This window comes from Chlamydotis macqueenii, chromosome 2, assembly GCF_036417535.1.
Source record: "Chlamydotis macqueenii isolate bChlMac1 chromosome 2, bChlMac1.mat, whole genome shotgun sequence".
Taxonomy (NCBI): domain Eukaryota; kingdom Metazoa; phylum Chordata; class Aves; order Otidiformes; family Otididae; genus Chlamydotis; species Chlamydotis macqueenii.
In genome coordinates this window covers 153,592,142-153,736,320 of record NC_141557.1, presented here as the reverse complement: position 1 = coordinate 153,736,320, position 144,179 = coordinate 153,592,142, and positions in this window count along the sequence as shown.

Sequence of the window (144,179 nt, the reverse complement as noted above, 5' to 3'; positions counted from 1 at the left end):
TGAAAAAAAGCTGAGCTCCATCCTGTAACATGTATCAGTACAGAACAGAGAAATGTCACATCCAGCTTATTATGTCACATATAAAATTTAGGATGGATTATTAGTGACAATATTTCTTTTATAGAAACAGCGGATGCCATTTTTTTTATTAGAAATGCTGTGAATAGTAATTAATAGCCTCCTTTGCTGTGTTAATAATACACTCCTACCAAGCAAATATTGGCTAAATAATTAAGTGAAGGATCCTTTTTTCTTTCCTGACCCCCATGCAATTTGCTTAATTTGACAGATTTTAATTGGAAACGTGAAGACCTGGTTAATATTTAAAAATCAAACACTTAATCACGTTCTGTTGCACTGCCCATGTGTACCAGCTCCATCAGAAGCAGCACGCTGTTCTAGAGGGAGGCCCAAACTAGAACTGAGGCACCAAAAACACCAAAGAGTATCTTGGAAAAATGGGCTTTTAAAGAATATGTAAGTGCTTTTTTCTTCCTGAAATGAGTTGGGGTATAAAGTACTCTCAAACCTCAACTCATCCCTTGCATTTATTTTTGGCACATGTATTCTCTGAAAGTTGTGGAAATTGAACATCTAACTGTTTAGATGCCTTTGGCCATTCCACTGTGTGTTTAAATAACTTGGTAAATCTCTCCTGATTGAATAACTGCTGATTATGCCTCAAGTGGATAAAGGAAATCAGACACAGAATGCCATACATACTCTTAATATGTCCATTTACAGGTTTCCTGAATGGTTTAGTGTTCTCCTACACTTTTAATCTAGAGTAGTTCAGTTTTACTCTGAAATAGCAGTTATCAGTAGCTCCCATAAATCATTTTCTACAAACAGTGGTGGCAGGGAAAGGTGTTTTCAGTCCTCTGTAGGTCTGTCAAAATGTTTGTAGAAGTAATTCACACTTGCAGTAACTGAATCTATGAAAGTTTTGCAATTCATTTCAAATAAAATCTCTGTAAGTAAAAGGCTGACTCCTGCCTTCATTTCTTTTTCTTGTGCAGGGTGATTGCAGGCAGTAGATTTGCTTTATGACAGTAAAACTAGACCTAGTTAGTTATTATGAACTCAGTGGTTTTTAATGATTACCTGAGATTTGAACACTTCATTCTCATTAAAGGTAAGAGAAACTGGATGTTTAAAACCCCTTGATGACTTTGAAATTTCCAGCCAGCTCATCTGTATTCAGCTGAGGGACTGACTGTATACGTTCAGGCAAATCCTATTAAAGTTGGTGGAAGTCGCAAGTGTGTCTCTGGGGCAGAGTGGGACCCCCTGCTATCTAGTCAGTGCAAATTAACAGCTGGGAGTGGAAGGAATGTAAAAAAGCAAAATCTCTTCACAGGGCCACATTGATATGCAGGGGATTTGCTTGTCAGGGTGAGATGTGTGATATGAAGTGAATGTTTATTGCACACTGCAGGGAGCTTCCAATCGTAGCCAAAAGGAGATATCTATAGTAGATCTGGATCGGAAGCCGTCTAAAAGCCAAGGCAGAGTGAAAGGCCTTTTGATACAGAATGCCTTTGTGATGCTGCTTATTCCTCATTAGAGGAAAAAAAAAAATCACCAACATTTGCAAATTGAGGAAGAGGAAATTGGGAATCCTGACATTTTACCAGCACTTGTGACTTGACTATGTTGCAGTATGTGGAAGTGTGCTTATCTATATTCCTGGGTGGGTGCACAAAACTCAGTAAATTCCAGCAGTATTCCTGCAGGAAGTCAGGGAGAGAGGAAAAAAATTTCAGAAGTGATGCAAACTTGAGTCTGATAATCGCATAAACTCTTATGGTCCCTGGCCATAAACACAAGCTTGGCTGGTACAGACATTCACCTCCCCTTATTGGGAGACTTAAATCGTTTTGCTCACCTGATCTCTGGAAGAAACTATTAAGGATTTTTTATTTGTATTGTGTTTGGGGTGGCCTTTCTCCAGGAGAAGCATGGAGAAGGACATCATTTCCTCTTCCAACAAGAACCAGAGGCAGCTAATCAGCCCCTGGTTTCTTCCACTCTGCTGCCAAGCTCTGTTCACGCACGTGGTACAAAAGTAAAGATTGCTGCTGCTTGCTGCTGCTGATGCCAAATAACCTTCCATCCTTTGTGGATGACCAAGCAAGAGTGCCAGATTCTTACTCAGGGGCAGAGAAGACACCAAGTTCTGATTACATAAGGATTCATTTATCTGCCATAGTTTCTTTCTTCAGATCAAGCACCCATCCAGATGACCAACACTACACCAGTTACTTAGGCTGAAATCAGCTATAGTATTTGTAATTCAAATGCTTTGATTAGTTAAATTAGTTACATATGTTGGTAAGTTACACATGTTACTGCACAAATCGTATTTGCAATACTAATACAAACGACACTTTGAATGATCCCCTACAGATCAAGAGTTACTTTCAAAAATAAATTTGCAAATTACTTTTTCTAATGGTCGCGTCAGATAATTTTGCACTCTATTCATTCTGTTCACATTTGTGAACATAGAATTAGGATCTTCATCAAAGAAATGATTCATTTTGAGTTATTTGCCATGCTCTCACTAGGAGCAGTACTAAATTCAAAAGCAACACCTACGCACATCCCAGTGCACTTAGTCAGTTGGACCAATTAGATAGCACAAATTAGAACCAGTATAAAAAGTGCAAACAAAAACAACTGGAAGAAAATAAAGTGTCACAGAGGTGATGGACACAGAAGTTGAGGATTCCTGTAGTTAGGCCACAGGACAAGGTTAGCTGTCAAGCCCATGGAGAACCTGCTGTCCTGCAGGACCTAAGGCTCTGACTGACAAGTGGGAACAGCTTCATGATGTCCAGCAGCCAAGGTGACACAGCCAGCTGTCCTCACTGTCCAGACAGCTAGGACATGGCAACTGTTCATCAATCAGCATCCAAACCACCAGGGTTTCCTACATGGCATTTTGAAGTGAGCCATCGCGCTTTGCCTCAAGACTCTCACTATGAGCTGCAGCAGATCAGCCAGAGCAAGATGTTGCTGCTGAGAGCTGTGGCCTCATCAGTCACCCTGGTTTGCCAGGGCTGTCTGCAAATCACAGAGCTCTAATGTAGAAAAACTTCTCTGGATCTGGATCTAGTGTCTTAAAGAGTGAGGTTGCATCATCTCATATACCACACAGTATCAACTGAAGGCAGATCTTGATTACATATCAGTTAGAAAACTCACAAGATGACTAAAATATGTCTGGAAAGCACTTCAAATCTGCATTGTGCATGTGCAGATGCGAAGTGTTGCATGTCTGCTGTCAGTGCAAACAGTCCTACATTTGAAGACCTCACTAGGATTAGCACACACCTATCCCTACCTCTGCTTTTCCTTCCCTCTGAAGCACAGTCCCGGGTCCCTTTGAGAAGAGGGATGAATAAGTTCTGTAAGTACCAGCAAACTACTATGCTAATGCAAAGAACATTTTAAAGCCTGAAATATTGCATATGTTTGTATCTGGTGGTTAAAGATGGGAGCTATAAGTGCTGCTATAAATATTTGAAAATAATAGAGTAGGAAAAAAAAAACCAATTCAGATGATTATGAATGCACAAGGACTACCACCTCACTGCTTCAAAATTATGTTAGATATTCCTATATACACAAACTCAGCTTGACTACTACTCATATACATGTGTACTCTAGACTGGATCCATGTGAAATCTGGACATCTCTGGGTAGAGGTCCCCAACAGTCACACCAGTCGACCAAACTAGCCCTAGCTGGCCAAATGCATGAAAGATGTGTGCAAATTGACCAAGTCTGGGTCTGCGTTCAAACATATTTGCTGAGAGTTCCTTGTGCCTACCAGTCCTGTAGCCTCTTGAGTCCTTCTGAGTCTTGCTGATGAAAGTTTAGCTCTTCAGTTAAAATTATCTGCTAGAGCTAATGGGAATTAAGGAGATAGCTACATAAATGCCACTAAGGATCAGGACATACAGGCTGTGGTCTGCTGTCTGCTCCTGTAAGGAAACAAAGGATTTGTCTCTTCTTAATGCTCTGTCTTTCTCTTCTTTCAGACTGAAAACTCAGTTTTTTTTCCAGCAAATGCTGAGGCAGGGGTTATAGCAGTATGTATTACCAATGCAGATTTAATCCTAATTATTTCTTTCCCACTGAACATCTGCATTTGGGCTTCCTTTCTCCAGTCATGCTGGCTAACATGTTTTCCACAATCTGTCTTAGTTTAAGTGTGTGTTTGCAAAGGTGGGGAGGGGTGGTGGAAATCTTTGGCATCAGCAGGACATTTCTTCTCTGATCTCAATAGCAGCCCTGACTTGGAAAGCAGGACCTGTCAGCTAGAAGGCATTGGCCCTCGACACCAACTCTCTTTTCTACCTTCCCCTGGCACTAAATTCAAAGCAAAACTTAGCAAGAAATTGCAACTGTGCCTCTCAAGCCCTATGACTCGGCACCGGCACACCAGCCTTCCACGTGAGGAAACGTAGTGCAAAAAATACCTTCCAGGAGGCTTCTGCCTCATGCTGGAAAGCACTGATGCACTCCGGCTCCAGGGAGAGGTAAAAAGTTGATTGCCACCCACTCAATAACCATTTCCTTCTGGGTGATCGATGAAGCGTCATCAAAGACCGATCTGGTGACAGACGCCCCTTAGCCATCGGAGACAGAGGACGAGAATGGCTCCATGATAGATGCTCATGGAGAGGGAAGCAGTAAAGAGCGTGGCAGCAGTAAAAAGAATTAAACAGGCTTCCTGCTGAACGGAGGAGCAGGTAGTAGGATAAACGAAGGGACATTGATTGAATCCAAACATTCCTTTAAACTCGGAGACCTGACTGCAGCACTCTCATTGTGCCGTGTACAGTTTCTTCCAGTGTGCGTTTGGTGACATCTTGACACACTGATTTTGGTATTGCTCACTCTGTAATCCCCAGGGGAAGATATCTGAGCTCTGAACAGTGCTTTTGAGTCATACCTTCCAACTAAACCCATTTTCCAGTTCCCTCCCTGCCAAGGTCACTGAGTTTCTGATCTCAGAAGCAAAAGCTTCACAGGAAAGGTGAGTGGAAAGAGGAACAAAGGCTTGTGCAGCTCCTTTGGGGTACCAGCTGGTACAGCTCAACCAGTGCAGCTTGTGGGCAGCATTAGCTGGTTTTACGCTAACGCTCTTCCATGTAGGCAGAGCAAAAGGACATCAGGGAGCAAGGCTTTCCTCAGAAACACTCTACCCTGGTCTTGCTTTGGAAATTGCGCAGTGAGACAATCTTCGCACAGGGCTGTAGGATAAAGACACATTGTTCTTGTATCTAAGAGAGGCTGGGGTGGCCCTCATGGGATGGCGTAATTGCTGGCAGGGGAAGGAGCTGTGGATGAGATGTGGCTGTCCCCAGGCTCTGCACTTCTGGCTGGTGCCTGGGATGGAGGGGCAGCGGGGAAACCTCAGCTCTTGCGCTGGGTGCAGGAGCTGCCTCCCCGCCCATCACTGCAGGATTAGGAGATGAGAGAGCTCCCAAATCAAAAAAAATGTTCGAATGTGAATAGGAAGGTCTTTCCTTTCCCTGCCTCAGCTAAGCTGTTGTGTTATAGCAGCTCTTTAAACATTCTCGCCAGACCAGTCTGTGAGATGCTGTTACACAAAACTACATGTTCTCAAACACATGGTCTCTACCTCCACGTCTCTCTCATGCCAGTACTGCTTTACTGTCTGAGCCAGCCTGGCTGCTGGAACACTGCTCACCCACACATACCTGCATGCACAGGGGCACAGGGTGACTGAAGAAGTTAATAAGCTTCAAAGCATGCGACACGATAATCAGAAGTTCACATCAGGACAAGGAGAGAACAGTGGGGCTCTGCAACGGACAAATAAATGACCTTTGAGTCCTATGTTCCCTGTGCATTCATACACAGACCAGACTCTGTTACCAACATCTCAGCACAGGCACACCCCGCTGGAAGAGCACTCAGTGTGATGATACCTGGACACCCCCATCATCAATGCCAACCAACTTCCAGATCCTCCCTAGGGCAATGGATGCTATTTTATGGCTCATCTCTTTTTACGTTACCCCCTCCACAAAGTGTGAACAGCTGGGGTTTGGAATTTAGTGTGCACCCACAGCACGTTCTCAGGGAAAGGAATCTTATTATCGAACATGAATGCAGGCCCTTGGAAACACTGGGGCAATGGTTTGCTTTCTGCACGTTTCATCAGGCCATCAGACAGCAGGAACAACCAAGGAAGATGAAACCACCTCGATGTCAGTTGAACAGGACTCCATCACAAGGAGCCTTACGGAATAAGGAGAGCTACCAAGTCCGGAGCATGCAGAAGACATCAGAAATGATTGTAAAACAACCAAATAGAACAAACAATCCTTCCATCTGCAAATGTTTGGAAAAATTACACCTGAACTAGGGCTTTAAGGCATACATTTCCTCCATGCAAAATCAGAACAAAATATTTCCACCAATTCAGTGCCATCGCACACCTATCTAGGGGTACTATAAAGGTACAGACTAGTGTACATGTACAAAACAATAAATATATGTCTATTGGACTCAAAATTTGAATTTTTCACAAGAAACCTTTAAATATTTTTGTACATCTGCTAAACTGCTTTGGAGCAACATGAGACTACTTTATGTTTAATAATATAAGGAAAATTTTGAAGCTTCATCTTCCAGATTTTTACTCAAGCAAGTATTAGTTATTAAACCTTGGTATTTTTTTCTTTTTCTGGGTCAATGGCTAAAATAATTGCCATTTCAACCAATCCAAAAGGTAAAAACCCCCAAATCCCTCTGAAAAAAAAAATTACTTTGCATTAATCAGTAAAACTTTATTTGAACTGAAATATTTTTTTGTCATTATCTTCCCCCTTTCAGAGTTCTTTTCAGGGTTAATTTCTAAACTGAAAGGTTACATTCAACGGAAAAGTCATAATGTTTGCAATAGATAACTACTAAAAAGAAATGTTGCGATGTTTAAAGGAAATTCTTTGTTGCTTTTTCTCAATAAAATTATTCCATAAATTTGACTCAAGTTGTTAAACAGTCCTATTCTGACCAATTTTTTTAGCAGATCTTCTGTTTTCAAAAAATAAAATTATCCATTGCTCAGTTTTTATATTTATTGAATGGCCATCTCTTACAACAGGAAAATTTAGCACAATAAGGGAGTAAAAGAATGGACCCAAACACAGGGTACTAAATAACTGGATGTCCTGTCTAATTCTGCAGTGATTCAGGTTGTTATCAAAAGGGATTTCTGAGCACAGGTTTACACCAACTACCTCTACTGCCTGTGCAGAATCCTTCCAGTTGAAGAATGAATATATGTATAAACAGATTTTAATTATATATACTTTTATACCTACAGATGCATTTTAAATGAGCTTTTGAATAATTGCTCTATTTCCTTTAAGATTTGTATGAAAGAAAAGTGTATTTCAGTTACCAATATAATACGTACTCCCACAGGCATATATATATATATGTAAAACCATTCTCTTCACGGGTCATAGTGAATGTTTTAAGGCATATCTTAACCATATTAAAATTGCTGTAAAGATATAACTTTGAAGATTATTTTTTTATTATTGATATCCTTGCATAATTCAGAAAATGTTGAGATATGAAGGGTACATCAGAGAATTTCATTATAACTACACAGCTTTATTTTGGTGCTACATAAAAATCTTTCTTCAAAAGGCTGCAACATGTTGTACTGCTTAGCAGAATGGAGAGCATATTGTCCTGTCCCTCAAACATCGTCACCCAGACCTGTGAGCACAGGACCCCAAAAAACAGACGTGTTCAGCAACGTGGTTAGGGACTGGTGGGTTGTAACAGGTGTACAACCACCAGCCCAGTCATGAGTGTCCTGAGTCAGCCTGGACACGGCAAACCAAGATAGAAAGCCAAACAGCCCGATGAGTGGTGTGTTCGCTGTTAAGTACAGATAGCTGAGGCAAGGAGAAAGAGAGCAGGGGGGAAAGGAAGAAAAGCAGTAAAAATGTAAAAAAAAAAAATTCTAAAGTTACACTATGTGCTCTTCTTTACGCATAAAATCCATGAAAATTCCAGGAAAAAGGCTGTCTGCCCCAAAATCATGGTAGCTCTGCTGACAGCCCCGTTCCTTCCCCAGCCTTTTCCTTCTGTGTTAACAGCAGCTTAAGAAGGACAAACTCCCCAGAACACCAGGAAAATATGTTTTTTCTCCAGGGTAACCTCAAGCCCAGGGGGCAGATTATTAGCTGGTATAAATTGCTGTATCGAGTTTGGTGGAGCCCAGGTGATTTATTTCAGGGTCTCACTCTTCACCAGCCGTGCAGACACCACAACAAAATGGCACGTTATATGCACCCGCTGTCCTGCTTGCCCTCCATCATGTCACAAAAGCCCCATAAAAACTGGGTTTTGCAAACACCACCACCCTGGGCCAGTCACGGGCAGGAGATAAGGCACTCCTTTCCCCCAGGGTCACGGCCTTCCAGATCTTGCCTCTTGCTTCTAAAAAGTCATAAAATTAAGACATTTACTGAAGTAATCCCAGGCCCTGCTTGGAGAGGAAGCAGCAGGGCCCTCTTGGTGGGGCTGCCTGCCTCTGGGATGCATCTACCCCCAAAATCAGCTCTTGGAAATTGCACAGGCATCTTAACAATCTGTGTTTAAAGGAGCTTGTCAGATGAGGGCAATGGTAATGTATCGTACGCAGCCCTGTCAAAACTGACTGAGTGCAATTCTGGTCATCCCTTTTCAGGAAAGCTGAATTCACAGGGAAATACCTGCAGAGAAAGGTTACTGGACTGGCCCGGGACATGGGAAGCCTGTTTTATGAGAGGAGGTGAGATATATGAGTTTTGTTTAGCTTCACAGGACAAAGGCTGACACAGAATATGGCTGCTGTATCTAAATATCCTATACTAAATGCCATGGAAGAACTATTTAAGCTACAGGATTATTGTGGCACAACAACCAAAGCAACCTGGCTATGAAGACACTTAGTGGAGAATAGACATTTTCTACCATCAGAGGAAGAAATTTTTAAAAACAAAAGAAAAGCTGTAAGATTTTTATAACGAGATCAGGTCAAGCAAGTCATGGACTCAGCAAACCTTCCCATCCCTTCCACCCCTATGTCATATAAAAGCCAAAGGGAATTTTGCCATGGATTTAATTGGACTTACTCTGAAATGTTACACCTACTAGCATGTGCATGTGGCCTAAACAATTCTGGGTCTTTTAACCACAATTTTTCAGACCAGATATGGACTTTAAACTGACTGAATGCATAAATTGTATCTTCAGCAGCAGGACTCCAGACCTGGGTGTGCAAATCTCAGTGCACAGAATAAACTACAGTGGCCACAGATACAGTTTATTAATCAATTATCTCTGTTTATTGGAGACCAGGATCTTCCTGCAGCTGCTAAACCCAATGACATGCAGTGACAGTTATGTAAACTTTCATGGAACTCCAGAAAAGCTATCAGTGGTTTCCTGGCTGTAATTTTTGAGCTGATCTAATCTGACATATGGTGATTTTTTGAGTCATTTGATAGTGTAGAGAGCTAAGTAAACGCCTCTCCAAACAGCCATAAAAAGTGGCCCTGCAGTTTTTGCTACTTTTGGAAACCCAGAAGTATGTTGCTGCAAACAGTCAAGCATGAACGCAGGAAGGATTAGATCTTACAGCAGATCTTGACCCTGGGTGCATCAAACCTTTTTCAAACAAAAATATTTTTTCAGATAAAAACTCTATTTTTATAAAAGGAGTTAGTCTTCTGGAAAACAGCATGACTTTTCACCAGAAAGTGCAAAATCTAATAGACAAGAAGTTTTCACCTTAATGTAGTTTTTTTGTCAACAGTACACTTGTTTAAAAGTTCAGTTTTCAGCCATTGAAAATGAAAACAGTTGTAAGGGCAGTTGAATTTTCAATGAAAAATGACACTAGTGACCCTTCTGCACATTATGGAGATTTTTTCTGCAAATAAATTTCATCCAGGCATTTTCTGGGGCCATATTTTTAAGTCTGTATTAACTGGACTTCTGTTTCTTGCTTTAGCTTAGGTCATTTGATCCTCTGAGAACTGACTCATCCTGTAAATCTGTTATCTATATACTTAAAGAACCTACATTTCAAACTTCAGAATAGGATTGCATATCCAGGTCTGTCTCTTAATTACCCAGGAAACACAAACCAGTAGAAAACCTGTCTCAGAATATCAGTTTTACAACTGATACCTACAGAGCAAGACAGAAATTAGCCTGAAAATTTTGTTGTAGCTTATGCTGAACTGCCTAACTTGCAGCAGCTCCTGGACAGAACGGAACTTAGTCTGCTTCACCTCTTAATCTTCACCTGCATCTTAATAATAAGGACTCTGCTTGTAGATGAGATTCGTTGTTTCCACAGGGGCAATCTTGCTTAAATTTGCTGTAATTGACTTACAAGCCAGTGACCCCACTCAGAGGGAAGGTGCTGGGGACGTGAAGGGATTTGGTTCCACCAGCAGCTGCAGCTGCTGCCTGTGCCCTGTAGCAGTTGACATGTGGGGGAAAAGGAGGCAAAGAAAATGACCTAACCAAAGAGCAGAAAAATGTGGACACCAGCATGAAGCTGACTTCGTGCCTGCAGCTGAAGCAGAAGCAGAGAATATCAAATGTCAGAAGGAAGTTTATCCTCGCAAGCTTTCCAGCCCCATTTTGCACAACAAAGAGATCTGGCTAGTTCAGATAAGGGTGGATGAACATCCCAAGTTTCAGTTGCTTATTTATCTGAGCCACTCCACCCTTCACTAAACATCTCAATTCCTAGAATGATGCAAGTCCCTTGATTAAAACAACGTGGCACATTACCAGAATACCTCAGTCCCACTGTGCTCTATAGGTCCTACCCCCAGAGAGCTATCAGAAAACCTCTCCTCCCAGGTTAGCAAAACTCCCACCAACCTCAGAGGCATCACGACTAGGCCTGGGTAAATATTTTCAATCCATGCACAGGTGGTCTTATCCAGTCATTCTCAACAAGAGAAGATATTCCCACACACACCTTTCTTAAATAAAATTTTTCTTTGGCTTTGTTTGTACAACAGTGTAAACATCTTGCATGGAAGGGATCTTTTATTCCTGCTGCTGGAACGACAACTGTTCACAGTAATTGAGAAGACTGTATATCAATAGGTCCCTGTGAAGAAGAGAAAGGACAGCCTTGTCATGGCAACATATTGGAAGTGCTCCCTAGGCTTTCTTCAATGATCTACATATGGAAAATCTTTCCTGCTCACCAGCCTTGCAGAGACCTCCTAAAAAACAACCCTGACTTATTGAAACGTCACTTATCGATCACAGAGATGGAGCAGCTTTCAGGAGAGCTGAGCTGCAAATCACTTGCTCAAGTCTCAGTACATTAAAATTGCTCTTCTGTGCCTGGCTAAAAATACGGAGAGGGTACAAGTTCAAATGCATATCCAGATGTGGTTACTTTTTCTTTACTAATTAAAAATTACTATCCCTAGGTGAAAAACTTAGATTTACCCCATCATCTGTCCCCCTGAGGGTGGTGGACCCTCATTGTCTCATCTTTTCCTCTCATCTGACATCTGCCTCCTGCCAGGTCCCACCAATGCTGTCAAAAATCTGTCCTTTACATTCATGTGTAAGTGAATTAGTTCATAGTTTCTTCCAACACTTTCACACCTTTGGATGTTTCACCTTTTGTATCCTCCTTTTAGTGTATATTTCCACCCCTTTCCCTTGGCTGTTAGACTTCAACCAATTTAGCCTGAATAATAACTTAGTCTGATTTACTCCACGCGTAAATCAATCCATTATATTATTTGTTTGAAGAAATTTTAGCTATTGTTTGTGTGCAAGTTGCTATACATTATTAAGTTTCATCCTATGGCATCAGCACAGTTAAAATTCTCACCTAGTTTATCTCCCTCGCAATTCAGATTCATCTTCTAATGAGCTAAAAATTATCTAGGTAGATACGGGTCATTAGAAATGTGTATTCATCTTTACCAAAACCAAATTGCACAGCTGTGACAGAACATACCATTTAATGCACTGCAGCAGAAAATGACATGACACCAGGAATTTCAGACGTTAACCAGCTTTTTTCTGAGACTGATAATTATCACAATGTGCAACATACAGAATTCCCCTAGACATTTTCTGCATATAATCTACCACTGTAGATCTCTGCATAGCCTTAAGACCTGACCTGACTATGGTTCCCTGTTTTTCTCTACACTCACATATGAAAATCTCACATTTCAGCAGTTTGCAACTAATCAATTAATAGGTCACTCATAGACTGTGATGTAGTCAAATATTAACACAAGAAGAGAGCAACTGACCTCCACCCATCACTGCAAAACCTTTGTAGTGATGACTTCAGTGGGTGAAAAAATATTAACTAGCTCTGCTGGGATCTCCATGAGTGAACATCCCACTCTCAAACAGTAAAACTTCACTTGCCCTCTGGAATATTGCAGCATCAATCTGTCACATATTAGGGATTTCCCCTTCATGCTGTTAACATACCTCAGACTCGAACAAATACCAGTAACTAACAGACTTGTTGAGGAAAGAGAAACAGGTTACTTATGTCTTGTCTATATATGGAATTATTTCTATACCAGTGAGGACAATCCTTTTCTTGAACCTATGCTTATCCTAAGCTTACTTGCTTATTACTTTGCACAGAGAGGCAGGACTGTGTGTACTGCTAACCCTCTCTCTCAGAGGATGGACTTTGTGAAGAGCTGTTCAGGTTTTATTCCCTCAAGCCAGCAGATAGATTGGTTTAAGCTCCAATTATGTCAGTATTCAGGAAGTTAAACTGCTCTGGATCTGGATCTTGCCCAGAAAAAAAAATAGAAGCTGCAGGTCACGGTTTGTGCTGCAAAACTGATGCCAATGATTTCGTGGCAGATAGTAACACATCTGAGTCAGATCTAAACAAATATGGCTAGGTCATGTCAGAAGGGTACAGAGACACCAGAAGTGCTGTCTCTTCGATTAATCATAAAAGCAAAGTTCAATCCTTGCCTCTGCGGGTACATTGAAGTAGTCTCTCTATGTGCTCTTCGTGGGCTTCTAACTCTGATGCCATTCATAAATCCCAGTCTGGTGAAAGACACCAGATTCCCTAGTGGATATGGGCAGGATAAAGATATTTTTTGTTTCCTAGGAACCTGCAGTCGAGCTGTTCTCTGCTCTTTGTGGGTCTTGTCTTTAACAAAGAAAGAGAATTTTGTTGGGTTTTTTTTTGTCAAATAAATTTTTTCCTCAAAATTTTCTGGGTTTCATCATCTCTCTTTGTCGCTTCTTTCTTGTGGAATAACTTAGCATATCACCAGCTGAAAAAAAAAAAAAAAAAAAAGAACTTTCTTGTTCATGAAAGTTCCATATCTAGAAGCCTATGAATCATTTTAATGAAAAACGTACCTTCCAAAGCTCTCATCAAGGAAAAAAAAAAATCAACAGGTTGTATCTGTGGATGAACTTAGTGCTCTTAAACAGGTGCCACCTTTCACCTCATAGACCTGCCTGAACTAGTCCAAGTTTCTTCCTCAGCTCACCATCTCCATTACAACGGCAGCTGTGGGGGTCAGATCTGGTGTTTCAAATCCTTTTGACCTGATACAGGTACCTATTTTCACACTGATATAGGAAAGATGGGCTTCAGAATGCCAGCCAGGTTTTGCTGACACTCCTGAAATCCTCTTGTTCTTTGTGAAATGACTTATTTCAGTGGAAACGGTGGAAATCTGGGGGCAAAAAAAAAAGATGGAAAGCATGCTGCGATACTGCTGGGCAGGAACGAGATGCCCACATTTCTTCTGGAGAATACATCTTTACAACCAGATTTGTGAACACCAAGAGGCTGGTTTGGCTCAGTCGTTTCTGCAATGGGAGTTAATAAATCTATCTCTACAACATTATACCTCTCCAGAGAACCCAGATCCAGTGATCTTCCCAAAGCCATCTCACTTCCAGAGCCATGTACAAAGTCGGGCCTGTAATTATATCTGCAAGAGACAGACCACATAATGAAGGACAGAAATTAGTCAGAAGGGGGAAATGACACAGTTACACCCTCCCATCTCAGCACTCAGGCAGTGAGTGTGTCCATCAACAAGCAAGCCAAGTAGTCCAGCTCCCTTCCCTTATTCCCCACTCCACAGTATCAGTGGGAAGAAAAATCAGGCACAAAGGCCAGAAGGGAGTTGCAAACAACTTCTTCTGACTGCATTTTTAGCCCGGTACAGGGGAACATGATTGCCTCTTCCTCTTCTCCAGTAAGAAGAGCCATCAGTCTATGTAACTTCTCTGACGGCTGTAGAAGATGGCAGGAAGGAGCAAGACTTGGTGATTAGTAATTTCTTCATTCTGGAGGTGAGGAAGGCAGTGTATATCCCAAATAATGATGGTAGAAGCCACTTTAAGAAACTTTTAGAAAGTCATGATGCCAGATCCCAAAGTAGGAAGTAAATAGGTATGTTAGGACAAAGAGAAAATGACCTGATTTAACAGATGGTAGGAAAAGAGGTCCTTAACTTTTCTGTGGAGACATGTCTGTGGAAATAACTTCCAGCCATCCTGAATAAACCACATGCAATAATGGTCCTTGCACTTCATTACTGACTGAGCGGAGTTTGCAAAAGATGCTTCGCTTGGGTCTTCATCACAGGTCTCTACTCATGGCAGAAATGAAAAACTAATTGCTCTTTTACACTAATCAGCTGAGTTGCAGCTGGCCTTTGGGTAAACAATGAAAACCTCTCTCACACTAGCGACAAATTCACTTTCTTAAAGTGACTACCCAGCTATAAAGTGGCAAGGTTTAAAAATAAAAAAAAAAAAAGACAAAGAAAAAGAAAAGGAAAAAACTCTTTCAGGATTATTCACTTTTTTAAATTACACCCTTCTTATTCCCATAATACCCGTCCAACAATTGTTAAGCTCTCCTCTTTGTAAATTAAACCTCATGAAGAAAATGCTTTTCCCTTTTCATCATAAAAATGTAGGTACGTAAAAGTACTGACCCTATGAATCAGAGGTCAATTATTATTTCTAAATGTGTGCTTACAGACAGGCAAGCAGACGTTGGATAGACCCCAAAAGGCTGTGGACTATGTTCTGGCTGCCTATTACATTCATTAAGTAGGTGATTCATTGCCTAGAATTTAGGGCTGCCAGACTGCTGCCTCTCTATGCAATAAAGAGAGAGAAGGAGTTACAACATCAAAGTCAGGCACTCACAGTCAGCCATCTGCCTAACGCTTTGACTCATGTCACTTTATGGTACATGGATCAGGGTCTACGATGGTGTCCTCTGGTCGCCTACCAAACATCAGCACCATTCTAGGTACCCACACTCATAGCAGGGGCCCTGCTCGGTAATAAAACCAGCCCTCTCTAAGCTGGAACATGAACAAAGCACAGAAGGTCACTGCAAAAAATATATGAAGGAAAGCTGGCAATGCTTTAGAGAAGAATGCTAAAGAAACCACATTTGATGCCATGGTCAACTATTGTGGCTTAGGTTTCATGGAATGGGCAGTGGGCTGCAAGCCTACAGCAATGCATGACACTCCCCGCTCCCTCAGCATCTCTATGGGCTGACCTCAAGGTGCTTTGGTGAAGCGAGTTAATGCTATTGATCCCCGTTTTTGCGGGGAAATTGAAACATGGAAACATCGCAATGTCACCAAGGTTGCACAGTGAGAGTCAAACACAAATGGTTGCTCCTCAGAGTCCCACTTAACATGGGGAGGAAGAGCTGTAAACTGGTCTGCTACCAATCTCCAAAGCAGCTTTTGAAGCCTGCTAATCTCATGCTCAATCCACCCCAGCACAGAACAGTAGGAGGCAATTACTATGTCTTTGCTGTGTGAACTCTCCTGCAATTGTGCAGGGCTGTCGAAACCACAGGTCTGCTGTAATTCTCTCAGTTCAGACAACGCATTAACCCTGGAACGGAGGGAGCAGGTGGAGGTGTTCTGGCAAAGCTGCTCTTCCTTCAAGAGTCAGAGTGCATTGCTTCCTGAACAAGCCCAGCCCTGTTTCCTTGCTTAATTGTACAGCCACAGGTTCACTTCCAGCTCTCGCTCTTGTCACCGAGCTTTTAAGACCTGCCAGGCTCCACACGTCAGACATGACACCTACACGCTTGACTCCTGTCTCCATCTCCGGTACGTCAGGCAGTGATGGGGCGATGCCGCAGGTCACACCAGCAGAGAGTGAATCACTGCGGTGCAAAAAAGCTGCCACGCATCACTGAAGATGTAAGTGGCGCAGCCAGGCCACTGGGCAAATAGTGGCAACATACCGCGTGGCTCGGGATCATTCCTGCATGCTTGGTTTGCATTTCCTATTGCTAAGAACCAGACCAGGCCATGGACTAGCAGGAGGGAGGGATGGTGGCTATCAGGAGCAGTTACAGAAAACAGTGTTGTCCCAGGCACTGAGGGGAGGGGATCTCAGTGGTTTGACTCATCCTTTTGCAGCGGAACCACTGTGTAGGATGTATCCCTGCACACAGCCACTCCTGCCAGTGTGAAATAAGAAACTCCACGAAATGTCTCGGCAACTCTTTGAGGGACCTGTGAAGCCCTTTAAAAGTACCAGTGGCTTCCAAATGAGCTGGTCAGCTTAATACACCCTGAAATATTCACATATCTGAATACCACATTTAGCTGAGTAGCTAGTTTGTGAGTTGATTCTGAAGACAATATTTAGGGAATATTGTTGCAATAGTACTGTATTTATTCCTATTTGCAGATTTGGCAATTTCAAGCCTCACCTGTTTTAGTTTGCTTGTTTGTCTTGTGAAAACACGTGCACGCTCACGTAATTCATCGTGCTCACATAACTCTTTGTGTTCTGCTGCTGTGTTTATTTGAGATTCACACATGCACACACACTTGAGAGGGAGATAAAATCACTGGCTGAGAGGGTTTATCTTGCCTATATGTTTCTCAAATGAGTCCATTTGACTTGGAAAGGAAGAGGATAATTTGATGCCTAACAGAAAATGTCTTCCTTTGATCCGACATTTCTGCAGAGTTACCCATTCCCCTAGATCTTTTCTGTGTGATGTTTTCCTTTTGTTTTCCTTCATGCCTGTCTTATTTTACAGTAATATATTTGAGATAACCCATGCTTTTCCCAGGGAAACATCATATTTAGCCCATTCACAGCCAGGCATAACTGTAAAACTCACAGCACTCACTCCTGTACCATCCTGTGTCTTTAGATGATAAAACACTATCTAGCTGGTCTTGCACTTAAGCCAGCAGATTCTAGTTTTACTACATTTCAAAGGACCCCAATCAATGCATTTCCTTCATTGTCCCACTCTTGCAAAAACCTAGACAGAGAAGCCTGAGGCTCTGTAGTTTTTGAAGTGCTCTAATCTGGACAGATCTTACAATTGCTGTCATAATTGATTAAGCTGTTGCCAGCATCCTCTGCATCTCCTGAGAGCTGTCATGGTTCACATTCATCAGGGCACGCTGCAAAGTTCACACACTTCCACAAGGCATAGCTCAGCGAGAGTCGGGCGTAATTAGAATAATAATACTTTGCACTTGCATCTTGCCTTTCATCACGGGCTCCCAAGGCACCTTGCAAATACTCAGAGTCCATTTCTGCTACCCATCATCACACTCTGTTATACCGCATAGCAATCCTCTCCCCTTCCAAAAATGTTGCAGGGAGCTACTTGCAGAGCGAGATATGCCAAGGGCAACCAAACACTTATCAAAAAGTGTCACGATGCTTTTCGGAGATAAGCATTATTCCTGTTTTACAAATGGAGAAACTTAATGGCTATGGTGGCACTGGTCTGCTAAGGGTGGCTGAAAGCTGCCCCAGAGACCTGAATCACCTGTCTCCCACACCAGGTGCCTGCAAGCATTGCCTCAGGCAGAATTAAAGTATCCCCACGAAGGATTTTGTGAGCCAAAAATATAGGCTTTTTCATACATGCTGCTTGCAGATAGAGTGTGAAGGAGCCATGCGGACAGGGTGGATGGGTTGGGGAACATTCTGCATTTACAGGTGATTTGGAGCACCCTCTTTCAATCCTTCACATGACTTACTAAAGAGGATGCAGATGACTCAGTGTGGGAGCTAACACAGAGCACAACATTCCTAAATTCCTGCTCAATGTCTAGTCACTACAACTCCTCATCTCTCACTAGCCCATGGATTCATTAGCTATTTACTTACTGGCTGCAAAAAAAAAAAAAAAGTACACATAAAATGTATTTTTACAAAAAAAAAAAAAATTCAAACTTTCTATCATCCAAACAAATAGAAGGATCCTCACAAACCTGCGTGCACAGACACAGATGCTGTTGTTTATATTCAGGCAACAAGCAGAACCTGAGGAAATGGCCACAAGTTGTACCAGAGGAGGTTTAGATTGGACGTGAGGAAAAACTTTTTCTCCCAAAGAGTGGTCAGGCACTGGAATGGCCTGCCCAGGGAGGTGGTGGAGTCGCCGTCCCTGGCAGCGTTCAAGAGGCGGCTTGATGAGGAGCTACAAGATATGGTTTAGTAGCTGTGGCAGCAATGGTAGTGGGAAGACGGTTGGACTAGATGATCTTATAGGTCTCATCCAACCATGCGATTCTATGAATTCTATGAATAGGTGTACTTAAGGCATGTGCAAATCTGGGAGAGAAAAAAAATCAGGCATGTGTTGATTTGGGTGCTCATTCTGTAGGAAGGGAGGCTTGCTGTGTGCACGTGACAGGTAATTTTAAAATCGAGTGTTTCTTCAAAGAGAGGTGCAGATAGAAGGGGATATTCCTTTCCATAAACAACTGCAGGGGTGGGGGAAGCATTGTCCTCTATTCAGACTGGAGGTCTGTGAGCAAGTGGCCAAGCAAGAGCAAAGCAAGAGGTAACAGATGAGGATGAGGAGGCAGGCCTAAGGAGGCAGGCCTAAGTCTCAATTTGACTGAGGGACTTGGTGTCTTTACCAGTTGCAGAAAAGCACAAAGGGAAGATTCAGCAGAGGTCAACTGTCTCAAGAGACTGAGAAGTTGCAATTTGCCTTATCTCTACTAATTTCTTGGATGCTTCTTAAGATGATGACTTTGCACGTCTACTTATCTGCTGTCTCCTTTTCTTCTGTCCAGAATTAAATAGAGGGAAGACAGTAGGTTACTAAAATAAAATAAAACCGCTTGCTAAGGAAAGGGCAAACTGACTTGGAAAACCAGGAGCCATCTCTACTCCTACCAGCTGGAGTTTCTCCCACTTCTACAGCCATTAAAGTTATGAAATGTTTGGATGTTTTACTAATTCCATTAAGAACCAGAAAGGCTGTTCCCACCATGATCAGAAAATGAAACAGCAGCAATCACACGGGAAAATGTTTGACTTTCCAGACTCAGCAGTTTTATTAGTGCAAATGCCCTCCAGATAGACTGTCACACATTTGACGGCTTCCTTACACTGAGCCCTAACTCATCCTCCAGAGGCTAACCTGGTGTTGCTAGCCTTCTTCTCCAGCTCGTTTCGTCAGCGAGAAGGAATGGCTCACCAATGACTCTGACCTAAGATTCAGACACATATTTATTATTTTTTTCATTTGTAGACTGCCTAAGCGATTTGGGACAAATTGTTAGCTGTGTCTGTGTCCCAGTTCCCAGCTGTGAAATGGAAATAATAGCAGTTCCATGCTGCAAAATGGTATCAAGAAGGTTAATTTTGAGGCACCTAGTATATAATGCTAATAAAAATATTGGAATTGCCATCTCTCCACATTCCCAGGCTCCATCGCTAGCCTGGGTCTAGTTCTTTCCTAGGACTTCTCTAGCAGCAAAAAAATGCTAATGTGATAAGGATGGGGCTTTTTCTATGGTGTTGTATATGCTTTTTCCTTAATCACGCAGCTCCTGGAGTCATGTGATGCTGGATAATCTTGCTCTTATTAAAATTAAATCTTTATTAAAATAAAGCCTAAAATTTCACAGTCAGGAGATTGTAGGATAGGGGGTGGCAGAGGAAAGAAACGAAAGCCTGAAAGCATGAATGCAAAAGAGGAGCAACTGAAACAGCCCAACACTAGTTATTGTAAAACATCAAGATTTCTAAGATGATAGAGTTTTATTAAGGCATAAAAAGTGACTTGTAAGTGCAGAGCTGACAATACTGAGTTTCGTTCTTCCTGGTTTTTCCCCTTCAGGTGCTATTGCAGTACAGATCAGATCAGCACAAATCGCTCCAATTCTCCAGCACAGGCACCTAAATTACAACCCCAGCACCGCCTGTTTCCTTGAGAAAGTGAGACAGAGCTCGGAGCTGAGTTTTGAAGCCAGCTCACTCTATGGCAATCTTCCTCGCTGGCCAGCAATGTGACGAGTGCATTAGGATTTAACAAAGGTACATAAAGCCGTGGTCCCTGCCTCGAGGAGCTTACAACACTGCAGTACAGGCAGAGGGACTAGAACAGGAAGCCACATAAAGAGAAAAAGAATTAAGCAAATATGTAGGTTATGTATTCCTGCAACCACATCAAGCCTGGTCAAAGAGAAGAAACTATTGTGTCCTTGAATGCAATCCCCACTCACAAATCCAGGCCCCGGCAGTCATGCGTGGGTTGACACAGGTCAGCACAGCTTCCCATTGCCCTTTCCCAGGGCCAGCCCACCCTCCCGCACCGGGCTGCGTGGTACACGACAGATAGGCATGCACAAGTCAGCTGTAAGCCACAGATGTAATTACATTACTGGCTGGTTCAGCTAGTGAAAGCAGGCACGAGCTACATACCGTCCGCTAACATTTTCAAATCCTGTCGTTAAAAACTCCTTGCTCCAGCCTGTGCCAAACGGAGTGGGTAAAGTCTGCGGGTCCCAGGGCCCTGGTGCTCCCATCACAGGCCACCTTCTTCCTACAGCAGCCGTATTCCTGGCACAGCTGCACAGACCCCAGCCCCTTCCAGACCCCTGTACCCCAGAAGTGCCAAGACCCTCCTGCTAACTCTTCAGTCCCAGGGCTGGGGTGAATTGTGTGTGGTCTCAGCCTGAAAGGAGGGACAGCTGTGTCTGGCCTGGGTCTCATCAGAGAGGGGCTGCCTGCTCTTCCTAGAAAGGAAATTCACAGGCAATCACACAAAGGAAAGAAAAACCTTCTCAAGAGCTAAGGAAGAGAGTCAGACACACAGGACCATGGAGGGACTTGCTCAAGGTCACTTGCTCAAGTGACTGCGAGTCACTGCTGGAGCTGGACTGAGACACGAGAACCCTCAGTCCCTGGGCTATACTATGCTCTCTTCCCTTAAACCAACTCAGATGAACGCAAATCAGAATAAGAAAATGATCAGACTAAGGGAACTTTCTCTAGTCTTAGGGATGTCAGCACCCTCAGATGATGATGCTGATAGCAAGAACCTGTTCCTAAAGCTGTGCAGAAAGTGATTTGTCCTTGACTGCTCTGTGGAGCTTAACTATAATTAAGATCGCTCCAGCCTCTTTGGGTATCCCAAGTCCAAAACAGCAAATTTCACAGTTTAAACCACCTTGTAGAGGCACAAGGGGCAATATAGCCTGATCTTACTTAGCAGAAGCGGTGGGTATCTCAGATATTTAGCATTCCTCTGCAGAAACACACCAGGCTGTTGTGCTGAGCGCTGCACATCCGACTCTCCCTCTGTACACTTTATTGCTTTCTTAAAGAGAAAAAGTAAATGGGCCAGATCTGCAGCTGACGTAAATCAGCATCTCCCTCCTGAAGTCAATGAAGCTACACCAGCGGGCACTAGCTAAAGATCTGGCCCAGTGAGTTTAGTGCCAGGGGGTTATGAATCACCATTATTACGTGGCGCTGCATGTAATTGCCTGATGCCGTCTCCCCACCTCCCCAAGGGGTCCAGAGCAGCCCTCCTCGTAATGCTGCCAGCAGCAGGGGGAGATGAGAGTGTAATGTTCAATTATCTTTTGCATGTTTTTCCAATAGTAAATCACAGCAGGGGATGTGACCCCCTGCTAATTGCAAGTCATGTCCTGTGGGGTTCTCTTCTTCCCTTTTGCTCCGACGTATATATTTGTATTAAATACTGATGAATGACACAAATGCAGAGAGGTGGTAAATTCTGTGCAGTTGCTGCTCTAATGAAGATTTCTCTCACAGATCTGTTTTTCTCTAGTTTCAAAAATGTTCAGTCATGTTTATGCTAGGTCTCAGTATGAGAGGCTAAATCTGATGGAGATTCCTTCAGCCAAACCTGACTTAAATCAACTGAGCTGTGTTCCTGTATTACAGGAGGATAATGTTTCTTTCACTACCATCTACCACAAGGTCTGAAATCCCTCCATGACCACTTTGTGTTTCAGAAAGAGTGAAACCTAGAGATGGTAATGCTGTAGACAGGAAGCATTTCTGTGTAGCTCATCAGCAAGCCAGTTTAGGTTTTCAAAGGGATTTAATCTGGGTGAAATTCAACCCTGTGGTCAATGAAGCACTTACATTCCTCCCAAAGCTCAGCAATAAGGCGTAGACACTGAGAGCTGAGATGGTCAAGCAGAGATTTCCTGGCAGGGAGGATACATGGGCTGTGACACCCCGTGGGCGTGCTGTCTCGTGTCACCCAGGCCCGACAGTACACCTGCCTCTGTTTTGGACCAGGGTCATCAGACCTTCTGGTAGTGTGTACTGTCCCATCATGGAGCCACTGCTGTCCCCATGCTCTCTTCACCACTTAGATCTGTGTCTCAGGCTTTTACAGCCTTGTAAGCCCATGGGACATGAGTATCTGGCCAACCTGTTCTGCATGATGTCCCCAGCAGTGGGGCGGCTGCTCTGGAAAGAGCACTGGACCATAACCAAGCACAACTTCCCAGCAACGTTACCACCATCCTCTTCCTCCTCCCAGTGCCAACATATCAAATATACTTTCATCCTATAAACCAACCCAGCCTTGTCTCATGCATGGAGGGATGATACTTGAGAAGCCTGTTACATCACAATGCTGTGAGACACAATTACACACTTTGAAATGTACCCAGCACTATTGCATCATGAGAGATGTAACAAGAAAATGATTAGAGAAGGATAAAAGGTGTTTCTTTAATAACGCATTAGCCAACATGTTTAATGAATGTATTTTAAATGCCAACTGCAGACAGAACAAGGTGTATTTCAACACACATTAGCTGATCAAGGGAAACCTCAGGAGGAAGTCTAAAGGGACCAAATGAACTTGGCAAACTGGAGATTCCAGCCCTCGGAGAACTTAATGGGAATTAGGGCCCTAATTCAGCAAGGTATTTAAAGACAGATTTTTAAAGGAACTTAGTGAGTTAAATATTTAAATACCTTTAAAAATCTCATCCACTAACATGATCTATAGGTCTGTGTTCAGATCCATCCCTGTTCATTTCAGCAAAGAAAGCTGTACTAAAATGCTCTGCTGAATCAAGAACTAAATCAAATTTAACGGGCTAATGCAGAAATTATCTAAATCCTATACAAACTAGTAAAGGAAGATTCCTCCTTCCATTTTCAGGTTCTGGAACCCTCTTGTGAAATCACTTTTCAATATTTTATTAAATTCTGTGGGTTAGTTAAAAAAATCCATAGCTAAGTAATTATTTTGTGTCAAATTCTGTCAGACCTTCTAAGAAGAGCAGAGGTTTGAATTTCAAACAGCGGGATCAATAACCAACCCCTGTACAATAATTTTGAGATTTGCAATACAGAGGTATCCACACAACATATAGAAACGATGTTTTATAAACAGCCGTTCTCCCATTTTATGTCTGATTAGGAATACAAGTCACAGTTGCCTCTGAACACTAACCCAACAGGAATCTTAGAGGAGGAGGAAATGAGAGGAGGCTCTGCTACCACGGCAATGGGCACCCTGTAAGAGTAAAAATCAAATCTACTGAGTCCTGTAGACTTTTCACTCCTTTTCACTCCTCAGGGAGTGAAAGTGGCAGAGAATTAGGACAAGTCAGAGGTTTAAGCATCTCTCTCAACTGGATGGGCAGAGAGTGAAGTCCCTGCACCAGGACTCCCCCACTCCAACTGGCTGCTCATTAAAAAAGTTTGAAAACACATGTGAAGAGGGAGCGGGAGAGATTGATAAAGCGAAAGAGACCCTTGACACTCTCTAGTTCTTTCACCCCTGCAGTGAAAGCAAAAGCAATCTTGGCCAGATCTTGAGAGGGTGAGAAGATCAGATACTGGTGATGCCACTTTAAAGTGTCTCCAGAAGAAGTGACTGACACCACATGCTGCAGTGAAAACCTGATAAGCATTGGGTACTCAACAAAACTTCAAATACAAGAGCGAGCTTGAAGTGTAACATGCTTCTTTTCACCCCAAGGAGTCTCTGCCCACATCTTCAGAGCACAAAGTGCCCTGGATGTTGGTCATGCTGCACAAGCACCACGACTTTGCCAGGTCATGAATCCACTCTCAGAGGGAAGGGTCCACATACAGGTAGCTGCAGCAAGAAGGTATGATGGCATCCTGTCCCCTGTCACCTCGCTGGCCTCAGGGAGCAGCAAGCTCCACCGCCGCCCTGCTTCCCCCTTGCAGCCCCCACTCTGTCACAGGCAAGTGTTACCCTCAAACAAAGTTGAGAGCATTTTCTCACTAAGGGCAATACAGGAAATGTTTCTTGGTCTGTACTGCAAAAATAACCACTTTACAAAGAAGAGCCCCCTCATGCTTGTCAATAGCCCCAAAGGTGCTACTCTCAGTATGCACAAGTGTAAGAAACCGGACTACACGTCTTTTACTCACATTACTGTGATGGGCAAGGTTTAGGGGGTGGTGAGGTTTTTGGTGAAAATAGTACTGCTTTCAAAAAGGCATTTTAAACTACATTTTTATTTCCTAGGGCAAATTATGGTATGCTTTGCGCTGAACTTGGGCTACAAAGATTATCAAGTACAGCTATTTGATTAGATGTGTGAAAACATGTTCCTGAACAAAATTGTACTGCTAAAACTAGCCTGCACTGGGGTGAAATGTGCTGACAGAACCCACTCATCAGCTAACAGAAGGATTGCTGGTGTGATTCCACTGCTGCTAGCTTCACAGTGAAGGAGAGTGGCTGATATTGGTGGTATAGCTGGTATTACAAAACATTTTAGGCTGAGGCGAGATCCTTATTTCACTAAACAGCTGCAACATCATAAGACACAGTTGAAATGTCACTGCCTTTACACAAAATGTGCCTGGCCAGCAGCTCTGCTGGCAGAGCGCTCTGTGTGCTCACATATACTACCTAATTCCCTTCAGGAAAAGTCACCCGCAGTTGCTCCTGCGGTGGGCTGGAGTGCGGAGCAGGGGAAACCGGGCATGGGATGCTCTGCTGTATGATCAGTAACCTTCTGAAGGGCAGGGCAACCTCTTCAGCCAACTCAAGTGAATCTGCAAGAAGGCATTTACAGCTCTTTTGAGAACATAGCTCGGACCAGGAGAACTTCACTTTTGCTGTCTAGCCTTTCTCACCAGCCAAGCAAAATCAGGCAGCAAAATCAGGCATCATATGCCCAGCCATCATGACAAAGGTCTAGAGTGCATTTGTGGCCTCATTCTGCATTGGTATGGGGAGTTCTATGGATGTAAATACACAAGGATGATTTTTAATGTAAATTTTACTGCGCAGGCAGTAAAAGTGTGAGGTAGCCCCACTGCTGCAGCAGAACTTGTTGGTTCTCCCTTCTCCAGTTCAGGACCATCTGTGGATCTGTTTCAAAACAAGCACATGGACTGTTTTGAGTAACCTGGTGCAAACTAGACAGTATCTTTCCTGTAGAACCCTCCACCAGCAGTCCTTGTTGAAGGCTGTCTTTGGCAGAGGGTTAATGACAAATAGGCAGAGGGTATTCATGAGTTAAACCAGATATTTGCAGCCAGCAACTGCTGTAGGTGGAAGGATGCTGGCAGCTCACCTCTGTGCCTAGCGACAACATGGAAACTCTGTGGAAACTCATTAAAGCAGTAGCTTGCCCTGGTCTTCACTTCAGTGACCAGTATTAGAGGTCTCCCCTCTGGACTGCTCGCTGGAACTGTTTCCAAATGGCTGTGAGTAAAACAGCAGTAACAGCAGAAATATTAGTAGCTTAGCTAGTCAGAGTTCAGCGGTACAGTTACGATAGGCTAAGACCTAAACAAAATCTGGGGAAATCTCACCATTTAGGGGAAATAATTACTATGTTCCATTTCAGAAGAGAAGTAGAAACCTAAAAAATTTCCTTGGGGCACAGAAATGGGGAAAAAAAATGAAGAAACACTGAAATAAGCAAATGTTTGCATGTTCCCCACTATCTGTAATGGCTTCTAGCGCTTCTTCATATGGAAATTCTGTGACCTTTGAAGGCCAACCAAATCCAGACTTTCAGAGTTGGAAAACAGCAGCTCCTGATTTTTGAGCCTGGAAGTAAAGCCTGGAAGTGTCAGTTCCCAGTTTCATAAGCTGACTTGGCCTGATTTTCCAAACTCCCAAGAGCATAGTGGTGGGATGAGCAGTGGCTCCACGACCTGGTGGCACATCAGCTCCATTTCACTGCATCTGTGGTGGTGTGGTGTCAAAGACCCTATAAGCTCTAGAAACCACAGCCCTTTGGACTGTCTGCATGAGATTTATGTTCTACAACTGTATTTTTTTTTAAGTCTGCACTCCTTGCTATCATTCAGCAAGCAGAGAAGATACTACAGAGGTTTTGACATAAGTCTTCTAGGTCAAAGCCTCTGAAGTGAATGTCTAGTTGCAGCTGACCATTTTTCCTGTGTTTCTTTCTGATGAGCCTGTGAAGACTTAGAGGAAGCAAGGAGTCCCACATTAAAAGCTTCTATAAACTTGATCAGTCCAAAGGAAAACCCAGAGTCAAGTGCTGGGAATATCAGGGTCAAACCTTGCCTCCACTATTGACTTTCTCTGTGGCTTTGGGCAGATAATATCATTGCCTTGCCTAAGTTTCTGCAAAACATGAAAATGTCTGAGTTACCATTTTTAAAGCACTTGGGCAACATAAAGTACCATGTAAAGAGTTACTCCCACGAGTTAAGCTTTGCAGTGCTGATCTTACAAGTAATCGATCGCTGTCAACTTTAGTTTTTAAGTGGGTTTCATGTGTATATTTTCCACATAAATGTTTCTTTTGATGTGTAACTCCAAACTGTCACGTTTGATTTCATGTATTGTGCAAAAAGTAAGAGGAAGTTGTATGTGTCCTGCAAACCTTACAAAAAATCTTTACAATTGCCCTTTGACCCAGTGTGTGAAATCGCAAACACTAGAGTGGGTATTTCTCCTGGTTTTTTATTGAGAAAGTGAGAGGAAAATATCATTTGTTCTGTGGCAAAGGTTTAATTTACGTGCAAATGTTCTTTGGGTTTCCTGTGAATCGGAAACCAAACATAGTGAGGGGAAAAAAGAAAAAAAAAAAAACCAATGCAAACTCCTCCCCCCAGCTCATAAAAGAAACACGAACTTTGATTTTTATCAAAACATCTCATATTTCTGGTGCTTTTCAGTAGCACATATTTGATAAAATAACTCAGCAAATGGGAATGAAGAGGCAAATCAAATAAATAAAGCAAGCAGTTCACAAAAATGTATTGCAACTGGAACAGGCCTGCAGGAAGGATTAAGAAACAGAGTCCCTAGTAAGGGCCTAAAGGTTTATATGGAACTACTAAATCAAATTCATTAAGAGGAGATGCCTGAAAAGGCCTTCACTTCCAGAAAGCAGTGAATTGTCAAGGATTTCTGGAAGATGAGCCACTTTCAAAGGCAAATATGCAGGAGAGCAAAAGGTGGATTAAAACCCATGAGAATTAGTTACGTAAATAATTTTAAGGACCTAAGTCTTAGTTTCCGGTAGTACAGCCAGGCGGGCTCTGAACACATCATGACACTCCTGCTACTGGAACAGATACCTGGGGTCTGGTGTCCTCTTCAACACTGAGACCATTTAAAAAACAATCCAAGCTGTACAGCAGTGATTAAAAATTCCTGGTTAATGAATCTCAGCAGATACTTGCTATCTTTTCAGCCTCTTGAGTTAATGATTTCTTTGCCAGATGACGGCTTTATCAGCTATAAAATGCATTTTTTTTCTATAAAGTTTTCATGCAGTCTAAGCATGCATCACACTTGCTTTCAAAATGAATAAAGAAAATAGGAAATAAGTCTTTTCAAATATTATATGCTTAAAATCCTTAGCAACCCTAGGGCACTTGTTTCTTATCAATCCTCATGTTGGTTAAAGGCCACTTAATAGCTGTACATCTGTATGCATCAGAGCTGCACGTTATCAGGCGTACATTTATTACACTAATGTTGACTAAACGTACGGGAAAGGTTGGTCATGGCCCCATATTGGATCTTCCTCTCTGTGAGCAACAACCTTGGTGTACAGTCAGCGGAAGGAGTAATTTGTGTGTAGGTTTCAGGACTTCAGATCTCATTTCTTCCCCTAGCATCTCCTCCTTATCACTGTGGTTGCAAAGGGAGCAGGCTTTATTGCAGCTTGTACCATGGATGTGTATGAGAAACAGAGCGTGTTTCGTTCCCTTAATTTAGTATTTCAGAACCATTTCTAGGATTTTGGTTCTTTTTGGTGTCCTGTGTCTCTTGTATGCTGTTGCAGGTACAATGAAGCAGCAAATTTGGGGAAAAAAAATGGGTGATAAAAAAGTTAAATACACAGAGATGTAACATCACATTACATTTATCCCCATGTCACAGCAGGCAGCCATCAAAGGAAGATGCCTGGGTCGAGCCTGCTCCCATCTCCAGCCACTCCTTGCATCAGATCTATCACCTTGAGGAATCAGGTCTGTTTGCTAAACCAGCAGAAAACAAATCTTTTTTTCTTATATGTGGTTAGTTTCTATGTCAACTCACCACACATTCGCATGAACTGTAGATGCTATGTGAGGGAGGGGCAGGAATATGTGAGTGGGGGCAGAGAGGGGAAAGTAGGTTACATCAGATTAAATTGAACATCAAACTGCACCCCAAATCCCCAGTGGCACATCTAAATGTACCAATGCAGTCATCAGAAGTCTGACTCGGATGCCAAATTACATGAGAGTCCATGAAGGCTTTTTACCGTATAAAGAGAAACCTGAGGGTTTGAGAAGATTTAGTTAAGAGTTTCAGACTCTATATCAGACATCACAGAATTAAAGCCATAAGCACAACAGTGAAATTAATGCATAATGGTTTATTTTCATATAACAAAGATAATTTAATTCCAAGAATAATAGTACTCAACCTGCAATATATTAATATTTAAAGACTGAAATTGTGTTAAAATGGAGAGTAAGGATGTTTTATCATCAATAGACCTTTTAAGTTATCCATATAATTAGGAAATATTTTTCATTAAACATGTTAAGTTAATGTCTGACAACTCTATGATACTGGAATAAAGCACTGGTTTTACCAGCTACATGAAATGTACCAAATGTTACATAGGGTACCTAGCCTATAGGCATAGTTCATGCAGCACATATAATGTGGATGATTTAATGATTTTAAAGAAAATTGATATTTGTGTTTCTGTTAGAGGAAAAGCGTAAAAAAAATCCCTAAATATTGTTGTTAGAGATCTTGCTTTTTATTGTATGATAACAAACTGTTAAAATCTCCATGTATGAAGGTTGCAATGAAGAGTAATGAAGGCCGTTTATCTTGTAACTTTTGTGCTAGATAAGCAAACAATACTTCTACAAACATCTGAAGACATTTCATACAATGGCAGAAAGCTGAACCTTACTAAAAAATGTGCATTTAAATAGCCCAGATTTGTCTCCATCTTTATTAACAATACATAACATAAAATAGCGCTTGGAAAGTATTTTAATAATATATACATCATTACTGATAACTTTGCTGGAATATAAGGTCCAGTCATCATATGCGTTTTCCAAAAGGATTTTGACAAATGTCAGTTCAGAAAATAGCTAAGAGGATAATGTGCTTTATCAGCTAGATCTGTCAGAAACATGGTTGTAGCACACACACAAAGTTTGAGCTAGTTCTAGCAATTAGTTCAGGTATCAGTGTTGAAGATTATGCTGAAACATGCTAATTCCTCCCTGTGCCTATGCTAGCCCTATTAAAGACAGCTTGAGTGTCTCTGCAGATACCCACAGCTGCACTCTAGACTAAGCCAGGATGACTTAGGTCATGACTAAGGTTAGGAAGAGATCCAGAAACATGACCTCAGCTCAACAGTAAACTCTGCAAACGTTGAATTCAATGGGATGGGAGCAAAAGTGTAAAATTAAAGATGCACTTTGCGGAATCATGACCCGTAACATGAACTAGCACTATCAAATGCTCTGCAGACAACCAGAAGTCCATCAATATTTTGGGAACTGAACCCTTGAGCATCTGCCTGCATTCACAGCTCCATGGCCAAAGAATGTCCAGTCACGTAATGATTTTTTTGAGTTTTGCATTTACCAGAAGGCGATCATATTGCCCCAAAGGTTAATTGTGCAAAACTACTTGCCCTTTCCCAGACATTCACCCTGATGTGAGACATAAGCTCACCACACTTATGCTGTTAGTCAGATGAGACCTTGATGTCTGAACCAAATGTTCCTTTACTGAAAACTAGGCCACTCTTGCTGAATCTGATAGATGAAATATTTATGAAAGGTATGAGGAGCTCATTTGTTAAGATATGACTGGTGTTAGCAGAGTGTCTCTGACTGACATGAGTAATTAATTAAAAATACAATGAACTGCCTCACTACCTCACACAGACAGAATACAGATTTGAGGGGGAAGGTCCAGGTTAAACCAACGTTTCTATTACCAGCAGATGGTACTGGCATCCTGTTGCTGGAGGACCACATTCTTTCCCCACTAATTCTTACCTTCGTGCCTCTGCTCTGAAAAACAGAGAATTGCCATGGTATGAAAAAAAAAAAAAAAAAACATTTGTCCCTTGGCAATACACTCATTACAAAGTGCTGGTTCAGCACAGCAGGAGAAGAAACAATGTTGTGGTTTTGTTTAGTGAAGTGGGGCCTAAGGTGGGGCCTAGCTTCTGTAGGAAACTGCTAGAAGTTGCTCCCCTTAGTTCAGTGGACTCAGCCAGGCCTAGGGCGAACCTGCTGCTGGCCAAGGCCGAGCCAATAGGTAGCAGAATGTTCTGTGATAACGCCTCTGCGATAACATATTTAAGAAGGGGAAAACAGGAAAAAAAAAGAGAAGAGAAGATGTGAAGAAGCTGAGCAGGGGCAGAGGCGCAGAGGGGGAGGCGCAGGCCTCGTGGGCCTTGCAGGCCTCATCCTCTGGCCTCTCACCAGGCATACGACTGGGCCCAACTCAGCCCGGCCCGGCTGTAAGAAGTGGAGAGGAGATGAGATGGATGATGTGAAGAGATTGTGAGAGGCATCTGCCTGCCTGTTGTGAAGAACTTTTCTTGTGAGAGAAACAGCTGCAGATGCCAAGGTCAGTGAAGAAGGAGGGGGAGGAGTAATGCGGCTCCTGGCCAAGAACCTGAATACTGCCACACAGTACCCCATCCTGATTTTCCAGTAAAAGTTTGACATCAGAAACCAAAATAGTTGTTTCATTTAAGAGAATTATGCATGTGTGAAAAATAAAACATTTAACGAAGCTTCTGAAAGTTAAGTAATTCCAGTGAGGATGTAAAGCTCATGTAGATGCTGGAAAAAAGTTCATTGTGTTCAGAACCAGGAGGAAATCCATGGCTATCCTTCGTGTCACAGTTGCATCTGCAAGATCTTGGGAATGTTATTACCTTTATTCAATAAGTGTACCAAAGGAATGGAGAGATTTCACTGGGGGAAATGATAATTTTGCAGCAGTGTTGACATGTAGGTGAAGTCTACACACAAGACCTGCACTGCTTTATGCTAGCTAGCAGCACAGTTCTTTGTGATCAGCCCCATGCTCTACATCGGCACAAACACCCTTCCCCTGCCCCAACCTTCCCTTTGGACAAAGCTTATACCTTAGGGCGAACAAAAGCACACTTTGAAACCTGCCAACTGTACCTCCAGTGGGAGAAGCTACTACTGTATTCAGTTCAAAAATGCTGTCTACGTTATAGGGATTTTTTTATATGCATCTCAATAAGTATTTATAATATTGACTGCTTACAGGCATAATTCCCACCAAGTTCTGATGATTTGGCCCTATGGGCTTTAGCTTATCTACATGTAAAGCAGAAATTATAATCTTCTCCTTCCTCACTTGAGCACTATGATTTGTTCTTCAGTGTGATATTATTAATTATGTAGCATCAAGATCTCACTGGAAAATTTTCATGCAACATCTATTCCAATAAATTAAATAATGCCAAGGTCATTCCCAGGCAAGGAAACTTGACCATCACCACTGTTGACAGTCCCTAGCAGAGTCTGGGTCTGTGCCAGGTAGAATTCTCAAAAAAAAATCCCCAGGCACAATTTAGAATCTTGCATGGACCAAAGACCATTCCAAACAGGAGGTTTGGATGCAGCCAGCCCATCTGGTATGATAAAACAAATCAGTTGTAGGACATCAGGCACTAGGGTCCAGTGCCAGAGAATGGCCCTGGGTACAATTACTTGCCTGGAGAGATATTCAAGCCATGAGTGAGGGAAGAACAAGGCAATTTGTTAGTGGCTTTAAAAATATATTTATCATTGTCATAGTCAGACATATAAATAAATGCACAGGATGTTGGTATCATTAAGTATCTTGATGCCAGGTCTCTGTGGCTATGTATGTGCTAAGTAAAAAAGGCCAGAGCCTGTCCCTGGATGGGGTGGCTGAAGCTAGACCACCCCTTCACTCCTTGGTCTGCCAGATGCTGAGCCATCAGCCCCCAAACCATGCCAGAAAACTGTCCAGGAGAGCTTTACCCCATGCCCTGACCCTTCATGTTGGCAGCTCATATGCAGCTCTGCACTCTGGAGCTCTTTGCAAATATAGGCAGTAGGGCAGGATGAACACTTTTACTGAATACCTGTAGCACAGTATATTTTCTTCCCTATTTTCTTTACCCTTAAGCCATGGCATCAGTTCAGCGACGTACCATGAGATCCTCGCATCTCCATCTCATCATGAAACTCCTCAACCAGTGAACAATGCAGGTAGAAACAGTTTTGGTCCCCAAGAGGAAAATCCCTTTTGTGGGAAGCAGGAGGCAGAGGTCCTCAGCCACGGACTGGTTTTGTGTTGATTCAGCACTGTGAAAACTATTTCTGTCTTCAGTCAAGAGATGCAGAAATTTTTTTTAACCTCTTTAGGTGCAGAGCTGGAAAGTAGGTCAGGTAGAATAAGTGTGACAAGACAGGCCACTCACGGGAAGGTAGAAAGTTCAGCTATTATAAGTACAGCTGTGACAAGTTTAGATTTGGCTTTCGCTGATCAGGATCTCTCAAACATCTAATAATTTCAACCTTCTCCCAAAAGGACAGTGTGCCTGTGTTTGTCCTTACAACATTTTGTGAATTTAATGATAGAAAGAAAAGGATTTATTTTAGGGGCTGAATATTCCATTAAATAAGCAATTCCAAGATACTTAGGACAGCATAATACGGTAGTGTCAGAAATTACACTGAACATTACATAGTCGGGTTTAGGGCACTTCATTTTTAACTACAGTGTGTTAATGAGAAAGATCTGATTAACAATTAAGCTAACAACTCTGTGTGACATGATCCATGTCTATTAAGATGTATTAATGTAATGTAACGAAACATTTTCAAATCATAGCATTATTTATTATGTACGAACTACTTAAATTTAATTTCGTACAGAAATAAGCAATACTGCTGTTATTTGCTATTTTACACGTAAAATAGCCCCCAGCTTTCAGACAACTCTCAATTAAAAAATAATGATAATAAAACCATATTTTTAAAAGCTGGAAGTATTGCATAATCTATAATATAAGAATATCTACACAAGCCAAATGAAACTCCAAACTCCAACTAAAGCAGTTACAAGCCTGACCACCTACAAGTTAACAGGTGTTAGCGTACAGGTTATGTATTTCTGCAAGCTTTGTATTAGACCACTCATACATGCACAGAGCCACAGGCATCCAGCTCAACTATTGCTCATCGCATCAGTCATCTCCAACAAGGCAGACTCAGTCTGATGTTCGCGTTGCAGTACAGAAGTTTGTGGCACCATTGTCATCAAGACTAACAATAGGAGGGAGGTTTATTCAGCAGGACACTAACAAAGGATTTTGGAGACATCGGTTCTAGCTCCTCCTGTGGCACAGTCATCATGGATCCTGAAAGATTCTTGTTCCCCTTCCCACTGGGATGTGCAAGGAGGAACAAGCAATGCCGCATGGCGCTCAGGTGCACCAGTGATGAGGGTCACACAAGCACTCTCAGTGATTCAGTACTTTCTGTTGTTACCACTAAAGGCCCCATTCAACATCCACACACTTAAGACTTACCCCAGTGCTAACTAGGTGTTCATCTACAAGCTTTGGGTGACCTCAAAGTAATATGAGAATTCGTTTGAAATGCAACAATTTGCATACTTTATATGCTAAAAGTCTATGAATTTCTAGCAATATTTTTTTTCCTCTTTTCTAGAAATGCCAAAAGCCTAGTGTGTTTAAAGAACAGCCATCCCATGTGCTCATAGATTTTTTTTCTGAAACATGTGGACTCCTTGCTAGTGCCCCCAAACCACAGAAAACCCTTCTCTGACATCCTACCACTGGCTCCTGCTTACACATCACCACTTGCTTCCCTGAAGCACAAAGGCATCATAGGACAAGCAGCACTTCATCTTGGTCGTACCCAAGCCAAGCTAAGCTTCAGAGATCAAAACAAACTTTCAATCTCACTTACACATCTACAGACAGCTTGCTGTGATGCTCAGAGCTATGAGACTCTCTGGGGAATAGACTTTCGGTACAAATTTCGACATGTGCTGGTTGCGTAGGAAACACAGAATTATGATCAATTGTGCAGTTAATAAAATTACAACGGATTTTTAGAGTTTTTTGGGCATTGCTTTGCAGGTTTTTGGACCTAGGGAAATAATTAATAGCTGGTAAAGTGGGTGTAAAATACTTTTCAAATTAGAAAGGCTACACTTCACACTTTGCAATCACTCTGGCATCCTTAACTGCCTCACTTCATATTCTTCGTATTTTATAGTGCACATTAAAAATAATAGTCAGATATTCTGAGTTATCTTTCAAAAGGAAAATATGACACATTTCTCCTAAGGCCATTAAAACTTTTGTGAGATACTGTAACTTTTGGAGTTTCCTAACTTTTCAATGCTTCATCTCACATGCGTCAGACTGTGCAAATGCTGGGGGATTTTAACGGTGACAGGAGGTGAGGGGTTCTAGTTTTGTTTTGGTCTCTTCTTTTGAGGTGGGGATTTGTTAATTCTTGTTTTGCATATAATTTCATAAGTATTTTTAAGCACAAAATAAGGAAACAAGAAAATCTGGTGTGCAGTGTTTAAATTTTACCTATGCTCAGACTTCTCAAAATGTTTATTCTGTACAAACTCTGTGGGCAAGTTTCTCCCTGTGGGTCTCAGCTCTCACTCAGCATCCCTCGTACATGGAGAGTTTTACCTTCCCTTAAAACTATTTGTATCTCACACCCTGTAATCTTATTTGACTTTCCCAGAGCTTGGTTCCTCTTTGAAATGATCAGCGTACCCATAAGTCATGCACACAAGTCACTGCACATATATTACGGGTTCAGTGGGGCTCTCATATGAAATCATGGTGAAGCTCACGTGATATAAATGTGCACCATCCTCTAATTCAGTGAGGTATCACACACACAGGCCCATATTTAAACATCTAAGCATGTGTTCAAGCACCATGTAATATCTGGTCCTTTCCCAGCAAAATGGAAATTTCTCTTTCTGTGCTCTGTCACTTAGTTGCCGTTCAGTCACCCATTATTTCTTCAGAGGCAATTGTTCAAATGGGCCACGCTTGTCCAAGAGTGAGACCAAAGCTAAGTCAGGCCTAAGCAAAGGTCCATAAAGAGACCTCAGAGATGTCAAGGGTCTCTGCGGCTAGTTCCTGGCTCACACAATTTGGTATCTGATGGTTGGAATGGTTTTTTAAAAAGCCTACCATTCTTTTCCACATCCACAACATGAGATGAACAAACAGCACAGAGACACCTAAACCAGTAGAGACACCTTGCAGTGTTTACCTATTTGTAGATAAAATCAGTTCCCAAGATACAAGCATTAAGGCATTTACATTTAATCCATTCCTGGGCTGCAGAGGCCCCCCCAGAGTTGTACCACACTGAGTGGATATGCTGGCTTGATCTTTACGCATTCCCTTCTCACCCCAAAGGCAAACATGTCCAGAGGCACATGACCACAGCTTACCAATGTAAGTTTACTGCTGGTGGGATGTGAACTATTTTGACATGCGCTGCATCCTGGCTCAGAACGAGGAGACACCACAGGCATTATCACTCACACCTGGCAGCAGAAGTTTGGAAACCTCTGGCTTACAAATAATGGATTGGACTCATCTTCTGGTCAAGGTCATTTCCCACCCCAGGAAATCTGATGCCCAGAGAGGGCATGCCCAGCTGCATGCTCACAAACAGGAGAGAGCCTTTCTGAAGGATCTCTCAACAGGGTCTTCTCTTGGGCAGCTGTTTGCATCTCTTCTTTCAAGCAAGGGTGTGGTTTTTCTTTTTTTTCTTTTATTTTTTTTGTTTGGGCCACTGACAGCATGTGATTTCATTAGACATGTGAGTAAAATTGTGAGTTTTGTGTCTTCCTCCTGTGAACTCCCCTCCCACTTACCCCATTGCTTCCGAGAAAGAGGAGCTGAAAATGGCTGCTTGAGATTTTCCTGTTTGTTGAACTGAAAATGAGAGAAAAGCTAAGACTTTCTGAGTGCAACTGTACTTTCCCAATCAATAGAAGCTAATCGAGAGCCCAAAATGTTCTGCACACAGCTACAGCCCTGCATTTCCTGTCGCTGCCTGAGGTGAAACCTTCCATTGCCTGCTGCGATGATTCATTTCCAAAACTTCAGTTAAGTTGTCACAACGGCAGGTGACCTCTGATTTTCACCCATGTCTTTTCCCCACCCTTGCTTTCTTTTATTCTTTTTCAATTAAAATGTGACTCACTGTGATGGGATTTTGTCAGAGCCCATCAACTCCAATCCTCTTCCTCCCCCAACTCTGCCCCTAATACATCTGTCACAAATTTTTATTTTAAGCATCAGTATTTGGTCCTATCATTTTGTTGGATACGTCTGCAGCTTCCAGAAACTGAATTCAGAAGAGGTCTGTTGTGCCAGGTGCTCTACAAACATAATGAGACCTTCCCCCGGGAGCTATATTTTTAAAAGTTGTTTCAGTCCTTTAATGATAACTCCCTCTCTTTTTAATTTTGTTTCTCTTGCTGGTGCTCTCATGAAAGCAGTATCCTGGCTGCAAACTTGCCTTTTGCTACCATCAGAGCAAACTGGATTGTCTTTTTGGAGATGGCAGAACTACTCCAGATTTACACTCTGGGTAACCAACAGCAGGAGGTCCTCCGCTCTTTCACTCTCTAAAAACCAGTCATGATGAAATGCTGGGATAGGTGCAGAAGAAAAATTCTTTGAGGTTAGAGAGCCAATAAACCTTCCTCCTTTTTTTGATACTACCTGCTTTAAGAGACTTTAATTACTAATTAGCTATGCTGTGCATTTGTATTCTTATATTCATCCCTGCTTTCTCCTGGGATTTCAGCACCTATTGGGGATGAAACCTTGGAAGAAAGCCAAAAAGCTGTAGTAAGAGGTGTCAGCAATGCTCTTTTCAAGTTGGAACTGGACCACTGACACCATTTGACGGTAGTTACCCTACTGTGATCCTGCGTTGGACCGCATCCTGGGAATGTGACACCGCGTGTGCTCGTCAGAGCTGGGAAATCCTAACAGTGAACTGCAGCACGTTAAGCAAAATTCAACAGGCTAAGTAAAAAGGAAATTTTTTTAAAAGCACTTGTTTACAAGTTGTCCTATCTGATTAGGAGACTACTGAGGAAATCTTGACTTGAACACGCTTGTGTGTACTCATTCTCATAAGCAAAAGCCTTCCACTTTCCCTATCAAAAATTATCTTCACTCCAAGAGACCGTGGGCAGCAGCCTGGCCTACAGGCAGCCAATAATGATGATGGAGCTAACAGATGCAAATGGCTCCAGGGCATTTTGCAGAGGATCTCCCAAGGATCTTCACTGTCCTCATCATCCACGCTGCAGCACAGTTTTGTTAAAGAAATAGGTTACCTTCACAAGACTTTCCCTAAGAAGGAGAGTCTAAATAAGGCTAAGAAGTCAGCACTAAACTCTAGTACTCGGTATTTGAAAGCTGTAGGTAGGTGGCATTATTGTTAGTCTCTTAAACATTTCAGTCAAGTTCTAATAATAGGTTTTCCCACATAAAAGTGTAAATGATCCTGTGTGTCAGAGGTTATGTCTTCACTTGAGAATTAACTCAAGTGAAGATGTTGTCTCTTCCTCCTTCTGGTTCATAAAGAAAACCCAAATCTGGGGGTGTGTTTTCCATTCAGAGTGGGTTTGTCAATTGAAGCTTAGGATCTATTTTCACAAGAGCTAGCACTCTGAATGCTGAGGATGCAGTCGCAGCATTTGAACTGAGTTCTCCAGTTTTTCCACACCTCTCTGTGCCCAGAAAATTGGTCCAATTTACATGCACTCACATGAGTGGGGATATGTCTATACCATCATCTCACTCCCCACCTCATCCCTGGTCTTGATTCACTGATCCTCCATACTGTGTAAACATTAATTCACTCCCATGCTATTTTTTGAAAGTACTAGGTAGCTCCTTTGAAAGAAAAATCGAAAAATTTTGTCTTAGATATTCTGCTCTGGGAGTATCACCCAGTAGGCAGTATGGACAAGAATGCACCAGGCTTGTTTTCTTCTGCCCTGCAGAGTCCTCCAGATCTTCCCTGCAGACTGTGAAAACTCAAGGATTCCTGTCTTGTCATGTCACATATATAGAAGACCAAAATGCAGAATCTCTGTTTCGTTCCATGAAAGCACCAAGCAATAGGACTGCAGCACAGCTTGCACTTTGAACTGAAAAGAATGGACCCAAAATGACAGCTACGTCTTAGGGGAAGAAGGATCTGCAGGAGACATAGGGCCAAGTGTAATAAGGAGAGGACAGAGCTACCTTGCTGTCAAGGAGGCCAGCCTGTCTAGTGTGAACGCAACCACTACTGGATGCATTAATCAGGGTAGATGTAGCCAGAGCAACTTCATTTAATGCAGTAAAAAGAATTGTGAGGTATTACTTTGACAGATTCAGAGATGCACATGGGTGCATGCATCCCTTTGTGGAAATAATGAATATGGTATATGGCCACAGTTTGCTAACTTGAGTTTAGACCCACATGGGATTCAACTACATTTTTGCAACAAAGATCTTCCTGTGTGATTGACAATGGTCCCTTTAAAGGATTCAGATTTGAAATTGTCCTGAGTTAAAATATGATAGATTCCTTAGATGGCAGTTTTACTGAGAGGAAAGGCCATTGGTGCCCCCTCATGAATCAGAGTTTTTGTGACAGTTCTTCAGATGTGAAGTTTTTTTCTGATGTGTTATATACACCATCAACTTTGCAGATGACAGAAGCCAGGGAGGGCTATTAGATGGATAACTGATCCTAGTCTTGTTTTGAGTAAGGATTTCCTTCCGTGATGCTCTTGTATTCAACAAAGAGTATATGCGTTATCGCTCAATTGACACTGCAAGATTAATCTTAATGGATGACCTCCTACCTGCAATGAAAACACAAAAAGTTATAGTTGTCAATCTACTGTTTGCAAAATTACGTACCCACTAGCCTTTGTCAGACAGCGTGCCATAACCGACTTCCAAACCTTGGAGCTCCCCAGTTGGTGCTCAGAACCTGATTCAAGAAGAACCATGAGATCCAAATCTGGGGAAAATATGATTAGTTTGCTGTAGATGATGACAGAGGGCAGATATTCTGCTGCAAGTGAAGATGAAGAGGTTGGCTAGCTTAAGAGTGCAGATTAGTCTTGTGTATGTCTACAGAGGTGGAAAGGAGAGGAAAATCCTCTCCATGCTCACCCCAGCTGAAGATTGTGTAGGCAAAACGTGTGCACCTTCAGTGCAAGACAGTAACAGTGGCTGTACTATTTCTGAGAACTTTATACAGTCCGGATTTTATCTGCAGACACACTGGAGAGGGGAAAACTTTTCAGGCTTAGAGAAAAAGTACTCACCGTAATTATGTCTGCTTTATCTAAAACCCTTAGATCTGCGCACTTGGCTTGGATGTCTCAGAAGGACAAATATTTGCATGAGATTTCTTCTGATTTTTACTTCCAGAAAAGCCAGAAATAGTATAAGAATATCAAGAATTACCTCCTTACTTCTGCTTTGGGTTCCCTGTAGAACGAGGAAGTACAAATCTCCCAATATGCTCAGTTCAACATCGGTTTTTCGGGTCTTTTTCCCAAAGCACTTTCTCCACCTTTAGCTGTGTAGAAGCTACAAACCCTGGTATGGAACAACAGAAAGAGGCAGAAATGTTGAGTGGAAGAGGAATAATTCGACTGTCCTACCATCATGCAGAGGGAGTGAAATATCGCTGGAAGACTCAAGACTTTCTTGTACTCTGGAGTCACTGCATAGCACTAGGGTACAGACCTATTTACGGCATGGTAAGTATTTCTGGAGGCAGAAGATAAAGATGAAAAATCTCTCCCCGAGACTGTCCAGAATCTTGTTTCAATAGTAAAATTTTGAGAGTTTTTAGATCTATGCAATTATCTTGTTTAAATAAAAGTTCTCTCAGATCATTTCAAGCAATTTGGAGCAAAACATCGCTGTGATTGGCAGCTCTATACCCCACCATGCCTGACCAGCCAGCGTGGTCCCTGACTGAATACACAGGCAAGAGGAGGACAAAGAACATTGTCGTTTAGGACAAAGAAATATTTACAGCTGCTTTCCTCAGTAGTGTGGCTCTGCTTTCTGATGTCAGTGGCATCTTTGGGGTTTTTTCTGTCTTTTCACTAGAAAAGCAGCTAAATCTGCATTGGGAACACCATTTCCGGAGTGTGACTTTTTGGTGTCAGAGGTATTGTAACACGGGTAGTTGGAAGTCTGCCCTGCAAATAGGACAGGAGATAAGAAACTTCACATCTGGGGTGGCCTGCATATCTTCTTCACAGCGGCAAACTAAGCAAATGGCTTTGCTAAATGACAGCTGTTGGATTCAGCAAACCGTCGGCTCCGTCCCTTTTCACATACTGTAAATATCCATATCAGAAAACCCACAGCTAACCCACATTGAAACCCCAGAAGATAAAAATCAAAGGAGAGATACTGAAGTCTGACATCTTCATCCAAAAGTGACTGAAGTCAATCTCCTGAATGATTTGGCATTTATAGCCATCCCTAGATCACCCTTTCATTCTTGGCAAAGGTAGCAGGGGCAAAAATCTCTGCAAAGTAGGTTTGACAAGCATTAGTTTGACACTACACAAAATTGGCGCTGCCTTTCTCAGACTATGCCCGCAGAATCTATAAGACAAGATGGAACCTACACATCTAGTCAGCCCTAAAAAATCCAGGCTTATTATAAAATAAATAAATAAAAATATAAGCCTCTCTAGTTAAACTGCCCCTTTCAAATTCACACTGGCAACAGAAACCTTATTAACAATCACGCACTAAGTGTGCTGATGTGAGCACTGCAGATTGTTTCTAACATGAGTTACTGCCCACTTCCAATAGCTTGTGCAATCAGTGGGTTTTCTAATTGCTTTGTGGATTAATAACACAATAGGAGGCCATTTCACATTGGTTGACAATTGTTTTATCCAATTGTATAAAGAACAGGTGATAAATTAATAAATTATAATCAGTCAGTTATTAAAGCTTAATGGCAGATGGCTGTAACAAGAATAAAGAGAGCCTGAGCCTCACAAAACTGTATTTTGATAGTATTTTTCAATGTATTTTTAATGAGAGGCATATAAAATGCATAAAACTTATAAATCATTTATAGAAGAACAAACTACAGAGTCGAATGGTCCGGTTGTAATGCTATCATTATATTATTAATATCATAAAATCACGCAGCAGCCTGCAAATCTGACTGGCAGCTTGTTGTGCCAGGTGCTGTACAAACAGAGAGCGCTGCCCCAGAGCCAGGGAGCGGGACGGGCACGGCTGGGTGCTGGGGGACCGCACGTTTGGAAAACAACCTGCCAGTGTCATGGGAAGATCCCAGGGCTAAAGCCCACTCATCCACAGAACCACCATACCGAACACCTTGGTGACTGTTGAGCACAGCCTAGAACTCCGGGATTTTAACCCAGACGTGCATGTATTTCTTATACGTTTCTGTGCACGAAGAGTGCTGTGCGGTAGGACCAGAAAACATCTCACTTGCAGGTGGGTGAATGGAACACTTTGGGTTTTGTTTGTAGAGATATGTTTTTTCACAGCACAAATGCATGTGCATGCGTGTGTTTCCTGAACACCTTTTTTTGGTATAATAGTCTGAAAATATCGTCAATCAAACCAGCCTAGGAAGTCTACTGTTTTCCTGCCTGTTTTTGCTTCTTCTGAGGCAGAGTAACCTGTGTGCACGTTTTATAATTTCTGTATGTTTGGATGAAATTCTGGCCCTTTTTATGTTACTAGTAAAACTCTTTTTGACTATAGTTGAGCCAGAATTTCAAAGTTTGTCTATTTTCCAGATTATAGGCCTACAGAGTACTATTTCTTCCCTTGTACTCATACAGTACCCAGCCAAATAACACCTTGGAGTGCTAGTCCAATGCATACGCTAAGAACAGATAATAGTCTCTGAAGCTTTTTGCTCAGATTGATCTCAGTCAGTTATAAGTTAGGGTCTTCCCCATGGGCAATTTGGTGCTAGAAGGACACTGCTATGGGGACATCAATACACATCTGTCAGTGCACACAAAAATTCAAACTCTTCCACCTCAAAACTCACCTCACACAAAATTTGCCCTAATTCCACCCTGCTGAAAGTTAGCCAGTGATTTAGACAAAATAAATTTAATATTCTGGTTCCCCAAAGCCAGATGCGTTCCTCACAAAATAGTCATCACAAGTAATATCCTCACTGGCCGTACTAAGTCAGAGATCAAGAACTGAGTAACCTCTGGAAACTTAATTGTGCTTCTTATCCCAGAGGTAAATGCTTTGGCACTGCAGGACTTCAAAAATGTTGTTGACAGTGGAGTAGTCGTGCCAAAACGTGGTCTGTCACTGTGACCAGCCCTGTCTCTTGGCTTACCCTCGCTCCTCTCCCTCCCCTCTCTGTCTGACATCGCTGGCTGCTTGCTCCTATCCCCAGCCCACATCAGAGGCTCTGCAGGAGCTGGCTCTATTTGTTTTTGGGGCTTGTACGGCCCTTAGAGTCAGGGGGAGAGGGTGGTCCTCAAAAAAGGCCCTTCCCACAGCACAGATCAGAAAACAATGACAAACACTCTGGAAACATCTTGGAAGCCTCTCCTTTACACTGCATTTGCTGTAACCAGCCTATGGCTGAAAAGGGGAACACCAGTCTGGCACCTTCTGCAAGCAATGACACTCATGCTTTTTTCCTTAGGCAAGGGAAAAAAAGAGTGGCTCTTCTACACCCACACTGGCAGATGGTTTTGGGGAGTAGCAGAGCAGAGAGAGACCCTTACCAGGCCTTGAGGGGCAGGGGCAGCCCCCAGGGATGGCCTGGACCCTGACTGGGAGTGGACCCTGTGGGGGTGAGGGGAAGCAGTGGTGCTCAGACCCATCCTTCAGCTGTGAGTGACCTCCCTCCAGCACCACTCTGCTCCTTCTCGTGTCTGCTGCTTCACAGACAGATTGTCACTGCACTTCTCTCTCTCTGCTCGTCTGCTTCCAAGTGTCCACCCTCTTTCATCCATGTGAGGACTGATATGTGCCCAGTCTCATGCCAAATTGCAAAAGGGAGTATTTAACAGAAACATATAGGTGAAACTCTTTCAAAGCTCTTAACATTTCATAGATATTAAAAGAAACATAAGGATTTCCCCATTTTCTTCCCCTCTAACACCTGCTTTCCTTCTTCTTACAAGGTCCCTTTGCTCAGCAGGGAACAAAACCTCCTCTGAGTCACAGGACTGTTTTTCAGCCCCCTCATATGAGCTGTCAGGGTCCAGTTTTCTCTTGCAACCACAAGAAATATCTGGCTTTTCCAAGCAATCAAGATGGTTGATGTACTGGTTATGTATAAATCAAGTAGACTGATCTTTTGCAAGCTCTGAAGAACACAGCCCAGTCAAAAACACGCAGTTTCCCCAGCTCTGCAGGAATCTCCACGTGGTCAAGAACTTATGAGGACAACATGCTTCCTCCCAGCAGATGGGTATGCAAGAGGGTTCCCAGGGATTGCAAGTCATCAGCACTGCACTCAGATGGTCCTGCAGCCCTTGGGATGGCTGGGCAGCCAGGTGAGTGGCCAAACTGGCCCCATGCCATCCCCAGGGTGAGAGGAGCTCGAATTACTTCTTTGCCTCCACATCCCGATCAACCCCAATCCCACATGCCAACCCTGCTCTCCCTCCACCATGAGCTCTTGCTCTCCCTCAGCTGCTGCGCTGAGCAGGCTCATTTGATACTCTGCTCTTCCCCAGTCAAAATGCGCACCATTTTCAGGCATTTTTCTCTCCAAAGGATAACGTCAATCATTTTAGCATCTCTTTTTGCAAAGATCTGGGGAAACTGCATCTCCCACAACTCCCACATTACAGCTGTCAATATACAGAGAAAATCTCTATCCACCACACCTTTTCCCTCTCCTGATTCTACGGCCTTTGGCTTATTATCATGATGATACGTTTATCTGACCTTTATTGGATATGCCATCTGCTATGCTAGAAATTTCAAAAAGCCTTTAACTCTGTCTGTATCTAATTGCAATTTTCCTCATTGCCCTCCAAATCTAGCACAATATCTGCGAACGCTGTGGCTTTTGATTTAACTGAATCACAAAAGCCAATTAGATAAAAAGTAATAATTTTTTTTTTTTTTTTTTTTTTTAGACAAAGAAAAGATTAAAAGACAAGAATGCACCCAGGATTTCAAGAACCAAGAAATAGTTCCACTCCCTGCAGGTTTAAACACCAGTTAACTCATATTATATTTTTACCCACTCCATAATGTAGGTATCAACCCCAGATTTTCCTAACTGCGTTTTATTCTCCCCCAGCCCATCGAGGCACACACAATGCTCACAGTGAGTTGACTTTTTTTTTTTGGTCTCCCTCAGCAGCAATATCCTCAAAGAATTCCAGCCAGTTAATGAGGCATGCCCTTCCCTTCCTGAAACCATATTAGATATCCTTAATTAGGCCATGCTTTTTAAACTGTTCCTCCCTTAGTATCTCAAAAGAGAAGCTGAAGACTTTCAACTGCACAGATCAGCAGCTTCCCTGTGCATCCCCAGGCCCTTTACAAAAATAGAAAAAGAGATCACATTACCTTCCCCTCAACCCTAAGATATCTCTCCCCTGAAGGAAGCAAACCTGTAAAAATAGCAACTACGGCTTCTCCAGTTTCCTAACCAGAGCAATAGCCTGAATAGATGTGTATTTTTCTGTCCTCAGCAAGGATGAGCCTCAGAAAGGTTGAAAATGTGTTTCAGATGAGCATGAGAAAGCAAGGGAGCACATTCCCCTGATCATCCTGAGCTCATGTTTCTATTGTTTATTCTGTTCACCTGAAACTTTACAAGATAATTTAATGGTTTTCTAAGACAAGTTTCTTCTGGTTTTCTTGGTTAGGGTTCTCAGTGCTAACCAGAACCAAAAGGTACCTCTTCAGATCATGCAAAACTTTGGCCTTGTACTGGAAATACTAGAAGCTTCTGGAATTTCTTCTTTTCATTTTTCTAAAGATAGGCCCAACACAGCCACATGAAATTCTCTTGATTGGGGAAGCTGAGTTTAGAATTGAGATTTGCAAACCATAGCCTAACTGATAAATTCTACCAAAACAAAATTATCACAGTTTATTCTCCCAGTCCTCTCCTGGAATAAGCCCAAATCTGACACTTTTCTACCTGCAATTACAATACTGCCCACTCCTTTCCCATTACTTAAAAAAAAAAAAACCCTCTGATTTTCTTGTTTAACCAACAGGGAAAACAATTTCCTATAAAGATCACTTTCTTGCCTTGCCTACACATTTTATGGATGAGGGGGCAACAAACACAGTTATCTCCTCTTATTTCCTTGATGCAGGTATATATTTTTCTTGCTTGGTGGGACTAAAGATGAATGTAGCATTAATTCCATACAGATCAGCCCAAAAGAGATAAAAGATTGAAGTCCAACATCAGGCAACTGTGGAAAATGTGTGTGGGACCCAAATGGAGCCCAAGTCTTTCACAGTTGTCACGCATGGACCAAACTCAATCTCCCCTAAGGTGTGGGAGCTATTTTGTCTGACTGCAAAATTTTATGGACTCCATTGCAGTTGCAGAAATGAACATCTGGTGCCCAGAGAAGGCCACACAGATCCATGGGACTGGGAATTAGGAGGTGTGAAAGTCAGTGCTAGCGGCTCGAATAAGATCCTGCAGATGGGGAGAGCTAAGTTCAACACTCTGGCTGCGATACTCGGAGGAGAGGTGCAAGCAGGACAGCTGCTTCAGGGGCAGGGTGGGGTTTCTGCCAAAATTAGCTTCCTGTTTACTGGCGACTAACATTGCTTTATGCAAATTACACTAAAAGGACTGAAAGAGTAATTTCTGTGACCAATATCTGCACCATAAAAATTATTGCCCCAGAGACCTCCAGATCTTACCATTGCTCAGTAGATGGGTGACGATATTGACCTGACAAAAATCTTGAATGTGTCTCAGCTCAGAGATTGTTTGAGTTCAGGGACAGAAGCTACTTCCAGTACTCTGAAAAGAATTTATTTACTCTTCAAAAATACCTTGCAAATACCCTTGATCTCATTTAGTACTAGTGATTGCCCAGCTTCAAGTGAGAGGTGAGATGGGAATATCCAGAGGTTGCAGCCTTTCAACATTTTTATGGATCTCTGAGGTAGAAGTAGATATCTCAAATTCCATAGAATTACTGGGTAATCTTAAAATATATTAAAAATTTCTTTAGTAGTTGATTGTATAGTGATAGTTCACTGAAAAAGACATTATTTGTGACCTTTGAGAAATTATATGTCTGAACCCACTGAATATACACCACAATTACAGGCAACCAAAAACATACGTTACTGTTTCTACGTGGCAGACATTCACTTTACCCATATTTCTTAAAAGCACTGCCATCAAAAGTATCTTTCAATTATGTTTGCACTTCAAGAATAATGCTTTCCCTCTTCCTTGTCACTTCTTCAGATTGGTGTGAGAGAAATTTTCAAACTTTCTGTAAACAAAACAAATCCCTTATCTCCAACACGTTCGCTTCTTTGCTTCTTCTTTTGTTGAGGACAATGCTTGGCTTATCTTCTCTCTGTGGCTAATAACAATTTGTGCTATTCTTTAGGGAAAAGCAGACCAGGCATCATGATGTAAAAACATAGCACAGCCAAAGCATTTCACATTTACGTCAAGGTAAATTTATAAAGATCAACACCAAATGTGGGTGTGAACCTGGCCCCGGGTAAATCAATCTCGTATTTAAGGTGAAGTGCCTTTTATGTGCATACATCCTGCCTGCTGCAGCGGTGCAGGGTACCCATCTCCTCAGGACTGCCTGCCTTCCAGCGCGTTATTCAACCCCATGAATTGCAACCCTTTGCAGAGGAATTTCTCTGGGTTTGTGTGTCAGAGAAAGCCCCCTTGCCAATATCTGGAGGTTTCAAGTGGGTGTGCACAGCTGAGGCTGATACCTGGCCCCCACAGCTGTACCCCTTGCTAGGGTTTTGCCGCCGTTTCTGATGTGTGGGTGTGTGCAGATAGCCTTCTCTTCACTGCTTGGGGTTGACTGTGGTTTGGGGGCTGATTTTTCGCTCACATTTCCTGCGTTACACTATAACTCTTGTCATTGTTCATTCTCCTTTCATTGCCGTGGAAGGACATTTCTTTCACTTCAGCATTTGGTCACATCAGAAACAGATAACACTGTGGGAGGTGGCGGGAACCATGACTCATCCTCGGAGGTCACCCTGCTTTGCAGAGAGGGGGCATTATTGTCTCACCTTCCTCCTCAAATTCAGCATCCCCGCTGCACAAAGTAGTGCTGCCTGTCAATCCTGTCTGCCCTCCTTGCCTCTGCCACTGCTGCCTCTGCTCCTCGCTTTCCTCCTCCTGAGGAGAACATCAGAGGTCAATGGGACCCTCAAGACCAAATTCAAAGCAGGGCTCGCTTTGGTCCACTGCTGGTGGGCTAGCTGGCCACCCAGTGCTTGCTACAGGCATGAAGGCTGATGGCCCTGTCCATTCACATGTTAAGTCTAAGTACCTGGAGCTCCCTCATTGTCTCAGTACCTGTGGATTTACCACAGTCACAAGACTTCATGACATTAAAGAAATGCTGTCCCCCCCCCTTTTTCACAGATGAAAACTAAGAGTCCTAGTTCAAACACCTTAAAATTATTGGGTCCACCGTACTCTACTGACTTTCTCTGTACCGCTATCTAATGGGAAACCTCCAAAATGCATACTGAATTGACACTGTCTGAATACAGCCCTGGTCTAATTCGCCAAGATATAAATTAATTCATAGAAAAGCACAAATAGAAGTCAAGTCTCCACACAACTTCCTTCCCATCCCATTCTTCCTCTTCACCTCAACTGTTAAAAATGTTGCAACAGCAGAAGTAGTAAAAATTAAGCGTTTTGGAGGACTCACTGTGGCACGTAACAGGCACTCTTTGCTGGAGCCCTCAAAAGCCCATAAGCCATTCATTAAGTGGGAGTGAAGGTATTCCAGTGATAAGCATTTAGGAAAATCCCAGAATCAAGTTGGAAAAAGCATTAGGCTTCCCTTTCTGCTGTGTTTTGGAAATACAAACATCTCCTTTGATATGTTACAGGCATTTCCTTGGAATAATTTATATGGGAGTGAGGAATTCCCAGGAATATTTCCCTTTTATGTTGTGAAGACGTCAGTTTGAGATGTCTAAACATGTCAAGACACCACGAGAGTTTAGACTGTCATATGCAGCCATGGTATACAACTACTGTAAGGTACTGTAAGGACCTAAGGATGCAGGGTGCTTGTGCAACTGTCTGAGCCTAACTACAGAGACGAGTCTACACAACTGAAGTCATACCCAGGCTTACTGTGTCACTGCTGTTGCACAACTGGCCCTTACAGCTGTGGACGATACCCTTCTAGGGGAACAGCTGTACAAAATACACCAGAAACTACACCAAAACAGACAACCTGCTCCCATAAAAGCAATGCTTGTGCCTGCAAAGACAGCGGCTGGAGCTTGAAGAGCGGCAGCCCTTTTGCTCCTGCTGGGGCTCCGCTTCAGCTGGGGTCACATTTACTCTTGCAGCCTTCCTCTCACTGTTGTCAGACTGTGATGGTCGAGACACAGAAAACAACAAGAGTCACTGAAACACATGGCAACTTACTCCCCTATAAATTTGCAGCATCGTGCTTTATACAGATTTCCTAGCTTCACAGACCCTACAACATAATTTCTTCCATAGATGGAATCACAAAGGTATAAGATCAGAGTAACAGAAAGGTAAAAAAAGACCCTGCAGCTTTACATTTCCTTATAAAATTATTTGACTAAAGTGAGAAGTTTGCCAAATTTCCCTTTCTATGGAGAAGGATGAAATTCCTTTAAATTCACTAGGAATCCACATACAGAAAAAACACAAGAAGATAATTCTGTAGATTAATTAAAAATAAACCTTCTGAAACATTCTTATTTTCTTTTTAACTGTAGAACATTCCATACAGATGATATCCAGCCACAGTATAGATAATCTTATAATGTTATTTTAATTATAAAAGCAAAACATCAACAGTTACCCTTTGTCTCCCCTCGTATGAAATCCAAAGAGCAAAAGAAACAAACCAGTGAAGTCACCCTTTTTCCTGTTTTCTGTTTGAAATGTCCTCCAGTTACACACACGATGGCCAAAGGAATTTCTTCTCATTTACACTTTTTCTCTTTGCAAACCATAAACTGGCCTTTAATTGATTTGAAAGGTGGGTAGGGATTAGTAGAATCAAAGTCAGATACAACAGGGAGATTTTTTTTAAGACTTCCAGGGGAAAATACAGGCAAGGGGGTAATGCAAACACAGTTAAAGCCTTTTGATGCAAAGGAAGCAAACGCTTATATTGTGACCGGCAACAGAATGAGTCAAGAAATTAAGACAATCAAGCGATGTCATGTTTTAGCTCAGAGTCACTGTAAAGTCTGGGGTTATAAACTCTTTCCTTTCAGAGAGGCAAACAGTGAGAGCTCTGTTCTGTTTTCAAGGGATGGATGCTATCGCTCAGACAAGATCCTAACTCCCAGTGGGTGATAAAAGCTTATCACCCCCATGAACAACACAGCCCAGTAACTGGTGAGTGCCTCTATCTCACAGCTCCAGCTGCTGTCTTCCTCTGCCTTGAAGTAAGGGAAACATAAATAAAACAATCACCATATGGATATTGCATTATGTAAATAGCAGTGGTTGTAAGAATTGCAGTTTCGTACGGCGTTGGCAAAGGACTGAATTTGTCACCAGCAGTTCAGGGCTGGTTGAGCTGAGAGAAACGTTTCTTTTCTGGGGCACATTCCTCTAGCAGCAAGGAACAGCTGAGCATTATCTTCAGGACACAGTCTTCCTGGCTAGCTGACATGGGGACAACGTTGGAAATTAGTAGTTGGTGGCTGAGGACAGATGACTCAGACAAACTGCCTGAAATGAGCAAGACTTGATACCAGTGGAGGAGCGTGCTGTGTCTTGGTCCTAGCTGCACTGCCATGTAGCATCAGCTTCCATTACGCTCATGTAGCAAAGGGTGGTTTGGGACAAAGAGCTTCAGGAAACATCATCCTGGGCCTGATTCTCTCTTCTAGTTAAAATCAGCAATAATAGCACTGAAAGACACTGATGCACTGTGACTCCTGGACTGCAGCAGGAGGCACTCTTATTTGTGATTTAGCATGAACAAAGGCCTTCCTAAGCCTTCCTCCATCTCAGCCTGTACCGTGCTGGGACTGATTTGCTGCTTGTGTCCATTTCCAGCCAAAGTCTGTTATTCAGTTAAACCAATGCAAATCAGGATCAGCCCCAGATGAAGCTAATGAGGTTTCTCCTGACTTGTCGGGGTGTACAAGCCAGCAGATTTCAGTCCTCTGTGGTCAGTGTTTATTATGGTAAGCAGTGAGTTGCTCAGCTCTGGACGGAGAGCCAGGATCAGACTGATTTACACGTTAGTCACCAAAGTACACCATGAGCAATTCCCCTGAAGGACAGCCAAGGACAGAAGTTTAAACCTCATACAATTTTTAATGGTTTCAGCACCTTGAATCATCACTGACCACCTAGAAACAGTTCAGGATTTAGGAATCTAACAGGGGACTGAAGCTGAACTTTGGTGCCAGAATCCCAAACTGAGAGCAGCAGCCCTGCACCTTCCTTTCTTTAAGCATCTTCGAAAGGTCTGTGGGCACACACACATTTGCTTTTCTGCACACACCCAGCCCTGTCCCAGGTTTGGCTCATGCGTTGCACATCGGGGCTGTCCCCAGCCTGGGGCTATGGTCCACAGGGCACGGTCAAATTGTGCCCAACACATCCCCAGGGTAACTGGCTGTGCAATTTTTAATTCTATTCCAGAGCCTAAAACCAGGGAACTGCAGAGTCCTGCGCCCGTTATCGGACCTGGTCCTTCATCTGTGTGCCAGGCTCTTGGCACAGGTGTGATTTTCAGCCTTAAGAACTTGAGATACTTTATTTAAATAAGCCGCCAGTCTGAGTTCCCTTTAATCTCTGAGATAGGGGATTTTTTTGCTTGTATATTCTGTGGTTGTAAGAATGAAAAATGAGTGGTCAGACCAGTAGTTTGCAGTTATATTGGCTGTTTCCTTTTCCAAAGATAATTCTTTTTTTTTTTTTTACTCAATGAGTTGGTTTTCTTAATGACTTGCAGTAAGGTTTTTTTAAAAAAAAACTTTCGTTGTTAATAATAACTCTGAAGCAGTCTTAGAGCAGTGTACACACGGTTTTACAGAAGTGTGAATGCTCCACTGTGAACCCCATGCAAAGAGACCACAGCCCCTAGGAGAGATGCACGAGTCTTAAAATTGACAGAGCAAAATGAGTAAACTCGCTTACGCTAACGACTGCTTAGTCTAACAGGCAATGACTGCTCATTATCCTTTTATTATACTTAAGCAGAAGAACCTTCTACAAAGCAACTCATAAAAGCTCCTACCAACTAGGAGTCTCTGAGAAAGCAATCCCCATCATTCAGTGCAGGAAGTTAATTCCACAGCCAAGGGAAATTATCTTCTGATAAAGTTAGGAAGTACAGGGCAATAATGGTGAACATTCAGGGGTTTTAGAAGCAAATAAATTACTGAGATCCTTCCCATCTGTTACGAGCCAATGCTACTGAAAATAGTCATTTTGCCCATTATGAGTGATTTATGAACATTCACTTTCCTTTCTTCTCCAGTAAAGTCAGATACTAACAAACTTGAGATGAGAGGCAGCAGCAGGGCTTCAACTATGAATGGGATCCTAATGCTTATTGTTCTTTGTAGCGGATATGTTGTCCTGAAGACTGGAGATAGGAGGAAGAAAAATCCTCTGATCCTCAGGTTACTCCTAGCACCAGTAAAACAATGATTCCTTTAATAAACCTGTAGAAAATGTGGAATTTCACCCATCCAAGTCCTTATAGGGTGCCTCAACACAGGGCATAGAGACAGACATCTGAGATCAGTTTATTGCATTGCACCTGTCCAAGGACACTCAGGATCAGACTTCTATAAATTAAATGATGAACACAAATAAATGCTTCACACACAAAAGCATCTTCTGATTGGCAGGACTGAGCATTCCAGTGTTCACAGCTCATATTTTCAACATCCCCTTTTTGTTAATATAAGACAGAAACAACTTTTGGAATCTTTCTGGTCAACAAAATCTGACTAGGTCTGCAAGTCTGCCGCTGACTAAAGATATAGGGTCACCTGATTATGCGAACAGATCACTTTTCTCAATGTTATTATACCCTCCTCTGTCCCACGGATCACCTCTACTTTCAATGTGACCAGATTAATATTTGCTTTGCCTCCAGTCCTTACACAGGTAGTTACATTGGAACATCACTCCTTCGTTTAGATTGAAAGTTGCAAGATACATAGAGCTTGCACCATTTTCTGCAGTACCCGTAGGCCCTTTGAGGTGATGCCTATACAGGGACTTAACAAATCAGCACTTGTCATACATACCCACAAGAAGAACCACCTTCTTCCTCCACAGGCCTTTTTTCTCTTGCCAGCACTTGCACTTTCTCTTCCATAAGTGAAAACATGGTTCCTGGATTACTCACAAGATATGTCTAAGCTGTAGTCATTACTTGTCGCACAGATACAGAGCATGGAATTAATTTCAGGATTCAGACTGGCCTGAGCAGAGTAAATACCCATGAAATGAGTCTGCACAAAGGTCCTTGTTGCAATACCTACGTCACTTAGAGTGCATAAACTAGCCTTGCTCAAGCTAATTCAGAGATGCCAATGTGGTAGAGCAGAGAAATATGGAGTTTCCTGAAGCACAGATACTAAATTCTGTCGCACTAGAGAGATCCATGGGGTTTGGGTGCTCTTGAGTTAGACACAATAAGCCCAGCAGAACTTTCGTCCTGATCTTTGCAGCACATGGAGGAGCACCATGGCCTCATGAGGTGTGAAGTTCAGAACCATGCCTGCTGGAAGGACCTGTAATTCCCTGCCTTGCTGTTTAGCCTTATTTCAAGTTTTGAAGCCTATAGCAGTTGCAGTGCTTTGGTGTGCATTTCAACAGTAAGGAGGATTTCCAGAAAACCTTATAAGCAGTCTGTCTTCATTCTTGTGACAACCTGCTGAGCATATAAAATCCTGTAATTACTGTTTCAGAGCCTGATAAGGGATCTCTTACTTTTATCCATTGGCAAAAGGATGAATTAAAACAACCAGTTAATTTCTTCCCATATATAGGTCTCAAAGCTGACTGAATATTTTTAGTTCTTTATATGATTAGGCCAGTTTATGAAACCTTGAGTAACAAACAGCAGATGATTAGGGAATGATTATTCATTCTTTCCCCTAAAACCAGAACTAGAAGGCAAGCAATGAATTATTGGGTAGAGGATGTAAAGCGAAAGGAAGTACCTTTTCACACAATACATACCTAAACAAATGGAACCTATTGCTACAGGATGTTGTAGGTGCCAGGAGTTTAGATGAATTTAAAAAGCAATTAGACAAATGTACTGAATGTAAATCCATTAGCGACTATAAAAAATAAATATACACCTCCTTTACCAGAAGCTACTGGAAGGAGATTCTGGGGGAAATGAAACTGGAGGCTTGACTCATTTTTATACCTCGTCTTTAAACATCCACAGCAAATCGATGCCAGAGACAGAAATCCTGGGATAGCTGGATCTTAACTCCAGAGTTGTTCTTACATTTCAGTATTTAAAAGGTGTTAACTTTCCTCAACTGCTGTCAATACTAATTTCTTCTTGGGCTAATTCTACTAGTACCTCACTTTAAAACAAGGAAGTTCCCTATGACGTATTTACTAGGTAATGGTTTCCACTTGTTTCCTACGTACTGTAACCTCAGTTGCTAGCAACCCCCTCTTTGTCAGAGGTGGCTGCCATTTTATTTAGATATTAATAGACCTTTCACAGAGGTGTTGGGCACACTTGTCCTCTATCATTTGTCATTTTTATATTTTCACCTAACATATATTGAAAGTTTGAATGAAAATGTATGGTCAAGTTTTGTGTGTCATGCCAATATCTATGAAATATAATTATACACAGTATTTCTGAAGTCACTGGGTTTCATACTTCCACTGACATGACAAGATAGTTTCAGAGAAATTCAGATGATCAGCTGCATCAGACTTCCAAGGGATGGAGAGCGTTTGAGTTTCCTTTTCGGTATAGCATACCTTACCAAAAGGATTTCTGAAAGGTATTCCTACAACACACCTCTGCCTGTGTCCTTCTGCTGTTAAAATGCTTTTTTCCACTACTTGAACAATACCAGTATATCCACCCTTGCTGTTTCGCCTAGTTGGACTCATGTGAACACCTCATGATATCATTTTGTGGAGAAGACCAACAGGCAATTCTTTCAAGGCAGCCTTGTGTGTTAGAACATTTGTTGCTTTGGGCCATAACCCAAGGAGTGAAAGTTGGCCATGACATGAAGTTTCTACACTTGAAATCCCTCCTCAAAGCAGATTGTCTTTTTCCTTCATTTTCCAAATCTATTTCAACAGTACCTAGGAGGGATGGGAAGATGTACTGGCAGAGAGAAATATGTGATAATTGCAGCCACAAACTCCCAGCTCCCAGTCCCTGATAAATATAAAGTTGCACGTTCCCTTTGGTATGTCCCCAGAAACATTGCTATTCATTTAGAGAACTGTCCTGGAAAAATCTCCTTCTGAGCTTTTCTTTTGTTCCAAAAGCAAAAATAATTTGAGAATAAGTATCAAATTCACAGATCTTCCTAGTAAAAGCACATAGAGTTAAAGATTAAATCAAAAGAGGGGATTAACTGCATAGATATAGAATACAGCTACTAATTGACTGTCAATTAAGGTAAATTTTTTATTAGAGGAGGAAATATTAAGAACAAAAGATCCACACAACATTTTAGACTGAGGACTTCAGCCTGCAGCTACATCCCCTTTCCAGGCAGAATAATCTTCTGTGGGATATTCTCCCGAGAGCTGAGTACAAGTCAGCAGTGCCCAAAGTCACTGGGAGTGCCCCATAAATGCTGATTTAACTCTGGAGCTGGCTGTTCTGCACAGGTGCAAATTTTGCCCTTGGCAAATATAAGCAACACAAGTGACACAGAAGCAATTACTTCCCTGACCTCTCTGACATGATTTGCATTTGAAGAGACGTTTTTGGAAATAGAACAATTTTGTCTCAACGTCTTCAAAATAAAATTATTTGACTCTTTGCTTCAAATTGATTTTTAATTCTGAAACTTCCTTCAATGCTCAGTGTATTTGGTCTGGCTAAGATGGGAGTTAATTTTCCCCACAGCAGCCCTCATAGTGCTGTGCTTTGCATTGGTAGCTAGGAAGGTGTTGAGAGCACACCAGTGTTTTGGGTGCTGCTGAGCAGTGCTCACACAGCATCAAGGCTGTCTCTCCAACATCCCCCCTTACCGGTAGGCTGGGGGTGGGCAAGATCTTGGGAGGGATGTAACCAGGACAGCTGGCCCAGACTGACCAAAGGGATATTCCATACCAGATGATATCTGCTCAGCAATAAAAGCTAAGAGGAATGGGGAGGAGAGGGGGACATTCATTATGATGTTTGTCTTCTGGAGCAACTGTCACGCATACTGAAGCCCTACTTCCCAGGAAGTGGCTGGATATCACCTGCTGATGGGAAGCAGAGAATAAATCTTTTGCTTTCCTTTGCTTCTGAGTGTGGCCTTTGCTTTTGCTTTATTAAACTGGCTTTATCTTGACCCACAAGGTTTTTATCCATCTTATTTTCTCCTCTCCCCATCCTGCTGAAAACGGGAGCAATAGAGCAGCTTGGTAGGCATCTGGTGTCCAGCCAAGGTCAATCTACCACACTCAGCTGTTAAGATCCTGGGCTTTTTTAAAGGTTAAACTCCAGAAAGTCTTTTTTCTTTTGATTTTCACCCAACTCTGACTTAAGAGCAAATTGCCAGAAGGGAGTCAATCAAACTGAGTTATTAACAGTTGTGTCAAAGTGAAACAAAGATGAGCTTACTACAGCAGGTGCTGCCCACAAAATTTCCAGAGCTTTGCTCAAAACATGGGGTCATTTTTGCACATTTTGGAGATATTCTTTAAACGTGTGGACAGTAATACTGACATGTAAAGAATTAGCAGTTGAGGCTACAGAGAGAGCTGTGTGCCTGCAGAATTCTGTCCCAGGGATCTCACTGTAGTACCGGGCCTTTGATATCCATGGAAATGTAGATTCCCAGGAAATGTAAGTAACCCTGTGGGCAAATTTATCTTATAACACTTGGGAAAAATAAAAGGCATCCAACATGAGGTCATCAGTTCCTACTGGGGGAACAATTGGCAAGATGTGGTTTAAAGAGGCAGAAATCACTTGAAATCCCTCTACATCTGGAGCTTACTTCTCATGTTACAGGAGTCCCAAATGTTCAAAACAGTGAACCATTAGTGACTCAAGGAGCAGCAAAACATCTGTATAATGCATGAAATGTCTGAAAGTGTCTGACTCTCTGGGAATCAGCTGAAGCTTTCAATTGATGCTTTAATGGTGGTAATTGAAGTTTGTGGCACTGGCTTATCCTAGCTCAGTAATTAGATGGATTACAATCTTTCTTGTTTGGCAGCATTCTTTAAACAAGCTTCAGCTTTTCATACAGTCAACACTCTAGCAGAGATAAATGTCAAATCAGTTCAGAGTGAAAAGTAATTTAAGGAAAGACTTGAATTTATCTTCACTGCGTACCAAACAGGAGATGTTTCAAAGACAGGACAATGGCCCTTTCTATCTTAAAAGAATGGCCCATTTCTCACGTATAAAGGCTAGCTTGTGAGGGGAAATCTATGGGTGTGCCTTCCCTGAAATCGCTGAAGCTAAACCTGCTTATAATATTTCAGGATGCAATCTATGTATTAATGAACGGATGAAATTCTGGTAAATAGAAGTGTGTAGTGAAAGGAGAAAAGGGAGAACTCTAAGGGAGAAAAATATATTGCCTATCACTTAGCAAGACAGGATTTGTCACTGTGATTGGTAACCGTGTGACCAATGGAGGGAAAAAAAAAAAGAAACCATGAAAAAAAAGCTCTATGCTAGGACTATTGAAGTGAAATTAAATGAAGGCAGTAGAGATCAGGAACCAGTCTCCATCCATAGGGGAACAGGAGACATGCTCTTAAGTCACTTACATCCAAACCTTGCTTCTGTAAATAATTTTCACTCTTAGCTTTAAAATGGCAGCATCTAATTTGTGCTTGTTTTAAAGCTACTGACAAAAGTGGTACATTTACCTATCTTATTTTATTGGTACCCTTTGCAATTTCAGAAGTAATGTTCTGAAATTGGCTCTGTTTCCTAGTGCTCATATCTAGATTTTCTCCTACCTCAATATTTTAGCTGAGTCATATGAAAACTTCTAAATATCAGTGGATTGGTTTATCTAAAGACCTGAGCAGCCTGAGGATTTCACTGAACAAATCCTTGTCCCTCTGTCCCAGGAACTGGATCACATGGCTGTGTCACCACTGTGATGGAAGCAGACCTCCAAAGCAAAGTAGACAGGTATGGTTGATCTTCTTGTAGTCACACTATTGCCTCAGTTTCCTCTACAGCATCCCCCATCCCTTCACCTACTTCCTTCCTCATTCAGCAGATGGACAATGCTGATGTTCTTGCTATCCCACTAGAGTCAAAATATTTTGTGTCTGGGGCAAATCAGGCCAAAAGAGGGTTTAGAAAGGAACTCTATGCCCTCTCCTGTTTTTTGGTTTTTTTCCCATGGTCTTCCAGTCATGTGCACTCCATCTGGAGAAAATTTGGTAGTTGCCACCATCATTATTCCCTTATTACACATTTTGCATCATGCTTGGTTCCCGAACTGCTGAATAGAGTTTTGCAGTACAACATCCCTCCACACTTCTGCCTTAGTGCCTTGAAACAAGAAGAGCCTGTGACTTCCCTGTGTGAGCTGATGGGTCCCATTTCAATGAAATTTATGAAGCGCATAGATATTGAAATCTGAATCACTTGACCTAGTACCCATTACCATCAGCAGAGGACCTTACTAACAGTAACAGCCAGGATCTCACTCAGTGTTCAGCAAAGGTTCCCAAGAAAAAAACATGCCACAGGCCATGCTTCATTTGCTCTATAATTTGCAATGTGCTCAGGTACTTAAGTGATCAGAATAAATAAACAGAAAAAGAATGAAAAAGCCAGAGACATAGACAGATGAGTGGTAGAGACTCTGTCTCACTGCAGCAGATCACTCAGAGGGTCTGGGTTGTATTTCCAACTTTGTCACAAGCTGCTGTCTGATCTTGGGGAAAGCCCCTTGAAGGCCATTTCCATTCTGAAAACTGTCTACCTGAAAATGACAGCACCTTATTCAGCAGATCTACTTTCTTGAATAGTCATAATGTCTTCATTTCATGAAAAAAAAAATAATATTTTTTTTAAAAGGGCTGGTTTTTTTTTCTTTTTCAAAGAGCTGAGCTCAGCTGTAGCCTGCCTTCTGCTTGCTCAACAGAAAAAAAAATAGTTGTATCCCTGTAACCTCAACATCACAGGCTGTTCAAGCAAGGTCCCTGTGGACTTACTGGCTTGCACAATGTCCGGTGCAAAATATGCTTGTATTTCCAAGAATGAATGAGTGTAAACTGATTTTGATGAAAGACTGCAGCACCTCTAAACATCAGGGTGGTGGTTTACCAGGAAAAGCTTTGAGTAAGAACATTTGGGCATAAAACATATTAACTACTTTTAAGATGGAGTTTAATCAGTTCATAAAAGGGATTATATAATGTGACTGCCTGCACACAAGAGACCCCTTTCAGGTCTGCGCTCCTTAACTGCAGAATATATCTTAAGACTAAGAGATCAATCAATGGTAAGGACCCTTCAGAGATTTGACTGTGTATGGGGGGTATAGTTTAAGTGAAAGTGCTTTAGCTGTACATCCCATCCCTTCCTGTCCTGCAACACATTCAGTAATGTAGCATTTAGGAGGAATATGATAAACTGGTAGTGTAACAATAGGGTAGGCATATCCTGGGTGAAAGAAAACCCTGGATAAGGCTGCTGGCAGGACTGATTTGAAAGCTACAATCCCTACACATTTTGGAGGTCTCCAATGCAATACGGTGCAAAAGAACACCTTTAGTGGAGGTACAACATGAAGCACTGAACCAAAACAATCTGATGTCTACGAAGCAAGCACTGGGGATGACAGACAAAGTTACCCACGATGGCCTTGGAGGATCACCTCCACATTCAGCAAGGGGTGCATAAAGCACGATGGTTTCCACATAACTGCCACTTTTGAACCAGTGCTGAAGAGGGATCTCAAGAGCTAATTTAAAGTAAGGGGCCATACTAACTTGTACTCAGTACCACACAAATCCTAAGTATAGCTACACTATTTTGAGATCAGCGCTGCCTCTGAGAGCAGCAGCATCATCATAGCTTCATCATACAATGGTTTGGGTTGGAAGGGACTTGTATAGTTCACAAGAACACTTTCCTCCTTCTCCAGGGTGGACCGTTGAGCAACATGATTTGTGAAAAAACATTTCAAAGTTCCTTCTCAAAACACAGGATCTCATCAACATGGTTGGGGATTGTTCAAGGTGGCACTGAATACCTGCAGGATACTCCAGATACCGGGTGTAAAGAGTTTTAACTCCTGCATCAAGTGTGGAGCATAGACTGGATGGTTACCATTGCCTCTTGATTCAGGGGATTCAGCTTAGGTCAGATATACAGACTGATAATCTTGTTTTGCTGAAGTTTTCTATGGAAGAATGGTACAAAGCACTCAGCTTCCTATGCCTCAATCAGGTGGCATAAAAGCTGTACAGACTGGGCATACCCTGAGAGTCAGACCTGTAGCCTTTGGAGGTCTGCAAATGGCATGGAATTAATACCGCAGGCCTGCACCTAGAGCAGATGATGCTCCCTGTGGGATCATTGTCAATTGGCTCTTCTTATCTGCTGAAGGGTGGCTGGAGGTCAGACTGCTGGAACCCCAGTACAACATTATACTTTCTTCATATTAAACAGAAATGTGCTACAGTAGTTTCTTTGTTCTTCAAACTCTGCCTCATGTCATCATATAAATAACAGGCTTGCTACTTGCATATAGACGCATATCCTTTTTATATATGTAATTTTGAATAGAGCTGTGGCATTTCTTTGTGAATAAGCTAATATCCATGGACCTCATTATGCACAGGTATGAGTCTGATCAAGGCAGGACAGGAAACAGAATGATAATTTTCGCTTTACCTCAAAGAAGTACAAGAAAAGAGAAAAAAAAATATAGAGTATCTTCAACCTGACGCAATTTTATTCATTGCTATCTGTGGAATTCAAGTGGAGAAGGTCAGTCAAACAGCAGAGAAACTAATCACTATGGCCAGAATTCATTTTATCTGAGATTAGCCATCTATGAGGCAAATATCTAATCTAAGGGAGTTTTCTAGGCTCTGTACTCAATGGAGAGAGAAGACAACACCCAGTATGCACAGGATCAGTGGCCCTCTGAGGACGACTCTTTCTGCTGACTACAGAGGGAGTTCAAATTATTAGTTTACTTAAAATGCTTGGCTTTTATGCAGTTGAGGTTATAAGAGGCAAAACTTCCTCCAAATATTTAGTGTCTCTTGTATTCAGGAGTCAGGTGTAGCATGCCACTTTGCTTGGGTTCCCCTCCCATTTCAGATAATGCTTTCTGCCAAGGTTAGAATGTACTAGATCATAGAGGAATAAAGAACATTGCCTTTGTGGTTGTCTGAATAACGCACATAGGTTGGGTGCCTTTTCCCTTCATCTGTAAGAAAATTATGGGTCATTAATGCATTCAGGAGGGTGAACCAGTCCTAAATTTCAACAGGACGTTCGTCAGTACCTGGCACTGCAATGGCTGAGAAATGTCTATTGTTTGGTATAAGCCCTGCTGAAGAGACTAGGGATAAGAACTATAAAGTAAGCAGACACTCTTGGATTTTTGTATCCTCAGAAGTGTGATTGAAAAGCAGTGACTGGTTCACTGCACTATTGTTCAACGATTAAGGCAAACAGAACAAAGAAGCAGCAAGGTCATCCAGTCCGTCAGAGAAGACACACTTTCCACAGTGTGTTTCTGAGTGTTTTGTCTGATCTCATTTTAAAAGTTTCATGCTGTGGGGGCCATACCAGCTCTTTTGGGAGTTTGTACTAGTCTAATAATAGATCTTCCTCTCAGGAAAAGTTCCTTGGTATTTGCCCTGTTACTCTTTGCATAGTAGCGTTTTGTTCCTACATTCACCTCTTAGATAATTCCAATAATATTTCCTTCAAATTTGGGCTTTTTGTATACTTATACACAAGCTTCACTTCATCATGTTGTAGATAATATTGCAAATTTTTACTGCTTAGAAGACTGCAAAGGCAAAGAAGGCAAAGGCAAAGCTCAAGATGTGAATTCAAGCTCATGTGAACACAATGGATACGTGGATTTCTGTTCTGGACAAATCACAAAGGCTTCTTCCCATCAATGAAGCTACACACAAGCGTTAGCTGGAGGAGTAAAAGGCAGTTTCTCAGATGCCTCCAGCTACAGAAACCTCATATGACTTATCTGACCATGCCAGTTCCCTGCACTCAGGATGTTTTTCTCTTAAATCGGCCTCACACTTTCTTCAAGTCTTTTCTTGTATTCTTCTTCTTCACTTTTTGGCATAACAAGTGTCCGGCACCAAATATTTTGTCATAGAAACAGTTATGGAAAACAGAAGCCTTCATTCCCATAAGCCTCACTAGTGTTTCTGTAGCACTTAGAGGCTTTAATGCCACTATATAATGTGTTATATATGAAAATCATGGTCCCTGCCTCATAATTAAATTATTAATTTGTACAAGGGAGCCTAAGACAGCACATCATGCTCATTTTCATTAACCCATTGATGATTCTTTCATTCTGGCTGCATTTTTTCATCAGGCATCAATTATCTCAATATTTTCAATTGAAAAACACCCAAGATTTGATTCATTTTTCAATATTAATTTAAAGGAAAAAGGGAGTCATAACACTTGCTACCTCAAGACAAAAAAAATGTTCCATGGGTGTTGAAAGTTTTGTAATCAAAACATAACATTTTTAATTTGAGGCTTGGGCTGATGTGAAAGTATTTAATACAGTTTGTACCATCATAAAAGTTCTAACTTACAAAAAAGTTGCCACCAGTAGGGAAAATAATCATAGGAGGAAGTACATGGTAGGTTTAGAAATTCACACACCCACATGTCCTTCCTCTGTCCTTCCACCCCAATTGTCTGCCGTTTTTCTCATAAAACTTAATTTATTTTTCTTTCTTGATCTATATCTTGTCATGATCTTGGCTGGGGTGAATTTCATGTTTTGGCTTCATGTCCCTTGTGTTGAGAGCAGATGTGCCCCACTCAGAAGCTCACTAGGCTGAAGTTAAGCAGTACTTAACTCATCCTAAATTCATTAACTTCTGATGCGTAGATTTTTTTATCCTACAAACCACCATATCTTACCTCTCCTTTCCACCACAGGACCCTTTTGTGCTCTTCCTTATTCTCATATCTCTGAACAGGCTCTCATGCAGTCAAAGCAGCTACATCTTCCTTGTATAGTGCTTTTATTGACAACTGAGCCTGGTGCCACTCTTCCTGTGACATAGGGGGAGATAAGGCTTTTGATGCCAATCAGTTGCTCTACGTAGGAGATACAACATTCCTCTGACAAATATTTGACTAACCCTTCTCCCAACCGTATATGTCTCAGTGAACCACTATAAAATCCTGTGGCCTACCAGATCCACATGGCATTTCTGGGAGAGGACTGGACTTACTGGAAATTTTAAGGTGGGAGGGAGGGGGGAAAGAAAGAAAAGAAGACCAAATTACAAGTTAAAATTTCAGATGGTATGAATTAACGATGCATCACTGAAATCAAGAGCTATATCATTTTACTTTGGTTAAGAATTAGGTCACAGTAGTTTATATTCCCAGAAGCTCTCTTGGTATAAATTTTAGTATTGAGAATTGTTTCAGTGAGGCAATGATTTGGCATTAAGTTCACCCACTTAATGGGCTCACTACAGAAAAAAAAGCTACATGTAAAAGGCCAGATAAAGTCAATGCACACTGATGTTTCCAGTGGATTTAGTGCAGTTCTGTCATCTTTGGGGAAGACCTGAGTTTTAAATAGACCAGCTCCTTGCTGACTTCATATGAATATCTTAATCTCAGGTTAATGGGCAATCTTTTCTGAAGGGGTCACTCTTGGAGGATGAAAGCAAAGGAAAAATTTCTTCATAAACCAAAAGAGGTGAGCAGGAAGTCAACTGGTGGGAAAGTCTGAAAAGGTAATTTAAATGCATGTTGCTTCAATGGGGACCACTGAGCAGCCCATAGTGACCAGTGTCTAGAGTGACATACCAACTGGGGATAGAGCTACTCAGTATAAACCCAGTTAAAACTCTGACCAAGATGAAGATATTTATTTGGCAAAACTTGAGATTTAGGCAATTAGGTACCCAGATCTGCAACACGTGTGCAGAGCTTGCTACCAGGGACTGATCAGAAAGTACTAAACACATGGGCGTACCTCAGGAACCAGCTACTTTCATTGCACTTTGGTTGTGACATATCCCGATATCTGACGTCTGATGCAGTGAAAATGTGAGTCCAAAATGAGAGGCAGTATCCAAAATTGCAAAGAAGGAACTGACTAACAGGGAGATGACCATGGTCTGTGCACAAAGGGGAACAGTTGGTCTGTAGAGAGTATTTTTGGAGTTCCTCAAGGATCGGTCTCAGGGCTAGTGTGACAATAATTTCATTAATAGCTTTACCACAAAAAAAAACCCTCCTGTAAATGGAATTTGCTGGTGAGAAGTTTAAAATATCTGGCATTATCAGCACAGAGAAGGATACGGAAATCATACAGAAAGCACCAGATAATGTCAGTGATGGGAGTGAGAGAAAGATAATTACTTTCAGCAGGGAGAATACGTTTGGCATTTCCCTTACAAGTCAATGAGAAAGGGATATGCAGATCGATGCTGTGAGTATATTAATGGAAATCTGCAATAATATGGAAGCTGCTAAGTTTCTTGCTCACCAATCCAAAGGAAGATCTGATCAGATAAGTTGGCCTCAGCATCTGCACCTCAGTTAAGGGCGGACCTGACTTGCAAAGTCATGAATATGAAAAAGAATTGAGGGTAATAGTGCCCTATGTGTATCCAAATGTTTCTGAACAAACTTTCTCCATTTTATATGGAGAAGTGCTCTCAGTGACATAAAGCGTAAATCATTACTGTGTAGAGATTGCGATGCAACTAAACAAGGACTGGGGCTCAAACCTCTTCTGTTGGTGATTTTTTGGACTTAATTACTTTGTGAAATGTTTCCTTTCTTTTTCAGTATTGCCTCAGTGAAAAGCAAGTGATGGGCACAGGGCAGGGTCTGGCTGCTGCGCACTTCAGAGGGACCTGGGGGACACTGCAGCCAGTGGTCTCCACTCTTCAGACAGTCTGGGACAGGCTGTTGTGTACAGGGGAAGGAACAAGTCACCTTGGGCAGACAGAGGAGCCCCCCTCACCTACGCTGTCTGATGGCCCCAGCAGGCTAACACAGCATAGCCGGTGAGTCAGAAAGGAGAAAACAATGCTACAGAGATGAGGATGCAAATCAGACTTTCTGCTGTGAGGGTGGCTCCAAAAGCCATTGCTAGGGCTGCCAACAGACTGAATCCCAAAACCACTGCTCAAGTGTCCATTGCTAATCCCCACTGTCTGAGCTGTCATACCCACTGGCAGTCTCACAGGGATCAAAACTCAAAAATTTGGATGAGAAGCAGGCAAATCCCAGGGCACCCACTTGACTGACTTATCCTGCGAGCCTGACACACACATGCTGTAGGGGTGGGCACCTTGGAAACGCTTACTGATACCACTCAGCACATTCATTTGGAATGCAAGAGACACACACTCAGATGTATGCACTATCTGGGAAAAACGCAGCTCTGCCACGTGTACAGGAGTCTCCATCCTGGGACAGAGACACAAAGTCACACCTGCAGTCTCCCATTGGGCAGAATAAATGGCAGATTTGGATCACAGCCCTTGTGCATTAGTACAAGCTAACAGATCCAACCCTGGAGTGTTTCCCCTTAAGGTTATAAAACACGGAGGGGTTGTTTTTTATTCTACAGACTGATTTTGGCACCAACATTGGTGCTTTTTTAAGGCCAATAATTTTAAATGGGATTTTGGGGGGGTATTTCACAATAGAATTTTCAGAGTTGTATTGTGCCAAGACGTCTTAGGTAAGAAACTGTAGGCACCAAGATCTACTGGCTGAATTTTGTAGAAGCAAAGGCAAAAACAAAAATTAAGACTATCACCTAAACTCCAGGGAAATTAATCCAAGGTCCATAGACTTTGCACTCTCCACTGCTTCTTGTGAACAAGACAAACATGCCTGAGCAGTTAACATCTCACTACTTGAATAGGTGAAATTGCCCCTTATAAGCCTAAAGCTTCCACTAAGAAAGAGCGAAAGTGAAAAAAAAAAACATTTAAACCTACTACTGGACACAAATGCTAAGACTTATTTGGCTCAGGATTTTCAGTCAATCCATTAAATCAGCAGAGACACATTTGCAAGTTCCTATTTAGCCATACATCCCCAATCTTAAGATATTAAAACATAAAAGTTTGGTTCAGGCCATTCCCAGTAAAGATGTTATCAAAACTAAAAATGTCTTACACTGCTGGTAAATTTATTACTCAGAGAGTCTACTTGTCTGGTTTCTTGTCAGCCTACAGAGGTTTTTTGTTGGTTTTGTTTTTTGACAGCATAGTAACATTTTCTTTCTTCAATGCTTCATTAGCTTGTCTTACTCATGCAATTTTCCCCATTTTATTTCATGTAAATCAAATTACTCATCAGCTCTGTAATGCCATCAGTGTACAAAGAGCCTTCTATTAAAACAATCACATAGTGAAAAACCCCAAATTGATGCTTATGCAGGTAGTATAATTTGTTGGAAGTAGATAAAGTTAAATGCTCTTATGAGAATAGAAGGACTTGGGAGGAATTTTAGCAGGATTAACATTCTCTAGTATATGACTGAGGTGAGGTGGTCAGGAAATATTTTCCAAACCAGGGGATTTTTGCCTTACTATATCTTTTTCTTTCTTTCTTTCTTTCTTTCTTTCTTTCTTTCTTTCTTTCTTTCTTTCTTTCTTTCTTTCTTTCTTTATTTTGGCAAGTGTGGCTAATGGTACTCATGCTTCAGTGACTTAGTTCATCTGGTAAGTATTCCCCACTTGAAAGGATGTGCCACAAGCAGATTATACTCTTTATTCACCAGAGTAGGCTGGTGAACTGCAAGCAGTTTACAGTTTTGCATGTGAGTATTTTCTCATCCCCTGCAAGATCGAAAATGACAGCAGAAGCAAGCAGCAGAGTCACTGGTGCAGACTTGAATTTGACTGTGTGAGAAAGGTTTCGGTGAGAGGTTTGCACTCATTCACAGCCATGGACAATGAATGTGCACAGGTCAGGTGAAAAGGGAGGTAAAAGTCCAGAAGCAGGGTGCTGGGACAGGATTTGGGGTCTCCAAGCTGAAGCTTGTGCCCTGTCAGAGATCTTCCCCTCATGGGCTGAGTACGTCCCCACCTCTCCCAGTCAAGGACAAGCTCCTCCTTACACGTATGCGGTGCAGAGCAGAGGGGTGGAAAGCAGAGGCAGGGGCTTACGAAGATTAGTACATTAAACATCCTTGTAAATCACAGTTATGGGGCCTGAAAAAAAAAGAAGCTTACCTAGAAAAAACACTTTTTCAGTTTTTAATTCTATTATACATCAAGCGACTGATACTCAGATGCACGGATATATGTGCATATGCACACAAGTCATTATTTTTAAATGTCTCATTTTACCACTGCTTTTTATCCTAACATTAAGGTGCAGCCAAATACTAAATACAAAGCACTGCAATAGGCAACATTAAAGCAATAAGAAAGCAAATGGCTGAATGCTGAGTGAGCAGACAAGAGAAAACTGTAAATTGTACCTAGCAAACCCTCAAGGGTCTTTCCCCTACATGATCAATAACAGATTAGTCTTCTGAGCAGAAGGAATTTCTTCGAGGACAGACAGGCAGCACCAACTGAGATTTGTCTCTCACAGACAGGGTATATAGGAAAAGGTTTCCAAAGGTGACTGTGTAACCAGTAACCAGCAAAACTGGTGACTTCCAGGATTGTCTCATGTATACTGGAAGTAATGACAGAGGGATCTTACAATGTGCAGGCTAACCCAGGGAGCAAATGTTGAAGCAATATCAGTATGACGTGACATGAGAAGGAACATCTGTGAGAAACTAAAAAAAAAAAAAAAGGAAAAAACATCTTATCAAAACTTAGGGAGAAACTTAGTCACAATTTCATTAAAAAGAAGCTTTCACCTGCAACTAATGCCCTTGCTTGCAAATATCTTTTGGTTTTAACAGAGAAAGAAAGCTGGACTTTGAAAAGATCACTGCTCATGGCAGGGAGAGCGCTAATTAGCCAGCAGGGACCCTGGAGAGTAGATGTGTGTGTACTTGTGAAGCTCAACATTTCTTGCTAAATTTTCTGTCGGTATGAAGTGAGGGAGGATGCGTAGCCAGAAGCAGTCGTTTCTCACAGTATCACCGCTTTCAGCTCTGTCTGAAGCTGGAAAGTATAGTGGTTTCTGAGAGTTAAAAAAATGATCTTCCAACTTTTCACCACAGAGTTCAGTTTTCGCTTTCATTCTGGATTGCATTTCCAACAATTTAGCCAGTAATAAAACCAGCTGTGGACAGCATACTAGCTGGGGCTAGTGAGCCTTCAGCATGGTTCACTTTCCAGCCTGTGCTCCCAAGGACTTCACAGAGACAATTCAAATTAAAAAAAAAATGATGGAGAGATTTCAACATAATCTACCCCGGTTTTTGCCTGTGACTTGTCCTTGAAGTGCACGCACCAGCATAGCAGTAATCCAGAGACAAGCACCTGACACATCTCTAATTAGCATTGTTCTTGCAGTTTTAGTTTGGATTTTTCCCCTGTGAAATCATTCATTTTGGGTCAGCTTAAAGCATCTTAAAGTTGTTTCTGCTGCATTTGTTCAAGATTATTTGTTTCTACCTGATCACATCTAAACATCCTTGTAATGGATTGTAGTAGCTATTCTTTCTGTCCAGAGGAAATCCTCAGATAACCAGGAATTTACTGCAAAATGCTGCCCTTCATTCCTCTTACTCATTCTTTTACACGATTGCAGCTGACTGGGGTGGAAATTTGCAGAAGGTAAATGCTGAGCAAAGCTGTCTCCTTGCACTAACCTCATTTTCATGAGATAAATCTTTCTGAACTTTTAGCAGACCTACTTTATGATTTGATGTTGACCTTTCAGCTCTTCTTACCAAAACAGGTCAAAACCTCCTCTGTAAGAACGTGGCCCTGCATCGATATTGGCTCCTGGGAGTTGTAGCCACCCTAGAAGCCCCATTTTCAGTTGGAATGGGACATAACAGAGGTGTTGTTTCCAACAGCTCGGTGAAATATGAGTACCTTACAAGCAGGAGGCATGGATTACCCCTGTGATCAAGGTGTTTTGGAGCTCTGGCAGCTTCAGGGTCTTCACACACAAGGAGCCCTGGAGAAAACGCTACAGGACAGATAGGTACACGTAGTCTTGCTGGCTGAGTGTCAGCATCATCACCAGACTGGGAAGAAAGTAGGGACACAGGAAGGGATGAAGACATGGCCAATGTGCTCAAGGAAGGCTTGGCTGTAAAACAGTTGGGAGCTGCCCATACTGATACAGTGCTGCCAGGCCATGCTCCACTCCTGGTATAGAGGGAAAAAGTTGATTTATACCTATCCACCTCCAATTAAAATGAGTTTTTTCCCCAGACAACACGTATCTGTCCACAAGTAGGGGGGATGGAGAGTGTGAGCGCTTTCATTGAGCAATGGTGTTCATATTAGGGCTGAGAGAGCCTCATTTGAGCCTTGCTGGTGAGTGATGCTCAAAAACTGTTTTAGAGATAGGACAGCGGGAACTTTCAGAGCAGGCTGCCTTCCTGCATCACATACATTGGTTGTTGGTCTCTAATCCTGGGAAAGCTGGTGTCCTACAGGAACCACAGGTGTCTATGGAGTTGATAGAAGATGCCAAAGGAAAACAAGCCCATTTCCTCTGGGATTTAACTTCCTAGGTGGAGATCCTCATGTCTTGGCAAAATAAGAGGAATCATCATGTGGAAACGGACTGAAACCTGCAGAGACGCAATGTAGCATCAGATGTAGGGCAGGGAATTTTTTGCACTTTCCATACATGCTCCACTGAGGGGACATAGTATTTCCACAGTATCTTACAGAGTCTCAATTAGACTTTTCGCTGTTGCCTTCCACTTGTGATGTCTTTCAACCCCCCCTTGACATCACCTCCAGCTGTGTCTGCTGCACTTCCCTTGCCATGGTGCTCTGCACCAGTTGCACAGATAACAGCCAGACAACAGCAGCCAGAGGGACAAAGGCAGCATCTCTTTCTGAACACAGATCACACGGCTGAAGTCACAGGGTGAACTTTAGACAGGCAATCCTCCTGCGCCAGGAAAAGCAGGCACTGGCCTCAGGAAGCGCGTGAGCCTGTGTGAGGACTCTGACGCTTGTCCTGAGATAGTGTTAATTTGGCTTTGTGCAAGAGTAGCTAATGAAGCTCTTGGAAAATAGGTAGTGCAGGGTTATTACACAAGGGCCCACAGTCCCTTCCTGTGAGAGGAGAGCCGTCTGCTTCCTTCTGCCTCTCTGTACTCTTCTGGGTTGTGTAGCTATGAACAGGAATAAGACCGGAGAATATCGTAGCCCAAATTCTCAGCTGTGTTTTTGCAACTGCTGTGAGGCAAGCTTTGTTGAGATTTCCCAGTGGCAGCAGGACATCCAGTATTGCACCATCCCAAATAATCCCTAGCTCCAGGAATGTGCTGGGAAGTGCCCTGGACAAGCCCATACCCTGCTGCTGCTACAGCTCCATGAGGGTCGCTGAACTGAGGTGGCTCTGATTTGTTGCAGTAAGTCAAATTATCCATCTGCTGCAGGGATCTGGAAAACATAGGCATGTGAGCTTCACGAAACTATTCAGTCTTTACAAAAATTGGTGAAAGTGAAGTGCTGAATCCTGAAATCCTACAGGTATTATAAAGAATATTTCAAACTCCCTTTGAACTCACTACAGGAATAAGTTTTGAAGAGGAAGATGCTGAGATTTTCTCCCCTTTTTGTTAGAGGTCTGCAGATTGTGACCATGGAGGGCAGGAAAGCTCACCTCTCTCTCAAAGAACTGGGAAACCAGAGTTGCTCTTCCTTCCGACCTCTCTTACTTCTCTGCCATCAAATTTCTCAGTGTTGCACCTTCAGAAGAGATGCGCCCTCAGGTTTGCCCTCACTGGCAACGGCTTCATACTTACCTTCCCAAGAGGGTTTCTCCAGCAAAGATCAGGATCCTCATAACTCAATGAGATGTATTAGTGAGGTTCAGGAGAGAGGACACACTCCTTTCTCTGATCAGCTCCAGTGGCCTCTGGAGCAGCCTAAGCAGAAACTGTTCTCTCAGTGCAATGGAGACACAACTCCCCCAGTCTATAGAAATGAAAAGTATTAAATTCCCACGAAACCCCAAATATATGTCAGATACAAGCTATTTCATGCCTCGTATATCTTCTTATATAAAGTCTTAAATAACAGAATAGTGATTTCACTATTCCACAAGATCATGTAGTCTCCGAAGCATTGGCAAGAGGTATAAGTTTCTCTACGCAAGTCCAGTGCAGCTGTAAACAAAATTAAATGCACCTGGAACTGGAAACATCAAAGGCAGCTATAGGACTACATCTCCGGCTGTTTGCTTCAGCAGATGATGCAATCAGAAAGGTTGCAATGAGTGATTTAGATGCTCTGTAATACAAGCACCAAAGGAGAGCTTTGACATCAGAGTTACAGGCCATTTCCCCACGACAGTCTCCTGTGCCCGTGGTTTGGATCTACGGTCATTCTAAAACTGATGATCTTCAGGCTTCATGAAGACTGGTGATTAAGTTGTCATCTGTGACACAGAAACAAAAAATAGGTAAGAAGTATTAGATTGGCCTGTACATTCCCTTTCTACAACAGGGGCCTTCCATACCATGCATCATACAGTGCTCTTCTCAGTTGATTTTTAAAGGACAAATAAAACATGAATCTATCTATTTGTAGATGACTTTGACATTTTCACTGCATTTGTCACATTCTTGTCATGTCCAATCCTCTGCCTCACTCACCTCTACTTAATATATGGGTAAGATAACCCCATTTAATAACTCCACCTTTAGCATGGGACCCTTTCTTTGATAACTTAAGAGACACAACACTCAACTCTGATATGAGTTTTAATTATTCAGGCAATGCAGTTTCCTTGACTCAGATAACACATTTTTGGCACCACAAGTCTCAGAACAGCGTGATGCTTGCTAGACTCAAGCTCACCTTTTCTAGGCAGAGATAGCCTGTCAAGTTTATAACCTCTGCCGGAGTGCCTGCCGAATCACAAGGTCGAGTAAGAGTTAGCCAGCACGTCACACAGTGAGTCATATTTAATAACCCATGTGCCATCACACTTCATAAAATATTTTCTTATTATTTCTCCTTCCTGTTCTATTCCTAAGGAGCAGAACAATCTTCAACACCTGTCTAACTGCCAGAACCCATTTCTGCAAATAAAAGAGCAGAAACATAGTTGTTGCCTTTCACACTACCCCCAGACGTCTGATATCTCTTATCATTCTTGCTGACATTTTAACAATGCCGGCTGCTGTTTAGGATCAGCATTAGGATTCCTAGTCGCAAGCCAGGGCCTTATTTTACTAGGCACCATAAAGACACAGCACAAAAGCTGAACCCCAAATGGCTGCAACCTAAACACATTCACGGGGTGATTCCCTTCTCACTCAGCGTGGATTCCCCTTTGGGACCAGCCTCCCAATTCTTGCAGCTGACTTTAACTAGCCTTTGTGGGGACCTGCTCTTTCTGAATACCTAATTCCTCATTCTTCACCTTTATTTGCATGCTCAAAGCTAATGTAAAGTAATGACATTTCAGTAGCTGGGTTATTTTATGGCTGTCTTTCCTTTTTTTTTTTTTTCTTAAATGAAATAAACCATCCTATATTTCTAAAGCTATCTAAGCAGCAACAGCTTTTACAGAAATTCTGTCGTCATCCTGCCATTTTATGCTATGTACGTCCCATTAGTCATCTTGAAATTTAGTTGCTCCTTTTTGTTGTCTGTTGGGTTTTTTTTTCCCTAGAGGATCTGAAGGGAGCAGGCAGAAGAGATAATTGTGAATGAACTGATCATTTTCTGAATTCATTAAATATGCCAGCAATTATTAATAATTAATGGCAACAGGGGTGCATTCTCCTCCTCCCCAAGAAGCCAAGAATGCTCTTTGATAGCTGCAACGGCAACCTTTTGAAAATAGACAATGAATCTGCTCCTTGGGGGTACCAGTAAATGGTCTGGATTGATGCTTTCCATTCCTCTTCCACCACAGTTTGCATTTAACAAGAACCTTAAAGAGAAAGGATTTGCTTTCTAGTCAGTTAATATTATGCTTACTTCACCTCTGCAAATGCCTCCAAGTCTAAGTGCCAGATGTCACAGAACATCCTCTCTGGAAACCTTTTTGCTCACTTCAGCTCCGTGATGAAGCTGCATTGCAAATGCCAAGAGCCTTCCGCTGAAGAAGTCTTCAGAGACATCAGTCTTTGAAACCTCGCAGCATCTCCTCGCAGCAAACAAGACACCCTTCCCCTGCCACGGAGGAGAGAGGTGAAGCAGAAAGAGTGCAGGACACTGCAGGAGCCTCAAAGCCAGAGGACAAGAAGAAAAATGAAGGCGACCGGATTCCTGACACTGGCAGCTTGGATATCCTCCTGACAACTGGGCAACATCCATCCAAGTGGCAATGGACATGTGCTCCACAGCTCCTCCTTCCACCCTGGATCAAATCAATCTCTCGTGGCCTGCTTCTGGGGGAAACACATTCCATTTCTGCTCTCGAGTGGGTGATACAGCCACAGTAGAGGAGGAATCTGAAGTGCAGGATGAAGCAATCTCACTCTGAATGCATGGGACTCAGAAGGTCTGCGTATACTTTCATCGCAACAAATATTGCTTGTTTCGATCTTATACAACATAGCTGTTTACCCACAGGCAAAGGGCTGAAGTTTTCTGGTCACGAAAATAAAAGCAGAATAACTGAGAGAAGAAAACAAGAGGCTCATGGTCAGTGTATTTTTACAGGAAGTCAGAGTTTTGTGTATGGATTAGTTTGTCTTTATATTAGATAGAGAATTTACATTGTGGGTTAACAACAATAGTGAAATTTTCCAGATTTTTAATTTAATATAGATAGGGGCTGTTCATCCTTCCAGTTCCAGTAACAGAGAATGCGCTTATGAAAAAATTTAAATATATGGTCCAGAACATACTGTCTACTGTCCTTTGCATCTTGTACTGCATTTTACACCTTTTAAAAATTAAAACATATAGAAGAGAATGACAGTTGTGTTTTCTTGTACCTGTGCAAAACAAATGCAAAATCAATACATTACAGTCATACAGAGGAGGTAAAAAGGAAAAAATATATATATTTAAAGACAAAATAGTATTTGGTGGATTTGTTTGGCAGGAAATGTTATGGTTTCACCTGTAAATAAAGAGGAAGAACAGACTGATTTGCTTTAACTGAAAATAAGATGACTTGTACTTTCAATATTTCCAGCTAAAACACAGACTGATTTCTGGTGACTGATGAAAAACGAGGTGGGGGCATTCTATTTACTTTATTTTTAGGAGATAGATTAGTGCAATTGCCTGTATGTGTCTGACAAAAGATGCATTGCTAATCCTAACAGCAATTTTACCCTATTGCATAAACTGGTAAAGAGGAAAGAAATGTTCATCTAGAGAAGCAATAGCAATAAAAGATGGAGATCTTGCCTTGAGTTTACAACACAGAGAAATAAATACAGCTTGTTCTAAAAAGATGGGGTGAAGGCAGTTGTCATCCTACATACTGAGGCAAGTTGTTCTTGGAAGTTGGACTGATGCTCGGTTTTGCAGGAGCAGAAGAGATCCATGCTCTTCTAAGGGTTGAATAAGAGGGAGAAGCACTCAGCAATGTTTGGTGTCCATGCTCAGGACTGAAGAGAGCAAATTAGGAAAAAGTCTCAGGTTACTACTTTGTAAGTGGTTCAGAAGTCCAAGAGAAAGTTGAAATCAGCAGCAAACAAGCCCAATCCCCACATTGTGATGGCTCGTATAAAGCATTATGTCCTAGTATAAAGGATATGAGCCCTGTGGCACCTCTGTGAGAAATGGTTTTCCCAAACCACTTCCACTTTTGAGATTTCTCCCATTTCACAACAGGACAAATCTGAAACCTCTAGAATATTTTCACAGACCTCTGAGAGCCACCCATCTCAGTGTCAATAATCTGGTGGGCAGGGCCTCCTAGCTGGACGAAGATGACCAAAGTTCAAGTCCCTTGTTGATACCGATCAGGGGCTGGATCTCAGGATTTCCACGTGCTAAGCAAGTCCCATAAATAGCAATTTGTTGAATGTCCTGGGCAGGGCAAGATTAGTTAGCTAAAAGAATACGACCTCAAATCTAGACTTTCCATGAAGAGCACGGAAGATTGAAACCGTAGGGAGCTAGTAGGAAAATGAGTGCAGCTAGGAGAGATGTCAGTGTGGGGAGACTTTCTTTTATGGATTGGTGAACCAAATTGCATTTGTACAGCCCACATGAGCTTCAGGGGAAAGAAACAGTTATATGTGAACAAAAAAAAAAAGCATCAAATTGACTGAGAGAAAAGAAAGACAATTGCTGCTGTAGTAGACAGCCTCAGGAAAACGAAAAGAAAGGAAAAGAATATGCCCCATGCACTGGCAAATTCCAGAGAATAAAGGGAAATAGCATGAAAAGAAACAAAAAGAAAAATAATATAAATTTTTAAAATTAATGGGAAAAGTAAAATTATGAAAGAAGTCTCCACATGAAAATAGGCAGATGCAATGACTTAGGGGAAGTTCAGAGGATTTCATCTGTAAACAAATGTAAGAGATTTCAGAAAGCAAATAAGGAACTAATAGTAGCAGCAGGAGATATACAGAGAGGAGTGTTTCAACATCACGGGCATAACCAAATCAGAGCAAGGAAGTGAAAGTCCGAGAGGATGGGTGGTCAGGGAGGGGAGCAATGTAGCAGCTAATATCACACAAGCTTTCAGATTTTAGCCTGGCAAAATTGAGATATCGGGTCTTGCAGAGACTTCTGAGTTCATCTGCATGTCAGATCTGCACTGCAGTAAGCACCACCTTCATTTTTATCAAAAACCTGCCCCTAAGCTCTCAGCGATTGTGTCCACATGCCCTACCTAGGAAAACTGCTATCAACTTACAGGATCAAGTCACCACTGAAAATAGAGTTGGAAGGAGTCTTAGGAGGTCTCCCAGTTCATTGTTGTGCTCTAGACAAAGTTACTTGCACCTTGTTCATTCCTGAAGGATGTTTGTCTGGTTAATGTAAGTTTCCTTACATATTTGCATCCAAATTAAGTAATTGCTGTAGTGAGACTGCATCAATTTTTAATAAATAAATCTGTTCAAGACCTACATCTAGCTCTGCCCAGAAAGCTGTCATCTCTACAGGCTGAGTGAGGAGCCAGTTCCCTCACTGGACTGCAGGACGTTGACCCTATTTCTCTGTGGATGGGAGTGAAGCTGTACGTACTGAACATTGTTGTGTTAAGTACAGTTTTGTTCCTTCTAGCATGTATTTAATTCACTCGAACACACACGCTCAGAATAAAAAGAGCAATCTGAAGGTCTCTGTGCTGAAAAAAAGGGAGGTTTTTTTTTTTTTTTAAAAAAAAAAAGAAAATACTGGCTTAAAAGTGCTCCAATTTAACATGAATATGAGAGTGGATGCTGTCACATTGCACAGTGCTGGACATCAACCAGCAGCTCCACGCCACAGCCTTGGGCAGAGGAAACGGCATCATGCAGCTTCTCCTCCAGCCTCCGCCAGATGCACTGTTCACACCTCACCTGCTTTGTTCCACCGGCACTTTTAAGCCTCTCCAAATCCTCTGCTACCCCCTTGCAGGGACAGTGGGACAGATTTCCATAGGATGCCGCAGCTGAAAAGGGTCCGGATAGTGTTAGCAGGGAGTCAGGCAAGGCTCGGTGGTATGAGTCAGCCTCGCTGGTGTGGCCACCCCGACTCACCGCACTTTCACCAGCGCTGTCCCACAGCAGCAGCTATTCAACTGACCCAGCGCTGGGTCTTGTGTAACCAGCCGCAGTACAAAAAGTTCACGCTGAGCAACACCATGCTGCCAGTTGCCAAATGTTTGTTGTATAAGCCTGGGCTAACCATAACAGGAAGCCAACTTGGCCAAAGCCGAAGGAAAAAGATACTTCGCTTCGAATGGAGGCCGAGTCAATTATTTTGTAAACAAGCTTGGTGCTCTTCCTAAAAATGAAATGGAGGTCAGATCCTCATTTGGTGTAAACGAGTGTGGTGTAAACTGATCTCAAAGGAAAGGTCAGGAGAAGCAGCCAAGCACTAAAAGTCACTTTATAATGGCTGTCCTGGTTGTTTAGTGCTGTTCAAAAGGCAAAGCACAACCTCACCAGGCTCTTCACCTCTACTGACTGCAGAACCAGTCCTGTACCAGGATACTTGCATTTCCATTCCTGACATTGACTGTAACAGTAAGCTATCATTGGTAATATATTAGCAGCTGAATAGCAAAATGCCTTAAAAAGGCTCACAACTTCTGCCATGGGAAGAAGGCCCCAGAAGATGATCAATACCTCTCTGTATAGTTTGTTGTTTTACCCACAGCAGTAGAAAATCAACATAGGAAGGTCATCTACATCAGATGAAATGACCCTTCCTCAAGTTGCTCCTGAAGGAGGAGCAGAAGGGAGGTGGCAGAAGCTGGAAAGAACCTTGGATGCCTGGTGGGGTGACAGGCAGGGGAACAAGAGCCAAGCTGTTGTTCTGATGTGACTCATTCATTTTCCACTTGAGTTTGTGACTGTTCTTGCAGAAAAACAAAGGCTAAGACTGCTTTGGGGTCTTATTTTAATTTTTTTCTGACACAAACAGAGCTTTTCTTCATGTCTTCTGTTCTTCACCTGACATTTCATTTCAGTATGGGAAAGCTGAAGTTTCTTTCCTGTTTTTACCCCATCTGATACCTACAGATGATGTGGTAACATTTGTTCATATTTATGCAAAACATAATGACCTAAAACACAATGATTTTTATTCCTATTATGCCACAAATCTGGAATTTGGACTAAACCATACTCTGGATGGAAGACATCATCTCAAAGACTTGCTTGTTATACTGAAACCCATTTTTTACTTTCTCTGTATAAGCCGATACTTTATATACCTTGATTATATCCATTCATCTTCATCTCCTTTTAAAGCCAGGTAACATGGCTTTGCTGACACTCTCCTCTCCTACAGGTCTTGCCTGACTTTCAGACTTTCCCATTCCCCTCCATGGAGCTGTTCTGGCAATGCCTGATTTGCCAGAGCCTCAAAGCCAATGCCAATTTGCCAAGTCCCTGGCAAATGCCTGTTACTTTTATTAAATTCTCGTACTTTCCTGACTAAAGATTTATATGACTTTTTACCCCATCCATAGAAAACAGACCTTTATATGTGATTTTTCAGACACATGGAGAAAGTCTATGTTTATTTCTGTGAATGGGGATCTGAACCTCTATCAAAAGGAAAACTTGTAAAGAATCACCCCCCTACACACACATACATGCACAGCCAACGGATTAATTTCAGCAAAAGCTGAGGGAAAACCTGGCAGATGGAGTTTTCCTCCCTCTGAGGCCTTTTAGATAATTTACATCCTTATTTCAGAGCTAAAGGCTCCCACTGAAAGGCAACCATGTGTTCCTTTTAAACAGGTAGATTTGATTAAGGGCTGGACTTCTGGGGCATGATCCTGCCCCCTCTGTACAATCACTCCTGCCAAGGATAATGAGATTACTTGCAGGAGTAAAGCAGCGCAGAACCGAACCAATTAATAGGAGAATTTTCTCTTCTTTTCCTCTCCACCCCTTTTTTTCTTGCTCTTAAAATGCCAGGGGAGCTTCAGAGTTATAGCAATTATTGTTATGGAGAACAGGGCATAAAATGAACTGTTATTGCCTTTAAAAGAGTTGGAATCTCTTTACCTTTCAGGAGTAGGGCATAAAAATCTGTATGCAAATGAATAAATATAAATGCAAATATAATCTACACCAGGAGAAGCTGTTTTTCCCTGAGCTAAGGAACCATAACGATAATCAGGCTCCTAACTGTAAACGGTGCTCAGTGTTTTGCAAGGGCTGTGCAAAAATCAGGCGAAGGTTTAATCCACTTTCTCCTCTGGTTGGAGGAAACAGGTGTGGCTCTGTTTGTAGGTAGCTTATTATTTTTCATTAATATATTACAGGTGCTCTTTGCATATTTCAAGTGGTAGCGTATTTTGCTGTTCCTGCACAGGGATACTCGCTGGTTACAGAACAGCATGGACTAAGAGGTTTAACTTTGATAATTTATGTGGATTTGAAGAGGCAGTAAAACATCCTTTGGCAAACAAAGGTTTCCAAGTGGATGGAAGATGAGTGCATCCTTTGTTTACCAAAGGAGAAACAAGAAGGGAATTAAAAGGCAGGATTTTTTGTCAAAGGCCCCACCTTGCAACAGATATCCCATGTGGGAAGCTTCCAGGAGAAGCCTGTCCTCAGCCCACATGGGGCAACTGGGCTTCATACAGCTGAGACCTTGTTAGCAGTGGGGCTCCCTGAAGAAACATTTGCATCAGTTCACAATTCAGCACTGAGACAAATGGTGAATGAAGAAGGAGAGCATCGACTGTGCAGCTGGGCTGGGGCACACAGACAAAAACACAGGCACTCGAGTAAGCGCTGGACCAACAAGAGAGCCACGTTAGCCCAGCACAACTGGAGGAAAGTGTTGGTGTGAGCACTACATTTTTGCACGCTCTTGGTTTCCATGGCCCAGAGTAAGTCTATTGAAACAAAACCTCTGAATACCACTAATCACTGTGACTTCAACACTGGGAGAAAAAGAAATGGGGTATAGTGTGCTCTGGTCTGGGTCAGATGGGGAGGACATGAAGCAGTTGGGGGAAACTTGATCATCCCAAGGAAAAAAAGAGAGAAAGGGAAGTGACCCCCAAGTGTGGGTTGGGTCCCAGAGTTCAGCTTGATATCTGCAGCAAGTTGATGGGAGTGAAGTCAACTTAATAAACAAGAAACTGAAGAAAGCAAGAGATGTGAAAAATAAAGACAGTAGGTCATGGGGAAAGAACTACAATGACTCAGGACACCAAACTCCTTAAAATGCTAAATGAAAAGACCAGTAAAAATCAGCTGCAGACAATAGTCTGGGAGAAACTAAGAGTTCAGCAAAGAAGACAGGTTTAAATCCTCCCAGGATGTGACACAATTTATTAGCAGAACAGAAAAACATTTAAAAGTCCCTGGTGAAACCAAAATTAAAGGGGATTATTTTGCTGCAACGTTCACAAAAGGACAACAAGGAAACAAGCATTCATTTCCCATGAGGTGCAAAGGTCAGAAAAGAGACACGAACAGATGAACAAGAAATCGAAAGTGGTAGAGATTTAATTGTAGTGATGGGATTGTTGCCAGCATTGAGAAAAATGGCAAACTTCTAAGGAAAATTTGTCTATAAACTAATAAGTCAGGAGAGAACAATGAAAGTAGGACACAGTGATGACCTTGACTTCAGTATTAGGGGGGATGAAATGCAAGGCACAAGGTATTTTAGTCTGGCATAAAATAATGGACTATCAGGTACATACCTTAATATGGGAAGAAAAAGAAACATTAAAGAAAATTAGGAAAACCAGGAAGTTTCTTCAAATTTAATGGAAGCTTTAGCATAGCCATATTATCATAGAATCACAGAACAGTTTGGGTTGGAAAGGACCTTTAAAGATCACATAGTTCAACCCCCCTGCCATCGACAGGGACACCTTCCACCAGACCAGGTCACTCAAAGCCCCATCCAACCTGGGCTTGAACACTTCCAGGGATGGAGCATCCACAACTTCTCTGGGCAACCTGTTCCACTGTCTCACCACCCTCGTCGTGAAAAATTTCTTTCTTATGTCCAATCTAAATCTACCCTCTCTTTGTTTAAAACTGTTACCCCTTTTCCTGTCACTGTAGGCCTTGGAAAAGGTCTTTCTCCATCTTTCTTACAAGAAAGACAGGGAGGGATGATGAGTGCTGAATGAAGAGAAATATTCCCAATGCCAACTGGCTCTACCACATCCCAGCTGGAAGGGTGGCAGGGAACCAGCAGGGTAACAGCCAGGAAAAAACATGGTATCAGGGAGAAGGGTGCCCAGGAGAACCATGAGTGGGTGAGAGAGAGATACCAGTGGCCTGAAAGGAGCATCTGTAAAGAAAGCTTGGAGAGAATGCATAAGGGAGAAGTGTCCTGGGAACTGAAATGTGTCAATATGGCTCTCTGTGAGCGTTGATAAGCCTCTTGTGTCCAAAGCAGGTGGAGAACGGTACATGTCCACAGCAAGGGAACCAGCTGGGACACAAAAGCAGAGTGCATTGGCAAGGGGAACCATTTCAAGGCACACAGGAAACCCTTACAAAGACATGCACAACAGGCAAACAGCTCTCATACGAGAGCTGGAAGAAACAATCGATAAATTGGGGCAAGCAAGATCAAGATCGTTATCAAATGTGATATATAAAAAAAGGCCCTAATGTTGTGAGCCATTCTGCCTGAGCAGGCCCCTAAACTCGCTCAAAACATTACTGATTTCAATGATATCTCTGGCATCAGTTTGAAATACGTAGGATGAGCTGGAAGGTGTTTACATGCTTCAGTACCTCACTTTTCCCTGCAGCAAGCCAAGATCCAAAACAAGAGCAGCCTCTCCATGGGTCCTCATTTGATATCCTGGACAGGGTAGGGATGGATGGTTGAGGATTGGGGAAATCATAGTGAAAAGCCCCAAAACGATCAGCAGAGTTTTTAATAGTAGTTAGAGGAATTACTCACTGATGATTCACAAATTCTATGATCAGAAGGGGCCGATGACCCTCTGACCCGATGACCTCTCCAGGTCCCTCCGACTTGCTGCAAAACAGACAACTAAAGCCTTGCTTTGCATCAGGGTATTCATCACTGGCTGGTCTGGAGCATGTCTTTTAGGCTGAGTTCAAAGTCTTCAGCAACAGAAATAATCCACCTGCACCTAGGTGTCTGAAATTTTGCCTGGTAGTCCTTTTACAATTGGTAGGGATGTGGTCTATATAGCCAATGGAGCTTTGGAGCTTCATTTGCTTCATCCTAAATTAAATGCCTGCCTTTGGTTGGACGAATCACACCCTAAACTTCGCTAACTCTGCTGACTGGACCCTCATCAAAAGGAAACAAGGCACAGAGTTCTGAGAACTAGATGTAGATGCATTGTAGGCACCCAAAGCTGGATGAAAAAAAAATCCCCACACAAGAATGCAAAGGTCCAAGGCATTCTTAAATTTGTTATGATTGTTAAACTAATTTATTCTGAGTGTGTAGACAAATCACAGTAGAAAAGAGGTGTAATTTTTCTGTCTTCAGCTTCCAACTGAAGGCATTACTGACTTTGTAATGCCATTGCCTACTTAACTGAAGAGCTGTTCACAATTAAATTACTTTGCTGTTATAGGGCCTTTTTCTCTGGATCAACAGAGCTTATTATGGGCTAGATCTGTTATCACTGAAGACTAGATAATGATGCTGGATCAGATCAAATAATTCCATTAACCAGGAAAGAAGAATCTAAAAGAATATGCAACCCAAATGCTCTATAAAATTAGTTTGGTCTGCCAATTCCCTACTCTTTTGTCCCTCTCAAAAGAAAAAAAAAAAGAAAACAACCCCCCACAAACCTCCCCAACCTCTCCTATTTTGAAAGCAATTATAAAAATAGATAAATGTGGATATTGATAGATAAAGCAGCAGTTCGTCTCATGGTGAAGAAATGTGTAAGGAGCGAAGAACATGGTAAAGGAATTTCCCCTACTTGTTTACCCTGGTGGACTTCCTCTGGGATAGCATAACAGGTGCCACAGTCATAGCGCAGTGGAGACTTTGCCTCCAAAAATACAGCAGTCAAAGAGAACAGCCATCAGGTGCTATTTTTCTCTCAACTTCAGAACACAGTTTCTTCCTAAAGACCAAACATGAGCTTTAAATGAGCCAAACCCATTGCATCTGGATCACAGAAGAAATTGTGAAACCTACCTGTAAAAGCTGACATTCTGTTGTCACGTGAACCTACTGCATTTTCAAGACAAAAACTGCCACTCTGAATGCTGTGTTCATGCATGACTTATCTGAAAAGGTGCAGCTTTCTTTTTCATTCATGCATAATTTTCTTTTTTCACTAAAACTATTTTTATTCAATATTTTTTCCTCTTTTTTTTTTGTTTTACCAGCCAGAGGGGAAAAAAAAACAAAAACATATGCTGCCAGAAAAGTGATACATCATGTTTCACACTGCTGAAGGATAAAATGAGCAGCTCAGAAAACACAAGGTTAGACTTGCTGCGTCTGCGCAGTTTGCTTAATGAAAACTGATGTCTGCTTTGCAGTTTCTCTTTCCCCATTCCAGCGAGCTGGAGCACAGACCACCCTTTCCCAGAGCAGGATTCTGTTGTTAATGATAACTACTGAAACACAGCCTTGGCAAAGACTTCAAGAGACCATCGAGCTCAGTCCCCAGGTCCTAAACCGTCTCTGATGAATTCTGATAGCAGAGGCCTCAAAGGTGCTTTGATGCTGTCCTGGAGGCTGTGATAGAGCTGTGCCACAACAGCCCCACCGAGACAGCAGGAGACTGGGTCGCACACACATTTCGAAGACGTACTTCACATCAGCCCCAAGGACTCTGGGAACTATGTATTATCCTTCACTGCCTGCAGTCTTCCCTTACGTCCACCAACTGATCCACTCCAGGAGCTCAAAGGGAAAGGGAAGGCGACCACATCTCCCAGAGGGATTTCCCAGCATGTACAAAGCTGGAGGGTAGCAAGGATAGAGGGAAGGGTATATGCCTGAGGGACCACTGGCTGATAGATATTTCTTTTGAGCTCCTTGGAGCTGTTTCCACTGCATTTGCTTGAGGCTGCTTCAGGCCCTGGGAGTAAGCCTGGTCATTACAAAATGTCGTAGTTCAGCCCAGTAGTCTGGTCCGATCGGGGCTGAACTACGACACAAAATCAAAGCAAGAATCCAGCACCTTCAAAACTGTGCCCCAGAGGCCTGAAACATCCCTGACATCCCTGAAACATCCCTCCTTTCTCTTCTCACTGGAAAAACCCTTTTACATGAAACACCTATTTTAATCTATGCCCGTGATGTTCCTGTGACACTCCCAGGCAGGAGCAGGTTGACACTGTTCCAATCTTCCTTCTAGCTTAACATCCCCATCTCCTCATCACAACTAGGATCTGTACCAATGGGGTATGCAGAACGTCCCAGATGTTGCGCACTTAATGCATTAAAGGATCCTTTCAAATCCAAGTTGTACTGGTAGCCCTCCAAGGCTTTAATACTCCATGCAGGCAGGCATCTGATGCACTGTGGAAAAGAATGAATAAATAGAAAACGCTAACACAGAGCTAAAGACTGAAAATTTAAATTCATTAAGAAAAAAAAAAAAAGCACAAAAAATCAGAGACAAAAACTTTCAGTTAATAATAAAATTTTAGGATGGCTTCATTCCATGACAATTTCATCAAAATCATTCCCATTAAAAAAAAAATATTGATGTTTTTCCACTTCAAGTCTGAATTCCACCAGCTACATTTAAAAAAAAAAAAAACAAAACAAACAAACCCAGAAGTCCCCCTGTGAAAAACCCAAAACCCTAACAAAAACAAACTTAAGGGCTAAAATCTGGACAAAAATAGTTTCTAATTAATAGCTATTGACAATTTGGATGGATTTATATGTAAGACCACAATGAGCTATGTATTCTAGTCTTTTTTTTTTCTTTCTTTTTCCTGAATTTATTGTCAGTGCAGAGAGATGAGCTCTCTTCTTCTTTGCACACGTCAGCTCTCTGTTCCCTTCTCTTGGAATCTATTTGGAAGTCAACCTATTTTACCTGCTCTTCTTTCCAGTTCTTTCTCAGAACCAAACTTCTTTCTTTAACAGTGAGATTAAGACAGCATTTCTGCAGTGGGCTTCCACTAAAATATCTTTTACATACCATCTATAAGTGATTCCTAGCCTACTTTCATTTCAATAATTCAAGCATCTCTACTCAAATTCAGGCATTCTGTGAGTTATTCTTGTCTCTGAAAAAATACTCTCACCCATTTACAGTTCCTCCTTGTCCCAATGTTCTACTTTAATTGTTGCCATCATCTCCCTTTAGTCCACCACAAAGCTCACCAGGAGAAGCAATGTTGCAGATATGTGAGTATGGAGGCTGGTTTGGAAAGCAGACAGGCACCCAATTTACATGTGAGCAGGTAGAATTACCTTTCTGTTTAGTGATGTCTCAAACTTCCCAAGCAACACAAGGTCTTCCTCTGATTCTAACCCAACGTTATTTTAATTCAGTTATTTGTATTCAGCTATAGCCTTTGTTCTGGGAACATAGCCAACCGAAGTACTGAGTACTTAGTGAGTATAATTAGAAAGGTAAGCAGCTCCAAAAGGAATTAAATCAACACACACAGAGAGTCATTATACAGGATGCATGAGGAGAAAGTTGAGGAACGAAGGGCACTTGGACACACACAATAAAACCCCCACACCCTAAGCAATTCATCTCTACAAAACTGACATCTCTGTCAAATGAACTCCATGCCCCCGATAATTTGGAGAAATGTTTGTTTGTGGAGTGGGTGGGTTGGACTCATGACCTGTTTGCTGAAGCAACAAAAGCTCTTGAAAAAGAGCCTTCCTAAGATCTGTCAGGCTTTGGCCTTCAGCAAACAACATGTTGAAAATAAGCAAATAATGAGCAACCTTCATCGATGAACTGCCAGTACAGAATGCCTTCAGATCTCACAGATCAGTTCTTGCTTGGCTGCCCTTCAGACCTTTTTTTCGTGGCCCCAAATAACCATGTGGCTTTTTTTCTCTCCAGCTTTCCTTTCAGTATTTGAGTCATTGCCATGTTTAACGTTCAGTACAGCTTCATAAAGAAAACCAGCTTATCTCAGACCAGATTGTTCTACATATTTATATGCTGCCTGGATCATGAGAAAATCAATAGGAATCAAGTACGTAAATATCTTTGGGGATATGGAACACTGTTCCTCCTGAAATGCCCATCCATCTCATGTCCCTCCAGTAGAGTAAAAGCACTAGTTTTCTACTAGTAATATGACACAGCCTTCCTGTTCACCCACAAACAAAGGTGTCCTCTGAGGAGCAGAGGTTTTGCACTTAACTGGAACAGGCTGCAGTGGCTAAAACTGGGAAAATATGGTCAAAGTTACAAGTGGCTGCGATCACCCAGTTGCTCCTGGATGGTTTACGTAAATGGGCTTACTCACATTGGTCTTTTGGAGCAGTTATGCTCTGCTTGAGCACATCAGTCCTGTCCCATCAGACTGTCAGCCACAGAGCTACCTACCAATTACCAGGAAGGAATCCAGTTAAAAGTCTCATTTAGAATCCACTCTGCAAATATTTCCACTAGCTTAAACTTCTCATTAGCTCCTAGCTTATCTCTTGTTGCCCACCTTAGTGGGGAAGTCAAGCAGTGACCAAGCAGAGTGTATAAAAAAAAAAGCACTTCTCCCACCAAAAGTCAGGGTTGAAACCTTTTCTCTAAGGATTACGATGTAAAGGTATTTGCATTACTCGTTCCCAACATTTAGCATAAAAGTGACCCAAAAGTGTAGTTTCCAGGCACTACCAGTGCAAGACACACACACCCATGAACTTCTGCAACCTGCTTAGGTCTGTCCTTGTTTCCAGAGCTGGGAAAAGCCATTTCACAGTACACACAGTAAACCCTCCTCCTCTCACAGTAGCGAAACATGAGCATTTCAGAGAGGAAATTCTGGAACCAGCCCTTTTTCTCATTTGAAATCTCACATTTGACTTTAGAACTAGGATCCTTCAGCATCCTAGAAAGTAAAGAAGAAAAGGGGGTGCAATCTGAGGCCAGGCTAAAGCCACTAATTTCTGCTGGCCCAACTTTGCCAGATTTGGACTGACACAGCTACAGCAACTCCAGCAGAATGAAAGATGCTCTGTTAAAACAGTGTTCTTGTTAGCACAGTTTATTTTGCTAGTGATCAAAGAACAGAAAGAAGAGGGCTACATCACCAGCCAAAGCAGAGCTTCACCGGGATAAACTGTGTTCCCAGTAGGAGAGCTCTGTGACAAGTACCCTATCTGGCAACATCTTCCAGCACAGACCTGGTCGGGGCATTTCAGAGGAATCCAGGTGTTGGCTTTACCTGTGCTGAGGGGTTTTTTTCCCTGCCTTGGAGCTCATTCCCTAGAACTATCTCTGCTCTTAAACCACTGCTTCTGTCATGGTATTCCAGTTGCTTTTCCCATTCACTGTCACCTCCATCCATAAATAGTTTGCACAAACTGAAATTCCCTCACTCCACACCTAGTTTTAGCTTCTGTTGTGGCTGATACCCATGACAGTCCATTACCCTGAGCCCGAAATGAAGCATTAAAGTTGGGCCAAACTACAGCAAGCCCTAGGCAGACTCCTTCAGATCCAGGAATGGCTCCTTTGGTTTCACGACCATCATTATGGTCAAGACATTCCCTGACAATCATGCACTTTCAATATTCCTGCCTTCACTTCAGCCTTCCTTTTAAACCCAGTGTATTGAAAGGGGCTGTGTTCCACCTCCCTAAGTGGGTGTGGGATGGGTATAAGATGTGTGACCAGTACACTCAGGATAAAGATCCCTGTGTAAGCACATAATCTATACACCTATAGCATTTTAGGCCCCATAGAGACCATTTTCACCCTCAGCCTTTCCATTTGGTCAAACTGGACCAGGGGCTGGTCTCAAAGTCAGTATACCGCTGTCATCTCATTGCACCAAAACATTCAAAGTAATATCAACCAAATATCCAACTCTAAGAGGGAGATTTCACCTACCACTGAGTTGGATCAGATATTTTCAATTATATACAGTGTTTACATCTGTAATATAAGACACTGGAAAAGGCAATTCTGTTATGTCAGTCTTCTGGATAATATTTTAATCACTTAACGGTCAGTTGGAAGAGGAAGTCTTCACTTCCTGACCTGGTATTTCTACACATTTCTACTTTCTGCTTCATTTTTATTCCAGAGAGTGTTGGTTTTCAACTGTGGACAAAATAGTCTTTGAATACCTATCTACAAAGAGACTTGAGATCTTTCTGGCTGAAAGTGATAGCATGTATCTGCCATCACTACCAATGCTCTGATTTAAGTTGGAATTTCACTTTATTGCCAAGATCAAAAAAGCAAATACATTGCATCCAGGAATCATGTCTAGATTACACAGTACATCTGAGCTCACTGTACCTTTGTCATGGCCATTCTGTGTGATCTGTCATGTCTTCCTGGTTAATTGTAATTTTCCATGGTATTGTTCTACTTACGAAGATGCTTTTTCTTGAGCTAAGGTCAGGTTATTATCTCTTTCAGTAAATCAGTTTTGACCAAAGAACACAGTTTGTGTTGGCCTCCTTATTCAGGCGACATCTCCCTGATGTAAAGCAAGTCATGAAGCTGCAGATCCCAGTAACTTGCTCAGAGTTTTGGCCTTGTCTGTGTTGCCTACAAAGTATATTTTTTTCACACAGAGATTAATTAAGGCATGTTAGTCATCTTCTGAAAGCTAACAACAGGGTAATACGGTACTAACACAATAGGTCTCTACTGCATGGCAGAGTTGCATTTAAAACAGTGACTGGCCTGAACCTTGCTTCCTATGGGACTTCATGGGTTCTTGCTGCACATTTCATTTCTGCTTAAGAAAAACTGCTTTTCTGAGCAATGAAGATACAGTCTTAATTTTTTTTTTTTTCCCAGTAAGTGGGTGTGAAGGTGACAAAATGTGAGTGTACAGTGCAGGCACTGTAGCATTCTACAGCATTAGTGCTATATAGGTGTGATACGAGGTGATGTTAAGGTGCTAATCCAGCCACAGCTGATGCAGCAGCCTCACTGGTGGGCAGAAGGGTCCTGATCTGAGACATTGAGATTGCACTGTCTCCAATCTGGCTCTTTGTCCCTAGTTAACAACTGACAGTGAAAATCCATACAGCTGGAGCCCCCAACATAAGAAGGACATGGACCAATTGGAGAAGGTCCAGAGGAGGGCCACGAAGATGATGAGAGGGCTGGACCACCTTTCCTGTGAAGACAGGCTAAGAGAGTTGGGGCTGTTCAGCCTGGAGAAGAGGAGGCTCCGGGGAGACCTTATAGCGGTCTTCCAGTACGTCAAGGGGGCCTAAAGGAAAGATGTGGAGAGGCTGTTCAGTAGGGCCTGTTGTGATAGGACGAGGGGTAATGGTTTTAAAATAGAGGGAGGTAGATTTAGACTAGATATTAGATATTAGATATTAGATATTAGATATTAGATATTAATTTTTTTTACAATGAGAGTTGTAGAACAGTGGAACAGGTTGCCCAGAGAGGTGGTTGATGCCCCATCCCTGGAAATGTTCAAGGCCAGGTTGGATGAGGCTCTGAGCAACCTGACCTAGTTGGGGATGTCCCTGCTTCTTGCAGGGAGGCTGGACTAGACGATCTTTGAAGGTCCTTTCTAACTCTAACCATTCTATGATTCTATGATTACAATTTCTACCAAGCTTTTGGAAAGGCGACCTTAATAAATAAAAAGTTCATCAACAGCACTTTCTCCTTGTTGGGAGGAATGACCCAGAGAGAAACTAACATCTGCTTGGCTACCACTGAAATCTAGATTTCATTAGGATTTAGGTTCCTGATGCTCAATTTGACACCGAGCACTCTGTACTATTAAAGTTTGTGTGTCTAAGTAGATGCAAACAAAACAGCTTCATAAGTCAGCTTGGGACATCTGACTGTGGTGATCTGCTAAATGCCATTAAAATTTTCTGAAATGCTCAGTGTACAGTAAATCCATGGGCTGTCAGGGCCTTCAGCCCACATTGTCTCCTGTTCAGAAGAAGTTACAGAAAACAAAGAAGTCATTTCTTTATGACAGGTCTCTTCCTGAAGGGTAGGCAAAAAAAACTCAAGTACATGAATAGGAGAAGACATCCAATACAGACAGTCCAAAAGAAGGAAGGGCTGAAAAGTGGAAAAGTCCCCAAGCAGAAAAACTTAGACTTGAACTTGTGAAGGAAGAGTTCTCATTACCAAAGGAAGTTTGGGAGGTAGAGAGGAACCAGATGACTCAGTTGCTTAGCGGAAGACAGTCTGTGAGAACAGACAGGAAAGAAAAAAGTCTACTTGGCAAAGAGAGAGGCTTTGTAGTTTGGATCAGGCTCCATACCTAGGAAAAAAAGGATGTTTTCCTTTTAGAGGGCTCTATCTCCTAAATTTCAAGGGAAAAATCATAGAATCATAGAATCGTAGAATGGTTTGGGTTGGGAGGGACCTTTAAAGGTCATCTAGTCCAATCCCCCTGCAAGGAGCAGGGACATCTCCAACTCGGTAAGATTGCTCGGAGACCCGTCCAACCTGGCCTTGAATGTTTCCAGGTATGGGGCATCCACCACCTCTCTGGGCAACCTGGTCCAGTGTTTACCACCCTTAGCATAAAATTTTTTTTTCCTAATATCTAATCTAAATCTACCTCCCTCTATTTTGAAATCATTACCCCTTGGTACTGGAAAATTTAAAAAAAAAAAAAAAAAGGAAATTAAAAAAAAATTAAAATAAAGAAAAATGGAAATAAATATGCACAAAGCACGGGAAAATGTGAAGAGTTCATGCTAACTTCTCTATGACTTGTGGGAAATAAAACCCACACTTGATGCAAGAAAATTTTATTATCTGAAGACTCTTTAAAGGGCCAGCTTCATTATCTGTTGCCATCTTAGGGTGCTCCTTCAAATGCTAACTATTGGAAGAAGACTGGAGGATGGAAGAACAGAAGTTTGCACGTAGACAAGACATGAAATGGCGTAGGAAAGAGACAAACCAGCTGATTTAAAGAAAATAAAACCAAACCCAGTAATTTAAAAGAGAAAAGACCCTAACTTTAGCTACTTGAAATTTATATTTCTGACTTCAACCTCCAGCTTCCTCTAAAAAGGATATTCTGTGGATTTTCTAGAAGTGCTTGTTTGCCTTCGAAAGAGCCCTTAGAAGCTGAGCAAAAACTTTCTGTGTCAGATGTGTAACACACTAGCTTATAAATATGCAAAACAAATATAACATAGGCATGGTGCTCTGCTGCTGTCTGAAAACCTAGCCGTACTCAAGAGTGATTCAATCTGCATTCATTGCTTCTGCAGGAACAATCCATTTGTCAGATGTTTTCTATGTTCACGATAAACTCTGAGAAACTGAAAATGAATTGCCATCGAAGGGAGATGACTTCTCAGGAAGGTTTGCCAGTTTAGCTGTAATCATATATGCAAAGTAGAATCATTGACCCTCCAAGAATCAATACAGCTATGCTAGTGTAAAATTATTTATAATAGTTCTATTGAGGCCATGTCTACAATACAGATTTCGGAAAGCTAGGCTGCAATGTGAGACAGGCATAACCAAGCTGGCAAGAATACCCAGCCTAAACTGATTCCCAAATGGCTGAGATTTAGCCCATCTGAATACTCCACTAAGTTACAGAGGTGAAAGAGGAGTTTTGCCTGTATAATCTCCACCTCCTTTTCTATGCCAGAAACATGCTCCTTGAAAAGATTTTTACACCTTATTCTGGTGTAAAATACTTTTTTACCAGTATAGGTCTCATTTGTGCTAGCAAAAATCCTTATGATACAAGATTGTGGAGGCATGTCTTTTAGATGACTCATGTCTTCAGCTCCCTCCCTCCACCTTCTCAGGTCAGCTAGTGATGAGCTTAGCAGGCAGCTCTGCAAGCTCAATACCTTCAAATAAGAATGAGTGCCAAGCGAGGCACCCCCCAAAACATCTGCTGATATTCTACTGGCATTTCTGCATTTGCATGAAGTAGAGTCTATCAGGATAGATGAAAAAGCCTCAACTCTGCATCCAGATTATCCAGCCAATTTTAGAAGAAATAATTTTGTCTGAGAGGTCGGTAAATACCAGTAGCAATCCATGACAAATACCTCAGCAAAACAGCCTCTTCTACAAGCACAACTGGTCTGGAAGGATATCTATCCAGTGCTCACCAGCTTTTCCTCTCTTTTTCCATGTCAGACCAATACACTATCATTGTTGGTGTTTTCTTTTGGCCTTCTTTCCCAAGAATTTGAGGCCTACGTAATCACACTGTACAAGACTAGGTATACATGTATGCTGCCCTTCCTTCCCAGCAATAACTTTAAAACCCATTATCAGTATAAAAATTAATAAATACATTGATAGAGAGGAGGAAGACTCAAAGACACAAAAGTTATGCAGATAGGAGAATGAGGAAGAAGAATAAAAATCACATAAAGAAAAAAGCCTGTATTGTGTCTTGTTTTGGGACCACCACCTCGTTATAAGAGTTTGATAAAGTGGAAGGCATCCAAGTGAAGAGCACTAAGATGATGAGGGCACTGAAGCTCATAATGTACAAGGAAAGGCTGGGAAAACTGGCCTTGTTCAGCTTGGAGAGGAGAAAGGTGAGGGCAGAGGGATCAAATTGCTATTTTCTACTGCCTAATGGAAGGAAAACAGGGAAAATGCAGCCAGCCCCTTCTGAGAGAGGCACAGTGAAAGGACAAGATGAAACAATTGCAACTTGCAACAAGGGCTATTCCAGCTGGACAAAAAGAAAAGTTTCTCCTTCAGAGGAGTTCAGTGCTGGAACAAGACCCCGGAGAGAGTGGGCACTGTCTGACCTTGGAGATTTCCAGATGTGGCTGAACGAGACCCTAAGGAACCTGATCTAACTCCAGAATTAGTCCTGCTCTGACCATGATGCTGGATTAGACACCTCAAGGGGACCCTTCCCATCTAAATCATCCTATGATTCAGCTATCATTAGACACCAGAGAGGTCACACAAAAATTCAACTTCAAGATACAAATCTATAGGAAATGAAACTTCCTTGGCTTTGCTACTCATGGAACTATCTAAGTTTTTCAGTAGCGGTTTTCTCTTGGTTCGCCTTTATTAAGAGGAAGTTATTTTAAAGCAGTAATGTGGAAAATAAAGAATGGAAATATGTGTTCAGCTTTCCCTTCAATAGGCAGAAAAAGAAAATGCATCTTTAATCGCAGTGAAAATCTACTGCTTAAAAGATGAAAGGTATTTTGCTGTACAGCTTTGAGTCCTGGAGACAATAGGCAAGCCTATGGAAAACTAAGTGTGTTCCTTCACTTCCAGTGCAGGGAAGGAAATAGCATAATGGCAAGGTAGTAGATGCTGCAGTGCTCTGTTCCCAGAAATGTTTTTCTCTCTCTGTCTCGTCAGATAGGTCAATTGCCTGAGTTTCCTCTCTGAAATCACTACCCTTAGTTTTGGGTGATCTGAAATGAGTTGTTGCACCTGGCTGTGAACAAACTGTACGATACTCCCTTTGCCCCAGGAAAAACTGTTGTTGAACAGAAACACTAAGCAAAACACTTGACTTTTTCCCAGCTAAACAGACCTTTACATCCAGTAGGATGTCAGGCACCAACTCAGGAGGGCAGAGAATAGAAGTGAGGCAATTCCGTAGCCCTCTTTCGGCACTTCCAGGTGAAAACAATTGCACTCAGCACCTCATGGGCTCTCACGGAGTATACAAAATCTCTTCCATCTAGAAAGAACAGGGTACAATCAGGCTCCATTCTAGGAGCCTAACTGAATAAAGGCCTGAGCAGTCCGATCTCAGAGCTGCCCCTGCTTTGAGCAATAGTCGACCACAGACCTCCTGAGGTCCTTTCCCACCTGATCCATCTTATGATCATACAAATATTTAATCAAGAGCTTTAACACTCAACTGATGGCAACCTAGCTGTCTTGCATATCTCCGTTCTTCTGCATTCACCATCCTCAGAAGAAAAGATAAATAAAAATTTCAACCAAATGTGGTTTTGGGGTGTTTATTTAAACCAACAAAAATATAAATTGAGGTTGGCAACTCCTTTTTTACAAGTTTCTATCTAACCCACTGAATTGCTTTAGCTTAAAAAATTATACCTCCCACTCTGGAACCATTTCATTTAGGGATTTTTATTCAGAGAGTACATCATCTTTAGATGGTATTTTGAACAGCCTTTAATTATTTTTAATTGAGAATGATTCAAAATTGCTTTCTTTCATTTGTTTGGACCTAACAAGATGCTTTTAGTCCTCTCCCAAAGTTTGTTTATATAGAGACAAGGACTGCAGTCTTGGTTTTTAAAGGTGTGCATTGGGGCTGCTCATTATCTCACCAAAAGTATAGATTAACAGAATTTTGTCAATATGAAATAAATGTTGGTCGCAGACTGTGAAAGAGCGGTCAGACCAAGATGTGGTTCCTCCTGTACGCTGAGCAGCTTGTGCTTTCCTGTGTCTCCTGACCGTTTTCCAGCTCATCAGGGGTTCTTCTGTCCATGTTGGCCATTACACCAGAGCAATGCTCCTAGGGGTGTATGTCTTCCCAGCTTTTTGACAAAGCTCCCCTAGGTAATTTACCTGGAGCAACCAAACAGTACCTGCCATGGCTCCAGATTTGGTCTCCCAGAAAGCCTCCTCACCAGCCTCTTGGCAAGGAAAAGGAAACTGCTGCTCTTGTACATCATTCCCCAGTTGCTTCATAGAGCTAACAACAGGACCAGGTCATGCTGTGCCTGTTATTCCTCTGGAAGAGAATCCTGAAATCCTGACATAATCCCAGGGGGATGACTAAGTAGAGATGGTTACACAACATGCTGCAAAAATACCAGCAGGCCTCTAGGACATTGTGCTAATAGCACTTCTATTACCTTGTCAGAGAAAGTAGCATTTGTCAGTCTGGAAGAGGCAGAGGCCAAGTGTCCCTTAGACAGGAAGACCAAAGAAAGTCTGGAACTTGCTCAAAGAAAGTGCCTTGTGTTAATTTTCATGCATCAAGTGAGTTGTTTGCATTAGGTGAGAGACTGACCAAAGCTATGCAGCTTGCAAGGGACAACAACTCCTAGGCAAGACATCTGACTCCTTAAAATTTTGCTGAAAAAGCCACACGTTGAAACCCAGTCAGCTGGTGTGCCTTCCCACCTAGAAAATAAACGTGAGCAATCTTATATAATTATAATAATTAGCATTTGTAGTATGATGATGCTTTGATGTAACTCATTTTATGTGGCTTTTTATCATTGTTCTTTAATTAAAAAGATCTCCAGCTATTGAGATCAGCACGAGTGCGTCACACCCAAATGAGTGAGAAAGCAACTTTACCCCAGATCCTAAAAATAAAGATTGTTCAGAATTTGGATACCCCTGAAGCTGGCAGTGCGTATAGCTGGGATTTTGGTTTACTCTTGTGCTTTAGGTAGTGGCCTATGCTTGGCAGATCGGGAAAAGGAACAGAGCCAGTAAGTTCCCTAAAGCCAAAGTTGGAGCTGGGATCTGCTGTACTGGGTCTCGGTGCTCTGCCAGGACCAACAGACTGTGCACCTTTCCTACTGTAAAAGTTGCAGATAGATTACAAAACAAGCCAGAATTTTTTTTTCCTTAACCTGTTTAAAAAAGAGAATCCATTAAAGGAATCGCTATGTGGTGTATTCCGAAATGTACAGATTTTTACGGCAGCTTGTGAAGTACAGTCATGGGACTGAAGCATGCAACAAGTGTTTGAAGGTGCTTAACATTAATTCCATCTTTGTTCTGATTTAATTAGTAAACATCTTCAAAGGGAACTGGCTGACTGTTCAGGCAAAGGGCACAAGCAGTCCGGCACCTCAACAGGCAAATAAATGTTTGAAGGAAGATATTTGGAACATACAAGAGTTTGGGGTTTGTCCATGCAAAAATGAGAACCAAAACCTTTCTGTGACTCACAACTCTAGTTAAAGACAAGGTAAAGTTGTGCTTATGCTGAAGCCTGCTATGGAAATAGGGAGTTCATTTACAATAAACTGTGTCTATATGTAGATTTGCACTGAAATGCACTGCACTTGGAATTTGCAACTGCCTTAGCTATACCAGTACTGCTTTCCATGTAAACAGGTTTTTTTTGTCACTGGTTATCATAACAATCTAAGAAATATTGACCTATTGGAAAATAGTGCCCCCAGAGCCACAATAAGCAGTGAGCTGTTTCCAGGCTTCTGCAGAATATTTCTGTGCACATCTCAGCATTAGGCTGGCTGGAGAAAGGGCTGGAGAAGACCATGACTGTGTAAACCAGAGACCTCTTGAAACCAAAAGGTTTCTAAATAGATGGAAATATCTGCTTACAGGCAGACAGTGTCAGGATTTGATCTCTCCTTCTTAGTGCCTACATGGCCTGAGAATTCTGGTTTGCAGGCTTGGTGACCAGGTCCCAGATACTTGTGGAGATAGGTGGAAATCAGGCACATAAGCATCTCCATGGATCCCATTGGCGGCCTTTCCTGGCAGAACCATACCATGCATCTCCTGCATCAAGCTGGCATGGGGCACTGGCAATGAAGCTGCTGTGGGGCTGGGATGGAGAAGGGAATCTGGGCTATGAAACAAAGGGGCAGAAAGGCAGGCATCTCCTGCGCTGCTCTGCTGGGGTGGGAGAGGGACTGGGTGACGATTTCTTAAACCATCCAAGAAGCCTTCAGCAGAGGTCTTTTTATTGCCACATCAAAAAGAGACCAAGGGCATGGCCCAAAGAATCATTGCCAAAATGAGGTAAAAGCTTCCCCCCAAATGTTCAACAAACACACAGAGAAAAAATATTAGAGTGGAGAGAAAAAGGAAAGCTGTTATTACATTGTGTGACTGTCATGGTAAATTCAGTTCTGGATGACCACAACCTTTCCCTGGGCTTTTAAAACCTTCCAGTGCAATCTGGATTCACTCTGCAAATCTGAATGAATTGGAAAAGCAATCCCCTTTGCTACCTGCCAATCACCTCTGGTTTGAATATCAGTTGTTTTTGGCAAAGACGCTTTTACTGCACAGAAGAGTGCAGACAGCCACCACAGAGTTACTGCCACAGTTGGAACAGCTCTAGACCCTTGAAAAAGAGTTTTAAAAACCAATGGGTTTGTAAATCCTGTAAAAAGAATATTTATGCAACCACAAGACGTTTTAGGACTCTTAGTTGCTGATGACTTAAGAATTAATCATTGCTGATGAAGAGGATTTTAGAAGACAAAATAGTGGAGTAATAAAAATCTAAAGATTCTTTGCTTTAGAATTATTATCATGTAGCCTTATTTTATAATCATATTAACATAAAGCACATAACTTGTAGAGAATTTGAGAGTAGGGCTTATGTCTAAATAACATCAGCAAAAGCTAGTCAGGAATTTTTGTGTCTTAAAATGAAAAGGCACAAATAGTTGTAGGGGATTTTTCAATACCTCCTCCCCTGAGATAGACGCGTAGCAAAATAAAAATTTTCAAATATTAAAAATGTGAAAAAACATGGGGATTTTTTTTTGTAGGCTTTGTTCTTTTAATGGAACTTTCCCATGATTAAAGGAAAAAGAGAACTGTTGCAAATGTTTCCATAGGAAGTGCTTATCATTTCCCAAACAGCTCTCATCTTCTTTCTCTTGATTCATACTTTAGATTGAAGCTGACTAAACTCTGAGTCCCAAAATGGTACTTAAGCACCGTGAAAAAAAGAGGGAATAATAAAATAGTGCTTGGTGGACTATACATAACACTATGTGACTTACCAGCTAATACCTGTCCTGTTTTCATTTCTCTGCTGTGGTTAAGCAGATGACCTCGGGACAGCAGGGAATTCACTAAAATAATCCTTTCCTCTCCAAGAGTTAAAAACCCACTTCTTGAACATACGAACCAGAAATGAATTCAACCTTTGCAGCCTTCTCTTTGCCATAAAAGGATTCCTCTCTCAGCAGCCACCAGAGTCCATTAGCTGGGAAACCAAGCAGGTGTAAAAGAAGTTCATGTTTAACCTCACCGGGTTTGAAAGCCAGTGCTGAAGTTTATCAGCTCACAAGCCCGTGAAGGGAGGAGGAAAGGCAGAGAATGGGATTTAGTCAAAGACTTACTCAGAGTTAACACAGGCCACTGGCGCTAATAAACAAACATTGCCAGACATCAAAAGGAAGTAAGTAAATCTGGGAAGGTTTAGTCCAAACAATGGAAGGGCAAGCTAAGCCTGTTGCAGGGTGGGCAGCAGGGCGAGTGGCTTTGAGATTTTAACCCTTGCCTGGGCCACAGCAGCATCATAAAGGGAGGGCTGGACCCCAAATATGTTCTAGGGAAGTAAGAAATTTTTCCCCTCAAAAATACTACAGTGTGAATCTCAGATTTCTTTGGTTCTCCATCTTAATCTGCTCATGTAAGCTCAGCCAGTGAAGCCAAGAAGCTACTCCACCAGTGACTTGCCAAAAGATTTGCAAAGATTGGTGAACTCGACCTGATTTCCAGGGTTGAAACTTGGCAAGTTTCACACAGCACCTGGAGAAGCAGTGGGTGATGGCCGTACAGAGGAAGCCATGGCTGCTTAGCACACCAGGACATGGAGGTTTTCTGTATTTGGGAGACAGCCTCCACTGTCACCAGGCAGTGTGACCGCAGCACATGGAGCCTGAGGACGGGGAAGCCGTGAAGATGTAGCAGCACTGCCTTTTGCAAGCATGTCCCCAAGGTCTCCACCAGCTTTTTGAGGAGCACACAGACTAGCGCAGGTCCCAAGTCTTCCTTGTTTAAAGGGCATCTCTCTATCCTAGGTGAGGTTGATTCAGCACAATCAAATTACACACCTACACACACAATTCAGCGGAGGGACAAAAGTGTAATTCAGTCATCTAAAGCATCCTGATCTGTGTGACTCCCTTCGTCTTCTTTCCTTCTTTCAGTTTCTATTCGGGTATCAGTTTTGCTCTGCCCATAGCATAGCGCCTTGTGAGCATAGCTCTGACTGTGAGGCAGCTCCATGAAGGACATATGTACACCCACCCTCAGAAAAATATTCTTCCTAAAGGGAAAGGCTTTCGGGAAGCAGCCAGGAGCTGGAAGAAAGGAAATCTCTTCTCGTCAGGTGATAGCACTCAAAGAGTTGAGAGGGCGATGTCTCAGAGCTATGGGTAGTCTCTGACCACCTGTGCTTAGCAAGGTCTCCCGAACCAGCAGAGTTTAAGATGGGCTCCACCAGCCTCGGCCAAGGATCCCCTTCCAGACCTGAGAAGCAGGAGCTGCTGTCTTGCATGGGATGTCCTGAGACTGCTCATCTTTTTGCAGAGTCAAACCTTCTCCTGAGCTTCACCTGAGCTGGGAGATGCTGCCTCTCACCGCGGCACAACCTCACTTCTTTTGAAGGCATTGTCTCCTGCTGAGGGGGAACAGAAGGCGCTGGGGTGAGTGGAGAATTGCTTATGGAGGTCAGAGCTCACCTCCCTGGGCTCCAGCTGCAGAAGCCTCATCGGGGCAGAGCTCTCACAGGCTCCTGCTCCGCATCTCGCCAGAAGCTTTTTGCATCACCTTGTTGTTACTACTACTGCACTGTAGTAACTCTGTTGTAAGAAATGGAAACTTGCCCCTCAGCCCTCTACTTCTAATCGGTAGACAAGGAGTGGAACCAGTGACCATGCACGGCTTGTCTCCCTTTGCCCAGGAAGAGTAAAGGAGAGGGGAAATCCAGAGCTCCCTCCTAGTAGCTGGATGTCTTTGATGTATGCTCTTCCTCCTGAAGGGTTTTCCACCGGCTGGATGCACAGGCACTGCCTCCCATCAGCTGCCAGCGACTTCATAACTCAGGAAAGGGCAAGTGGGCAAAGGGGAGAATGGAAGAGAGAGCTTGAAGGATCCAGAAAGCACAAACAGAGGCTCCAAGCAGGACAAACAGCCAGAGGACATCAGGTAGGTTTTGCTAATTGCCGTAGCATTGTATCTGGAGGGCTTAGGGCTCCTCTCCCTTAGCTCCCTCTGTCCTCTCTCCTGAGCAGCAAGGACAGCCCAGCAGCAGTGTCTTGCTCCCAAAGGCAGGTGATACCTTAAAGAAAACAAGAAAAAAAAAAAACAAACCATAGCAACCACGATCAACATAGAGGTTTAAATAACATCATGCATAATACATTGCAAACTCCCACCTCCGAGTTAGGGAGAGATGGCTGAAAAGGAGTGTAAACTGAGCCAAAAACAAAGCAAGGCTTTTTTCAAAGGGCAAGGGCTGGCAAATCTGTAAGAGTCTGCAATCTGCTGTACCGCAGGTTGTTTGAAAGCCAGGATGAAGAATAGCAAGCCAAAAAGGCCCCAGCGCCTGAGGATTATTAACCTTTTTTTCCTTCTTTTTTTTTTTGTTTTTGTTATTGTTTTTGTTATTCCTGCTTAGTCAAGGCTTAGTTTGGCACCTGACAAACTCCCATCTGCCGCTGGGCGTGCAGACACAGACCACCCGACACAAAGCAACCTGCGAGCGCTGAGCCACAGCTCCGGGTGGCTCCAGCCCCTCTCCCTTCCTACGCTCCCCACCTCCTGACTCCCTTTCCATCAACCGGGATGCCTGATCGGGTGCCGTGTCACCTTGGATCTCTTCAGATCACAGCATGCTGCCTTCCTTTGTCAGGCAAGGTAACGCGATGACAGGATGATGTGCAACGTGTCCATGTTTCTTTTATTAGGATCGTGTACCTGCTGTCACTTCGGATAACGACTATCCATTTCAAGTGGTTTCCTGCAAAGTCAACAGGACCATGTTTTGCCAGGAGGTCATGAGAATTTCCTAGTACCTCTAAGTGTGTCTATTCAGACCTGTATCCTCTATCATAACACAGCCAGTTTCATCATTTCAACATCATGTCAGGTACATAAGCATCTCAAGCAGTCACAAGAAGGCCAGAGAATATAAGCACATATTTAACTTTGAGCAAATGATTCCTCTAGACTTCAGTTTTATTACCCCCACGCTTAAAGCTAGGCACATGTCTTTCGTGGATCCTAACAGCATCAATAATTTACATTGTGGAAGCAGCTAGAGGCCCAATTTGAGTTGAGATTGTTGTACAAACAAAATAATTGACAGTCCCTGCCCTAAAAATCTTTCAGACAGGAAAGTAAATCTGCAATTCCCTTTGTAGCTTGCTCTTCCCTGATTTATTTTTCCCTCATATTTAGTCCAACTTAAACACTTCCGTGCAGCAACATCAGCATGTTATTTTTAAATTCAGCCTTTATTGACTAATGAGAAGAATTGACCCTAATCTTTATTGTTAGAAAAGGGCAGAAGCAGCCGGGCTCAAATGCTGAAAGATTTACTGTAGAGCAACCGGTTCTGCTGAGGCACCAGCTGAGATATGAGCCATGAATTAAGATGCTTCTGAAATACTTTTGTGAGCTTTCAGCAGCAGCACAGGCTTATTGTCAGATCAGCTGTTTGCCAGTCAAGACAATAAAAATGCACCCTCCAGATTAACTCTTCCCTAAGGATTTTGGTCTTAAACGACCCAGGATGCTTTTCTGACTGCATTTGGCTATGTAGGAATTGGTATCAGTCCTCTTGCAGTTTGGGTCATACGCAAAAGCAAAATAACAAATAGAACCAAACAGTTGGGACTCTGTTTTCTGATTGATATGGTCTACTGTATTCGATGAATTTTGCAGTTCTCATCCCACGCAGAGCAGGGGCCTGGAGACAGAGCACGCTCTGATGATCAGGTGCCTTGCTGCAGAGTCTGAGTATTTCTGTGTGTAACTGTCATGAGCTGACCTTGCTCACTTCTCTTCCCATCAGGCCAGCGTCCCTCCTCTGCAAAAACACTGATTTTTATTTTCCACAACTGCTGCGGTCTCCTCTCCAGACTGTCACTTGTTCTCTTCTATAACATGAAGCCCCAAACTGAACCCAGTGGTCCAGTCACTGCTGAGGAAAGCAGAAAATTAACTGAGTACTTTTCATTTGGTTTTTCAAAACACACCCCACACTGCCTGCAGCTCAGTATAGCAGCTTCCTTTAGCACCATGTTGCCCCACTGACTCATAGTCAGATTGTCATCCTCTAAAATCCCCCAATCCTACTCCATGATAGGAAAATGTTGGTTAGAAAACAGCAAGTTTCCTCTTTTTTAGGAGACAGAACTATTTAAAGGTTTTTACAGTAGTTGTCGTTTTTATAACATCCTTAGTGTGCACAAAGTTGGCCACATCCAATATTCTTACTTAATACCTCTGCAATATAAGAGCTAAGAGAGTGAGGCAAGGTAAAACAATAAATAAACACACATTTTTATTAGATTTCAGGGTTTTTTTGAGGAAAAGGACAGGAGCATCCACAGCTTTATTACAGATTCCTTATCACTCCTTTATGTTAGACGTGGTGCTCTCCAGGCAGACACAGCCGGCCATCCCCAAAAGCTACCATCCCACTCAGCACAAGAAGACAAAGAGAACTCCTTGTTCTTATTATGTGTAAGCATTTCAGTAGCATCTGGAGGCTCCAGTCAGGGCCTTAAAGAGCTAGACACAGTCCACGTGTAACCCCTCTGCCAAGCCTTGGAGGGGTCAGGTTTAGTCTCCAAAGGCCACTGCTAAAGAGCAGCAGTAAAATCAGCACCAGTCCCAGCCCAGATGCCTGGGAGAACAGCTGAGATTTTCTCTGACACAAGCAATATTCATTCTAACAAGTACAGAACTAAAGACATTAAATTATTTCTCTGGGGAATGGAGAGAAACAACATATAGCCACACTCGCTATCACACTGCTACTCAAATCTGCCATCCACCCCATACGGTTGCCTTTACTGAATTTTTTTCAGCCCAAGCAGAAGCTGAGTTTACAGCTTTCCCAGCTTTTCCTCTTCCAGCAGAGGTTCCTACATGCCCAGGACTCTCCAGAAGCCCCAGCTGATCCTTGGGTCAGAACCACCCTTTGTGCATGACCCATCCAGCACATGAAGAAGTACAGCTCAGATGGAGAACAGATGAAGTTTTCGCTATCCCTGTTTCCAGCTCGGGTGCTCCTTCAGCAGCTGAACCCATCCACCTGGATTCACTGGTGGTAGCTGCCACTTCTGCCAGCCACCGTTGGCCTGGAGCTCTCAGAAGCTGTCCTCTTCACTAGTTGCTTTGCTCCAAAGTTGGGTTACAAAGGCACATGGGATCCACGCATAAACCCTGACAAAGAGAAGGCACCATAGAGCTTGCACCTTGGTCTCCCCCAGGCTCCCCCATGCTTCCCCATTCCCCTATGAAGCCATCAAGGACCCTCTGCCTTTCTATTCTTCCATCTCCTTAGGATTTCTGAAGAGCAATTGATCTTTTAATTTAGATCTCTGGCCAGAAATAAGTAAAATTTGTATTTCCATAGAAGACATCACGTCAGTGATAAGAGTATTAATGAACAAAATTTTAAAAGTCATTATGAGAGGATTCCCACAGACACTTGCCAGTACTGATTCAGACTCTTGGCCCATTTGGCCATGTTGGCACATATTAAATGGTGAGAACTGATTAGTTTCATGGGTCTTTTATTACAGCCAGAATGGTTAAAGTAGAGGTGTAAGAAGTTGGTCCACGGTCATTCTGGAGTCAGTCCATGGGGCAGATGAAGCAAGCTGCCTAAAAAAAGATTGCTTTGTCTTCTATATTTGTCTATTGAATTATATTTAATGGAAAATACTAGAAATTATACTATATCTTGGAGAAAATCCTTCATGATCTCTTTCTTCTGGGCTGAGCAAGCCTCTGACAGATCTTTTCAAGCAGGTTCTACACTGAAGTGATTTGATTTCTGCCTTTCTGAGAGCCTTCTAATAATAAGTTAAACCTGTGCCTTCTGATTTCAGAAAGGGGTGCAAGTGAGGGAGATGATCCAAAGCCAGTCGACAGCATTAGAAAGACTCTCCTCAAACTGAATGGGTTATGGATCAGATGCAAAGCCACTTGGTCTGAAAAAAAAGAAGAGGAGCAGAATTTGAGTATTCCCCAAGTGTCAGAGACATAAGCAAGGCTGCATGTAATGGAAATAAGGAAAAACTGGTTGATAAAGATAGGGCAGTAGGGCTTCCTTACAAGGTTTTCTTTGTTCCTATGATTTAGGACACTCCAGTTTCTGACAGATTAGGCAAGTATCCATTTTCCTTCCGGCAGAAGCTGTGGTGAGCATCAGTAAAGGCTGAATATACCACACAACAGACCAGCTCTGCTGTCTGAGGTAACAGCCCTCATCAAGGAGACCAGGCAGCTGGTCTGAACAAGAGGTAGGCACCCAGGCAGCGCGCTGCCAGACACGCAGCTGTATTTGCAGTACACAGTTACCTGAAGTACCAAACAAGAGGTACAATGAAATTTCTCTCGCCCAAATGCTGATCAAAGGGCACTGAGATATTCCAGGCCAAGGTAGTGATAATTCAGTTGGCAACGCATTCCCACCATTGGTACAGAAGCAATAACCCCGTCACAATCCAAAGGTGACGCTACTGCTGGTGCTCTGCAGTCCAACATGCACAGACCCTTGAAATATCCCATAACCCTTTACAAGAGTAAACACAGTATTCTGATAAAACACCATTTTTTTACAAGTACTGGCTGCCTACCTACATCTCCATTGCTATCCCCTGCAAAAAACAAGGCAGACCTCATCTTTGGCGGTGGTTGCATTTGTGAGCAAGGAAAGCATGAATCAATTGCTGTTTGTAAAACACTTTTGACTCCTAAAGACTAGGAGTCCCTCTATAAACATACCACACTATCATAAGCTTTCCGTTGGGCTCCAATGACTGATGAACTTTCAGGCCAGAAATGCCATTTTGATCAACTAAGTCAACCTTGGGCCGGGTTGAGAGGCCAGAGAATTTCCTGCAGCAAGTCTCATAATTAGATTAAAACATGTGGTTATAGCTTGTGGCAACAGAGGTAGCAAACAAACAGAAGTGTTTCTGTTTTTCCCAGAGAAAGAATAAGTGATACCTGAAAGAGTTTTAGCATCAATCTCTCAGTGATTTTAATCCTGAAAAACATTTCAAGAGCTTTACACTGTGTTCATTTAGTGAATATAGGTCTGTACTGCGTGTTGTAACTCTTTCTGTTTAGGGAAGAAGGTTTTCATCCTTCTTCTGCTTTTTCCCTGGCCCAAGAACCACAAAATATCTTTTCCCAGCATGGCTCGACTGCATGTAACTCTAAATTAAAGACGAGCTATCCCTAAACCGAAGCCCTGTTCAAGACCCACATGAAAATATTTCTGTGTCCCACATTTACAAAATGCATATTTGCTCCATGCTAAGAAAAACTGACATTTGTGAGCGGCTGTCTGCTTTGTGTTTCATTGAAAAAACAAGTTTTAGTTGTGGTTTGTGAAAGGTGGGCTTCTCTCACCAGAGGCACATACTTTCCCAGGAAGGGGAGGACCAGTCTCATTAAGATCCAGTTGAGAACAAATTGCCCTGCTATGAGGAATGTTTTGCAAGTTCAGTATCTAAATAATGAAGAAAAACACAGAACACTCAAAATAAAAAGACCTGTCATTCACGCACAAGTTTAACCTGGAAAGCTGAAGCTAGGCAGATAGGAAAAAATGAAAAGTATTTCAAAGGGCCAGGCAAAACTCTAAACGTGTCTTCCCACAGCAGCATCTGCCCACCTCTCGCCATAGTGGTAAGGGTGTCTCAATCGGATCAATGTTTTCTGCCAGTCCACCATGCCTATATGCTGAAAGTAATATGAAAAAAAAAGCGTAAGAAAAAAAGTAATGCAAATAAACGTACTGAGGATGAAATTCAGATCTCTGAAAATTAATGGCAGTTACCACTACTTTCAGCAGAGCCGGATCTCTAACACAGCTAACAAAGCAGGTCACTGATGTCCACATCAGACCATTTCCAGATTTCGTGCATAGAAGCTCCTCTTAGCAAAGGGAGCTTTCACCTACCTTTCTAAAGTCCTAATTCAACCTGGTACTTAAATCCTTGAGAGAGAGAATGTTCACAGCTTTACACTAAGTAAGCGCTTAACTTGTCCAGCTGCCGCCTAAGATGGTATATTCAGGGAAAACACACAAGTGAAAAGGAAGGGACGTGTAAAGTCTGAGTTCTCCCTAATGCTTGCTCTCAAACGTATGTTTCTTTCTGGTATTTGAGTGACAGAAAAAAAAACATTTTTCATTTTTCCCCAATCTGGGGAAAAGTGGCATTCCTGGATCCTAGATAACAGAGGAGAAAAAAAAAGACTATCTTCTTTAATTAAAAAAAATCAAAATCACTGAAGCCTACATTAAATCTCCAACACGAAAAGCCCTTCAGTAAGTCACACAACACTCAAAGATGTCAGATAAATAGTACGGTATTGCAGATCAACTAGCTGGCATAGAGAAATCAAACGATTTGTTCAAAACCACTGTGGAGATGAGGGCAGAGCCCAGAAGTTTAGATTTTTCAAGTGGTAACCACATATCCCTTCCCTGAAAGCTCGCAGCTAATCCTGTATGAATTTTTTAAACACCATTATGGAAGTTGTCACATTCTGTGACACATTGATCAAGGTTCCCCACCAAGCAAGGCGCTTTACCTAACCTCAGGCCTGCTTCTGGTTGTGCACACATCCAAGCACAAACGTACACACACAAGTCAACAGACCCGCACTGTCATGGAGCCAGACGATACTCTGTCAAAGCATCAGGCTGGGAGAGGGGGCCAGAAGCCTTTGGCAGCGCTCAGACCTCCCAGTTTGAGAAGAGAGGCTCTCGGGTTGCTCTACGGCTGCACACATTTTGTCAACTGATTTCAGACCTTAGTAACATGAGAAGAGCTTTATAGCCTGCTCCATCTAATGATCCCCTTCACCACCTTGGTGAGCATATTCAAAGGATGGGGTGTGAGAGTATGCAGGGCAAGGAGAGGGGGCATTTCTTCACCTCAATCCATCCTAAAGTGTTTATTTTCAGTGCTTTAGGGCTACTAATTTATTCACATGGTTCTTCACTTCAGCATCAACATATCGTAAACCCTTGTGCAGCTCCACTAGCTACAGCAGTTCAACTCTAGCTGAACTAGTTCAGTGAGATGTCTGAGTTGTCTCACGTCCCTTCCTTCAGGGCTCGTTTTGTTAAAAAGGATAAGATAGTAAAGACTGGATGTATACAGAACCATGTACAAAGAACTTATGAGACTGAGAAAGGAACATCCTACACCCTAACCCTCTAAGATACCAGACAAATCCCTGCTGCCTTTAGATCTTGTCACACACTTGCTCTTGACCATGTGCCCTAGGCTCATGGGATTCCATTTTAACAGCTCAGGCAGATACAACAATGTATACAAACAGGACCCAGGCCCACCTTCTACTTTTCAAGTCAAACACATTTCTAGCCTTAGAGCCCTAGCTAAAGACATGCTAGCTCCTCTGAAGGTAACCTGTGATGGGTCAGTGTAGACAAGCAGAGTGCTGTTGATCTCTTGGCTGATCAACCAGGCTACCTTCTATGATGAGACAATTGTCTAAGTCGAAAGGAGTCATAATTCCCATTTACCTGACACCAATGAGGTTGCATCTGGAGCATTGTGTCCAGTTTTGGGTTCCCCGGTACAAGCAACACATTGAGGTAATGGACTCAAATATATTTAATCTATAATTCAGCTGTGCTGGATTCCCAGACTAATGGTTTATACAGGATGAGCTTTGCAGCATTGATTCAGATCACAATACAGGTTTTTCCCCAGGAACATCATTCCTTAGAGGCAAGACTAGTTGGGCAGAAAAGAGTAATTTTTTCAACAGGAACTACAAGTATGGCCAGTTTGAGTACAGCAGATGCCTTTTACTATGAGTTTATGCCTAATAAAAAAGTAGACACTAGTACAGTTGTGTCCAGATAAAGCCTACACATTATTAAGTGACAAGTAAAACTCTGTATACCAGCTTGCTTACCATTTCTGTTTGGTATTTCCATGTTTTAGAGCTGTCTTTCCCTCTGTTTCCTTTCTCTCTTCTCACAAATAGGGAGATACAGCACGCTTTTTAATTGTATCAGCAGCAATTTATGAATCTCCTATAGTTTCTCTATAGACCAGAACAAAACTCCTCCCCAATCATTTCACACTTCTTTCACATTATTTTATGTCTGCTATCTGAAGATGAAGGGTTTCTTCCCTTCCTTGCTATATGGACGCAATAACAGATATTCAGTATTCAAGAGATACAATACCTGAAAGCAGTACCTGAAAGTTCAACAGACATACGTATTTCAAAATTGCATACAGAATTGCAAAATTCGCATATTTTGTACCTCACCACTGAGGCTCCTGTATCCCAAAGCCTTCATCTTGTCCATACATGTAAATAAAACAAGTCAGGGACTGTTCCTTGGCACTACAGCCAACTGCCCAGCAGCTCATACCCAGACAGCTAAGCCCTTTCACCTCCCCAGAACCAGGTGCCTGCAGCCAAACTACTACTGGGCACTGGCCCCTGGCCAGGGTGAGTCCCCAGACGGTGCCCAATCGTTGTCTGGAGAAGCACTGGCTGGCGTGGGCTGGAGCTGTGCTAATAGCTTTACAGTGTGGATAGGCATACACCAGTGCTCAGGGCTATGTCTTGTCCTTGTTTAACCTGTTGGGATAAATACGGCCACAATCTCCTAAAGCTCTTGTATTTGCGGATGTTTCCTCTCTCTTGGTCATTGCAGAAGAATGGCCTCCGTTAAGCCAAAGCTCAACTGCATTCAAGAATAATGTCAGCAAGGGCTGGAAAATAGCAGGACAGTACATAAATTCTTAGAGTTTATCATTATTATTTATCAGAACTGACCGTTTAAGGTTTCTTTTAAGGACTAAGATGACTGTTGGTTTTCAGGAAGCAGATTGGTAGTCAGTCACACGGGGAGGAATTAAGGGAAAAGCCTGAAGCATCGGTCAAGTTCTGGAGGCACAATATTAAAGAAGAGGAGACAGATGAAATACTGCATGTCTGTCACTTACAGCCTGGTCTCTAAAGCTCAAAAAGACACAGATCTTACTTTAAGGTCATGCTTCCACACTCATCCACAGTGTCTTTGCACAACTTCATGGAGACACATCCCTGAGGGGCCACCTTGTACGTGCTGGCCTTGCCTGCCATTGATCATCGCATTGGAAGCATTGGAAGTGCTCATGAATTACTCTCCACATAGACTAGTTTATTTAGAGATAATTTGAGTTTCTGCATGTGTGAACAGGGCCTTTCATTGAAAAATGTAAGTAGCCAGACGGAGGGAGGGCTTGTGGGGAGCCATGATAAAGTGTTTCAAGCAAAGGACACCCTGAACTGTTCCACCTCTGTAATGCCAGCAGGCAGGCTGCAGCATGAGGGAAACATCAGCACAAACAGCTGTCAATTTTTCTCGGCCAGAAACAGAGGTTCTGCATATTTATTTAAACTCAGCTGACTGCTAAAGTATACACATGTAATACTGACCACGGATGCAGCAATGACATGTTTCAGCGGTATCTGGTTTTCTATTGACCCTTTCCAGCCAGACCAGAAATGGGTAATTTTAGTGAAAAAAAAAAAAAAAAAGAAAAAACATTGGAGAAAGGGAGGGAAAAAGCACACATTCCTTCTTACTATCCTGAAATAACTTGAGGTTTGTACTAACAGAGCCTAGGTGGATGCCACATTTCCACCCTCCTAGAGGGAAGGCTTGAGGATATGCTTCATAAGTAAAGATTTAAGAAGACTAATACAGCACATCACTACCTGCTCTGTGGATATTAATAACAGTGTTAAGCAATGTCATGTCAATCGCCTTACAATTACAATTGTAATTACAACAACACCTTAAAATTTGAATCCATAGGTGTGAAAGAACAACATCCAGGTGCAGCTGTGCATTGCCAAATCACTGCCTAGGAGGGCAGTATCGTTCAGAGGCCTCACATGAACCTCCCTGATCTTTCCATAATTTCCCGTTCAGCCCTTGCTATTTTCCTCTTGCTCTTCTCAGAAGCCAGATTGTGAGCTGATATATGAAGAACATGGTCACCTGTTGAGCTGGAGCAGAAAGATCCATCCTTTGGCAGTGGAGAGCACATATTTCCTAGTCTTAATCAATGTGGCGGTTATCAAAATGTAAAAATAGCACGTTCCAAAGCAACTACTCTGGTATCACTGGGTAAGTCCTGATATTTCAAAGTTGGAAGGTCTGGGCTAAAGATGTGCAGCTTGTTTTGCAATGTGGAAGAAACATGCAGGTCTGAGAGCGTATGTTGCTCTACAATCGATGTACTCGTGACAACTAACTGCATTGACTAAACACATATTGATATCTGTAATTATTGATAACTACCTAAGTCCAAAACTAGGCCATTTACTTACTACACTGGTCAGTGCAAACTTTACAGACACCTTTCAGCTAATAATTGACCTCTAAAAGAACTCTAGCTACCTCTCAGGAGGTGATTACTGCAGCTAATGACCTCCACCATGGTACCAGACACCAGAATTCAATATTATAATAGTTCCATGAAATCAAGCTTACCCCTTCTTGGAGACACCTGGCTTCCAGGTAATGGCAGAGAGGCCAAAATCTTGACAACTGAATGCATGCTAGACTGGAGGCTGGTCCCTGCTAAATAAAACTTGCAATAATAATAATAATGATAGCTCATGCTACAGAAAACTGCACTTTACTTCACCTAGATCTGCAGACAGGATTATTTCACCATCAACAACAGCATCGCTAGAATTTAGGTCATGACTAGATGTCACCGGGAACCATTGTTATTTCTAGCCCAGAATTTGTCCTGTTTAACTAATTTGGACTGGTATCAATACACACAAGGAGCTTCTGTTCTTTGCATGTTGTTGACCATAGTGCTTTAAGCAATTTTTCTGGTGTCAACCACATTATTCCCCCATGCAAGGGAAGTGAAAAACATTGACTGTGAAAAGCTGACATGGACAGACTAAAGGGTCAACTGTGCTTGACCAAATAACTTGCTCAGTGGATGAGGGGAGAGCTGTGGATATCATCTACCTTGATTTTAGCAAGGTGTTTGACACAGCCTCCCTCAAAGTTCTTTTTGACAAGCCATTAAGATAATGGACCAGACAGATGAAACAAAAAGTCATTGAAGAATTGACTAAACTGTTGAGCTCAGACGGTGGTGGTTAAAGGCTCAAAGTCATGGTGGCAGCTGGTCATACATGAAGTTCTTCTGGAGTCAATGCATTTCAGCTTTATAAATTATCTAGAAGGACTGAATGCACCCTCACCAAATTTGAGGATGAGCCTAAGCTGGGAGAGGAGGTTCATGTGCTGCAAGTAAAAGCCACCATATAGAGAGATCTCAACAGGCTGTTGACATTTGGCCAAAAATGAGGTTTAACATGAGGTTCAGCAGAGATAAACATCAAGTCCTGAACGTGGAATAATCCCAAGCAGTAGCACCAGCTGTTTACTGGCTGGCTAGACAGTAGCTCTGTTGAAAAGGCGCAGGGTGTCTTGGCAGAGGGCAAACTGAAAATGAGCCACCCATGTATCCTGGCAGCAATGAAGGCCAATAACATCCTGAGCTGAATTAGTAAGACTATCACTGGCAGATGAAGGGATGTGATTTTCCTGCTCTGCTCGGCACCTGTTAGGCCACACCACAATCCGGAGGGGACTAGTAAGATTAGGTGGCTGGAGAACTTCAAAACTGAATGAAATGTGCTTGCTCAGCCTTGAGAAGGGGAGGATTGGTCGGGGGGTAGAATTGAATCACTGCCTTCCAATACCTAAAAGGCAGTTGTGGAGAAGATGCATCTCTTCACAGGGATGCACTACGACAGGAGAAGCAGCAATGGGCACAAGTGGCTTCAAGGGAAGTTCCATTTGGATATTTAAAAAAATTATTTGCTGTGAGAGCAACTAAAGAATGGAATCAGTTGCCTGAAGAGAGTGGAATCTTCTTCACTAAAAATATTAAAGACTTGGCTTGACTGGGCCTTGAGTAACCTAACCTAATCTAAGGTCCTGCTTTCCACAGAAAGTTGGACGAGATGGTCTCAGTAGGGCCCTTCCAACCAAGACTTGTCTGTGTTTCTGTAATTCCTTTCTATTTCTTCTTAATATATACTTTGTTAGATATTTACATCAGGGGAAAAATTGTCCTGAGCTTTTGAATTTGAAGCAGAAAGCAGTAAGGGTGGAACAGTATTTGTTTTCTGTGGGAGTCCAAGACACAAAGAGTTAAAGATCTCTCACTAGCTCAGACAGCACCTCCAGCTCTTACATACCCAGACTTTTAATGGCCTGGGTTGCACCCTAACCTGGACACCTGGCAGACATCCTCCATGCCAGGTTTCTGCCCAGTCTAACCCTGCCTGGAGGGGCAGTGAGTCTCATGCTTCTCGCTGGCCATGCTTCCCCTGACTGCTGACTTGTTTCATGCTCCACATCATGTGCCAGCCAAAAGCACAAGCCCTGCCCTTCCGCCTCCTGAACATGAGCTGGCATGCAGAGTGGGTGCAGCAACCTCCCATGAAAGTGAGGAAGAAAAGGTGACTGTTACTGGTAAATGCAAAACTGGCTGCAGTCAAAGATCTCAGCCCACCAGAAGACCCTCTCATGGGTTGAGCTACGAGCTCGAGACGAACAGAGCCTCACAGATTAACTACCCCAGGGCCAGCAGCCAAAGGGTTAACTGTGGTAACAATAAGGAGGCAAACTGATTGAGTTGTGTGATTTTTGGCTGAGCACTTTTAAACTCATCATCCCACTCACTGTTTCCCTGCTAGGATCCATACTGAGATGGACATGATACGGAGGGTGAGTTTATCACTCACGCCAACGCTTTCCCATCCTGCACGCAAGGGCAGGAAGAAAGGAGAGATGGCTTCGGCAGGAGGCAACCGGCAAGCGAGGCAGTGAGCAGGATGGCAGCAAGCCGGGGCAGCACTAGTGGTGTACGCCTGGGGCGGCGTCGGGGCCACCAGGAGCTGTGGCACACCTTTGGGGTGGCTTCCACCAGCACAAAACTGTCTCTATCATGGAAGCCGCACCTGAAATACCATTCCAAAATTGCTTCAGATAAGCAGTGGTTCCTACCTTGAGAAGCTGGAGACATGTCTAATCCCAAACTCCTCCCTTTCCTGGCCCCAGCTCCTAGCTTGTTGTGAGAGTGATACAGACACCTCCGTTGCTATGAAGTACAATGAGATGTCTGAGACAATGGGAACTCGCTTGATGCAGAAGCCCTTGAGGTACTTGGGGTGATGCCTAGCTGTGTTTTGCTTGGCCCCATCTGCCAGCTTCCAGGAGACCCTACGTCACTGCTCCCTGTCCCAACCACACGCCAGGGCAGCCATGCAAGCCAGGGAGAAAAGTTGGAGCATTAGTAGTGGGGCAGGCAGCAGCCAAGCAGCCAGCGCGGAGCTGCTTGGAAATTAGAAAACAGGCAGAGTAGGCACCTACTTTTCTGAAAATAATCTGCAATTAAATTGATATTAACTGTTTCAGGCCATGTACAGGAAGAGATCTTAGGCTTGAAAACAGGCATGAAGCACAACCTCACAAAGGCAGGAGACTGATGTATGCTCGTATTTGTAAGTTTCCCACATAACACGGTCCATGAGATCACTGTCTGTCCATTCTCCCGCTGCTGAATATATTGGCAACCAAACATGTCAGAGACCTGAAAGACAGTGAGATTTTGATCCACTGTGTGAGAACAGCTGAGCAAGGGGGAGAAACCCTAAAGTTGCCAGCCCAGCTTGGGGATGAGTTATGCACTATCAGAGATGAGCTTTGGATGGGGACCAGCTGTGGCCCTAGGGCTGAAAGTGCAGGGGAGGCACAGATCCCGCCTGGAGATAAGAAATGGTGGTGGGCAGGTGCCCAGGCAGGTGACCGACTCAAGTGGGAGATGGGACATCGGCCTCCCATGTTAAAGAGGAACTGCTCAATGCTAGTCTCCGCAAGCTCTCGTGCTTGGTAAAACATGGGCAAAGCAGGCACACCCAAAGAAACAGTGAAGTTTGTTAAAAATAGCATTGCAATTTCCTCCTTACACCAACCTACACCCTCAGTGGGCACCATTTTTCATCCACTGGTTTTTCAGCTCCTGAACACTTCCAATATTTCAAAAGTTTTCCCATGTTTCATAAAATCAGGAGTCTTCAGCACAAACGGAAGCAAAGATAAATGCCGAATGGCCAGTGTGGGACAATGGCTGCAGGGGGGAATTAGTTTCTCCAAGGTTCATCCTAACAGGAAAACTGAGGTTGCCATGAGCAGCAGGGAAGACCTTGGGCTGCCTGGGGAAGGGGCAGTCCCAGCTCCTGCCACCTCTCTTCCCTAAACAATAGCAGCTGTAACTGCTGAACCGCTTGGGTTGCAGTGGAAGCATTTTGAGATAAATTGCTGTGGATCTGGGGGCTCTCCTAAACCACTCAGTGAGCAGATAGTGATTTGGGAGGGGCCTAATGCTCTTGAGTGTGGACATCTGCAATTCAGCTCTTTGATACGCCCAGGCACTTTAGGGACTTCACCTTAAGTTCTCCAGAGCTCTTTTGAGTGTCCATTCACCACTTGCTAACTGGTTACTCTGGGAGTAGGGCACTTTGATTTTTATTAGAAATCCCATCCTGATACACACAGCTTTGCACAAAAGAGGACATCACCCCAGAAAGACCAAGTATGGATGGCACGCGTGACAGTGAGGGTGACAAACACTGCAGTCCTGGTTATAAAGAAAATGTAGGGGGCAAGGCAGTCATGTTTGTGGCCTCCCAGTTGGTTCAAGGCTCAACCATAATGCCCAAAGTATGACGGAGACACAAAATAATAAAGAAAAACAGTGTGCTGATGTAGGAATGATAAGAAGTGGTGTGGCTTCTTCCTCTTACGCAAGCAAATCTGCCTGTGTCTTGTCTTAGGAAACTATTTCAAATATCTCACCTATGATAAAAAGGGGATATCCTAATTGAGGGTTAAAAACAGGAAACTCCGGCCAAAAGAAGGAACATCGATCACAAGGAGGTATGCAGGAGATGGCACCTCCATACGAGAGAAATATCAACAGTCTCACAAGAGCTGCAGACTGCTCAGAAAGTGCTACATTTTAAAGCTTTTCTTGAACCTGGGATGCTTTCTTCTTAACTTAGCAGACCCTGAGGTCCTTATCAGCACTGGATGTTTAGGTGACTTGGCAATCTTCCTGAACATTTTCTTTAAAATGAACAAACCTGACAAGCACAATGTGAGTTACAAACTGGCTTGACTCCCAGGAATAAGAGGATGGTTCAAAGACTGCAAACCTGCAGTCCCCGATGGAAGAAGAGTGTATTTTACAGCAGAACCTTCCCATCCCCACCCGCATTTTTTCATTCAATTTTCTGCCTGCACTTTCGCTACAAGGCAGTCGGGATGTCTCCGTGCAGTGAGACTCATTCCAACCGGCAGCTCTGGATCAAAGAGCACTGGAAACATTAATCAGGGTGCCTAATCATTTCCAATCGCAAGAAACTTTTCTCTGTGACCTGGCATATAAACACCGAGTCATTTCATTCACCGGTTGACGGACCAGAAACCAAACAATCCTTATCATACCTAATTCATCTTACTCCTCCGGGTTAGAGATGGATCAGCCTGCAATCCTCCAGCAACGGAGGCAAACTTTAGGTGCTTTACTTCATCAAACTGATTAGTAACCTGTCTGCAGCACCTTTTATCTGCTGGTTCCCAAGTAGCTTACAAGCATTAAGCGCACCTAATTTTGCGATAGCAAAGGAAGACACCGTTACGATTATCAAAAGCACCTCCAGTAATGAGGGGCAGCTCTTGTTTTAAGGGGGTGGGGAGGTTCAAGGCAGCAAGTTTTGCTGATGCACGCAAACCGCTTTGAACACTAAATGAGTGAATGGCAAAGTCAGGGAGGGAGCCCAGGAATTTTGATTGCCAGCTATCTGTGCTGCCCGTACTGCCATATGGTTTGTAGCAAAAAGGAAAGGAATAATCAAACCTGACATCTGTGCCCAGAGCCTTATCTCTTTGGGCACCATCCTTCGGACAGCCGCACTCTGAGCACAAACAAAGGGTGATGAGATCTCCTCTCCCCTCGGCGGGTCTGCGGGGGGACCGATGCCCCCTGCTCCAGTTCAGGTTAATATGTGTGCGATCACCACCTGTTTGGGAGTTTGCTCCCACGGTAACATTGATTTCTCGCTTAATGCCAAGAGCAGAACAACAGCCCTGTCGCTGCTGCAGGGAAAGCTGACAAAAAAAACTAAGGCTGCTCCAGCTTTCCTCTGTTTCACTTGAGTGCCCCTGACTTGGAGAAAAAAAATAAAAAAAAAGAATTATGCCAAAGGTCAGCCTGTTCCAGGGCACCTTGTTCCTGCTTTGAAGGAGAGAGAAGCGAGGGCTGGCACGGAAACCTGCTGCTACACCTGACAGGCTCTCACGGATAAGAGCCGGCGATGGAGCCCTGTGGGAGCAGTTTGCAAACTTGCACGACCTGCCTTGAACATTGCCCAAAACTGTCCCGATCTTTTCACTGGTGCGTGGTGCCAGAGGCAATCCAGCTTCCTTTCAGCTGTTTCCGCTCTCTCCTGGACACCAAGTAATAGTTCAATGTCTTTTTCTTGAGAGGAGGTGCCTTCAGGGAGAGGTGTGGGGAGGTGACAAAGGGCTGGAAGAGATGCACGAGCACACAGAAACTTCCCTCCTACACCAACGCAACCCCATCCGCTGCGGTGGAAAGTTAAACGAAGGATTTCCTAGTGGAAAGGCTGCCAACCCCAAGCCTGGGAGAGCTGAGTTTCGACACCTGCTCAGCCACAGGCTTGCTGCCTGGCCTCGCACAAGTCACTCGAAAGCCACGTGTATAATGGCACTGGCATAGCCGGCTCCTGGAAGGAGGTCCACGACACCAAGCTGGTTGGCTGCAGAAGATTAGACATCTATGAACAGGTTTGGCACGACGGCTGCCAACCAGGGCAAGAGGAGGTGCCAAAAGACAGGAGCAAATCTCCCACTGGTCTCCGCCGTTTGCATCACGCAGCTCTGCGGGAGCCTGCTGCCGGTGTGGGCAGCAAGGGGCTGGTTCACCCTCCGCTGATCCAGCACCTGCAGTGGCTTAGCACATTATCGCTCCTTGCTCCCATCTCCCTGCCCCAGGTTTTCACAACCGTTCACAGACCCCAAACTGTGCTTTATCCCTTTGATTCCCAGTCCCAATCTGCTGCAGAGGTGAACAAACCTGACTGGACAGGCAGGGCAGCTGGAAGAAGTAATATTTTCAGCAGCTTGAGGGAGCGATGCCAGGGCTGGTCCCCGAGGACCTCTTCTTCTCTCTCTGCAGATGGCCAGGGACTGGGATTTTGTACCTCTGCTTGTCACCTGGCGGTTGGGCACCAGGAAGAGAGAGCTAAGGCTTTTGACGTGGAGTTGTGCACAAATTCTAGGCAGCTCTAAAAAAGCAAATCAGTCATATCTCCCTCCAGTTCGGAGCAGAAAGTGCTGTTTTCTTTGCTGACCTGGCTGAGACAGCACTCCATTTTGGTAGCATCTCAGTACCCCAAGGGCTACATGGTCCCAAGTGGGCAGGAGAGAGCCAGTCTGCCAGTCTGCCAGTGTCACTGCCATACTCGCCCCATACCAGCACCCTACACGCCTCTTGGGTTTTGCCACCCAAGATCTTTTCTCTAACTGCTCGGCCAGCCTGTTACCTACCACCAAAATGGGAATAAGGTCAGGAGACTACAAAGTGTTTCAGTCTCACAGTAAGAAAAGCAGAGATAGGCAGAGGTTGGAATATTCCCACATATCAACCATTCTAAAAGCCCCTCCTTTTTCACAGGTAACAAGCCTGTGTTGCAGCCTTCCTAGGCGCTGGCTGAGGATGCCTGTGAGGAAGGTCTCAGGAGCTGCAATATCAAGTTCACCTTTCCCTGCACCTAACAGGCACAAAAAAATTCAAGCTCTCAGGGAAGGAAAAGTGCTGCTACTTCTGCTGTAAGACTGAAACTGGGAATGCCAAAGTCATCAGAAAATGAACTGTTTTGATAATGATGAAGAAACCCCATTAAGCCCGCCTGAACCAAACACGAACCACGCAGCCTCTGTGTGCTAGGAGCAGGCTTTGATGGGGCTCATCACACCTGGACTGTTTCATCTGGGTTTTTAGAAAAAGACCCTGTGCAGTGCTAAGTGTATCATGAGTGCTCATGAAATAATTACATTGCAGATAAATAAAAGCAACAACACTCTGGATGCCAAATCAAGTGCTCAGGAAAGTCTGTTCCCTGGTGTGGAAACTGCACTTGGAAGAATTAAGATTTCCCAAGCACTAAAGGTTTCTCAACTGAAAACAAAATCTTATAATAGGATGTATCAGGCAGCCACCTACCAGCTGCCTCTAACACACACTGAGGGTCAGCATCTCGGCTGGTGCAAGTCAACCCAGATCCATCAAGGTCAATGGAGATGCATTGATTTCCTTAGGTAAATAAAATGTGATTCTCCTGTTTCTTCCTTCTTCACAGTTACTGTCTTCTCTTCAGGAAGACAGTAACTGTGAGACCGACTTTTCCAAACCCTGAAGCTGCTGATGTGCCTTTCCTGCAAGCAGAAAGGCAGAGCTGCTGTGGAAAAGAACAGCGTAGCAAGATCTTGGATGAATCCCAGCCAAAGGTCCATCATCCCACAGGCCAAGCGAGCTGTTGGTGAGCTCACTCAGCTCTGGGAGTATTGAAATCATGCTCCCATGCTGCTCCGTTGGAGTTGACATTTCCTTCCAGGGGAGGTTTAGATTGGAAATGAGGAAAGATTTATTCACCAAAAGGGTTATCAAGCATGGGAACAGGCTGCTCAGGGAAGTGGTGGAGGTGTTTAAAGGATGTGTGCATGTGTCACTTAGGGACATGGTTTAGTGGTAGACTTGGCAGGGTTAGGTTAACGGTTGGACTCAATGATCCTAAGGGCCTTTTCCAACCTAAACTTTTTTATGATTCCTCTGAGCAAGGCTTTTGAGTCCAGCCTTGGCACTAACGGCAGGCTCCAGAGCTCAGGGATCAGAGCAAGCACCTGCCTGCCCGTCTGCACTTACCTGCGTGGATGAGCCCTACATAAAAACAAAGTCCTTGATGCAGCCATGGTGACTGCAAGATCCACGCTGCTGTCATCTGAAAGGGAGCCAAGGAAAATGGGGAGAGGAGTGCTGGTGGCTCCTTTTCCTCATCCCCTTCCACTCACTGGAAATTCGCTACTCGTAACAGAAAACAAATGGTAGGATACACACTAAAACACCCATGGGCATGCCGTCAGAGCAGGACTGCTGCTCGTCTCTCCTCTCCTGACCCGCTGCATTTCTGAAGTTCACATGATCACACCTCCCAGTCTCTCTTAATTCGCTAATGAGATTTGAAAGTGGGTCAAAACAAAACGCTTGCCGTTCTCCTAAAATTTAAACAAAATTGAAAAAATCAGAGAGAATCAAAACCCAGCTCGTCTTCTCCTCACCCTCACTTTCCTTTTGTCATCAACTCATTTATCAGAAACCATTTGCCATCTTCACATGTGAGTGACTATTTTGATTAAAAAAAACAAAACAAAACAAAAACAACACTACAGCAAGAAAAAGGGGAAAATTCCAGCTTTTTCAGTTCCATGAAACACATCTGATTCATTCAAAAGTGAGAATGAAATTCGGGGATTGAAAAAATTGTCTCACAAACCCCACCATTATCATGTTTTCCGTAACGACTTGCACTGTTCAGAAGGCTCAAAAACACACCATGAGTGTTAGGTTTGTAATTGCATCATCACCCTATCAGTTAAAAATAAACCACAAAACCTTCAGCCATCCACCAGTGAATGAACAACAAACAGGTGAAAGAGGTTTATACTTCAGTTACTCAGTCAGCCATAAGGAAAAGAGAAAAAAAAATCAGAAAATCAAGGTGTGTTGTGCACAGGGACGAGGCAGCATGCTCTCATTTTGCTGCGTTGTCCAAAGGCCCTGGAGCATCCCTCCATGGAGGGGGTCCAGCCAGGCCTTGCCATGCCGGCCAGTGCCAGCACCTCGCATCCTCCTGGGGTCCGGCAAGAGCTAATGGCATCCCAGCTGTGGCTTCTGGGATGGGTACGCACAGGAGGGCGAAAGACTGTTTGGCAATTCAGCAGCCCTTCCGAGGGGCATGTGGAAATCACCTTCTCAACATCTCCTGCAAGGGGATATTGATTACGGTTTGCTGCAAATAGTTTTACTGCTATCATTTTCTCAAAGCCCAGACATTTGGACTCGATTCTTACCCACTGTAAGCTAATGTTGCTTTGTCCACTTAGATGCCCCAATATGAAGCCGTGGTAAAGCAGGTGCATCTCCTTTAGGGGACTTAGCGATGGGAGCTGGGATTCATCACGAGCCTCGGCTGCAGGCACTCCTGCCTGCAAATGGGGACATCTGGCAAAACAGCCATGCTGCTGCTTGCCGGCAGCAAGAGCCCTCCCTCCCTCACCAGAAGGCGGGCTACAGCCTGTGATGGGAGCAGTGCCTTGACACTGGGCCAGTTATGGTGCCGGAGCTCAGCCCTGGGGACACAGGCTCACAGCAGCTTCCTGAACATCGCACGGCTGGAGAGACCGGGACGCGATGCTGCAGAAGGCGGGCTTGCATTATATAATGATGAATATACCCCAACTCATTCTGATGAAGTCTTACCACTCATTGCCTTCCCCTGTGCCTCCTTGTCTCTTTTTAGATCACTGTCCTTTCATTCCTCCAGAGGCAGCAAGTGGGTCAGGCTCAGTATGAGACCTCCAGGGACCACTCAGCTTCTGAAAGCTGATTAAAGTTTCTCTGTTATTTTCATATTGGATGGTGTCAGGCGGATCTTCATCAGGTGCTTTGTTCTAGTAGCTCCTTCCCACTCACGCAGGTGGTGAGAGCGGGGTTCATCTCACGGAGCTTCAGACACCCAAAGCGCAGGAGTCCACATCTCAACCACTGTCTCATCTCCCCCCATAGTCGCTGGAAGACAACAGCCATGACGAGAGGGAACCCCACCTATTTTAGATGTCTCCCTTAAGATGAGACGGCTCCAAAGCATTTTGACCTGATAGTTTAAACAATACCAAGTGTCGCGGGAGAACTGTCCTACCCCAGGGATCAAGGGAGGAATGCGCTGGGGAGTATCAGAGCTCTGAGCATAAAGGCAGAAAGACCCAAATGATCCATGCCACTTCAGTACAGCGCAAATCAATCCCTTTCTCCCAAGACCTCTAAATAATAAGCCCAGTATTTCAGATTAAAGCTGCAACCCTAGAGAGACATTGTTATTTCCTCTAAAATATGGAAAAAGGCATAAAACTTCTAAGAGTTCTTTCTGCATCCCAAACCTGCTGATCAAAGCTTTCTTCCACTAGACGTGGCAATCAAAGTCACCCCCTTGTCAGCCTTCATCCTGATTACCCACATAAACTCAGCTCCCTAAGCCTCACATCAGGGAGTTCTGGCTCCCTCACATCAGGGAGCCACAATTTGTGGCTCTCCTTTTAATTCTTCTTGGCATTTCCCCATCCTTCTTCAAGTGCAGACACCAGCCAATTGTCCCTCTGTAAAGGGACAAAGTCACCTCCCTGCTTCTACTCGCTCTCCAGAGTTGCCGAGATCCTTTCTGTCATCACATTGCCCCGCCGAGAGCTTGCTTTCAGACAATTACACGACAACCCCCTAAACGCCCTGTCTGACTGTGTTCCCTGGATAGTCCCACTCAGGCTTTAGACAGAACTCAAATCCTTCGTTCCCAACTACACCGCAATACATTTAACTGCCAGAAATGAGGGTTTGGTTTTTTTTTTGCATTGGCTCTATTTAATCTGATACTGCCTTGTAGAAGGGTCAATTACATCCTCACTACCAAACAGCGCAAGGGAATATTCTCAGACACCAGCACTCAAATCATCTCTGCTCTTTCACACTCTCTTGGCTCATGACAACCAGCATCTTCCTGAACAAAGACGAGGAACCAACACGGACCATTCCCAGTAACCAGTTGGTTGCAGTCCCCCCAGAATGGAAAGCTGTAGAGTTTATGCTCTACGGATACAGGCTATCCCGTGCCATTTGGCAAAGCGACGGAAAGCAGCCTTGGGTGCATCAAAGTGGCTCATCACACATCCCTGGGCCTGACTACAAAACAGACGTTAAGCCTATCGCTCTAGACTAGTCTGAAAACCTGGGCTGAAGTGCCTGTTGAGGTCTGGATAACAAGTAATGTTCTAGGACAGGAAGGGTGGTGGAGCTCCTTCTTACAAAGGAAAGTGGGTCCAAGCTATGACAGGACATGCCAAGCCTGGGCCATACAACCAGGGATGCCCACTGAACTGCTAAAACCTCTGAGTGCCAGGTGGCACCATGTCACAAAGTCACATTCGGTGGGGAAGAAAAGGCTACAGTCAGCAAGGGCTCTGCTTCTGCCTGCATTTTCATCCCAGTTCCATACTGGGAAAGAAAATGACATTATATCACATTATTTTTATTTTCATTATGTTTCTGCCTCATGACTTTCCTCTTCTTTTCCCAAATTATTGCACTGTTCTGGGCTTTCCCAAATTCCCCTGTCGCCACAAGGCACTGTGTAGGACCGGAGTTCAAGGACTTTTACACACCCAGGTAACTAAGGTGTTTCTTACTTGCCTGCTGATTCCTGTGGCCCCAGGTTTGGTGGCCTGCAGATGGAGTACCTGGCCAGTAACAAGAGCACGTACACCACTTAGGAGCTTTCCTCCCGTCTTTGCCTCACTGCAGGATCCCAGGGAGCACAATTCCCATGGGGAACAGAGAAGAGACAGTTGTTGGCTATGCTGCAGGGATGAGCCCGTCCTCAGACGTTTGTTAAATCAGGGCTGGCATTAGGCGTCACCCATTCCCGTGGTCATAGGAGGCCCATAATAATCAAAGTAGAGTTGCTTTTGCCACCCATACTGAAATTTAAATAACAAACCCAATTTCATCCTCCTTCTAGGACAATTCGAAAGCAACATGCTATGATGAAAGGATCAAAGAACAGATGAGGTTTGTTGTCTGCATGCTACCAAGGCAAACTTTCATGGAAACTCAAAAAAAAAAATCCCTGACTATGTGATTCATAAATTCTGAAAGCCAAGAGAAACCAGCTAAATTATTTTGTCTGACCTTCTGCCTAATAAAGACCACAGAATTTCATCCAGCCATTTCTGCCCAAAGCCCAGTAATTTGTGGTTCAAACAGAGCATCTCGACCAGCCTACTGTCCAGCTTTGATGTGAGGACGTCAAATTAGGCGCTAACCACTTCCCATGCTGCCAAAAACTGGCTCTTCTACAGGTTGTCAGCATCTTTTCACCACAGCATAACTTGCCATAGTCTTCCCAAGGAGACAAAAATTTTTATGTGTTTTTGCCCTCACCATCAAAACTCTCTGACCATCAACGAGAGGGAAAATGGAAATTCTGAAGCACAAAACATTGAGCAAGGGCACGTCAAGAGAAGGATAACAGAGCATCTCAAAGCACCCTCCTGCTGTGGTTAAATGGTTGAAATCTACATTAAAATGCCATTTAAGGTCCACTATTTTCTCACCCTAGATGACATAGTGGAAAAGCTATTTTTGGTTCAAAACAAACATTTTCCAAACATACACCCATCCACGTGACTTGTAAGGAAAACATTTATTTGGTTACAAAAGTAGTTTTTTCTGCCACTTGTAAAGTTTACTACAGTTTCACAGCAATTAGTATTTCCACAACAGAGACCCTGAGTGGCCAGAGCAAAATCCACTTCAAGACCATCCCCGTCGAGATAGGCCCTGCTGACTACACCTTCCAACCCTTTGTTTCCAAATTTCTATGGTTGGAAGCACTGATGGGGTAAAGAAAACTCTTTTTTTTTTTTTCCTTTTTTTTTTTTATTAAGGAAACAAACCCAAAATGGCAAGCAGCCCAGAAGGCTACCAGACCAGACTCCTCTCAGGTCAAAAATATTTATGTTGAGCACCAAATTAACATGAGCTCTTCCTTCCTTGCACCTTGCAAGTGCAGCATTCGGTGACCCCAGTGACTCCCTCCACCCACAGACCTACAACAGCCCAGGTGACAACCTTAAGATTCCCCTGTAGCATCAACCTGTGCTGGAGGGCAGGAAAGGGGCTTCAGGCACCACGTCCAAAATCCACTCCCATTCCTGTTCATCACTAAATAACCATATTCACGTTTAACAAAACCAAGCCAGAAGGTTCATTCCAACAGTGTCTCTTTTACTGCCATTTTCAAAGAGCTGCCTTCTCGCTCTCTGCATCTCACCCTCTGCCTGCACTTGTGCTACGGCCAAACCCCAGGAGAAAAGTGAATTCTTGGGGTTGGTACCTGCAGCCCCATGGCTCAGCCACTGCTGTTATGAGCCTGGCTCCATTTTCTGCTCTCCCACAGAGGGATCAGTCTCATCTGCAGAACTGGCAAAGGTGCAGCTCCAGCTTGTGGAAGCACTGAGCTGGCTGCAGTCAGCACGGTGCTGCCAATAAAGGTGCTGAGTGTTTATGCAGGGTGTCTCATGGCAGGGTTTGAGGTCCGCACTTAAAGACACGCTCTTATAGCCATACTCCTTGTGGCACCCAAGCTAGCGAGGTGATGGCAATAAGAGCTCTGGCCATGGCTTTCTCAGCCATCTGTGAGCTCCTACTACCTAACTGGCACACAGCACGACGGCAACAGGAGCAGCACACGTGTTTGGAAGAACAGGACATGCAGGCTTATGTTAAAATTAAAAATGAAACACCCATCTAACAGGCCAGGTCTACACAAACCATCTAGTGCTTTACTGCACGTAAAGCTTCAGACTGTTCTGAGGCACAGTTAAGGTGCTCTTTAAGGTTGATGGCACCACCGTTTTGTGCGTGGAAGCTCTTAACTCAATCAAAATACTGCTTGCATTGCAGTGTACAGGTGCAAACCAACCTGGCACAGCCTACTTGAAACCAAAACAAGTGCACTTGATGTAGGAGTAGCTGTATCCCATTTCTGTACCCATAGACCTGCAGAAATTAATACTGTTGGCACAACGTAAAGACGCCGTCTGTCCACATAACTGCACTGACGCTGAAGGGACTCATACTTACAGTGGTTCAACTGAAAAGGCATAGCTTCTGAAAAAAAAAGCCTAAAGCACTGTTTTTTGAGGTTCTGAGTAACCAACAGTTGAAGCTCTGCTTTTAAATCATCCATCCTGAAGCAGTCATAGCGGGCAAAAGTAGCAATCCCAACAGCGCAGCAGTGCAGACGACGGGGTGAAACCCCACAGCCAGTTTAAGCATAAGCCTCACAGTTTCCATTACTGCTACTGTAATGATTTTGCAACTCTCATTTATTTTTCATCATTTCAGGCTGCTAGTTTGTGGCAAATATTTAAAAAAAAAAAAAAAAAAAAAAAAAAAGAACCCAAAACCCCAGAGACTGCCCATCCTTGACAGGAACAGTCCTGGCATGCCTGGAATGTGTAAAACCACAAAAGAGCCATTTCTGTTCATATTACTCCTTATGAAATCCCCTTTTGAAGAAGACTCAGCATTGGAGGCTTCAGCCATTCAACAGAGCCCCTTCAGGATTGCCTTTCGCTTTGAAATGCGACTTATCAGTCGAAGCCCAGCCGGGTTTGGGTATCTGACTGTTGTGTCCTTTGCTTTGAACTCCGGGACCGTTAAGCACACAGTCGCCAAATTGGTCAAGCAATTTTCCTCTCCTCTTTCGGCCCTAGGTTCCGGGTAGATAAGAGCCACACCAGGCTCACTGCTCTACCAACACTGATTTGACTGTTAATTTTACATTTAAAAAACTCAAATAATAAAACCCAACACCACACACAGTGATTATCACCATTACCACACAAAGGCCAGAGCAGCCACAGTGTGATTCAACCAGACCTGAGCTGCAGCAGGTACCTCTTTTCACACACAGGAATGTTCTCTGCAGTTTTGCAGCTCTTTCTTGCTCTGACATGTCTTTTTCTTGCATTGCTTCTACAAGTCCTTTTTTTTCCACCCTCACAACCCGTAGCATCGGTACAGGGTGGGAGCCTGGCTCTGATCAGCTCCCTGCACTTCCAGTGATACCCATGGGGCACAGGCTGGGTGGATGGGGGTTTGCTTTCCTGGAGCAAGGGGATGACCAACTCCTGCTGCTGCGTTAGCGCAATGTTGAGCGTGACATCTCTTGAGGTGCCTCAGGAGGGTCAAATCCTGCTCTTGTTTAAGTTACCAGACAAACTCTTGCTGGCTTCTTCTTGTTTCTCAGCTCTCCCCTTTCCTTTACTGAGCTTCCCAAAGGTTTCTGTCTCACTTTCCCAGGTAAACCATCACTACAGCACATGTCAATCTGCAGCATGAGGTTCACGGGTTTCTGGAACACCAGAAAGCATAGAGCAATGCAGGGCAAAGCTGAAACACAGGGACTGTTAACCCCAATTCCCCAGCACTTACTGCCATTTACTCATGCAGACTGGCATGGAGCCCTGCAACACACAAGCAGCACTGTAGTTCATAAGCAAGAGATCCAACAGCACAAACATTAAAGACTGTAAGAAAGAGCAGGCAAAAAAGTATCTTGTACAGAACTGAAAAAAAGAAAAGATAAAAAATGATAAGTAGGAATTCCCCAGTGGTCTGAGTTTATCAGTGTGATTGCTTTCAGGACATTTTTTTTATGGTACCATCTTGATTTGCATACAAAGCATCTCTAACAGGAAATATCAGCTGTCCTGGAAAAAACCACAAGAAGGATAAGGATTTTTGCTGTCAAGGGTAAAATGGCTTTCAGCACCATATGACACGCAAGAAAGCATGTTACTAGAGCAACTTGCAGCAGCACATTGCTGTTTCTCCTCACTGCCAGCTCTGCGTCCCATCCCGGGGGCAGCAGCACAGGATGCAGCTCCTCAGGAGAGCTTCCATAGTTAGAAAACCTGAAAACGAAAGAAAAACAAGCAGGTGAGTTAATTTGCATTCCAGATACACAATTAACACAGCATCGAATTAGCTGGTAGGAAGTGGAAGAGCAAAAAGGAAAACCGCCGACTTGAAAATGCAAATCTTCACCCTACTACAACTGCAAGCCACAGCCAGGATTCCTACAGGCTGGGAAGGCGCTAGTAAGAACATCTTCTTCACTACTTCTTCAGTGTGGTCACTTCATGAATTCGACAGTGGCTTGTGATATGTGGTTTCCTTCCTATCCCATATATAGTCAGTCTCGTTTCCTGAAAAGAACATCAACGGAAAAGCAGAAAACCTTTAAAATGATTGTACAAGTCTTTCTGTCTTTTCTTTCTCCTTTTTGTCTTTTATTTCTGCCACCCAGGATTTTAAAAATGAGTACAGGATAACAAAATGGACCTTTTTCAAAGGCTCTTGGATCTTAAAGAATATAGGTTGTTGGTTTGAAGCTCACACACTAACTGCTGACAGCACAGAACGAAACTGCAGGATTTTGTTTCGGTACGGTATACATCATATATACACACAATTCCTCTACACATGGCTACTAGGAACCATGCTTCGTCCTGAGCAGTGAGCACAGCAAGCATAGTTTGTTCAACAACGCTTCGTACTGGTATTGCAGGACCTCAGCTCTCCGTGGCCATCAACAGTTGCAGCCCCACGGGAAGCACAGTGGCGAGTAAAAACTTGCTTTATAGATGAGTAAGTGAGACGGTGGTAATTATAACACTGCATCTCTTTGCATTTTTCTGCAGAACTCAGTTCATTGCCTTATCTGTCCAGGCTCGGTCTCTCTCCTCGTGGGAGCCCATGTCATTAGATGTGAGAAGAGGTCTTTGCCACCCCAGGGCTCCTCCATGCTCCCCATCCCTCCTGGCTGTTGAAAAACACTCAGGCTTTGCAAGGACAGTGACAGATGCTATTTAAGAGATCATCTAGGCATAGTCCAGTGTCCCAGTTGAGCAGCTCTGCCACTGCTCAGTCGTTGGGCTGGCAGTCATTGGGATCGCGGGCCAACTGGGACCTTAAGAAAGAAATTGCAGCAAAGACCAACAGCATCCTGGGCTGCAGGAACACAAGCAAGAGATCTCAGCACTCATTAGACCACATTTATGTACTACATCTAGTTTTGGGCGCCCCTGTACAAGAAACGCACCGACAAACTAGAGCAAGTGCAGTGGAGGAACACCAAGATGGCCAGGGACAGGAGGACTTGCCTGGAGAGAGGAGGCTGAAGGAGCTGGGCTTGTTCAGCCAGGGGAAGAGAAGGCTTTGAGGGATCCAGCAGCAGCCCCCAGCAACTGCAGGGAGGTTACTGAGAATACAGAGTCAGGTCTCCATAGTGATGTCTGGCAGAAGAATGAGAGACAACACGCATTATTTGAAACAAGAGTGGGTCAGACTGAATGTTAGGAAAAACTTTTTCCATGGGATGACAGTCAAGCCATGGAGCTGGCTGTGCACTCTCATCCTTAGAAGTCTTCAAGACTTGACTGAATAAAGTCATGAGCGACCTAGTCTGATCTCACAGCTGACCCACCTGAGGTCCCTTTCAGCCTGAATTATCGTAGTCCTACAAGTCATCTTCTAACTGCCATCTGCGCAGAGGCTTTGGAGGAAAGGGTAGGAACTGCTCAGTGCTTGGGTTCTGTGATATCACCAAAGCAAAAGAGCTGAAAGAAACAGCCACACCCACAAGGTCCAGAAGGCCCCCCTAAGCACCATAACTTATGTTCTTCCTGAGACATGACAAACCCCGCTTCTGCATCTAGTCCCACAGTGACTGAGACACAAATTGCCCATCTCAGTTTGAGCATCAGTGGGTGAGGAACCCCTGTCCGTGTCCCATCTGCACCACATACAAGAGCAGTGTTGAAGGGCAGTCACACCTTCCTCCCCCCACACACATATATTTACAGAACAAGCAGGATTTCCTAAGTCTAGTGAATGGCACCAGCTATACAAGGGCTCTCTGTACTGCCCAAGGCTGCAGCCTCTATTCCACGGGATGGAGACAGAACCATAGAATCATAGAATAGTTTGGATTGAAAGGGACCTTCAAAGGTCATCTAGTCCAACCCCCCTGCAAGAAGCAGGGACATCTCCAACCAGATCAGGTTGCTCAGAGCCCCGTCCAACCTGGCCTTCAATGTTTCCAGGGATGGGGCATCCACCACCTCTCTGGGCAACCTGTTCCAGTGTTCCACCACACTCACTGTAAAAAATATTTTCCTTATGTCTAGTCTGAATCTACCTCCCTCTATTTTAAAACCATTACCCCTAGTCCTATCACAACAGGCCTTGCTGAAGAGTTTCTCCTTATCTTTCCTATAAGCCCCCTTTAGGCACTGGAAGGCTGCTATAAGGTCTCCCTGGAGCCCCCTCTTCTCCAGGCTGAACAGCTCCAACTCTCTCAGCCTGTCCTCCCAGGAGAGGTGCTCCAGCCCTCTGATCATCTTCGGGGCCTCCTCAGGTCCACATCCTTCTTATGCTGGGGGTTCCAGAGTTGGACGCAGTACTCCAGGTGGGGTCTCAGTAGAGTGGAATAGAGGGGGAGAACCAGATGTCACAACCCTCTGCCCCACAAGTTGCTATGCTCCCGTGTGGGATGGGCAAACTACACTGCCAGCATGGCCTTCCCCGTCATCTCCATCCCTTGTGTCATAAAGGATGTTGGAGCAATGTCTTGTTTTCAGTCAAAATAACTAAGAGACAGGAAATGTCACAATCAAGATGAAAAGAGATCTTACAAACAGAGCTGCTGAGCTCTGGCTTCCCAGAAGAATCCATACAAACCATGAGGCAATTGTCACAAGCACTGGGTGGGTAGGAGAGGAGGAGATGGAACAGAAGAGGTTCATCTCCTCACCCTAGGTCACCCAGGAAGTCAGTGGCAGAGACATGAACCAACCTCCTCCCCTCTGAGTATTCATGCTTCCTGCCCTCTTCACACATCCACTTGACAGGCAAGCCGTGCTAGGGGGTAAAACTGCCCTCCTAACACTGCACATAAGCACATTTCTTTTTGGACACCAAAGCCTAAGAGACGCCAGCTCCACACCAGAAGTCAGTCCTGCCCAAATAACGTCTTTTAAAAATGCAAACCTGCATTCACATTAAGAAACTGGTTCATCTTTGAAGATACACTCACCATCATGTTTGAGATGTGATCTGTTCTCACAGGGCCTTAGAGGGCTCTAAGGGTTTATCCATATGTGGGGTTTTTTTGTACTTGGAAGTGAGACAAGTAAGCATTTTTACACCTACCTATTCATAGGTTTTTATTTTCAGTACAGAAGAGGGTATCAGATCACTCAGTTTCAGCTTCTGCTGAAACTCCTGTGTGACCCACGATGGCTAATTTCAAGCAGTTTCTGAGCCCCCATAGAGAATTGTGCTGGCCTAAATTTCTGTAGCTGTACCCATACCAAGGACTGCACAAATCAGCAAGAGAAACTACAGCTTCAGTCAAAATTAGTACCTTGGTACAGAAATAAAGATTAAAAACCCCACCTCCTCTTCCTCCTCATTCATAGGTGAAGTCTTGATATGCCTTCAGATATGCCTTCTGAAACAGCCTCCCCCTCCTCTTTCCACCCTCCCATTCCTCCATCCTTCAAGCAAGGTCTCAGGGTAACACTTTGCAGCCTTGTTTGCTGGAGGAGAAGGATGCTTTCTGTCTGGGAAGCTGGGAAGACTGTGTCGAGGCAGAGCAGACCCCGGGCATGCAATTACCCAGGCAGCAGCAACAATACGTTAATTCACCGAATCCCTCTGAAATGAAGCACAGTGCAAGTCCCTGGAAAAAGTGAAAAGGAGCCTGTTAAGGAAACTGTGTGAAGGCCTTATGCGCAGCAGCCCCTTGGAGTCCAGACAAGGATGGACTTTGCACAGACACCATTTTTAGAGCCGAACTGGCAGCCAGCATGCCTCCTCTTCCCACCACAGAGCATCCAACAGGAGTGAGGGGAACCATCCTCAACGCTGACAGGTCACTCCGGTCCGTGGGACAACATCCTTATTTTAAAGAGCTGTAGACACAGTGAAGAGCCCTGGCAAGAGATGCCTCATCTGTGGCGAGTTCACTCTGGACAAATCATGGTCAAAAGGCTATTCGCCCTCTTTCAGTGTCCAGAGCTTTCTCATATTTTCAGAAGTGCAGTTTCCTCCTTGATGTCCTCAGATGCCACGTTCCCATCCTGCGCTCTGTCCCTCTGTTCAGGTGCCCAGAGTTTCTTAGGTAACTCCTGCCCTCCAACAACAAACAGCAAAGCCAACAAAGCAAGGAGAGGAAAAGAAAACTGAAATGGTCGTTTGGTGAGTTTACTGTGAGAAGTCAATACCCTAAGAAGATCCACACTGATTGACTACCCCCTGGTGCATCACCCTCTGACTACTACTGACTAATTCCTCTAACATCCAACTAGAAATCATGGCCCCACGTCAGCATCATGATGGAAGTGGTCTTCCACTCCAAAACCAGAGAGGTGCCTTGTGGCAGGCAGGAAAACCTGCCTTCCCTCCTCGAGGAAAAGGGGCTGAGAAAGAGTCAAAAAGGTCTCCACTATGTCCGATGCTGAACAGGCTGCCCACTCACATGCTTTTAGTGCAGCTTTCAGATGACTACAAATCTCCTTGAGGAGCGAGCAATGATTTCCATCAAAGGCAAACAGGGCTTAAAACCTGCATAGTCCCTTGTACAGAGCTTTCTGTTGCAATCCAGACAAAGATTAAACTCTGCCAAGTGGAAGAGTTGCACACAGAAGCCCTTTCTGCAGAAGGCTGTTGACCACTGAGCTGATATATTGAGGTCAGAAGCTCATCTGTGCCGACACACTTCTTCAGGGACATAAGCATGGCTTTCATGCATACATACAACTGTTACCCTGAGGAGCAGGGGGCAATCAGTTTAACTACAAAAAGTTTAAATTCAGCCCTTACGTTGCACCAAAACTCCTGGGTTCCTGCAGAAACAGGATGAACAGCAGCAAACACCTAGAGAAAGTGTTTACCAGCTTCTGCCGTGCACTGGCTTTTCAGGAGAGACTGGTTTTTGAGGGCAAGGCCAAGAGAAATCACACTGTTGGCTCTCATCTATTTTGCATGGACTGACTTTTGCTCTCCAAGGAGAAAATATGGAAAGCAGAGCACAACACTGAACTGCAAAGACTGCAGTGCTGAGCTGCGAGCCCTGGCCTTTGCAGAGCTTCTGGTGGCTGTCCCTAAACCAGAGCACTTCATCGCCAGGTGACGCGTCTCAGACAAGAGAGTTTCCTGAAAAGCACCGACAACACACAGTTAAAAGCTTGGTTCAGACAAGCAGTGAAAGAAGTCTGCTTCTAGTTTTTGAGCTGAATATTCAATGCTTTCCATGTTTGCTCACTCACAGGTTATCTGGGCTGCACAATCAGCAAAACTCCCACAAAAACACTCGCCAGGGCTTGGCTACCAGGCGGTCTGTAATGGAGTTGTTCTAGAGAAAAACAGAAGTGTTATCGCACCGCGGCTGTCCCAATACAATTAGTCATACTTGATGGAGAGATACGCATCCTCCCAGAGCTCTTACCACCTTGTCAACAGATGAAGTCAAAATGAAAACATCCTAACTATCAACAACCAACTTAAAAGCTGAATCATTAATCCTGAAAGCAGTCTCAACACTACGAAGAGATGTCTTCTCCACAGAAGCAGACAGCTGGGTTCCTTCCAACTGTCCTCTGTTTCTTTTTCCCGTATCATTTCCTGACATTGTTCAGTGAAATAATATTTCTTCTTTCACCTCCTTACTCAAGTGACCCTTCTCTGCTCTGGCTGAGGGGTACTATGGGGTCAGGAGAAGAAAAGGTGCTTGAGGCAGGAAGAGAAAAAGCCCAGAGCTTCGATGGTGGGAAACAATGTCCCAGTCGTCTCCTCTGTGTGACCTTGGAAAGTTCCCCAGGGCTGCTTCGCCTCATTTCCCCACTGTAATAAGAAGTTCCCCACCACACTGGGCGACTACCACTAGGATCTGTGCAGTAGGCCTGGTGTTGCCAACCTGGGGTTAACACTGATAACAATCAGAGGAGACTGCTGGTGTGTCTGAGCCTCCCTCCCAGGTAGGCACCTCGTTTAGTCACATGGAGATCTTTAACACAACCTACACCATGGTTTCATACAGGGTTTCTTTATCTAAGTACTTCAAGAACATCTCTGTTTATCTCTTAAAGCTCCAAAGGTCTTGGCAAACACCCTGTACCACAAGAGCACCACTGCCAGGCTGGTGGCTCAGAAAATCCACCTTCTCTCTTCACCACTTGACAGACACGATTTCATAGGATATTTTTTTTGTGTTATCACTAATGAGCGATGGAGAGGACTGCCAAGTGAGAGGGAGAAGTTCAGCTCATGGCTGGTACCGGAGACACCAGGATGCAACTCAGCTGTTGAACTTCTCCAGCTGGGAGGTGATCTGGCCAGAAGGCACCACACCGACCTCACAAGGATCCTGTGGTTGCTGTCTGCAGGGAGGACCCTGGCGTTTGGCATGATCTATGCATGTGTGCATGATGGTGAGTCTGGGAGCAGACATCCAGCAGTTCCTCTTGATAATTACGAAATTCATTTGGAAATTAATTTCTTTTTCAGAAGCCTCCTCCCCGGTCCTGACAACTCAATCGAGATACAATCTGCATGGCCAGAGCTTGCTGCACACCTTGCTCCGAGGAGTGACCAGCAAGGCTAGGAGCTGTTGAGTAGTGCCACATCCGTGGCAGAGCCTATAACCAAAGATAAATCCTCCAGATTTGGGTAATTCCCAGGCAAGTCTCAGACAAAACCACACATCTGTGCTCACGTCAAAGAGCAGACACACATGGAGAGTGAAAAGCAATTGCTGTAGGTTGCCATAGCAGTGTGCGTGGATGATTTTATCACCCTTATCAGCTGCAACAGCACTTAGGCCCATTGTCAGAGAATACTAGAGTATTCTTTTAAGGGTGCAATAGATGGCAGAAGTAGAAAATCAGTGTCAGCCAGAAGCCAGCAGTCAGCACACAAAGCAGGAGCCCTTGCTTCGAGCGAATTGCCTCCTGTGGGCACACGGACACTTACCCAGCTCCGAGCTCATGCTGGAGTCCATGAGTGAGGCAGGGCTCCCCAGCAGCCCCCCCCAGCCCAGGAGGAGAGCTCTCCTCTACGCTGAGGGATGCACAGCCCTCCAGGGAGCACGGCGACAGCGAGTGGAGAGTGCTCGCCTGTGCTTCCCGCAGAGCCGACGGAAGTAGGTCAATCCTTCTGCTTTGCTGAACCTTTTGGCAGGTCGGTGCTAGGCTGCCGTTGCCGCTTGCAGCTCGTCATTTGTGCCGTGCGGCAGCCACGTCGTTCAGAAGTTAACGAATTCAATACATCTAATTAAATCAACCTTGGCATTCGTTCAAAACCCATCTCGCTGCTTTTCTTTTTTTTTTTTCTTTTTCCTTTTTATTCCCTACTGCTGATGGTGAAGAGACGCACCAGAGGACAGATGCAAGAGAGGGCTGCTAAGGGGCGAGCCGATTTTCAACTCTCGGCTATTTCCCCGCTGCTCTCCCGTCATCGCAGAGATGCTTTTTTTTTCCTTGAGGGAACACAACAAACCCATGTGGCATCGCTCCTTTTGCTTGTTCCTCCTCCCACCCCCCAGATTAAATGACCTTTCCGTCTTCTCTCAGGCTTTGCAAACAGAGTCCGACACACGCCAGCAATCCTTTGGCTCTGCTGCTGACACTCACTGCACCGAACATGGGCTAGGCAAGCAAGCCAAGCTGGCACGGCTGACAAAAGGAAGGCACCTCAAAGTGTGACCCGCAGCAACCTCAGCTGGGCTGGACATGCTGCAAGGTGTGAGCACTATCTTCCACCATCAGGCAGAGCAAAGCCAGAAGGCAACAGGGAGGCCACCAGAGATGGCTCACCCCAGCCAGGGTCTCCTCCGGCCACTCTCCTGTGGAGCTCTCGAGCTCCTCCATATGCCAGTGCTGCTTGATGGACAAATGTGGGCTCATGCTGGAGAAGCCTTCCAAGATGTGCCAGTGGATGGTCACAGTGCTTTTGCTGCAAAGCAACAAAGGACGGGGAGCCGCCATTTGGAAGACATCCTCTGTGCCGTGGGGATGCAGCCAGTGAGCTGCCCACGCCTGCTCTCCTCTGCAGCCTGACCTGGACACCAGGACCGCCCTCTCCTGCCTCTTCGTTGCGGCATATCCTGCCTCTTCCACCAGCTCTTTCACTTCTGCTGTGTCCTCCCTGCCCCACAACCACCACCTGGAAGGCAGAATGGTGGCACAGCCTGCTGCCTTTCTGTGCTGTGACTCACAGATCCCAGCAAAACTGCCACTCCTGGCTGCGGGAATTTAAATAAAGGCAATTGGATCATCCACCTCCAGCCCTTGGAGCAAATCTGTTGTCTTTTCCATATCCTTCAGATCTTCTATACCCTTGCTGGGCTGGGGAATCAGGACTAAGGAATATGCCAGGTGCCACCAGACCAAGGCTATGTCATTTCCTCCAACCGAGTGTTATTTCCTCCTTAGCTTGATATGAAAGACCTCTCTGGCAAAGAGCGAAGTTTTTTATCTGGATGATGGCACTTTGCACAGCAAATTCATCCACAGTCTGTTCCCTGCTACCACCTTGAAGACATCCTTGGCCTCCCTGCTCAAAAAGCAGTTGTTTACCTTCCCATATCTGCGCTATTTCCTCTCCTTTAACTCTCCCTCCCCCAAAACCATTCCTAAAATACTCAAAACAATCCCAGGCAGCTGTTTCTCCATACTTCTAAAACGATGCTGTGCTGTGGTGTGCTTTTGCTCACCAGTAGAAGTGGGTGCATTTGAAGACCTCCAGCTCCCAGCACTGCAGCTGCAGTGGTAGGCGCTGCTCTCCTGGCAGGGAAGGATGATTCATGCAAAACCTACTGTTCATCCCTTTGTCAGCACTATGAAAGTAGTCTAAAAAGCACTTTGAACTCCTCTGGGATGAAAGTGCTGGGAGAGTGTAAAACAGCCCACTCCCTCACGGCAGTGGATGTTACACAAGACTCTTCATCCACGCAGGAAGACACTTCTCTGCAAGTAAGCTCCCCTTCCTTGCACAGTGATGACAACGTGCGATGCTCTGGCCGGGTCTGGGCCATCTCTCTCCTCTGCCCCCTTTCTTGCCTTTTGCACATGGGCCATGCGTGCCCCAGGCTGCATACCAGTGGAGAAATACTCCTGGATCAGAGGAAAGAAAGGGGAGTAGAGGACACCAATTCAGGGCAACTCCCTTGGCTGCAGTGAATCAGCACTCCTTCCTTGACACCACCGCTGCCAGAGCCTCTCCCATGTGCTGACCTGCTCTGTGAAAAATGCATTTACATTTTTATTTACATTTCCTTAACACTGATCAGATGTGAGCAGGGCATTTACACACCCTCCATACTACAAAATCCTGTCCCAGCCTTGCCGGTGGCACTGGATGCTGTGTGAATGCAAAGGAAGAGTCAGCCTTGGAGAAGATGCTGGTGATCCCAAGAGCTGAGAGAGGCCAAAAAGATCAAATAACACACAGTGGTACTCAAGTAGTGGTACCTCACACCGCCGAACTGAGTGGCACCTGTCCTTTGCACAGCAAAGGGTAGTGAGAGAATTTGGTGGGTTTAGGACTGAGGCTGATGGAACCTGCTGTGACTTCCAAAGTCAGAAAGAAAGAAGGTTTTTCCTGCACCTCCTCAGGCAGGCCAAATCTGGATGGAGACTGCAATTATGGAGGTGGCCTTGCAGATTTTGGCTTGCCTCCTTCTCCTCACCCTGCCAAAGGGCTGCAATAACCATCTTCTGCTGTTTGTGGCAGCTCCTTGTGAGATGACCCAGCAGGGCACGTGCCCAGGATTCTCCTTGCTGGGCCATGTTGCCCATGGTGGGACAACAGCAGAGACCCCAATTTCCTACTGCAAGCCCCTGACAGCCTGGGTCAAGTGCTGCCTCCATCAAGCCACATGGCTACAACCATGACAGGTGGCATGGAGTGGGGAAGGAGGTACAGCTCCTGTTACAAAAACAGAGAAGTAGCCAATTCCAGGTGCTCTGCACCCAGACAATAACCTTCTCCTTGTTCTCCTCCTTCCCTCTACTTGTCACCACCTCTGGCAGTAAGGAGCTCGTTCAGCTGCTCTTTTGCTGAGGTATCAGATGGGTCACCACTAAGCACACAGCAAACACCACAGCTGATGGGGTTCTGGCCCCTTTGCAGAGGGTTTTGCAACTGGCTTTCTCCAAAGATGAGGTAGTGTAGGAAAGTCCCATCTCCCCATTGCACATCATTGCTCCATTAGCTACCAGAAAGGACACGGTTTACAATTATGCGATCTGGATTGCTGAAAGACATCCAGTTCAAACCTCTACAGCACGGACCTGGGAGTTGCTGGAGCACACAGAGAAGAGCAGTGATTTGCACTTCCAGGGTGAGAAAGAAACTGGAAGCTGCCTCTGGCACTAATGGACAGGCATTGCACATTAGTGAGCGCATGTGAAATAGTGTCCTTGGAGGAAGGAGCTCAGCATCTCCTTTGCACTCAGTTGTTTTCTCCTTGCACGAACCTCTGGTGCAAACAAGTCCAAAAAGATAAACTAATTCTCAGGCATTCGCTCATTTATGACATCTATCTACACAAAGGGCCAAAGAGTAGGATGAATGAACAACCTGCGTGCCCTCAGAGCAAACAGCACCAGCTAAGGAGCTTCAGCAGCAATTTCTCTCCTTTGCATTTTCCTCTTGCCCAGTCCTAGACAGTGGGTCTAAAGCAATTTATTGGCAGAGATGGGAGGAAAATCCAAAGGACCCACGTCTCCAGTGCTTCCAAATCCTGTGCACTCTTCAGCTCTTCTAGATACCACAAAGAAACAAACACCAGCTGGTCCCGGGGCTGGGCCAGGTCTCACTGTGGATGCTTCCAACCCCCAACTCAGCCAGGGCCACACAGCACTGGCTTCCCACCCTTCCCTCCTTCCTAAAATGGGATCCTCATCATCTCCCCAGGCCCGGCCCAGCTCACTAACGTCTGCAAAGCACTCAGATAACTAAGTAGCACAGGACAGCCTGCAAGTGATTCAGCCAGCCCGAGGCCAACGGCTGGGCCGTTTCACACCGCTGCTGTTGACGCCACCACCGTCTCCATCGCTGGCGGGAGCCCTGCGAGGCCACGACAGGAAATCGGGCCTTAATCACCGTCTCACTTTTCATTCCCCACTTCAGTTCTGCTATTTTAGCAGCTGCTGCGAGCTGGCTCCACACTTTCAGATGAGCAACCGTTAGGGCACAGAGTTTAGCTCGAGTGTTTTCAGGCTGCAACTCCAAATGCAAAGAAAAATGTGAAGCTAGAGGAGGCTGTGGGGGACAGAAATCAGGCCGTGATCAAGGTTTTAAGACGCAACCAAGCAAGCAGCAGCCTCCTGCCCAGGCTGATGTTGCCTGCACTGCCTGGGACAGGCAGCCAGGCCGGCGGGTCCACACAGGCAGGGCACTGGCACCGCGTGGACCTGCTGGCTGGGGGTGCCACCTGCTTGGGTCAGTCATGCGACATGGTCCAATGCAGATGTGTCTCCAGGTGCTTCCCCTTCTCCTTGTTCGTGATACATCTATAAATCTGTTGCGATACCAGGCTTTATCAGCTAACTGCTCAGCTTCTGTGGTAGCCAGGGAAAATTCCCCTTGCAGGGGGGAAGTCTGCTGCCACCGTGACCCGTGCAGATGGCAGAGCCAGCCTCTGTACACCTGCATCAGAGACCATCTAAAAAGGCAGAGAGGGTGCTGGCACCCGGAAAAGCACATGGCCAGAGCTCACTGGCACAACCATCCCCGTTCACCATCACAAGAGTGCTCACCAAGTGCCCATCGGTCCACACCCACAGGGCCCGTGGACCTCCAGAGGCAGCAGCCAGCCTAGGAAAACAAGAGGTTGGATTGTGTGCCAAACTTTAGTTGCTTTCTCCTTTTGCAGCCCCTCAACCTAGGCACAATGGGAGGTAATGAGAAAGCAGCCCCAAATCTCTCCATTCCTGAGCATCCAGACTGGTGCAGGTGACTCCTGCTGATAACAAATGACGTGTGCAATGTCCCAGGTGCTCACACATGTGCCTGAAGGACAGGTCCTCGCCATGCCCCAGGGGGTGAGGGGCCATTTGTAGTCCATGTACCCGATAGCCCATCTCGTCCCTCCTGCATCTCCCCCTGCCAAACATTGCCCACGGTTTGGTGTTCAGCCCAGCAGGCCCCGCTCACCATCCTCATTGGTCTTCCTGGCACGAAGCAAGCTCGATGGTGCATTATCAGGAAGGCAAAAATAGCCCCTGCCCAGCTCCTGAGGCATCCTCACCCAAATAAACACCATGCCACATCCCAGGACAGGCTGTTGCATGCAGGACATAGAGATAATGCTAGCAAAAATGGGAGGAAAGTGTTGGTTTTTACAGCAGGATGGGGGGCTCGGCTGAGTCAGGTGCAGGATGAAACCTTTCCCTGCCTCTTCCACAACCGTGACCCTAAGGCAATGATTTTGCCGCAGTGGGATGACTTCATTTCCTTATTTTAGACCCTTCTGACCCCCGCGTCATCAGCCCTTGCAGTGTGAAGGAATAAATATGGGCAAGCAGAGGCTAAGCAAAGGAGACTCTTCCCTCTCATGTCAAGCTGTCAGTGTTAAGTGGCATCCTGTGGGATTCCCTCAGTTTTGTTCTGCCACAACCATTAGATACACAGAATTACCATCAGAATAAAATGATGGCGTTGGCCCAGCACATAAAGGGCTCTGGCTTCCCAGGAAGGGATGATCGAAGCGGCAGGGCTTACAGGCTTCCAACACAAAAGCGAATCCCACAGCTGGCACCGCTGCTTTCCCTCTCCCTCCTCCCTCCATCAGGAAACCACCACATGGCAAAAGGAAAAACAAACAATCACAGAATGGTTTGGGTTGGAAGGGACTTTCAAAGATCACCTAGTCCAACTCACTGCCACAGACAGGGACATCTTTCACTACATCAGGTTGCTCAGAGCCCCATCCGACCTGGCCTTGAACATTTCCAATGATGTGGCATCCACAACTTCTCTGGGAAACCTGGTCTACTGTCTCACCACTCTCATAATAAAAAATTTCCTCCTCATGTCCAATCTGAACCTATCCTTTTTCAGTTTAAAACTGTTGCCCCTTGTCCTGTAACTACAGGACTTGGTAAAAGTCTCTCTTCATTGTTCATATAAGCCCCCTTTAAGTATTGCAAGGCCACAATAAGGTCTCTGTGGAGCCTTCTTTTCTCCAGGCTGAATAGCCCCAACTCGTTCAGCCTTTCTTAATAGGATCACAGCCCAGAAGGACCCAGAAACCTTTACAAACCTCCAGGCAAGCAAAGCCACCAAACGTTCCTCTCCAACACAGTGCCCAAAATCCCAGAAGCCAACAAAACTGTTTCCTGTTCATTGTCACTACCAAGACAGAGCCACTGCAGAGACTGATGCTTCCCCTCCCATTTACACGTGGATGTTTCCATCAGAGCCTGATGCTGCAATGTCTTGTTTGGCAAACCCAGCTCCTCCAGGAGGGAATGGGAAACGTGAGCAGAGGAGCTGGTCACCTTGCCCTTAGTGAAAACACACTGAATCGATCACCCAAGGTGAAACCTCACAGCACCCTCTCAGCATTCTCACTCATTGCAATTAACGTCCTAAAGTTCACAAAGCCCCTTCCACGGTGACTGATGGTACGTAACAAGCATTTCGATACCACATTGACAGCAGCACAGCAACACCCTGAAGAGATCATAAGGAGAGGGAGCAGAAGTGACAACGGGGTTCTCATGACTGGCCTAGTCCCTGGAGGATGACGTGTGTTGGGGTGAGATGTCAGGACAGACTCTCTGAGCTTGTCACTTTCCTTTGATTGAGGTGTCAAACACTGCTCTGTTGGCTTCCCATCAGTTGCAAGGCTTTCCCCTAAAGCCATCACACAAAGCTGACACTATTTAAAATACACTTCAGATATCTGCTTCTTAGATGGCCATCGATTAGCCTATTCATGATAGACCGCTATGGTCTCATCAAAGCATCTTGTGACACTTACCCAGCACAATTTGCACAGAGATGGTGAAATGCCTAGGGATCTGTTCTGTGTAACTTAGGTACCACTTTCAAAATGGCAAGTTCTAAAATTATGGAACCCTTGAGCCAAGACCCAAAGCAACCTTTGCCTCAAAACTACTTACATCTTTGGGAAAGAGGATCGTATTTACCTCCCGCCTTCACCACTGCCTCAAGCAACATTATTGCTGAAACGCTCCCACACGGTCTTTGTGCCATGCCCTGAAGTCCTACCCTTGCCTCTCCATCACCTCCACGTATCACAGCCGCCGAGGGTGACACAGCCACTGCCAAATTGCCAATGACCTATAGGAGTCTTCCCTTCTCCAAGCTGCCCTTGATGTGACCACCTTCGTCATGAGAAGTGGATGGAAATTAAGTCTTGCTGCAAGAGTGGCTCACAAAACTTGTTTTAAAAATCCCTCTGAAAGAGCCCACCACAGCCTCAGGCATGAGCATCGCTATAGCAGGTATAGGATTTATCTCACCTACCCTATAGCCATCTAAAGTTTAGACACCTAGTATAAGTGAGATAGCTAGGGGCACGTCACAGCTGATCAAAGAAAGGTGTTTGCAGGGTTGGCGTCTGCATCTGAACAAGTCACCATAAGCTGCTTTTGCAGTCGGTGAAAAGTCTGCCACACAGCCAGGGAAGATGAAGGAGCAGTTCACCTCCTTCATCACATCCATCACACCTTAAACCCGATGGATGTGGTCTCCACTGACTACAGCAGAAACGAAACGCTGCACTGATGGACCTACATGGCGGGGTGCCATGTGGTGACTCTCACCCCAGCAACTAGTCAAACGGAAAACAGTGGAGACTTCAGAGGGCAAAACTGCTCTCAAAGCCTAAATCCAGCATCTGAGATGTCATTGTCCCCACCCCAGTGTGTTTTCAGTGGTTAACCCCCCATAACTCTAGCAAGGGGAGGTAGAACCAGTAAGTGAGGTTGGTTTTGTGCTCATACGAAACAATGGATATGGTGCAATTGCACACGTAGCCCATCCCACAGCCCTGCTTCTGCGGGTACCAGCTTTTGGCAACAGGGCAGGCAAGAACCGGGAGCAGCAGCGTCTCAAACAGCTCCACTGGGATCCATTTCACCTGAGGATGGTTATCAGAGCGTGCAGATGTGATACATTCAGCATTACTGTATTAACACGTCTCAGTAAAACTCCCTGAGACTCCAAGACAGAAAACGCCACATGGGCAGCTAATGTGCTCCTAATAGAGCACTTACCTCTGGCAGAAGTTAGAGACTGCAAGTGCTTCATGAGCCATTCGCAGGAACATTTGTAGGCATTACTGAGTAACTCAGGAACTTAATTATCTCTTTTAAAATGACCTGTGTGATTTAAAAATCCATTTGGATTTTGAGTGCCCTGGGATCTGTAATCCCCAATCTAGTCACTCAGCTGGCACAATCTCAAAGTCACCACGCACATCACTCATGTTGCTCTAAATCGTTCTGCCTACCCACCAAACCCACAAACATGCCCCAAAATCCACCTTCCCAAATGGACAGAGAGAAGCAAAACCGCAGCAACCACCTCCTTATCATTATGCGCTATCTGCTCGAGCTTCCCCAGTGAGAGCCAGAGTACACAGACCCTACCGGGCTCAGCAAACTTTCAGCACGAACGCACACCTGAGCATCTTTAGATGTAAAATATATATATTTAGGGACATTATTACGCTTCTCGGAAACTTTTTGCAATATTATTTACAAGACTCAGCAGCAATTTTTAGAGTCCACTGGAAGTTCACAGCTTGAACCAAAAGACACACCACGCACGAACTCTCTTACTAATAATGGCCCATGGGGCTGGAAAGCCCCTGTACATCTCTCAGCCCCACGCCGCAGCGAGGCGACACGGCTGAGTGCTTGATTTGAATACGTATGGCTGAGGCCGCCCATGGGGAAGCACCAGATCCTGACTCTGAGCTGCAATCCTGACACCAGAGAGGCAAGGTGAGCCTCATTTCTCTACCTCAAAAGTACTTCCACTAAATGATGGTTAAGAGCACTCATTGAGCTTCTGGGGTTTTTTTTTAAGCATGTCATTGTAGAAGGACATGCCCAAAGTGGAAAAACGTGCTGGTAAAATTCCTAATGCCCCTATCCTCACATTCACTGGCTGATACTACACCATCCCGGAGAGCCAAACTCCCATCCCTTCCTCGAAGAGCAACGCCAGATTATCACTCAGAACAATTTAGTCCTGGGATCAGTTCATGGCACACGAATATCTGATACAGAGTCTAAAGCAAGAAGGCCTTAAAGGCATTTTCTGTTTTACTGGCCAGAGATCTAACTGAGCCTACGTCATAAGCTGTCACACAGGGGCTTCTGCTACAACAGTTGTTCCTAGAGCAACTTTATTTTTGTACAAACTTGATTTTTATTTTGTACAAACAGGATACAGCTCTTTACTCCAGAATGGTGCAACAGCCTGAAGAACAGAAGCTCCCATATAGACCTCAGCAAAAAAACACCTTGCAAATTGGATCCCTCATCAGTGCTTGCAATGAGCATAGCAAAGCATCAAAATCATAGCATCAGAAAATGGTTTGGGTTACAATGGACCTTTAAAGATCATCTAGGCCAACCCCACTGACATCAGCAGGGATATCTTTCACTAGTTCAGGTTGCTCAAAGTCCCATTCAACCTGGCCTTGAACACTTCCAGGGATGGGGCACCCACAACCTCTCTGGGCAACCTGGTCCAGTGCCTCACCACCC